This window comes from Pristis pectinata, chromosome X (assembly GCF_009764475.1).
Source record: "Pristis pectinata isolate sPriPec2 chromosome X, sPriPec2.1.pri, whole genome shotgun sequence".
Classification (NCBI taxonomy): domain Eukaryota; kingdom Metazoa; phylum Chordata; class Chondrichthyes; order Rhinopristiformes; family Pristidae; genus Pristis; species Pristis pectinata.
The window spans coordinates 11,071,293-11,174,619 of NC_067450.1; the positions used below are offsets into that span (position 1 = coordinate 11,071,293).

A 103,327-nucleotide genomic window follows, 5' to 3' on the forward strand; every position below is an offset into this window, starting at 1 on the left:
ATCATTAATGAGTCAAAGGAATAAGTCATATGAAAACTGAAGAAAACAGTAGGAATTTTAAATAAAGGTCCCACAGAAACACAAGATGTTTTGGGACAAGTTGAATAATATGAAATCCAGTGAAGTTGAATAATTGAAATCCATTACAGAATTCAATTCAAACTACTGTGCAAGCCAAACCAAAAATCCACTCAAAAGTTGCGAACAGGGAGAGGGGTGAATGAAAGAAACTAAGAGCAGGCCTAATGTACAATGGCTTGGCACAGACTTGCACAAGTTTCTCTCTTGGGAAGGGAGTTACGAACATTTCTAAATAAGATAGATGGTGCTCCAAGGCAGAATGGATACCCTTCCTACAAATGCATGTGACTGGGGCCAAATACAACACATTAATAGTATCCATCATCTGTGAATTAATTATTGCCCTCACTTATGTCACAAAATGTCATGTCATCCCAGCTGTTAAAAAAAAGACTGCTTTGATGCAGGCAGTATATTTCCATTGATTAGTAGCAGCTAATAGAGTGTTATTTGGTCTGTTTTGCAAGTGGAGCAAAATTCTGATTTTGAACTGCAGCTCCATTTGGTTTTGCATCATTGTAATGGAATTGCTATTTGACAAGAAAACCTACTAGCTGCAAGGCTCAAAGCACTTCTGTTGGTTTCTCTGCAAAAGGGCAGGCATGTTTCAAGTGAATGCAAAGGCATGTTATGTGGCCAATGTGAATTTCTTTGAACATTGTACTTGGGTTGCCTGCTCTTGCCCCGGTGAAAGTGCTGGTAAATAGGATTAGTATAGATCAGTATTGGTCTGCATACCCACTGTGGGTTCAAGAGCCCCGTTTCTATGCTGCATGACTTTATGATTCTAATGTACAAAGGACACAAGAATATTTCCCACACAACACTAACTAGAAGCCATTTGTTGACCCTCTCAAGACCATACAAAATTGAGTCAAGTTTGCTCCAAACTCACTGTATTCATTCCCTGCAAGCCAAAGGAAAATTTCATCCAACGGTGTGAGCAGAATTCAGCCCTTTCATCCCCCAGCTCCAGAATATTCTAATACCTTCTGCCAAACTGCAACACTGTTTCACAAGGCAGGGTTCCAAGTAACTTCACCTTTCCATCTCTCTGCAAAGTAGTATTGTCACAAGGGGCAATAAGTCATTGACTGACTGGAAGATTATTCAGAGCCTATTGTCACTTTTTCCACTCCTCTGACTTCCCCATTTTAAAGTGGCTTCAAGTAGTTTATTTTTAGAAATACTCTTGAATTTTACAATATTTCAATAGGCATCTTTACAATGGCCCAGATATCAAGGCTCTTGAATTATGCAAATAAATTAAAGGAAATCAAAATTTTGCCCTCATTTACTCAATTTCCATACAGACCCCTGACAATTACAAACCAGAGACAATTACAAAACTAAAACCACCATTTACTATTAATTCAACATATTGTGGATTACATGTTCAAAAAAACATGGGCAAATTCACTGATGTATCCCATTAGGTTGTACAGTGTATTAACAAGCTTTCATTTAGTCTCTTTTTTTAAAACACATGCTGCATAAGAAAATTAAAATTGTACATCATGTATTGTACTGGGACACCATTACATGTCACAATAATGAAAGGACATTAGCCATTATATAGCCTGACTGCTTTCTGCCCCAACATCCTACTGCAAAGTCTGCATATTCAAGAGTTCCAATTAAATCTACTGGTTCATTCAGTCTGCAAACATGCCACTGTACCAAAGCCACAACTAAAATGCTGATTTTTAAATCAAAAAGCTCCACATTCTTGCAATGGATCTACAAGATCCTCTCAAACCCAATCCACAAAACGAGCAAAGATATGTTGAGATCATCTCTCATTCCACATGACGAGGGGTAAATTTTAATTTCTTTAACATTTTGATTTAATTAAATATATTTAAATATGAATTTGCATGGAACAAAGGACAGTCCAACTCCTTTGAACTGAACTGGCTCTCTCATTAGCCACACCCTCATCTCCATGATAACCATGAGTTTCAAGGTTAGTTTTATCCCACACAGACAAATCAGGTTAATGAGACCTTCAACCCAATCATTGACAGTCCCTCACCATTTCCATTTCTGAAGCATTTTCTTCATTTCCTTTGAAGAAAACTGAATGGAGTGTTAACGATACTGGCAATCCACGGAGGGGAGTGCAACTGCTTGATACAGACTTCTGTTTCTAAACGTTATCCAATTCTAAACTGATGCTACCTCTAGTGGCCGAGTCACCAACATCTATCTACTTCATAACTAAAAGTAGGGTCAGTTTTATTGTAGTTGGGTAGCTGTGCAATCAAAAAGACAGTGATCTTATTTTTTAACTCAACTGATGAGACTCCAAAACCACCTAGGGAGTTTCAATGGAAGGCAAGTCTTGTCCCTGCCTTCCCCATGACTATACACCTACACCTTTGGTTTAGCCATGTTCCCATTGAAAAATAAAAGGAACAGACCTACATTTTAGTACAACTTAATTCACTATTATACACAAATTTTAAGTGAGGGAATGGTCTGCAAAGATGAGCATCTCTGACATACCCCTTTTTAAATATACCCAAAACAGTAGAAAACATTACAGTATCACAGGCCATTGATGGCAAAATATTCTCCATAATAAAGTACTGGGTTTGAAGGAAGGTTATTTTTAGTTGGATATGTTTCTTGTAAAAATGCACTTCCCTTCTCTCCCCTCTCCTTTTAATATGCTGGGGTCTTACCATTGGAGATATCTTCCTCTGCCAGAAGCGTCATTGATAATTCAGAGAAACCATTCCAGCAAGCAACTCACAAACCCATTGATAAGCACGTTAGCAAAATTCAGACTCAATCTTCAATGATATTCTTTACTGTTGTCATTCAGAACAAGACTGGAACCCTTCACAGGGTTGGGAATGCAAAGTAAAAAAAAATTCCCTCGTCAAGCAGAAGATTCTTACGGAAGTCAGCAGCTTTATATAGCAAATGCTTCATTGGAAAGTTTGTACTGGGTGTCTTGCTACACTGTCCCAACCACATTATGCAATAGGAAACAGGATAGCAATTCACTGAATCATGATAGGAGGACCTCATTTATGTTGTCTCCCAAAGCCTTTTATAAACCATCTCCAAACTGAAGTTGAAGAGTAGACTGATAGACAAGTTCCAGTACAGCTGCTGACAGAAAACCAATTTGATTTTATGCACATTAAAAGTCATCTTAACTTGTTTGACAAGCTTATTGCCTTCTGGTTTCACCTTTCACTTGACTGTATAGGACTATGCAGAGCACAGGCAGTTCATTGGTATCCAACATAGTTCCTCCTTAAGTGATCAGAAGTAATCACATATATAATGAGGCAGACCAGACCTTCACTAGAATTGGTGGAAGCACACAATTGTTTGTGAATGAGAGGAAGACACACGAAAGCAAATTCAAAAGATGTCAGATCACCTTGTACCCTTGATTTTCAAATCACCCACTTACAAACCATTGTTTGTGAATGGTCATCTGTATTAAGATTTCAGCTGAAATTTATCTTTCAGCTAATGGATTTTTTTGATGAGTTATTGCACTGCTTGAACAGGAAACTTTCCCCAAATTGATGTCCAAAAACATTTTGCTTAAAAACCCTTCCTAAATTTTGCACATAACCAACTGGGATTTCATTTTTTAAGACAAGACTGAAATAAGTAAATTAATCCAATATTTTACTGTCATTACTTTCAAAGTGAATGCAGATGATAATCAGTAGCATACCCCAAGAGGTAAGTGGATTTCAAATCATACCAGGATTCATACCAGGTGGAGCACTAAACATGGACTAAGAGTTACAAAATCTGGCAGTCTGTGGTGAGCCAAGATGTGCAGCAAATGACTAAAATTAGCTCAAATGCAACCTTGAAGCAAACTGAACCAGACAAAATGCATTTCGTCCAGGTGCACATAAAATATACAAAGGTGCAAATCAAGAATGAAAAACCAGTTGATTAAGCTGTGCTTTCTGCATGCACCCCCACCCCCACCATCCCACCCGAAGTCAAGAACAGCAGCAAACACACTTATCAGGAACAATTTTGTATCAAAGTTGAACAACACACATTCATTTGTCACGTTTTCTTTCTTCCCCTACCTATCCTCTTGCCCACAATTTAGAACCTGCTTCAACAGAAGTCAGTCACTTGTGTCAGGCTGCTGAATGTGTGCGCAATCCCATCAAGATTTGTCCTGCACCAAGATAGACAGCAACATCCTTGAGTCTTTGAGGGTTGTAAATATTTTGTTGCTGGGAGTAGGAGCCACAACTTAGGGGTAAGGTCATTCACAGAAGACACTATCCTTGGACATTGCTCACTTGAGGATTATGTGGTAACTGTCACAGCCCTCAGCTGTAGGAAAAAAAGTAGAAAAAGCAAAGACAAATTACATAATCTATTACTTTCCCAAAAAGTTGGATTTATAATTGCCATTTTCCCCAAAAGTTACTTTCATATTGAATACGGGACAAAAATAAGGCTGCATTAATGCTGTCACACAACTTCAGAAACCAAATCAATGTACATGGACATAATTTATTTCTCATTCAATGATCATTAGAACCACAGGACATTTGAGAGAATGGGGAAGACAGGAATCTCCTTAGTAGTGCCTTAGCAGCCATTGAGCAGCTTGAGGAAAAGGAAAAGTCGTTGGAACTACCTACAAACAATTACTAAAGGATCTGTGTCTTTGAATTGTTATAAAAGATATACCCCAAAATTTGCAGTTGTAATGATACTAAATCTGTCAGTACTTGTCAGAATACATTTAAACAGAGAACATCTTCTGGTATCTGAACGCGCACATTTAACTGCGGAAATATGCAAGCTACTGAGAGTAATATGCTGCTGCTTTAACAGGCTGTGTTGCAGTCATAAGAGATACAATCACAGAATCGGTAATTTGATGTGAATACCGCTCAGGAAAAAAAAATTGAAAATGTTAACCCTTTTAAGTGAGATTTAACAGATTTTTAAACAGCATAGCAAATTACAACCCTGGAAAACTAAAGTTTGGAGAGTTCATCTGAAAATTCCATCATTTTTAAAAATTAGAAATTTATAGCACAGGTGGCCACACTAGCCAAAAGTAATGCTATCCAGCCTAACCTCACTCTAACTCTTAGTCTATAGTTCTTGCTGATAACAGTACGTTAAGTATTCACTCTAAGTTTTGAAATGCAATGAGGACTTTGATTGTTACCAATCCTTTCAATTAAGGCTTTGCAAGTCATTTAAAGATCAAGGAACAATTCTTCCAAACACATTCTGGAAAATATGAGGGGTTAAGTTCAGCTCTAGCTGCTTATTTGTAACATCCAAGTTAATTCACCCTCTAGTGAAGACTTTAGACAATCTCTGCAAAATTGTTTGGAGTTGTATTGCTCATTATCCTTTCATCAGATGGGTGAATTTTCCTCAACTCCATTTTTTCCACTACCTTACATCTGTGTCCTCTAGTCACTGCCAAGGGAAAGATGTTTTGTACCCACCTTTTCCAAGATGACATAATTTTATAGACCTCAGTCAAGTTTTAAAAGAAACCTCAGCTATCTTAATCCACGTCCTTGTTTTTATTTTCCTTTCAGGGAAAAAAAATCATTAACAACCTGCACTTTTAGAGTTCCTAGTTTACTGAAGAGTTCTTCAGTTAGATTGGCTGCTCCATTTGCTTGACGATATTGCTATTCCTGTACATGATATGCAATCAAGGCAAGTCACATCAGAAAAGGGGAATGCCATGCCATCAGATTTTTGTAGGCAGCTTTCACAGGGTGAGCACTGTCCTTCATGGCTGACAGCAAAATCTGTGCTTTTCTTATTGAAAAAATTGTAAAGGTGGCTATCATTTGTTTGTATTTGAATGCTTGGAAACCCAAATACTGAGCCTAGAATTATTTTCTTATTCAAGAGCCTATAAGCAGGACTGCAAATGTATAGAAATCATACAAAGCTTTCACAGTAGAGTGAAGCAGCTCAAACAATACAAGCAGTTAGAACCAAATTCAATCTCCAATATTTTTCCAGTCTGCATTTGTGAGAACTAATTATTGATCACTGATTTTCAGTGACTGGTAAAAACCCTGTCACCATGCTACATTCATATGTTTAAGGTTGGGAACTAATCACCTGACATTATATACCCAGCTAAAGCTTAAGAGGGCGGAACAATTCGAACTAGAAAAGATGAAATTTCACTACTGGAACAGTTACCTTTTAAGGTGTCAAGAACAAAACATGACTCATCCTGGAAGTTTTGGATCATCTGGAAAAGGAAAACAGAATAAATAATGCATGCCTTAAAAAGCCAAAATCAAATGAGCAATGAACTACCCACCAGATTCAAAGAATGTAGGAGGACCTAATAATCTGCACCCTCTAAACACTGAACTATAGCCTATGTAAACAGCCACAAGCTGAGCATGCACATGATCTCGTCTTATAAAATTCTTTAAATCAACGTTACTGCCAATTAATTTCAATCTGAAACTAAGCATTAACCCTTCCAAAAATGCCTGCAAACATGGCAGAGTGTATTGAGAGAATATGCTCGTCATTTAACAATGAAAGACCAAAAGATAACACTACACATGAAGATAATTTATATTTCACACTCTCCACATTTTGGGATCACACAACTGGAATAAATTTTAGCAGATTAGGGGATGCGTGGAGGGTGCAGGAATGTTTCTGCAAGGCAGCCATAACACCAGTATCAATCTGCCAAATGTGGTTCAGTTAAATCCAGAGAAAACGTTTAGGAAATGTCCCAAAAGTAGCAAGAGATGAGATGACCCTCAACGGACTTCCTCCCTGCTAAACAGTAGTAATGCAGAATGCTTTCAGCCATCCATTTGGTCATTTGCTCAGAAATCAGTCACCTTTTGTCTTTGAAGCAAGGAACTGGTGAGGATTGCATAATTTGTTTTGTGCAACCGTGTTCTGCAAATAGTAGTGTATTTATGCCATTCTAGCATAAATTTCTGGCAATAAACCAGTAGCTGGTGATGAAAAGGTGTGCTAAAAGCTTAAGGATAAGATTGATGCAGTAATGGGTGCATGAAAACAACTCCAGAGGAGCAGGTACACACAATGGCTGAAATCTTTGTTACCAAGGGAAGCCAAGGAACAAACCAAAATGAATTGCACTAAAAACGAGCTTTGTTTTTGCAGAGCAAAATGAAGCTAGGCCATTGAGTCGATGTTTTAGGTCAATGACCTTGCATCAGAACTGGAAAAGAGAAAAAAAAACAACCATCTTTTGTAGGAGGGGAAGGCTGGAGAGAACAAAGGGATTGCATGTAATGGGGTGGAGACCATGGTTGCCCAGATGACAAACACTGTCAATGCCATCTAAGAGGGTGATGAATGCTTATTACATCATAGCTGACCTGTTTGGAGGTGTGAAAGAGGAAAGCACAAGGGGAAAAAAAAAATCTGGAACTGCGAGATGTAGAACGCAACAGTTGCTGCAAATCTGAAATAAAAGAGAATGCAGAACACACTCATCAGTTCAGGCAGCTTCTATGGTGAAAAACTAATGTTACAGAGGCATAAGCTTGCATTAGAACTTGTCAGTTTTGACAAACAGGAAAGGCTGGTTATCTGAAATAGAGTTCAATATCGACCACACAGGGCTGCTACGTGCCCAGGTGGAAGATGAGGTGTTGCTCAAGCCTACACAGAGGTTCTTTGGAACAGTGCAGGAGGACAAAGACAGGCCAAAGTGGGAGTGGAGAATAGAATTAAAAGTGACAGGTAACTGGAAATTCGAGGTAATCCTTGTCCACTGAACAGCGTTCTGCAAAGCAGTCACCCAATCTGTGTGTGGTTCCGCCAGTGTGGCAAAGACCATATTGTGAGCACCAAATGCATTGCACTAAACTGGAAGTGCAAGTGAATCACTGCTTCACCTGGAAAGTCTATTTGGGTCCCTGGATGGTGGAAAGCGGTAAAAGGACAGGTGTTGCATTGCCTCCAGTCGCATGGGAGTACCACGAGCAGGGGAGTGTGTCGTGGATGGTAGAGCAAACCAGAGAATAAAGGATCCCTCTGAATGCTGCAAGGGAGGAGAGAGGTAGTGTCCTCCTGTAGACAGTGTCAACATCTGTGTCACTTGGACAACCATGTCTCCACCCTATCACAGACATCCCCCTTGCTCTCCGCAACCCTCCCCTTCTTTACAACTTGTATCAGATCTGGTTTCTCACGTTACCAGTCCTGATTGAAGATCATCGACCAGAAAGGTCAATTGTTTCTCTCTCCATAGATGCTAAGCAGATGCCACTGCTGAGTGTTTCCAGAATCTTGCATTTTTATTCCAGATTTCCAACATTTGCAGTTTTTTTGCTTTTCAACTAAAATAAGACCAACTCACAAGATTACCATTCAACAGCATGCAAGGTTACATAATCTCCTCTGGTTAAAAAAAACTGGCTTCTGGAAATCTGACTACTGCTTCGATTACTGCTGGTGGATCGGCCATGAGGTTGGGAGCATACAGTTCATGATTTAATCTTCAGCGTCCATCCCAATTACAAATGGAGCATTGATAATTACCTTATCATTCAAGCACTGGCAGACCAGAGGGAATCTCAATATGGTATCTTCAGCAAGTAGCCCTTCCCTCACTTATAGACTACAATGGTACTGTGTACATAGTACACAAATTTTTGCTTTTATTTGATACTTTATCTGCAGCTTAACTGCTCTCAGTTGACAAGCAATTTGCAATACACTTTTGTATACTTGTCCCTTAAAATTTGTGGGAACCAAGACGAATAGAATAGCATATTAGTCCTTGACTGGTCGCATCATATCCTGGACTGTATCCACAGCCATAGTGCTCTAATTTAGCAATTCTCACTGTTGCTTTCCTCGACTTCTCAATGTTAGAACACTTCATTTACGCTCTGCATATGTGACTTCACGACCAAAATAAAGCTGCACTCCTATGATACTTGAAAAATTAACCATGTAATTATTCCACATCATCATGACACAGGAGACCATTTGACCCATCTAGTCCATTCTAGTTTGTTACAGAGTAATCCACCCAATCCCTCAACATTCAAAATTCCATTAGTTATTTACCTCATCGCTCACAAGCACATGAATACCCGTGGGGCCCTGTTTATAGATCTGGTGGATTTGACGAGGAGAAATATTGAAAAGTTGAGCAATCTTCTCTGTCATTTCAATCGCTGTTAATTCTTCCAAATAAATTGCATGGTACACTGAAATATAGGAAGGTACAAATCAAATATTGCAGTTTTATAAAGACTTTTTCACATCAGATCAGCCTATAACGAGGTTTAACTTTCATCACTTCCCATTTACATTCAACAAGTAGGAAGGATACGATAAATTGTGGATGGAAGAGACTGACAATTTCTAATACAAACCATCAGACCGCACAGCTAACAATCAGCAGTGCAGTCTTGCATCTCCGATTCAGACTCCACAGGTCCCCAGAGCTAAGAGTATGGAACCAGCAGTTTATCCTTTAGTTTCTCAAATGCCCCGAGTATTAACACATACTTGCTAGATGCGAGATTTCAGAGTACAAAGAGAGACTAGAGAAAACAATAAGAGCAGCTGAGGGACAAGACTTTAAAAAATTGATTTGGTATTAAAGTCTTGTCAGATTCCTTCGAAAGCTATCATAAATCAAAATTTCATCCATTTCCACCTCCCATTTCCAACCAACCTGCAGACACTTTTCCCCCCATCACCCCATTACAGCCTACAACACAATGACAGTTAGAAGATTTAAAGCAGTGAACAGAGGAATCAAAAGTACAGGATGCAGCTGGAAAAGAAAACTGAGGACTTATGAAAGCAACCAATTCAGAAAGGCCATGCCTTCAATTACTGACATGCAAAATACGGTTAAAACAAAAATATCAAATAATTACATGACATTGTTTGCTCATCAAATTGCCTTGTCTTTGCGAAAATCTGCACTTCTGGACTCTTGACATGTGCTGAATTTTTACCTTAACAATTAACAGACCACCTGTTGTTTCTTTTGCTGACATTCAAACACTTACAATTGCTCAGTAAAAAGGTTTCAATGAGATGAGATCACGGCTTTGCATCCTACCACATTTACTTGTGAAGGTGGTGGACAATTACACAGCTAACAGGAGGCAGTGGCTCCAAGAACATCCCCATCCTCAACAACTGTGGGTGCGGAAGACAAGGTTGAAAATTTTGCAACCACGTTCAGCCAGAAGTGCCAAGTGGGTGATCCAACTTTGCTTCCTCCCGAGATCCCCAACACAAAAACCAGACTTCAGCCAATTCGATTCACTCCACATGATATCGAGAAAGGGCTGAAAAGGCTACGAGACCAGACACCACCCCAGCTGTAGTACTGAGGACCTGCACTCCAGTGACACCTAGTGAATAAATAAAGTGAATATTAGAAATAGATTTCTTCCCAGTGGAAACCATCCAAGGATTTCAGCAAGTTTCCAAGTAATTTACATTTTGAATCATTGAGTACTTGTTTTTCTCTATGATTGACATTGTTAACAGCATTGATCATTAATTCTGGCCCCGTATTTAGTTAAAATGTTGAGCTTCTGATACAAGGTGTTTGGTTGATAAGGGTATTTGCTGCCCAAGCTTTCCTCCAGGATTCTTCAGCTGTGGAGTAGGAAGTGCTGGGTTTGTGTCCAAAAGGAGAGATCATGTCAGATTGGGAGATCTTGAAGGGCTCTGTGAATGGGGAGGTTTGCTGTTTATATTTTGCTTCTCTGCATGCTGCTCCATCCTTCCAATGGAAGGTGGTGTGATCTTTGAAAGGACGGGTACATTCAACTGGTTGACTTTAAATTTCCAGATATTGCCTTCAAGACTGAGGGTAGTTGTTTGTCGACAAGGTTTAGGAGACCCAGACAGGAGTATATTCAGCCCATGAGAAGGCTAGAATTATGGCAGAAGTGCAGAGAACAGTAGCTTTGGCCAATCAGCTTATGCAGGTAAAATTGTGGACAACATTCACTGATGCCTTTGCTTTTGAGGCAAGCTGATGGAGGTGGTAATCAAAGATCACTAAGATCGGCAGGGGTCAGATGACAATGCACTGGCTCACCACAGAATGTTATGTTGAGGAAGATGTGTGCCTTGTGATTGTGAAGATGGAAAGCAGAGACGGTGAATTTGACTGGGTTTGGTTGCAGCTACCACTTGTGAAAGGGGTCTTAAGTCATTGATATGTCAGAAGTCAGTGTGGCTATAACATACTGAAAGGATTTTGCTTTCGTAGTCAAGACAAGACCTTTGATAAGGTCCCGCATGGTAGGCTGCTATGGAAAGTTAGACTGCATGGGATCCAGGGAGAGCTGGTTAATTGGATACAGAATTGGTTTGACGGTAGGAAGCAGAGGGTGATGGTGGAAGGTTGTTTCTCGGACTGGAGGCCTGTGACTACTGGTGTTCCCCAGGGCTCAGGGCTGGGCCCATTGTTGTTTGTTATCCATATCAATGATTTGGACGAGAATGTACCAGGCAGGGTTAGTAAGTTTGCAGATGACACTAAAATTGGTGGTGTCGTTGTGAGTGAGGATGGTTATCAGGATTTACAGAGGGATGTTGATCAGCTGGGTCAGTGGGCCGAGGAGTGGCAAATGGAGTTTAATTCAGATAAGTGCGAGGTGTTGCATTTTGGGAAGACAAGTCAGGGTCGGACTTTCACAATGAACGGTAGGGCCCTGGGGAGTGTTATAGAATAGAGGGACCGAGGAGTACAGGTACACGGTTCCCTGGAAATGGCATCACGGGTAGACAGGGTGGTGAAGAAGGCATTTGGCACGCTGGCCTTCATCAGTCAGGGTATTGAGTATAGAAGTTGGGATGTTATGTTGCAGTTGTACAGGATGTTGATGATGCCACATTTTGAATATTGTGTTCAGTTTTGGTCACCCTGCTATAGGAAAGATGCCATTAAGCTGGAAAGAGTGCAGAGGAGATTTACAAGGATGTTGCGGGCCTCAAGGAACTGAGCTATGGAGAGAGGTTGAGCAGGATGGGATTTTTTCATTGGACCGTAGGAGAATGAGGGGTGATCTTATAGAGATGTATAAAATCATGAGGGGCATAGATAGGGGGAATGTGCACACAGTCTTTTTCCCAGGGTTGGGGAATCAAGAACTAGAGGGCACAGGTTTAAGGTGAGAGGGGAGAGATTTAATAGGAACCTGAAGGGCAACCTTTTCACCCAGAGGGTGGTCCGTATATGGAACGAGCTGCCAGAGAAAGTGGTTGCGGTAGGTATGTTACAACATTTAAAAAAGTACTTGGACAGGTACACTAATAGGAAAGGTTTAGAAGAATATGGGCCAAACGGTACTAGCTTAAATGGGAATCTTGGTCGGCATGGACCAGTTGGGCAGAAGAGCCTGTTTCTGTGCTGTACAACTCTTACAATACTGTCAATGAACATAAACTGCCATAATGTGTGCGCTCTTACCCCAGCCCTTCCCCTCACCTCTTTATACTATCTCCCCTCTACACTTTCAGTCCAGATGAAGGCCTTGTCCATTTCCCTCCACAGATGCTGCCTGACCTGTTGAGTTCCTCCAGCAGTTTGTTTTTTTTAAACTAAGTGAAATAATTATACATGTAATGTTCATTTTAAAATGCAGAACTTCAAATGTGTTTGTGATATGTGGGTGTACATAACAACATGTGCTGTCCAATACCAACAGGTCACCTCTACCTCAGGGTTGAGGTGGGAAAGTGTTAGCAGTTGGTCCAGATCATATTACTGGCTATTCGTTCTACTGCCCAACTCTAGTCCCCCTGTTGCTGAATTAGCATTTGTGTTATTGCCTTTATTCATACTAGAAGTTTGAAACAACTCACCTCTGCTTGCCGATGTTGGACAATTCCCAAACACAGAGAGCAGGGTGAGAATAGATGTGGCAAGTCAGTGAAGTTCTAAATTCAAGCAGGTTAGTCAAGCACAATAACAAAGTGGAATGCTCCGGTTATACAGTTTCAAGGCAGAGTTCTGAGTCAAGAGTTGTAGGATCACTGGAGGTCAGAAGTAAGCCTGTTCTGAGGGAGTGAGGCAAAAAGCAGCAGAGAATTCTTCCTTTTCCAAATTGTCACTTACACAAGGACCATGCAGTGAAGTTTAAAAGAGGTCAAAGAACTGGCATTTGGCAGCTATGCAGTCAACTCTTTAAATCTGCCTTTTCCCATACTGATAACCATTGTGCAGCTTGGTTGGTTTGAGAGGGGGTGACTTGAAAGAAAGGAGTGGTGAACTTCTCATTTATAGATAACTTGCAGAATAAGCATACATTAAGTGCAGCAACTGACATTGATTTCAGGTGTACAGGATGACTTCAATGTATTTACCATAGAAAGAACTGTTCACAGAATCACCATTTTCATGCTTCTGGTGCTGCTGATCTCGGACTTGATGTGATTCCTGACAAACGTAAATGGTTAGCCTTGGTCTAACCATCCTAAACACATAAGAGAAATACGAATTATATTCCAGTATAACAAGTGTAACAGGGAAACAAAAAAAGTTTTAAATATGCAAGTCCCAATCTATAGGATATTACCATTTAGATTAGTGACTGATTACTTTACTTATTTGGGTGTTAAAATTACCAAGAAACATAAGGACGTATTCAAAGTTAACTTTTTACCCTTAATCGATCATGTTAAACAATTGCTTACTAAATGGTCCCCATTGTCTCTATCATTGATTGGTCGAATTAATGCAGTTAAGATGAATATTTTACCAAAATTTTTGGTATTTATTCCAGGCAGTTCCAACCTTCATGTTGAAATCCTTTTTTGATACTATTGATTCTAAAATTCTTTCATATATATGGCAGAATAAAAACCCAAGTAAGAAATAGTTACAGAAATTAAAAAAGGATGGCGGTATGGCTTTGCCTAACTTTAGATTTCACTACTGGGCAATTAATATTAGATATTTAATTTTTTGGACACAAGATTTAGATGTAATTCAATGTCCCCGATGGGTGTATCTTGAGCAATGAGTCTGTGCAAGGGTTTTCATTAGCTTCTATTTTAGGAGCCTCGCTCCCTTTTGCACTTACTAAATTGGGTAAACAAATGATTAACCCAATAACTAAATATACAATACGAATATGGTTTCAATTTCGTAAATTTTTTGGATTGAATAAATTCATTTTATCAAGTTCTATCCAATCCATTTTCTTTCAACCATCCAGAATTGATTTAGCTTTTTCTTTATGGAAAATGAAGGGAATAACATGCTTTTGTGATCTATTCATTGATAATTGTCTTTTGAACAGTTGTCTAATAAATACAATTTGCCTAGATCACATTTTTTGATATTTACAGATTAGAAATTTTTAAAAAAAGTTATTTTACCTACTTTTCCGATACCACATAAAATTGAAATTACAGAAAAAATTTTAGGTTTTAATCTTTATCAAGAAGGGCTTGATAGCAATAATTTATGATCTGATTATGAAAATACGTCTAGAGACACTTGATAAAATTAAGAATGAATGGGAAAGAGAACTTCAGATACTTTTACCTGTAGAGACATGGAAGAAAATTCTCCAATTAGTTAATACATCTTCAATGTGTGCTAGGCACTCTTTGATACAGTTTAAGGTGGTTCACAGGACCCATATGTCTAAGGATAAGTTAGCTTGTTTTTAATCACCATATAAATCCTACATGTGACAGATGTAATTCAGAGGTGGCTTCCCTGACACATGTTTTGGTCCTGCCCTCTTTTGGAAAAATATTGGAAAGATATTTTTAATATTATTTCAATTGTATTGAATATTGATTTACAACCTCATCCTATTACTGCAATTTTTGGGTTACCAATGATGGATTCCGGCCATCTATCGCTTCAGTTTGTCGTATGATTGCATTTGTTACATTAATGGCCAAGAGATCCATCCTATTTGAATGGAAGGACCCTATACCTCCTACCACATTTCAATGGTTTTCTCAAACTATACCATGTTTAAACTTAGAAAAAATTAGGAGTGGTACTGTTGATCCTTCACTTAAATTTGAGGAAATTTGGAGTCCATTTATTCAGTATTTCCGTATGATGTAAGCAAACCTTTTTGAATCCCTTTTAATAACCTTTTATTTGAATATAGAGGAGCGGAGCTAACGACATAATGTTTTTTAACTAAAGAAATAACAGTCCAGTTTTTTTTTGAAGTTTTTGGTTTGCTTTCATTATTATTTTTTAATTTTGGGGTTCTCTTTTCATATAAAAGAATTTGAAAAGAAATTTGATTATATCATGTTCACTTAGTAAGAGATTGGGAGGTTCAGATTATATACTTTACTCTGTTTGTATATGTCAACTGTTATTATCGTAATCCCGATCTCTTCGCAACGTGTGTATAATCACTATTGCTATGCGTATTAATTTGAAATTTAATAAAAAGATTGAAGGAAAAAAGTGTTTACAGTATAAAAAGAATCAGAAACTGCTTATTCGTTTGAGAGTGTAGATTCCAAAATGTATCAAAAAATCTAAACACAATTGAAATAAATGAGGCAGCCATTCCGCATACTGAGCTTATTCCACATTCCCACGAACTCATGGCTGATCTGCAATTTAACTCTATCAACCCATTTTGGCTCCACAGCTCTTAATTCCTTAGCTAACAAAAAAAATCTAATTAAAAAGTTACAATTAATTCCATTGGGATTGGCAGATAGTGAAGTGAGAAACAGCAGCTCCAAATTGGTCACTTATTTCACTGCTGCTTGTGAGACAATGGTGTATGCAAAGTGGTATACAAAGTTGAAGGGATTGCACTTTAAAAGTAATTCATTGGTTATGAAGCACTTGGGAATGACCTACAAGAAAGATGTTATTGCAAGATTTTTTTTCCAGTCTCCTTGGTTTAGTCTGAAGCAGGTTAACCTCTGCTAGGTCATTTAATATCTAGTACACTTCTCAAACATCTCCGAAGAGCCTTCCTTTCAAGGCTTAACAGTCTCAGTTCCTCTGATCTTTACTCACAACTCAATCCTTTTGTGATTAGAGATCATTTGAAAGAAGCTACATCAGCCAAGTGAAAAGCATTGTTGTTGTTGCTATCATTTTTCCTTAATCATCACCACCAAAGCACATTACCAGTCACTATCCGAAAGAGTTGGTGGAATCTTCCTGCAGACAAACTGACTGTTGCATTAGTGTACAGAATAATAGCAGCAGTTCAATGAGTACACAGATTCAAAACACTTTGAATTATATGGCATGGTGTTATATACGTAAATGCAAATTCTCCTTGTTTCTTCTTTTCAAATTGGTCCTTTAAAATGCAAACCAGCATTCATGCTATTTACAAGTTGGGTTCCCTTCTCCATAAAACAAACAAGAGATGGCTCCAGTACATTCTGTAATTTCTCAACAACGCTTCATTATTCTTTTAAAAAATCATTACTACAAAGTAATTTGGATATAGCATCAAAGAGGCAAACAGAACTGCAATCAAGAGAGCTCTGGGATGAACAACTTCATAATTCACAGCCTACCTGGGAGCAGTAAGAAAATATTACCCTGAGTTTTCAAATCATGATTCATTTAAAAAAATACATTTTCCTGCAGCAATACCAGAACAACCTTTAAACAAAGTATTAAACTATCAGTTAACACTAGTCAGAACTAACAGCAATTTTAGTTCCAACAATACAAACATTTGAGTGATCTGGTATTAGCCAATTGTCTCAAAAAGGTACAAAAGAGATGAATTATTCCAATGAGAAGGGTCTTTTGTGCAAAGTATACTTTTACCAATTAAATCTATAGACTATTTCTTGCTTTGAAAAGCCTCAACTAAACATCAAGTTACAACAGGTTTTAACAACAGAAATATTCAACATACAAGCTAAAGATAATTTAAAAACAAAACAGAATAAAATGTAGTTCAACCTCTTGAGTAAGAGGTGGTGTGGATCCTAATGGTTTCCTTGATCACTCCAGTACACAAATTAACAATCACCACAACCTTCAGTTTCTTAGGGGTTATTTCTAATATAGTACAAAGGATAGAGAGGATAGTTGATCACAGGCTGTAATTGGTTTTCTAGCCAAACTATTGCTCACGGTTTCACTTCTCAAGAAACTGGGGCTATGGAGTCATTTTCTGCTGTTGAGAAAAATTATTGCTTTTGATATACTTGGAACTAAACCTTGCAATACTCTTTTGGGACAAAATCTGAGAAGAACCAATCATGGAACAGATTTGCACTTGGCCAATTCAGTTTCTCTCTGTGCCTGTCAGGGCAAAGGCCAGTGGAAGTTTACTGCACTCATTTTCAAATGAATACATTTTGAAAATGCACAAATCAATCATCTCTGAAAATGTATTGGGTGTAACTATTCATCAAAGATGCATCCAAAATACTCACCTCTCAAGACATTAAAAAGCTATGCATTTCTTACATTTTAAAAACAAAATTTGCAGCTTTTCTTCCTTAAAGCTGCATCTCAGGACAACAGATGCTTCAAACAGCCTGCCCTGGTCAAATCACGTAGATGCCACAGCCAAGAAACCTCACCAGCGCCTCTACTTCCTCAGGAGACTAAAGAAATTTGGTTTGCCCCTTTTGACTCTCACCAACTTTTACAGATGCACCATAGAAAGCATCCTATCTGGATGTATCACGGCTTGGTACAGCAACTGCTCTGCCCAAGACCGCAAGAAGCTGCAGAGTTGTGGACACAGCCCCGCGCATCACGGACAACAGCCTCCCCTCCTCGGACTCTGGCTTTACCTCTCGTTGTCTTGGTGAAGCAGCCAGCATAATCAAAGACCCCACCCGCCCAGGACATTCTCTCTTCTCTCCTCTTCCATCGGGTAGAAGATACAGGAGCCTGAGGGTACATACCACCAGACTTAAGGACAGCTTTTACCCCACTGTGATAAGACTATTGAATGGTTCCCTTATACAATGAGATGGACTATGACTTCATGATCTACCTTGTTGTGACCTTGCACCTTATTGCACTGCAATTTCTCTGTAGCTGTGACACTTTACTCTGTACTCTGTTATCGTTTTTACCTGTACTACATCAATGCACTCTGTACTAACTCAACGTAACTGCACTGTGTAATGAATTGACCTGTACGATCAGTATGCAAGACAAATTTTTCACTGTACCTCAGTACAAGCGACAATAATAAACCAATACAGGTGTCTTGGAGTTAATAATTATCTCTTAAAACTATACTTGAAACACAAATTAGCGTCCTGATCTAGCAATTGAAGCCAAGTTGAGAATCTCATTGCTCCAAGCTAATCAAGAATTCAGGGCCTTAATGTTATTTTCTGCTTTACTATGTTTATTTGTTATATATGTAGGTCAAAAAATTTGGGGTAAAAATGTCCCTATAATCTGTAAAACAGAGGCTAAATTTTGTGCCTAACCTCCCATGATTTTTCCCAACCTGGTTCTGTTATTGTGACATACTGACTGCATTGGTACATCCAAAAAAAACTGGAAATGTCATTTAGTGCAAAGCCATGTATAGGTACAGTAAGGCAGCATATAAATTTCTTAGATGCAATGTATTCTTTGCTTCCTCCTCCCCCTATAGATTGTGAAAGTTGGAGTTGTTTGAGAATTCATTTTCTACTAATATTAAAATGTCCAAAATTTAAAGCTGAACTGCAAGGCACAATGAATTAACCTACCTTCCTTTCAGAGCATTGAAGAGTCTGATTCCATCTGCAGGGCCACAGATCTGGATAACATCATCCCTGGTCAGCTTCAACAGATCTCCACCTGTGGATACAAGCAACAGAACCTCAACATTGGCACTGCAGCAAAAATTTGCACAGAATTCCTAAGCAACGCCAGTCATCGTTTTGAAGAAGCAGAATGATTAATTAAAATCAAAATACAAAATTAGCATGCTTGGTCATCTCACAAGCTGGTGTTTATAGGATTAGATTTCTGTCACCCACTTCATACTTGCAGGATCTTTCCTACAATTCAATGTTTTAAAATAAATACAATTTTTAAACTTTTGTTTTAATATATTAAAGAATAACATTTAAGAAATATAAGAATTCTACTCCTTAAAAAGCCACAGGGGTCTGAGATACTTTATTACCCGTTTTGGTGACTATACTTGCCCTGAACACGTTTTTTTTAAAATTTCTTCTTCAAACACAAAGAGATGAATTGAAAAAGACAGTACGTCCATTAACTAAGAAAGGCAGCATATAAATTTCTTAGATGCAATGTATTCCTTGCTTCCTCCTCCCCCTATAGATTGTGAAAGTTGGAGATGTTTGAGAATACATATTCCACTAACATATTTCATCAAAACAAACCCCACGACTGCTCCTCCCAACATCCCTACACACACACACAACCATTTAACTTCTTGGAGGAAAAAAAAACATTTAAGACCTGGTTAGGGAAATAGGAATATTCTTCTTGGGTTCAAACACAATATTGAGGAAATAGAAGTGTCAAGGTACATTATTCAATGTTTTTAGCTGACTATGCTGTTAAAATTTGAAACTCAGTTTTTTCTGAGGTGGAAAGGAGATTGAATTCGACTGCGTGACTAAAAGGATGGTTGATACAAAGAACACGTTTACACAAATCTTTGCCGAGATTCTTTTCTAGTTCAAAATCCTAAAGAAAATAGCAGCCTCAAATACAAGTTTTATTTAGTTCTGAAAAGAGGATGAGAAAAATGTTCAACTTAAGCTTTTAAACTTGCAGATTTAATTGAGCAAAGGAGACCAGAAAGAAGTCATTTAATATGTTCAGGAGGCGAAAAAAGTTTAACTTTAGATCTCATCACGTCCTTATGTTGTTGGAAAGCACTTCAAAATTAATTTAGTTATAAATGGCAATCAGTGCTCTGAAGTCAAAAGTAGCCACCAATTTGCGCACAGCAATCACGCAGCAAATGAATTAAATGAATGACAAATGAGATTTTGGTCACATTGGTTAAGGCAAAAACGTTGGTTGCAGCAAGAGTTCCCAGTTCTTCGATCAGCACCAAAATATATTTTACATCCACCCAAACAGATAGACGGAGCCTTGGTCTAGCATTTCATCCTAAAGACTGCACTTCCAAAAAAAAAATTCCATGTTCACCAAAAACTGAACCAACTTGTCTGTGCCCGAGAGTGGGTCTTAAAAGTTAAGACCATAAGACATGGGAGCAGAAGTAGGCCATTCGGTCCTTCGAGTCTGCTCTGCCATTCAACCATGGCCAATTTATTTTTCTCTCTCAACCCCATTCTCCTGCTTTCTCCCCGTAACCTTTGACACCCTTGCTAATCAAGAACCCATCTTTAAATACACCCAATGACTTGGCCTCCATAGCCGTCTGTGGCAATGAATTCCACAGATTCACCACCTTCTGAATGAAGAAATTCCTCATCTCAGTTCTAAGGGACGTCCTTTTATTCTGAGGCTGTGCCCTCTGGTCCTAGACTCTCCCACTACTGGAAACATCCTCTCCATGTCCACTCTATCCAGGCCTTTCAATATTCAGTAGGTTCCAATGAGATCCCCCCTCATCCTTCTAAACTCCAGCGAGTGCAGGCCCAGAGCCATCAAACTCTGTGTTAACCCTTTAATTCCTGGGATCATTCTTGTAAACCTCTTCTGGACCCTCTCTAATGCCAGCACATCCTTCCTTCAACATGGGGCCCCAAAACTGCTCACAATACTCCAAATGTGGTCTGACCAACACCTTATAAAGCCTCAGCATTACATCCTTGCTTTTATACTCCAGTCCTCTTGAAATGAATGCTAACATTGTATTTGCCTTCCTTACTACTGACTCAACCTGCAAACTAACCTTTAGGGAATCTGCACTAGTAATCCCATGTCCCTTTGCACCTCCAATTTCTGAATTCACTACCTGTTTAGAAATTAGTCAACACCTTCCTTCTTTCTACCAAAGTGCATGACCGTACACTTCCCTATGCTGTATTCCATCTGCCACTTCTTTGCCCATTCTCCCAACCTGTTCAAGTCCTTCTGCAGACTCCCTGCTTCCTCAATACTACCTGCCCCTCCACCCATCTTTGTATCATCTGCAAACTTGGCCACAAAGCCCTCAATTCCATCATCCAAATTATTAATGTATAACGTGAAAAGTAGCAGACCCAACACTGACCCGAGGAACACCACTAGTTACCGGCAGCCAACCTTCTATCCATGCTAGTACCTTTCCTGTAATACCATGGTTTGCTATCTTGTTTAGCAGCCTCATGTGCAGCACCATGTCAAAGGCCTTCTGAAAATCCAAGTAAACAATATCCACTGACTCTGTCTATCCTGCCTGCTACTTCCTCAAAGAATTCCAATAGTTTTGTCAGGCAAGATTTCCCCTTAAGGAAACCATGCTGACTTCAGCCTATTTTATCATGAGCTTCCAAGTACCCCAAAACCTTATCCTTAATAATGAACTCTAACATCTTACGAACCACTGAAGTCGGGCTAACTGGCTAATTTCCTGTCTTTTGCCTCCCTCCCTTCTTAAAGAGCGGAATGATATTTGCGATTTTCCAGTCCTCTGGAATTATTCCTGACTCTGGTGATTCTTGAAAGCTCACTAATAATGCCCCCACAATCTCTTCAGCTACCTCTTTCAAAACCCTGGGGTGTAGTCCGTCCTGGGGTGACATCCACCTTCAGACCTTTCAGCTTCCCAAGCACCTTCTCCTTAGTAATAGTGACAACACACTTCTGCCACCTGACTCTCTCGAATTTCTGGCATGTTGCTGGTGTCTTCCACAGTGAAGACTGATGCAAAATACTCATTCAGTTCGTCCGCCACTTCTTTGTTCCCCATTACTATCTCTACAACGTCATCTTCCAGCGGCCCGACGTCCACTCTTGCCTCTCTTTTACTCACATCTCTGAAAAAAATTTTGGTATCCTCTTATATTATTGGCTAGCTTAACTTCATGTTTCATCTTTTCTCTCATTGCTTTTTTAGTTGCCTTCTGTTGGTTTTTAAAAGCTTCCCAATCCTCTAGTTTCCTGCTAATTTTTGCAATATTGTATGCCCTCTTTTGCTTTTATGCTGTCTTTGACTTCCCTTGTCAGCCACTGTTGCCTCATCCTCCCTTTAGAATGCTGCTTCTTTGGGATGAACTGATCCTGCATCTTCCGAATTACTCCCAGAAACTCCTGCCACTGATGCTCTACCGTCATCCCTGCCAGGGTCCCCTTCCAATCAACATTGGCCAGCTCCTCTCTCATGCTTCTGTAGTTACCTTTACTCAATAGTAATAGTGATACATCCGATCTTAGCTTCTCCCTCTCAAACTGCAGGGTGAATTCTATCATATTATGATCACTGCCTCCTAAGGGTTCCTTTACCTTAAGCTCCCTAATCAAATCTGGTTCATTGCACAACACCAAATCCAGTATTGCCTTTTCCCTAGTGGGCTGAACCACAAGCTGCTCTAAAAAGCCATCTTGTAGGCATTCTACAGATTCCTTCTCTTGGAATGCAGTACCAACCTGATTTTCCCCAATCTACCTGCATATTGAAATACTCCATGACTCTTGTAACATTGCCCTTTTTACATGCCTTTTCTGTCTCCTGTTGTAATTTGTACCCCACATCCTGGCTACTATTCAGAGGCCTGTATATAATTCCCATCAGGGTCTTTTTACCCTTGCAGCTTCTTAACTCTACCCACAAGGATTCAGCATTTTCTGATCCTATGTCACTTCTTGCTAAGGATTTGATTTCTTTTTTTTAAACCAACAGAGCCACCCCACCCCCTCTGCCCACCTGCCTGTCTTTTTGATAGGATGTGTATCCTTGGATGTTTAGCTCCCAGCTGTGATCTTCTTTCAGCCACGACAATGTGATGCCCACAACGTCATACCTACCCATTTCTAACTGTGCTATGAGCTCACCTACCTTATTTCATATACTGTGTGCATTCAAATATAACACCTTCAGTTCTGTATTCACCACCTTTCTTCTCAAGTCTGTCTCCATGTTGCCTGATGTTAAATTCTTATCCCTTTCTAAACTTTGTCTTATTCTTTATTCTGGAGACTTCAGTAACCTCTCCTGCACTCTCCTTCCCTTTTACTTTATCCATACTTTTCCAATCTGTTGAACCCTCCCTTACTATTTAGTTTAAAGCCGTATCCACAGCCCTAGTTATGCAATTTGCCAAGACCCTGGTCCCGGTGTGGTTCAGATGGAGCCCGTCCCATCGGAACAGCTCCCTCCTTCCCCAGTACTGGTGCCAATGTCCCATGAATTCAAACCTACTTCTCCCACACCAATCTTTGAGCCACGCGTTTAACTCTGATTTTATTTACCCTGTGCCAATTTGCACGTGGTTCGGGTAGCAATCCAGAGATCATTACCTTTTTGGTTCTGCTTTTTAATTTAGTCCCGAGCTGCTCAAATTCCCTCAGCAGAACCTCTTCCCTTGTTCTACCTATATCGTTGGTACCCACATGGACCACAACACCTGGATCTTTCCCCTCCCATTCCAAATTCCTCTGCAGGTCAGATGAGGTGTCCCAAACCCAGGCATCAGGCAGGCAACACAGCCTTCGGGTCTCTCGATCCTTGCGACAGAGAGTTGTGTCTATTCCCCTAGCTATACTATCCCCAATCACAACTACATTTCTCTTCTCCTTCTTGAATGGCTCCCTGAACCACGGTTAGGTTGCTCATCCTTCCTACAGCCCCCACTCATCCGCACAGGGAGCAAGAATCTCAGACCTGTTGGACAAACTCAAGGGCCAAAACTCCTCCAGCACTACCTCTTGGATCCCCCTACCTGCCTCACTCACAGTCACACCCTCTTGCCCCTGACCACAGACCAAATTTGAAGTAGTTAATTTAATGGGTGTGACTGCCTCCCAAAACACAGCGTCCAGGTAACTCTCCCCCTCCCTGATGCGTCGCAGTGTTTGAAGCTCAGATTCCAGGTCATCAACTTTAAGCCTGAGTTCCTCAAGTAACCAAAACTTGCTACAGATGTGGTCACCAGGAATCACAAAGGGGTCCACCAGCTCCCACATCATGCAGCTACAACGCATCACCCGATCCTGCATCCCTAATTTATTTAATTAGTTGTAATTTGATGTCTTTTTATTTAACTACTACAAAAAGCCGTACCTGTTCTTACCTGCTACTCACCTGTGCCTCCTCACCAAAGCCTCTTAAGCCAAAGCCTCAGATTCCCACTCTTACATTGGCTCACTCGCAACTACGGCTGCTCCAAAATGGACACTCCACTTTACCCTACCTTCCTTTAATTGGCTGAGTTGCAACACACTTAGCCAATCACACAACTTCAAAATAACTGTTTGCTCCTCCCCTCTGCTGCTCTGGCTGCTGCAACTGGTGAAAAACAAGCTCCCAACTGAAAATAAAAAACAGGTAATACTTGCTACTAATACTTAAGTTTAAGTATTTGTAACATTGACTTGGGCTATGCTACAAATGAAGTCAAACTGATCCAAACTGCTTAATTTAGTTCAATAGCACTCATTCCAACACAGTGCATTTCATGCATGCATAAAGGATTACATCAAGTGTTGGCTCAATTATCATCAGTTCGGCTGAGTGACATGTCATAACACTGGAAGCCTTGGAAATATTAGATCCAGAGCATGGAGTAAATGAACTTGCACTAATTATAGCGCCTTAACATCCACAGTGCAGCTTAAAAAGTATTTTAAAATAATGGAATATTCTTGAAGTGCAATAATTAATGTATAAACATGTCTGACATACACTTTGCGCACATCCAAGTTCCAAAAAACAGACAAAGAATCAGATAATCATTTTTTCCTCAGTGGTGCTGGTTGACATATTATTAGGACACTGGGAGAATTCCCTCGTGTTGAAAAGTGCCATAGGATTTTCTCATCCAAGCTGGAAGATGAAGTCTCACTTAACATTGCATTGATTGCAAATCACTTCATGTTGCAACATAGCAACACCATCCCCACCCCAACTCAATAGCCACATGCACACAGCCATCAAACCCGACGCGTATGGCAATGTACCACATCCCTTTAATACTGCACTGAAGTATCAGGCTAGATTGTGTGCGCTCAGGTCTGTAATTGGGACTTGAATCCACAATTTGCTTTATTTTCCTGACTAGAATGGCAACAATATGGCCGCACTGACTAAAAGTACTTGGACAAAGTGCACAAGTACCTTTTTTTTTAATATATATAGATACACACACACACATACACACGTATATATACACACACACAAAGATTCATTCCCAAAGGACAGCATCTCGCCCCTGATGATCCTTGGCAGCATGAGACATCTTTCAAATTTTCTGACCAAGAAAGAGAGAAATGGAATTTATATTGTGCCTAAATCACAGATTCAAAGTGTTTCTAAAGAGCAGTCACTACTTGTAAGCAAATACACCAGCAAATTTGCGCACTGTAAGGTATAACAAAAATGAATAGTTGAACAAATAATGGGTTTTATATACTGTTGGTTGATGAAGGAATCGTGGCCAGGACAGCCAATGACTTCTTGTCCATCTAATGCTACAATAGCAGCTCTACCATCCATCTGTACAGGTAGAGGAGCCTCATTTTAACATCTCTTTGAAAGAACACCTCCATACAACACAACATCCATCGCACTACATTAGAGTATAGGCCATCCCCAGGGAACATACAGGTTCCGTTCTTACAGATGCCCATCAGTTGATTTTGTCAGTAAATTTGAAGTATCACTCGATATGGTAACCGTACCTCCACAGTAATGGATGGATGACTGATAGGAACAATAACCTGAGGACAGCCTGTACCAAATCAAGGTTAAGTGCTGAAGTTGGTAGCAGGTCCAAATCCACATCCTTCCAACCCATAGTCAAGTTATGACAAAGGCAGACAAGCAGACAGGAATGACTGGTGACCAAATGGCTTCAGAGTGGATTGTCACTACTGGTCTCTCTACAGTTATTCTTGTATATTTAAAGCTTTTTCCACAATGTACAACACACACGTCATTGACCCAACAGGCCTATGCTGGTGTTTATCCTTCACCCAAACAGACATACATGGAAGAAAGAATTAGGCCATCGAGCCTTCCAGTCAACTTCTCCATGCTCTTCACTGTAATTCCACATTCTAACCACTCTGAATAAGTTTCTTCTAGATTTATAGAATAGTACAGCTCTCAGTGAACATGAAACCCAAATTTTGGAACAGCTGTCCATTAAGTCCCTTCCCCTTGAACTTTTGGCTAACCAAAATCCAGTGTATTTTATTAATGCAATTAAGTTTGGGATTCCCAACCAAGTGTAAACATTTTTGCTATGTCTACCTTGGAAAGTGCTTTCATTATTTCCAAAGACCTTATCAGGCTACCTCTTGAGCCTTCTATTTAATAGAGAAAAGAGCCTCAGCTTGCTCAAGCTTTCCTCCCAAGTGTAACCTCGCAGCCAAAAGCAACGCACTGCAGAAGCTGGAAATCTGAAATAAAAACAGGTAATTCTGTAAATTTTGTAAGGAGGTCAGGCAGCATAGGTGGAGATAGAAACAGTTAATGTTTCAGGTCTATGACTTACCATCGACCAAAATGTTTCTCTACACAAATGCTGCTTGACTTAAGTTTTTCTAGCATCCTCTATTTTCATTTTGGTATATATACGCAGTTCTAGTGTTATTCTGGTACTTTTTTGCACTTCCATATGATTTATTATAATGGAAAGACCAAAACTGTACATAGCAATCAAGATTCTATACTTCTAACTTCTCTTGGTCTTTTGAGTATTATGGTCATGTCTCTCCAGTCCATGAGAAAAGCAACAGTTCACCATGTATATTGCAATTTCTTTAATGTTTTGTAGTTATTATTTTTGCTACATTGATAAAGGAAATAACATCGCAGTTCAAATTAAGTATCCCAGCCCCCGCAGAATTATGCAACCCCAAGTTATATTATGATGCAATTCTGCTTTCACACATTCAGCCATCCATTGCCATCTCCCCACTTAGCGTGAATGGATGCTTGACGGTCGGCGTGGAGTCGATGGGCCAAAGGGTCTTTTTCTATGTTGTATGATTCTATGACTTCTGGTTTCTTGCACTAATGCTATGGTAGTCAGTGCTGTTCTAAACATTCTTTTTACTCCCTCTCTGCTCCAAAGATGCTGTGCTCCAAGCACCGCCTCCTTTTTGGATTATTATCTTGGAATCAAAACTTAATTCTACTCCAACTTACTCTATTCATGGAATACCAAAACTGAAATTCCTTCCTTCCCTTCATTCACTTTGTCTTCCTACTCAAACCTATAGTTTTAAAATGTTTGGTATTAGTTGATAACTACTTCAAGTCCATTAGTTTATTTCTCCCCTCCCTGTTCAGACAAGGTGGGGCCATATTCGTCAAGGCGGGGCCATGTTCGTCAAGGCCCTTCATTTGGGCTGCTCAATTTAAAGAGAGGAAAAAAAACACCCACAAGAGCTGATAAAGCATTGCACTTCCCTCACAAACTTTGCATTCACCTCAGGAAAGTACCTCGTTAAAGTGCAAAATTTTTTCACCCAGCTGAAATCTCACTAGTTTCCAATTAAATGTCACATTACAAATTGGCAGTTGTATATTGTGAACATGATGCTGTGGGGAATTTATCAGAAGGTACTAACATAATGAAGTGCTATAGTGAAGCACCAAGAGGTGCTACAGTGTGTGGATACTTAATCCACCTGGCCCCACTGAATCCAAACCTAGGCCCTAGAGATGGAAAATAAATGAGTTCCAATCCATTTCAGCATCCAGGTAACTGACATATTTTCATCCAAAATAGTTAATAAGCAAAAGGTACCAGAGAAGTTTGCGAAGAGCCTGCAGTATGGAGAAAATCGATTTCTGTGCAACCACTGCTGAGCATCCTGTGGTGTGGCTGTTGCCAACAGATTCTGCAAAAAAAAAAGTAGCAAGTTAATTCTTGGACATATTGCCCTGAAATGTATACACAGATATACTGACCTAAGAGGACATTAGGAGTCATTACTGTTGCTCAATCCCATGTATTAGTGAATATCAACTTTCCTCAGTCCTAAGAGGAGTCACTTGGTAAGCTGCCCCACCAAGGAAACTATGTCCTTATTGCAAGTATAATCACAATATGAATTATTTCACCATAAATGATCATTCATGCTAGGAAAAGGACATTAGTGTTTTGCTACATCTATATTTTACAAAATTGGATCACAATTTGCCTGAATACACTAAAACTGAATTACAATTATGGTTACTCTTGTTAATTTTCTCTATATTATGGGAAGTCACAAGGACTTACTCCAGGTTCATTGCAGTATTTCTAGGTCTTTAACAAAAACATCTTTCATGACAAGGTGAGAATGGCACGATCCAACAATGAAAAGCCTACCTGGTTTTCGGAGACGGGAGACACTGACAGTTCTCGACAAACCCACTTTCGAAAGGATCCTAATGTCTGATGAGAGAAAGTTACTTGTGAAGTTCTGGAAAAATCTAAAAGAAACGCACTTTCACTTTCGATGTATGTACACATGCTGGTACAGTTTCCACTGTGTACACTTTGGGGAAAAATCTAACAAGACAAAAATCACTCACCAAATCAAGTGAAAATCCAATAGAATTATTGAACTATAATTGTACATAAGCATGAAGAGGTCAAAAGTGAATTTTCAGAAAGAACCTAATATCCATTAAGATGATAATGTTTATCCAAAATTTAGATGATTTTAATTGTTCCTGAGATAAGAAATTAATGCTAGTAGACAAATGGGTGGATAACCAGATCCAAAACAATCCCTCCTACCATAGACAAGATGCCAATAATTATTGGTTCAATGAAAATTCTCTTTGCTATCCAAAGGGTAACAATGCAGGAATTAAAATTGCTGGATTAGGACTGTATTCTTATCAGGCTAGGGATAGACTGAAAAAAAAGAATTTGCAATTTACACAGTACCTTGCATGTCCTTTGGACATTTAAAAGCCTTTCACAGCCAATAAATTGCTTTTGAAATGTAGTTAGATAGGCAAATGCAGCACCTAATTTGCGCTCAGCAAGCTTCCACAAGCAGCAAATGCAATATCCAGACTGTTTTGATGGTGTTGGTTGAGGGATAAGTGTTTGCTAGGACAGGAAAGCGCCTACTCCTCTTCCGGCTGTACTACTGTACCTTTTATATCCAGTTCCACAGGGAGATAGGGATTGCAGTTTAATTTCCAAGCTGAAAAATAGTGCTGCACTAAAATGTCAGCCTAGATCACGTACTCCGAAATTTTAGAATGGGGCTTCAAGCTACACCCAACAGATTCAGGCACAAGATTGTTACCACTAAGCAAACCTGATAACTGTAGGAGTAAAGAAACCCATATGTTTTCTACCAGCATTCTCTCAAGTGAACTAAAATATGGCATTCATCATTGCTTTAATTTACTTTTTTTTACTTAAAGACTTGCATTTTTAGACATTGCATCTCAGTGCGCTTCTAATCTGTAGGCAAATGTTACAGCCATTTTACACACAACTCAAACATTCACAAAAAAAATGAATATATAACCAGGATAATTGAATACGATCAGGAGGTTTTCACGCAGACAAGTGGCAAGGTTTAAACAGCTAAAAACAATGTTGCACAACCCCAAAATTGCATTGAACTATTGAGCCGGAACACAAAATCAAATCCCACACAGTGAAGCACAATTCAACCTACTGATTTAGGACTAAAAGGTGACATCATTCATTGTAAGATGAAAAGTTGAAGCACAAGATTGGATTCCTCCACCATAATAGAGAAATGGAAGTCCAGGATTAGAGCAGAATTCTGAAAATACTAGTCATACCCTACTTCTGTATTCAAAGAACTGGCCTACTGGCATTGCATAATAGTGTGAATGAGTAGACCAGATAGCTTTCTTTGATCAGATGAAGATCTGAAAATTAGTAACCATTATGTTTCAAGTTTCCAAACCAAGCCATTGAGGAACTGGCAACAATTGAATCTTTCTACAAAGGACTACATCCTTTTTTTTAAAAAAAGGAAAAGTGTCCAAAAGAACTGAAGCCCAGGTTCAAGGATTCCAAAGTGCAAGCACATGTACAACTGGACTTTTAATGTGACAACTCCACACAGTTTACAAGCAGACAGCAATTCTGCTTCCCAATGCTTCTCCAACCAATTACAGCATGCATTTTCAGAGGTGCCCCTGACCCCATTAATATGCCCGATTGATCGGTCAACAAAATTGCCACATATTGCTACACATCTGCTCACTCAGATCTGAGTTTAATGATTTGACAATAATAGGTTGACTTGGCACCAATCTTCCTTCACAAAGCATGCCATCTTGATATCACCATGATTCCAAAGAGACCTCTTTTACACTCAACTATGCAAGTACAGGCATGGAATTTTACCAGCCTGAAACTGCAGGATGGTAACCATGGTGTAGAAAGCAGGACCAAGAACAGAGGACCCAGCAGCCTTGCTCTGCTATTTTATCAGCCACAGCAGTTGATCTTTCCTGTATTCTTTAGTTATTTAACAAATATCTAGGCCCTTTTTAAACAGCTCAATTAATTTTGCTTCTGTGGACTTCTGCAGCAGTGCGTTCTTCATTCTCAAACCTGTGAAGAATACTACTTTAAGAGATTGTATTTATTTAACTTGATTTCCAAGGTTATTCTGGATCCCCCTATTACAGGAAAAGCTCTTATTTTAATGTAACTGTAAAGTGTGGAATGGGGACAACGGCAGCCCCACCAATCCTTCCATATGCATGTTTGCTTACAGATTATTCCATGTGACAACTTGCATTTTGCACACAATGAATAATGCAAGTTGCTCCAATATACCCTTTCAACAGCAGAGTTCCAATTTAGGCTGAAGTCTGTGCCAGATGATGATTTGTACTGGCCAAGCCTCCTGTACATCTCTCCCTTCCTCAACCCAAACAAATTCCATAGGCATGCGAAGACCTACTGAATTCTGAAGTTACTAAGAGGCATGAGCAACACACTTCAGTACAAACCAGTACTTGGCATACTGATCTACAGTAACTGCTCTCTGATGCAACTGGGAGACAAGCCAGCAAAATGGGATGGTCATAATTATTTTTAAACCCATCAACATGCAATGTTAACCAAATCCTCAAATTAGATTTGATTTCCAGTTAAAAAAAGATCCACTGTAAATCTAGAATTGGTGTCAATTAGCATAAGTCACTTGGACCAGGGCTCAACTGAAGAATTTAATCCAGTTATCGTTTGGTCAACTGGTTCAAGGTGGCTGTGCCTACATTAGATATGTATAAAAAATATTAATCTTTCTTACATTTTACCAAACTAATCTACCTACTTGTTCATTTGCTCAACTACAATCAAAAGGTTCTGATTTTGCACTCATGCACACTAGTGGCAAGGAATTATACATTCAACCATTTTCGTTTATAAAATTATTCCTTGATCACAATGTTTGAATTTTTTTTTATTTAAATAAATATCTTTGCCTGCATTAGCCCCATGTGGGAAGGTAAGCAAATGACCTAGACCTTGACCTCATTTCAAGCTCTGGTACAAGTGGTCTGCCATTTTATGCTTCCTGAGACAGTAGAGTCTCCAGTTACGTTTGTACAAATAGGATTCAGAACTGGTCATCAAGAATCAGGTGCACAAACCTTAATGTTATATGTTCAGCTTTGCAAGTATGCCTCACTTTCAATCGCATTTTTAAATTTAAACCTTACTGTGCTTTTTACTGCATTTCTTAAAGTCTTTTCTTCACCCCCACTTTGTCAATTAATCTTATCTTTAAAAGATGAAGCCATACTCCAAAATAAGAAATACGCTCAGTAAAATTTCCTTCCCCAATTCAGTTGTCAAAGCCTTCAATTCATTAATGAGTTTTTGAAGACTAGGAAAACACCATGGGTAATAGCAGTCTCAACAGGTTAGAGACCTGGTTAGACAACAGGCAGTGGGGAGGATAGAGAAAAGTTGCCCAGCCTTGCAGAGCCAAGCAGCCCTTCCGATACCCAAGATGACATACAAATTGCCGAATGGGCAAGGGTATTAATTGCCCACAGAACACCAGAACAGCCACGAACTTTCAAGTGGAATGCTCGTGAGGCAAGAGATTCAATTTCAATAATGACGTTCATTAATGCTCAACTCCAACATAACACACCTTCAAAAGAAAGGCATCTTGACAAACTATTCATTGTTCATTTTAGATGTGCCAGTGGATGAAAGGAGAAAAGCAAATAAACAAAAAGGGAAAAAGACAGCTGCCAAGGAGCCAAACATGTTGGGAGAACAGCAGCCAGAAATATCTTTTTGGTAGGCTGGAATTAAACATCCAGTACCCAGAAGTTCCAGAAATCCAAAGTGAGAGGTAGAACTGGATGCATTTAGACATCAGGTTTTCTCCAAGACATGCAGAGTTGGGAATGGTTGATCTAAAACTGAAACTATGGGGTTAATGCTGGAAAATGCCACTTACATCAGTGGTTGCAGGAACTGGGTCAGGCTGATGATGAGGGGATCCATTCCTGAAATTAGAATAATAACTTCTATTAAAAATGAACTCTGACATGGTGCAAGTTGTGGTGATAAGAATATGGCAATAATGGGACATACCCTTCAGCAATGGTAAAACTGCCATGTGAGCTTGTAAATCCAGGAGATGCTGTGTTGTTAACATAGGAAATATCCGGCCAGGGGGAACACTGGACAGGGAAAGCAAATTAAACACTTACAAATCATAACAATGATAATTTTCCCAAGTATATAATATTCATTTAAGTATTAAGAGATCTCTTCTGGTCACTACACAAGTTTTCATTGTCTATTCTGTATCAAAATTTGCATTCATCTAAAGTAATGCTAAACACTCAGACTTCATCCCTTTGGTGCTCTGATAACACTTGTTACTTAGTTACCTCATTGCAGTTTAGTCTGAATATTTCAAATTGCTCCACAAATAACAATGAACCAGAACAAATCAAAATGCATGTTAATAAGACAATTAGGTCTCCTTTTCCTCACCACTCCAGTTTAATAATTCACAGCAAAACATAATACATGCTTACCAAAAAAAAACAGATCTAACAGATTTCTGAAAACAAATACACAGACGGCGAATGTTTGACAGTAGTCTTACCTCTGTGAGAATAGTTGTATCATAGGAAGGCTGATACTTCTCCTTCTCTTGAGGAGTTCGCTTCTCCATCTTTTCCCTGTCTGTTTTTTGTTTTCTATCAGCACCTTTTGGCTACAAACAAATCAGATGTAATAATAAAAAGGGAGCACAAACTAACATACAAATCGTATTGCCCACAACCTATTTTAAAACTATGAAAATTAAACTCTATTGTTTGAGACAGTTAAAACGACTTCAGGATTAAGAGCCAACTGTAAAGGTTTATTTCCCAATAATACAACTACTGTTCCATTTCTATTATCATTTTTGTTTTATATATAAATGGCCCATTCTCCAAAAATCATTTACCAAATTAGGAGATCATCCACAGTTGCAGAAAGAGAACTCAATGAAGAGTGAACAGTGTACATTCTCTCCCCTGCTGACTGCAAGCAAGCAACTGGACTCAACACTTCCTTCAAGGAAATAGTTTGCACCTTTAATTACAGAGAACCAGTGTATGCCAGGCCAGCATGCATCAGACAGGTAGGAACAAGATGTATAAATAAATGCATTGATCCATGAATCTTGTCCGCACCTTGTCTTTCAAATGAACACAGCAAAAGTGAAAAACAAAAGGGGCTCCTTCCAAGGCAGTTCTTTTCTGCCTTAATAACCCACCAAGCCTGCAAGATATTACATCAAGATTATGACCAATGTCTTGAGGCTGATAGGTTAAATGCCCTAATATTTCAGGTTTGTAAAGCAAAGTTTAGTGGCACAGTCTGAGCAGTAGTTTCATCTCCATTTCTATGCAATTTCTCTCCCTTAACCAAGGCTTATCATCTCTATCACTACAACAAAGCAATTACTACAACTGAAAGGCAGTTTTAGAATGTAAAGAAACTCATTAGTCATTTTGATAATGGTCTGAACAATTAGTCAGATTTTTGTTCATTAGCACAAACTAAGAGCAGCAGAAAATTATAGCTTAAGATGTGGGAACCATACAAATCAAGTGTTGAAAGCAACTCTATGGCAGCCAACAATAAAATTATGAAAACTAAAATCAGGAAAACCTGTCACTATAAATAGAGGGAAAAAAAACTGAAGGGACAGAATCACACCAAGTACTCAAAGAAATCACCTATTTACCTCAGTAACTGAAATAAGGCTGTTGTGTGTTTTGTTTTGAAAAAAGGCACAAACCCAAAAATAATTTGCAAAAGAACTAAAAATGGAGAGGGGAGGGGACAGAAACCCTGGGAAGGGCCAAGAGGGCAGTGCCTGAAAGTGGGAGCTCCTGTGACCTTTCAGAATGTAGGGTCAGCTGTTCAAACAACATGGCCCATTGCATTAGGCACCTGATATCACGGGATCCACAGTACAGCAATTTAATTAGGGCAGTATGCATTACGCTATTACATACTTCAAAACACACCAATGGGCACCCAAGGGAGTCCTACTGCAAGGCACCAGCTCCTGCGTAAACAGAGCAGAAAGCCAGCATTAGGAATACCGACCATTCCTAATAGACGTTAAGTTAGACAATATATCCCATTTCCTGCTTCTTTATCAGGGCTTTGCTCTAAGTTAGTTATTTTCTAGTTTCTTCAGTTAATATACATCTTAAGTAAAGCCTCTCCCAAGATTTTGATCCCTTCTCCGGTAACCTTCCTAAAACAAATACCCAACTGCTTTTATGTTCCTCACTCGCACAAATAGATTTCCCCACACATAAACAAACCACGCCACTTCTCTCACAAACTGGCCAATGCACTCAAGGGATTACACCCTCAAATCCAGCTACAACATTTCATGTTCACAGACACAGATCTTTCAATAGATTGAGAATTTGACATGAGGGTTCCAAAGGTTGAAGCAAAAGAACAAGCTGCATTCTTCATTACAAAACAGTGCAAGCTCTACTAGCAACGTTATGAACTTACAAACATATTTCAGTTGAATATACCAATTAATTAAAACTGGTGTCAAGCAAAAATTAAGTGCCCATCTAAAAACAAGCTTTATGAAAATTCAGTAATTTGTATTTCGCAGGGAGTACATAATGTGCATATTTCAAATTTGGGGGCAGGAGACAGGGAAGTCAGAAAGGGTTCTACTGAGGTGAAGTTCAAGAGTAGGAACAAACCAACTGTGCAGGAGAGCAAAATGGGTAACGTTAACCCATAAACAGTAAAAAGACAAAATTGAAAACACGTCATTTTTAACAAATAGGTGTATTAAGAGCACATGCAGATGAATGGATCCAATCTAATAGACAATAGAATGACAAACATTGGGAATTAAATATTCAAAAAATGTGAAGTGGAAAAAGGGGTGTGATAGCTTTGATATTAAGGAATGGAATAAAGGCTGGAGAGAGGAAGGAGCTTAGCTCAGAAAATCAGTTACTCACTAACCAGTTTGGGTGGAGCAAAGAAACAAAGGGTGAAAAACATGAAGTTGCACATGAACCCCAAACAGCAACAATAAGTCAGAGCATTGTATAAATCAGGAGAGTGGATGTGCATGTAACAAGGGTAATACAAGAGTCATGCTGACCTTTAATCTACAATTAGACTGGTGAAACCAAATTTGCAGTAATTGTGTGGCAGACTAATTCATGAACAGTATATACGAAATGGTTTCCAGATCTGTATGTTGAGGAACTAATGAGGGAACAGGCTACTTTAGATCTAGTATTATGTAATGAGAAAGGATTAATTGATGATTGAGTAGCAAAGGGACTTTTAGTTCAAGTTACACTTTATTGCCATTCACCCATATGCTATAAAAACACATGGAGGAACGAAATGTCATTTCCCCCAGACTCACACAACAGAGGACATACATAGAACAGAGGACATACAATAAACGCAGACAAAAAAAATAGTGCAAGTACAAATAGTGCACAAAACTGCATATACAGAATACAAAATTAGTGCAGGGTTAGTGCAAAACAGAGTCGGATCAAAAAAAAACAGAACTCTGTGTTGCACTAAATATATACACATGTTCAGCAGCAGCCAAAATTCTTATACGCCGTTGTGCAAACCAGGGTTTTTGACGCAGCATTTGTCTGAAACTGCTTCCAGGGTATTCAGGAGCCTGACAGCCTGGAGGAAAAAACCGTTGTACAGTCTAGTAGTTCTGGCCCAGATGCTCCGGTACCGCTTGCCAGACGGCAGTGGGACAAATAGGTCATGGGAGGGACGAGAAGGGTCATCTGTTTCTGCAGACCTTGTGTGTGCATCGTGCGTTGTAGATATCCAGGATGGAGGGAAGAGGTACTCCAGTGATCTTTCCAGCTGTACTCGCAATTCTCTGCGAAGACTTAAGGTCAGATGTTACAGTTACCACACCAGGCAGAGATGCAGCTGGTTAGGACACTCTCAATGGTACCCCTGTAGAAAGTGGTGAGGGTGGGGGAGGGCAAGTTTGCTCTCTTCAGCCGCTGTAGGAAGTGGAGACACTGCTGTGCCTTCTTGGTGAGGGAGGTGCTATTGGTTGACCAGGACAGGTCGTCTGCTATATGTATTCCCAAGAACTTATAACAGCTGATTCTCTTTACAATGATGCCATTGATGCACAGGGGTGAGTGGTCAGCCTGGGCCTTTCTAAAATCCACAATCATCTCCCTTGTTTTGTTCATGTTCAAGGAGAGATTGTTGACTAAGCCTCTCCACCTAGTCTCTGTAAGCTGTTTGATCGTTCCTGCTGATGAGACCCACCACTGTTGTAGCATCAGCAAACTTAATGATATAGTTGGAGTTTGAGTCGGCAGCGCAGTCATGGGTCAGCAGCGTGAACAGCAGTGGACTGAGCACGTAGCCCTGGGGGGCTCCAGTGCTCAGCCTGGTGACATTTGAGATGGTATTTCCAATGCGAACTAACTGTGGCCTTTCAGAGAGCAAGTCCAGAATCCAGTTGCAGGTGGAGGTGCTAAGGCCCAGTAGGTGTAGCTTCCTTATGAGGTTCTGTGGGATGATAATGTTAAAGGCAGAGCTGAAGTCTATGAAGAGCATCCTAATGTAAGTGTCCTTTTGATCTAGGTGAGACAGGGCTAGGTGGAGGGCAGAGAACACTGCATCTTTGGTTGACCGATTGGGGCAGTATACAAACTGAAGGGGGTCTAGTGGGGGGGGGGGGTGGAATGGATTTGATTAGGGAACATGATCAGAATATGATAGATTTTTAAATAAAGACCGAAAGTGATTTATTTCAATCTGAAACCAGGGTCTTAAATCTGAAGGATGCAAACTACAAAAGCACAACGTGCAAGTTTGCTACTGTAGCTTGGGAAACAATATTAAAAAGTATGGCAGTATACCAGCAATGGTTAACTTTTAAAGAATTAATGATTTACAAGTAATATACACCCCTTTAAGGTAAATTGCAACAGGACAAGTGGTCCAGCACTGGCTACTGAGAGAAGTAAACGACTGCATTAGATCAAAGTAAAAGGCATATAATGATGATCTCAAAGCAAAAAAATCTGGGCATTGGAAAATTTTCAGAATTGAGCACAGGCAATAAGGAAAGGGAATGCAGAATACAAGAGTAAACTGGTGAGGAACGTTAGTCCTTTGATAAGGTTCCCCACAAGTGGTTATTAAGTAGAATTGGAATGCATGTTGTTCAGATAATATATTGATGTGGATTGAGGGTTGGTTAACAAACAAAAAAAAGGTAGAGATAAACAGATCTCTTCTGGGTGGAGAGGTTGTGACTTGCAGGTGCTGCAGGTAGCTGCTTGTCAGAGACCAGAAGAGGGGTGATTTTGTTGAAACATACAAGATCTGAAGGAAGCATGACAGGATAGATGTTTCCGTTTGTGGGAGAGTCTCCAACAAGGGGTCATAGTTACAAGATCAGAGGACAGTCATTTAAAACTGAAACACATAGGAATTTCTTCTCTCAGAGGTGAGTCGAGTCTCTGGAAGCCTCTACCCCAGAAGGTTGTGGAAACTAAATTGTTGGAGATATTTAAAAAGGAGGTAGATACATATAAAGATCAGAGAATCGAGGGTTATGTGGAATTGGCACAGAGAAGTTGAGGCCTGGGGCAGTCATGATCATGTTGAATCGTGGTGCATACTCTGGCTCCTAAATTCTTGTGTGCAATCAGTGCTGGGGCTCCGGCTCTTCATAATCTATATATTAATGAAGGGGTCAAGTGAAATATATCCAAGTTTGCTGATGATGAAAGATAGGCACCAATGTGGGCTTAGGAAGAGCTAAAGAGACTTCAGGTAATAACAGACAGGGTTAAATCAATGGGCAAGGACTTGACGGAAGGAAGATCACATGGAGAAAATAGAGTAATTTTTAAAAAAATGGTAAGTACTGAAAGAGGTTGGTGTTCAGAGGGCCTTGGATGCCCTTGGAAATGAATCACATCAAGCAATTAGGAAGGCAAACAGGATACTTGTCTTTATTGGAAGAGGATTTGAGTACAAAAGTGCAAATGCCTTGCCCCAATTAAATAGGACCCTAATGAAAGAATTGAGAATAGTGTGTACAGGTCTGGTCTCCCAACCTAGGGAAGGAGAGACTTGCAATTGAAGGAATACAACAAAAGGTCACTGAGTTGATTCCTGGGAGAGCAGGATTGTTGTGTGGAGACAGATTAAGTAGACTAGGCCTGAAACTCTTGAGGTTAGATGCATGAAAAAATGATCACATTGAAAGATACAGAATTCTTACAGGGCTTGACAAATTAGATGTGCAGATATTTGCCCTGGCTGGGGGTGGGGGTTGAGAACCAAGAGTCAGAGTCTCAAAATGGGGTGCACCAGAGGAGAAATTTCTTCACCCAGAGGGTGAATCTTTGCACTTCTCTACAAAGAATGCTGCAGAAGCTCAGTGGCTAAGTATATTCAAGATGCAGATCATTTTTTTTTAGTAAGCGGCACTAACAGGAGAGCACCAACTGGCACATGGCAGGGAAATGGCAGTTGGGCAGAACATCAGCCCTACCATTCTTAAAGGTTTTTTATTAGAAGTTGCATACTCAATCAGACCATGGTATACCACAGGTCTCTGTGGCAAGTGATTCATTTTCACTGTACTGTTCCAAGCTTTTTTTGAAATTTAGGAGTTGTTTTGTTGCATCTTAATCCCAGTGTCACTTTGTAAGCGAACATTCGGCACTCCTTTCACTTTAACTTCTACCTCCCTCTCCCAAGAACAGATGGCAACTTGGCGAGATGAGATTAACACTAGCAGAAGGACTTTAAACTTTATTGGTGGCACTGAACACATGCTGAGACTCCTTGGCAGCAGACTGTTTCTGCTATGATCTCCAAGACACCACTGCCAGGTTCTGGAAAATATACAGTTTGCTGCACAGTAAAAGCAACTTAAGTCACGGTTATGTTACCCAATGAGTGAGATAGCAGTTGACTAGAGGGGAAAATAGTGGGAAAGGAGATAATGAGGGAAAGCTCCTCCTGTTGCTACCAATCACAAAAGGTGGCACTGGAGCAGACCTCAAAGCAGCATTAAAATATTCACAGCGACAACTTCCTGGCATCATTGTTTCAGGTGGTAACCAGAAGTACATTTTGTTGAGGGCAAATCTAATTCAAAAATTATCACAAATATGTTCAGCACGAGCCTGACCAATGGAATGTGGTAAGTCATGGCTTACACTTCCAAAAGCCAAATACTGAAAACACTGGAGATCTAAAAGTGCAGTAAACACTCAGATCAGGTAGTATGTCAGTGAAAACACTGAAACTTAGTCTATTCTATTCGTGGCAGTGAAGTGGCAAAGCAGACAGTGGAGTACATGAGAGGATGGTAAAAGGTTTCTTTAGCATATGTGGCAACAACTTACAGGGGCTTACTGTGTACCTGTTATAAAACATGTCCTCCAACATATGATGCAATATCAAAGTATTAGATCAATTTCAGCTAAATCAGTGTATATTTTTGTAAAAGACCCCATTGCTGGGTGTGATTGCAGCAAGTTTACATTACATTAAAATTAGACAGAAACTTATATTGAAAATGTTACTAAGATTTAAGAACAGAACTGATGACTTTGAAATGTGGGCTGAATTATATTGGCAATGCCCTGGTCAAGTTATCCCTTGTCCTCCAACATTCCTCTAACACTGAAATAACATCCGTTTCAAATGACTGGTCAAGATCCAGAATGATCTAAAGTCCTCATTTAAACTCTCAATATTTGCACATTGACCTTCCCCTTACTTGACTACTCATCATGATTTATACCAACATTTATAATGGAAAATCCCTATCTACCTCAGTCAATGGGAGGTCATGATTCTGGCTTCCATCTAGTAGGTAGCACTGTGGTAGCTCCTCTGTCCATCTCCCAGCAGATTAGGTTTTAGAATCAACACCTAGGAAGTTCTTCTGTTCTGCTCCAGCCTCTGCTTTGAAGTTCCTGCAAGTTTTGAATGTTTGCAACCATTCTTTGAACATTGTGACTGACAGATACTTTACAAGTATATTTACATTGCCATCTTCAACTTTTTCCCCCTTTCACTTTTAAACTGAATGTCCAATATTCACCCAGACCCTATTTTTGAAACGAGAGAATTACTAAAATACATTTAATTCCTTCAAGTGACTATACTGTTCTCCCAACAAGACTACAGGACTATGTTGTGCTCTTAAAACAAAATAAAATAAAATCTTGTTACCGTTAAAGTAAAAAAAACCTCCAGACACTAGTAATCCAAGAAAAAAAAACTGGAAACACTCAGCAGGACAACTGTGTCAGTGGGGAGAGAAAATGACTCCATATTTCAAGTCAACAACCCATCATTAGAACGAGAAAAGTGAGAAAACAAGCATATTTTAAGTTGTAGAAAGGAGCAAGAGGAGGGAACAGAGGAAACGTCAGAGATAGGGTGCTCAATGTTTCCATATGATACAATATTTCCATACGATATAAGCTGACCTTTTTCAGATCCCTTTCAATAACCTTTGAATATAGAGGAGCGGAGTTAACGACATAATTTTTTTTTAATTGAAGAAATATCAGTCCAGTTTTTTTTTTGAAGTTTTTGGTTTATTATTATTTTTTTCGATTTGGGGGTTCTTTTCTCATAATTAAATCTCTTCTTAATTTTCCTTTTGTATTATGTTCACTTACTGAGAGCGGGAGGTCTAGATTACTTTTTTTTACTCCTTATTATATATATTAACTGTTATGATTGTTATCCTGATCTCTTTGCACCATATGTTATATATTAATTTGTACTAATTTGAAAATTAATAGAGATTGAAAAAGGAAAGTAAGAAAGAGATAGGGTGCAAAGCAAGATTGCCGGGGGCGGGGGGGGGGGGGGGGGGGGGCGTGGAGGTGAGGTTGAGAGAGAAGATACACAACTGTTAAGTTGAAAATGAAGTCCCAAGGGACGAGGGGCTGACTAGGTGCTGTTCCTCTGTTCAGTCCACAAGGGCTTCCAGTCTCGTCACTTTAATTTTCCATGCTTCTCCCACTCTGATCTGTCTTTGACATCCTACGTTGTTCCAAAGATGCCCAGTGTAAGCTTGAGGAACACCACCTCATCTTCTACGTTGCAGTCATCTGGACTCAATATTGAATTTAACAATTTCAGGGAAACATTTTTCTTTTTCTCCCCACTGTTGTGGCTAAGACATTGTTTCAATCTTTTTCTCTTTTGTGTCTAACTGCCAGTCTTAAAAGCAATTATTACTGGGTACCAAGTTCAGTGTTTTAACAAAGTAACACAATTAGTCAATCAAGGGGAACAATTTAATCTAATTTTAAACCGCATTACTAGGTGTAAATGTGATTGCAAGCGATAAAACTAGTGTGCCTTGACAGCCTATCTTGAATGTCATAAAGACAAGATCATCATTGTCAAGAATAACTAGTTCAATGGCTATTATTGGAATTATGCCACATAAAAAGGCAGCATTAAGTAGCAATTACAATTGTTGGTTCAGCAATTTCAAAGATCCAGGGTCCTGAAGAGGCACGCACAGTAGTGTAGCGGTTAGCGTAAACGCTAGTACAGCGCCAGAGACCCGGGTTCAATTCCGGCCACTGTCTGTAAGGAGTTTGTACATTCTCCCCGTGTCTGCGTGGGTTTTCTCCGGGTGCTCCGGTTTCCTCCCACATTCCAAAGACGTACGGGTTAGGAAGTTGTGGGCATGCTATGCTGGCACCAGAAGTGTGGTGACACTCACAGGCTGCCCCCAGAACACTCTACGCAAAAGATGCATTTCACTGTGTCTCCATGTACGTGTGACTAAAGATATCCCAACATCTAAGATAATAAGATATTTTCACTAGTGGGAGACAAGATAAGGGGTCATTTAAAACGGAGGTACATAGGAATTTCTTGCAGAGAGTGGTGAATCTCTGGAATTCTCGGCACGAGCAGGTGGTGGAAGCTGGATCATTAGAAATATTTCAAGTGGAGGTGAATAAATATTCAATACATCAAGGAATAGAGGGGTATGGAGAAATGGCACAGAAGAGAAGTTGAGGCCAGCATAGGTCAGCCATGACCATATTGAATGGTGGGGCAGGCTTGAGGGGCCGAGTAGCCTACTCCTGCTTCTATTTTCTTGTGTTCTTATGGATGATATAGTTGCTGCTTTGCTCTTTTTGGATCACTCATTTCATTGTGCTGATAGATATATCCCTTGCTACACTTTCATAGCATCTTACGGGAGCGACACACAACATTCAGAATTTCCAGCAGCACATTACAAGGAAGTAGGCACATCAATCTGACTAGTACCCTCAGAGTTAAGTAGTGAGATGCAGCATTGATCAAGGTGGGATGAATAGGGGTGGTGAAAAAACGGAAGAATAACAGAAAGAGCAAGCAGTTGAGAAGGGGATAGGGGACAGACTGTTCCAGGTAAAGGGGTGAGTCACATGGAGCATCTTTTTCTCTTGGGGGCGATGCAGAGGAAAGGGGCTTAGCTAAATATTCCATTCCTGCTTTCCGAAACTTGATATACCATAATCATACAAAATGAAGTGATACATTTGATACCACTCACTGGCAGCAACCTAGCATTAGAAAACATGAATTTATTTTTTGCAAGCAGTTTTGCACAAGAATTGGCAACGACTCTTGAAATGAAATGAGTAGCTTCAAAGTCACAACTAGCCAAACGTGGCCATTTGAAAAAATTCCTTGTAAGAAATTGAAAGCAAAGCACCTTAATGGCAAGTACCAGGTTCACAGCCAGTAAATTTAGACTCTCCACAATGCAGCCCTTTTATAATTGCCAATGAGGAAAAAAGAAAGCATACAGGTACTCACTAGGAAATCAGTTAATTTACTTCAATTACATTCCTTTGCTCAGAAATGGTGTAAATGAGGTGGGATAAGAACATTCAATTGAGTGGGCATTGCACTTTGTCCTTGCTTAAAAATTGGGGGGGGGGGGGGGGGGGGGGGGGGGCAGTAAAAGAGGGCAGGGGAGTTGGAGTTCAGGTATTCTCTGGGATCAGTGCCAATCTGGCATAGTTGCGCTGTGCAGAGGGAAGGGATCAGCTCAGCACTTGAGGGAAAACGAGGGGTAGAGGGCAAGACTGCCGAAGCTGGCATGTTCTGGCAGGGGAAATCAGATGCAGGACCAGTATGCATACAGGGATCGGTAGCAGGGAGAGAATGTAGGGCACATGAATTGGCACTGTCGGAACGAGACTGTGTTGTCCCAGGAACGTCAATGACAAACACCCTCCAGGACATTGTGGTCCAAATTGCCATGTAGTGCTCGACAAGGAGTGCAGCACAGGAAGTGCTGTCATCACATCCTTGACACAAATCACATTGGTTTACAAGGGTGATTCACAAATGGTTGAATTTCCAGTTTGGTACAATTTGACATGGAAGTGGTGTCAAACATGGCTTACTCCAAGTGAATTTTTTTTTAAATTGCATAGCTCTGAAGTAATTGGCACCATGCAGTCCAATTTCCAGACACATCTTTCATAAACAAAAAAGTGCTCCAATGAGAACTACACCAGGGACAAATTTATCTCATGCTTTTAACACATTTGTTCCTATAGCTTTCAGAATATTAACACAAACTAATTGCAGCAGTATCCAAATCTCAGTAACCCATCAGTAAAAGCAATAATCCATTTTGCTACTAAATCTTTTACAGCAGATCTTAAATGGAGTTGATCCAAATACTTTAAGAATCACCAGTCTTGACGTTAAGGGAGAATTTCTTTGGGATACAGGCTAACTTGCTAGTAGTTTTAAGACCAGCAGTTCAACTGAAGCAAAAAATTGTTCAGTTTCTGAGGAAGGAAAACATCTGTTAACCAAATCATGTTTCTTATTGACAGGTTGCATTGTGTAACAAATACATGCATCTAAATATATATAAAAATTAAAGCTTTACCACAGACTACATGGCTCAAAGTAACATTATTTGGTGCTGCTGAGCTACTGAGTGTTCAGAGTCTGCAGCTAAAAGAAATATCCATTTTTTTTTTGAGCTGTTAACAACTTTTGTTCCATCAGTTCAATGATTTTTCAAATCACAAAGCCAAGTAGTCCAGGCTTCAGAAATACAATTACTTTGAAAATTTACCTTGTCAGTTACACAAAGCAGAAATATTCCAGATTTCCATTAAGATTCTGAAAATTTACAGACAACTACATTGCAACAGTGCTCCAATTGGAACCACTGATTTCACTTCATTTAACTTCAGCTTCATTTAGGATGTCACAACTTAGTGTCTTGAGGCAAATGAATGCTGGTTTTCCTTTATTAATCCATACTAGACCAAATGATTATTAATTTCATCAATTATAATTTCTAACAGATTACTCAAGACCACCTAGCTTTTAATTGTTGCGTTTATCTCTATCTTTTTTTGAATGAAGGTGCAAGATTTGCAGTTCTCCAGTACTCTGGCATCAATCAAACTGGATTGAAAGATTACAGACAGTACCTCTATAATTGATCCCTCAACAACCTTGCAAGCACCCCATCCAGATCGCGTGATTTATTTTAAATACAACCAGCCTTCCTAGGACTTGCATCAGTTCTCAGTTTATCCATTATCCCAACAACCTCTGCTTTTACATGACTGTCATCATTTTTTTTTAGTAAAGACAAATGCAAAGCATTCATTTAGCATCATTACTTTGGTATCTGTCTCCATGCACCATTTTGCCTGGTCCCAAATGTGCCCAACTTGTCTCTTATTATGGGCACTTGAAACAAACATGAAGAAAATCCAAGAGACTTCTATGGGCATTTACTGTACATGCCCATAGAAGTCTCTTGGACTTCCTTCGTGTTTGCTTCAAGTTCACAGCCAAACACTGGCTGCCCCACTTATTTCCTCATACTTTCATTCTGATCTTCCTATATCTATTTCTTTTTTGCATTGCCAACCTAACATCTGTCATGCACGCTTACCTTTTGCCAGCCAGGGAGCTCTGGTTTTCGTTGGCCTATCCTTTCTTCTCATAGGTACATTCCTATACAGTTTCAGAACCATATCCTCTTTAAAATCTGCCCATTACTCATTTACAGTTTTCCTGCCAACTTTTGAATCCAGCTGCATTTGCAATCCACTGATTTTTAGCACTCTTTAAAGATAATTACGATCACAAAACTTTTTCCATGGTTAACTTAAAACATAACACTATGATCGCTATTCTCCAAATACTTCCCATTTGACACCTGCTGCACCTCATTCCCTGGAACCAGTAATGCCTCCTTCCCCAGTTGGCTGGAAGTGTACTGATCAATAAAGTTCTTTGATCACATTTCATAAAGGATTTTCCTCTTTGCCTTTTACACCACTACTCCCATCTATATTAAGATAGTTGAAAGTCTATTATCACAACTCTATAGTACTTGCACCTCTAAATTCTCTGCAAATATATGTTCTTCCCACTAGTTGGTGGCTTTTTGAATTCACCTAATGTGATGGCATTTCAACTGTTCCTCAACTCTTAATCATGTTAATCAAAAGTCTATTGAATCCTTTATCACCCAGGTTTGCTACGTTTTCTGATATCACAGGGGAAAAGTCTAGGTTTCCATTAATAACGGCATCCCTCCAGATCCCATTCATGAATACTTATCTGAATAGAAAAGTTAATATTATACATATATTACATAAATTTGCTTCTTAAGTGTCCAAAATTGAAAAGTCAGTTCCCATTTAGTTCAGTTTTAAGCTGTTAAAGATACTACCCCAAATATGCAGAAAATATAACAGTGAGGTGCAAAATTTGAAGAAAAGAGAGCATCTTGTTCACATTAAATTAGAATGTCCATGAAATTAATCAACAAACGTCACATCTCAGCAACCAGGAGCAGAAGCATTGGTCCCTCAAGTCAATGCAGCCTATCCACCATACCTTGAACACTTTGATTTGACAGCTAGCTGAATGAAGATGCTCTGTATATTCACTGTTCTCATTCTCTTTGAATGTATCTATTTGAATTCGAAAAGGCACTCCTTTTTCTCCTCCATGTTTTCTGGTTGTGAATTCAGTACTAATACAATGCACCTAAGGAAACAAGCAGATACAAGAATAAGAGATAATGCATTTAAAAATAGGAAACATCACAATGGGATAATAATGACAACTTTAAATAAGCAATTTCTTATGGAAACATTAAATATGTCCTAGATTTCATGACTATCAAATATTTGGTGGACTCAGCTAATGTAATCAGATATAATAAAAAAGGTAAAACCATACTAAATCCCAGGAATATAATTTAAGAGTTCATACATGCTTTTGGGAACAACAATCTACATTTTGCATTCAGTGGAGATAGCAGTTCATGGGTAACATTGCTTTCAAGTCCAAAACAAAAAGATTTTTTTGTATAGGAATTCATGGAGAGAAAGTAGAACTATGGTAATTCTTTGAAGCATTCTGACAGGGTATAGAACACACTATAGTTCAACTTTATGGTCCAGGTTTCAAGATGGTAAATACAAGATATTACAATTGTTAAAATTGATGATTACAGTCACATTCAATAATCAAAAAGCAAAAAAACTGCTGATGTTGGAAATCAGAAATAAAAACAGAACTCTGGAGATGGTTAACAGGTTAGGCACCATCTGTGGGGAGGTTTTCCAGTTACTTTGAATTTGAAATACTTCAGGAAACATCACATAGCTTGGAAGTGACTACAAGCCAAGCCTTGATCTCACCACACATCCACCTGTAGAGAAACTGCCATTCAAGAGCAGAAAACATGGCTGCTTTTTCACTTGCATTATCAGGGACACTGATGCAGCCAAAACAATGATCAAACATGAAAAATAGCATGGAACCTTCTGTTCCATGTGCCCTAGCCACCAAGACATCATCAGGAAAGCTCTCCACTCCAGCTTGGTCTAGCATTTTCACATAAGCCTTTCTCAAAAGACGTCTGAAAGCAGGTTAGTTTCCTCCCATGACCTAATGATAGAAGTTAGGTCAGAGAAACTCTTCCCACTTTGACTAAGTGTAATGGCAATACACCAGGATAGAAACAAAATCACCATGGAATAAACAAATTAAAATAGAAAATCAGGTGTTTTTTTTCTATTTATATTATTACCTGCATATAAAAACTGTTAATGCACGACAAGCCCAAGCAATAGAATCTAAATCTCAATTCAGCAAGCAGAAATCATACCTGGATAAATACAGAGGTTCTCTTCAGAGGGTCCCAAAGGAACTCCACTGTATTTAGTTGTGTTGGATTTGCTCTGGGGTCAACGATGCCTACTGACAATGGGATATCTGAAGCAAACAAAATGGGTATTATTGCTAAACACGGCATCATTATTTCAAGTATGCTGCATTTGGTTACATTATCCACTAAAATAGAAAATACACCATTTACCAATAGACCAGCAGGCACTTAGAATATCGTTAAAAAGCGCAAAACCGTGTAATGTGGAGTTTATAAATCTTACTTCAAAATAAATTTTACTTTGATACAACATTACTGAAAGAATTTACCATGACTAATTAACAAAGTTACAAAGCAGAAAATGCTTGAAATACTCTGCACGTCATACAGCATCTGCAGAGAAAGTGTTAATGCTTCAGGTTGATGAACGTGCATCAGAAATAAAAGCAGCACTTACCCCCAATGATCTGCACATCAGTGCTCAGCTTGGGAATCAGCAGCACTCTGCTCGAGTATTCACCACAGCCTTGGTCCAAACATGGACAAAACAGCCAAATGCCAGTAATGTTGAGAAAGCAATTGCCTTGACCAAGCATGTCATTAAGTAGCCCCAGTAAAACAGAAGCCTTTCAGAATCAGGAGTACGTGCTCCCAAAGAGAAACGAAGTTCTCAATGTTATTCCAGGGTTTAAATGGCTTATTCCAATTCCTATCCCAACTTCTTATATCCACCACTGCACCTTACAACTGTGGTCCCAATTCTTAGTGTTCAAATCTACCTAAAATCAGGCTGTCTGAGTAAAGAGTTTATTCCAAAACACTTTCCACAGCATCAAGATTGTATTAAGCTTGGGTTTAGTGTTTTGTACAATATTTCTACTTTCTTCCATCAAATCAATACATTAGAATAAACTCAGACTTGGTCTGAAGCACACTAGAAAGCCTTGCACACACATCTGAAAGCACGTACACTGCACTCAACATAGAACATACCCAAATCCAGGATCCTATCTCCCGGTCGGTTCCACCTCCATCCCTCCAGTTGCTGATGTTCAGTATACTGTAGACGGCGGTCGTGAAATACCACTCGAATAATACTCTACGGAGGTAAAAAATAAAGCAGCCGTTTATAGAATCTATTATCTTGTCTGCAACTGCATCCCCCTCCCAACCATCATCTGCATTGGTACAATTGACATCAAAAGTAAAATCAATGAGGGGTTTCAGTCACATCCCAAATAATAAGCAAAGATTCTTGTATTTGTTTGAAGAGTGATGAGAGCACTGGGGGGACAAATGCTTCAGACAAAAAATGTTCCACAATCCAACACAGAAAAAATAACTAACTACAAGTTAGATGATCTCACACTATTAAACTCATCTGCACCTCTACTGTTCTACTGGGTGAGTGACTCCTTTCAAGTTTGCATTTGTTTGAAATCAAAATATCTTAAGGCAGGGCTAAAAAGTTCTCCCGCCCCTAAAACCATATCAAAGGAATTGCCACTGGAATGTTTACATAGTATCCTTTTAATAAAACGAGAATGACTGATGTAGCTCATTTCAGCCAAACACTGTCACCAATCTTAAGGATGTAATGAGATCTTTGCAGATCTCACCAAGGAATACTACATTGTCATTCCATGACATGCTTAGACATTTACATGCAGTACTTGTAGAATTTTCATCCTGTTACATTAATAAATTTTGTACCTCAAAACTCAGCAGTCACATATAGAGGAAACAAAATCTTACAAATACATCAAATTTGAGTTTAAAATGAAACAATGGAAACATACAGGAGGGGAAATAAATATAAACACTGGAAAGCAGCGCTATTTTAGTTAATAACCCCTTCTTTGCACCCTCAAAGTTATACACCGTATCCTGAATCAAATCTAATCAAAACATGTAAAACCATATCCAACTGCTGCGAAGTTTGCCTACCACAAATAAAAGGTTTTCGGCTGGAAATTTCAAGGAATCCTGTTGCCTTTTGCAATGAGCAAAACAGTGCAGTCTCTCCACCTTCACCATATACAAGACCGACCTTGCTAACCTCCTTTATTGTCTACTATTATACCAAAAAGGCTGATGGGTTTTGGAAATAAGTTGTCATTAATCACATTTTGATTTTTCTCTATTAAAAATGTCATTTCTCAAGTGGACCTTGCAACAAATGCTGCTCCACTACTTGGCCAACATTCTGTTTTCCTCACCTTCACATATTTGCCATTGATTTCAGGCAACTCCCCAATTTTCCGATTGTCAAGCATTCGAATTTCATAAGATTGCCCTGAAAACAGAAATCAGAATATTGTACTAAATCATTTTCATTTATTCAGAAAGCAAACTTTCCTTTGCTTATAAAGGGAATATAAATAGATAGCAAAAAATCAAATTAAGAATCCAGAAATGAGCTGCATTTGAAGCATCTCAGTTCACTAGTCATCTTTGTTCGCGTAATCAGACCCCATCCTCCAAAATGCTCAGTAACAACATTGGCGTAATTAGAAAAACGAATTGTGCAGTCCCAAGCCTCACCTTGGTTAAGGTATGTAAGTGTTTCATCATGGAGCTTTACAGCCGGGGAAGTAGCTGCACACAGGACATATTGAAATGGGAGTAGTTTATCCTCATCCTCTGGAGGCAAGTTGGACTCTTCCTGTTTGAAGATTGGCAATGCAAGGACATCACTAAATTTAGAACAAAATTAGGATATTAAAATGTAATCCTGTAATATGCATAGCAATAGAGCTCAAACGTAATCGAGTACGCACAATTTAAATGAGAACCATGACAGTGCAAGCCATTTAACAGGAGAGATATTTTCACATCCATTAGAGCTATCAAGATTTAATAGATATTCATCTTAACAGATTTAAATTTCTAAACCAATATTTCTGCTTTAGATGCAGACTGTGATCTCAACACAAGTGTTTTCTTTGCTCAAACTTCTGCTCAGACTCATTTCTATATCAAATGCAAAATCTTCCATGAACTGGAATAATTTGACAGTAGGCTAGAATGCAATTTTCAAAAAATATTTCAAAAAGTATCTTGGTTCAGTTTGACTAAATGTGGTTGAAAATAGAATAGGTTAAAAAAAAGCATTTTAAATCAGCATTAATCCACCTGAAAATGATTAAATAATTACAAAGAACCAATTACTCGTTTCACCTGTTTACAGTTTCTTACTTAACTTCAAGGGGGAAAGCAAAAGTTTTTGAAAGATGCCCATTAATTCCCAATTGTACTAAATACAAACTGGAGATGCCACTAGTAGTGTCTAGTGGAGGTAATAACCTTTAGTTCAAAAGATTATGGAAACCATCTGTGCCTGTTATTCTTCAATCTTTTGTGCCAATTTGGGCAATTTATGCTTACAATACAGAAGTTATCTTTTCATGATCGAGGATGACTTAATTCCACCCCAGTTCTGTGGGGTTCTGAGGTGACTGATGAGACCAGTGTGGAAGTAGAGACCCTTTCACATTGGTCTGCTACTTTTGCAGGGCCTCTGTTACACATGCAGACCTGCAGAAGGCCTCTGTTGCTTCTTTTGCAGGGGCTTCTGCTCCTGATGAATGGCTTTAACGTTCCCAAAACCACCCCGAATACTCCTCTATTTTCAGTAGCCATAGGCCAGAGATTCCCAGGAGTCAGTGGGAATGTTGCATTTCTTCAACATTGAATATCTTCCCATGACAGGGCTCAGAATAGTGTATTTTAAGAGTCTAGTGTCAGGCATGCAAGCGATTTGGCCTGCCCAACTTAGCCAACTGTAGGTAACTAGGGCCTCAGTACCAGGTACGTTGGCTTGGGACAGGACACTGACTTTGGTTTGCTTGCCCTTCCAAAAAAAAAGGATTTTGTGGAGATACCATTGGTGGTATTTTCTGTGCCTTGAGATGTCTGCTGTATATAGCTGAGGTCTCAGAAGCATACAAATGTAATCTAATAGACCAACTACACATTTGCACAAAGAGCAATCCATACAACAGGGTATGGCCCCCTTTAGTTTGCCTTCTGTTTGTATTTACAGTAAAGGTTATATAGTAATGCACTGACTGGTAATGCAATTTATAATATACACTAATTCTGTACATTTCAGTGCAATTCAGTTTATTCGCCAAACTGATTTTTGGCTCTGACACTTCTATGGAGTTTGAGATCTGGTTTCAGGATTGCCTTAGGAAAGTATAATTTGTATTTCATTACAATCCATCATGTAGCTGCATTTGCACATTGTGCTAACAACCAGATGAAACTGAAGCCAAATTCACTATTAGACAAGTCTTTCTCTCTTATCAGTGTGGACTGCTTACTTTCAGGTTGTTGAATGGTAATGTGGCACTGAGCAGCTGAAGGAAGAGGAAGTAATTCTGATATCTATTTTAAAAATCCTTCTGTTATGTTGCTCTAGATGTAAAGGATATCTTGGATCTCTTGGACCTTAATTCTTGTCCCCCTACTATCCACAAATCCAAAGGACTTGATGCCAGTTTGACCACTTGCAAAGGTGTCTTATTCTTTTCAGGTTCAGAATAACACATCTACTTTTGTATGCTCTAATCTTGTGATCATGGACATACATGGAGTTATGGTGTGGAATACTGAATATTCCTTCAACCTACTTGTTCTATACATGATCCAGTGTCCTGACAGTTGGTGCTCAAAAATCAACATATTTATGGGTTTAAATCTGATTCAACTTCTTTCAAGTTGTGCCTGTTAAATCATATCAATTTTCAACTCACAGCTAAGGCTTTCATTATTTCTTGCTCTCTTCACTTAGATTTCTCTGTACTTCCTAACCTTTGCAGGGGAACAGTTTCACAAGTTCTTGCAGCTTAAGAACCACTGAGATATGAGCCTATACACCAAGTTATTCTGCTATGCCACACAAAAATCACTAAACATTTTGATATCTGGCAGGATTTTCTCATCCACAGCAATGGAGCACTGAATTTAAATGCAGCCAGATGAACTATATCTTACATGGCTGAAGAAGTCAAAGACTACTTGCTAACAGCAAGAGAGCACATCTAAAAATTAGGCAAGTTTCACTACGAGATAATCTGGCACTCTCAGGACTCTAATGGTGCTGGACCGATATATTTTCTGGACTGTTGGATATTACTCCTATTAATACCCCAATTCACATCAATTCACTTTTTTGAAAGATGTTACAGAGTATGATGAATATTATATTGCAAAGTTTCCTGTATAATTATATAGTATAAAGTTTCCAGCAAACCTGGTGAATTTAAAGGGTATGCGGGAATAGGGCTGCAATGAACCGGATGCCAAACCATCAAGATTTCTGAACAATCAAATAGCAGACTTGACTATCTGTTCAGAGGAAGTACAGAAAATGCAACAGCAAGCGCCTTCAGTGATTGTGTAAAATATTAATACCTATAGACATTATTCAGGTTATTTTGAAAATGCATTTCAAAACAACTTTCTTGAAACAATTTAGTTGATTCATGAAGACTCCAATCAAATCAGCTACCTTTTTCAAACAAAGCAAACCCAAATTTCCTCACCCTCTTCTCAAAACTTAAAGAATCATTTGTTGTTTGCCTTTTATAACAGTCAAACAATATCCTGGTTATTATTAGCCGACTACAGCAGCAAAGTTTTTGATACAATATTTCGTGAACATTATACCCTATTGCAATCTACAAAGATATTACGAAGGATCCTAGAAATTAAAATAAAATGCTAAAATAAAATGTACTGGGATCAGGCAGCATCTGTGGAGAGAGAAAAACAAGTAACTGTTCCTCTCTGCACAGATACTACCCAACCAAATGTTTCCTCCATTGTTTTTAGTTCCTATGTGTGCTATCATCCTCAGGAGTTCCAAGCATTTGCTTTTTATTTTACATAAACTAGCCAAGTACTGTACAAATTTACAAGAACCAATAATGGATGGCACCTGGTGCACTATTTAGCAAATGTAAAGTCTGAAGCATACCCTGTGCCCAATACATCAAGTCCATACCAGTGTTGCTGCCCAGTGTGAAGTGAACTGGGAATCTGCACACAAATTGTTCACAAGGACCAATGGACTAAATACTAACTTTTGTTGGCAGATAATGTATAGTATGGGGAAAATGCAAGACTATTCACCTTGAAAGGAAGAATGAAACAGAAAATTACTTAAATTGAGTAAGACCATAAAAAGTTGTAGTAAAAGGGATCTGAGAATTCTTAGTGCACGAAACAAGTCAGCATGTAGATACAGCAAGTAATTAGGAAGGCAGATTGAATGTTGGCCTTTATTGTGAGTATGGAGTATAGAAGTAGGGATGTTTTGATGCAACGTTACAGGGAGCTGGTGAAACCTTATCTGGAGTATGGTGTACAGTTCTGCTCTCCATAGTTAAGGGCGGACATACTGGAATGGAAGCATTGGAGGCCGTGCAGAGAAGATTCACTGGGTTGATTCTTGAAGAAAGATTGAGCTGGCTGGACCTATACTCATGGAGAATGAGGCGATTTCATTGAACTATACAAGACTCCGAGGATGACTGACAGGTTGGATGCTGAAAGACTATTTTCCCAGTAACAGTATCACAAACTAGGAGGCATTCAGAATAAAGGGGTTGAACACTTAAGATGGAAATAAGGAGGAATCTCTTCTCAGAGTAATGAATCTCTAGAATTCTCTACCCTGGAGATCTGTGGAAAGAATCACAGACTACAATACAGTCAGGAAATATGAGGAGAGTGCAAGAAAGTGGTGTTGGAGGCCAAGACAGGATCAGCCACGATCTTATGAATGGAATAGGCTGGAGGCCTGATTGGCCTACTACTCCTCTCATCATGAGGTTGAATAGACAGATTCAACAGAAGAGCAAGCAGTAACACAAGTATAACAGATTAATTTTTATGTATTATGAGTTTGAGGATTCTACCATTTGTATTATTTTCTATCCAGGCAATAGTGTCCTGATTCAAATATTAAAAAGCACAAGTAGTAAACTTATAACAGCATTATAAAACAGAGGTCACCTAGACTTGTTTTAAAAACACAAAATAGAAGTAAACATCCCTACAAGACAAACTGCTTCATGCAATGCATTTACTGAAGACAAACATTGCATTCCAGCCCTATTTAGCATTTCTGCTGCTTGTTGGCTGGTCACTACCATCAACATTTCTTGTACCAGGATCAGTGCTGCAGCTTTCTTAATAAAGCAGACTACTACAACTTGTATCGCAGAAACATTGTTAATGAGTTTACATTACAAAAAACAGAACAAGATCACAAGACAAGGGAGCAGAAGCAGGCCATTCGGCCCATCGAGTCTGCTCCAAGGAAAAGGGAAAAAAGAAATGAGAAATGAGAAATGGGGAATGGGAAAAAAAACTATTCTAATCCCAATTTCTGGCTTTATCCCCATATCCCTTGATATCCTGACTATTTAGATATCTATCTATCTCCTCCTTGAACGCCCCCACTGATCTGGCCTCCACTGCTGTACGTGGCAAGGAGTTCCACAAATTCACCACCCTCTGGCTAAAGAAATTTCTCCTCATCTCTGTTTTGAAACTGTACCCTCTAATTCTAAGATACATGGTAGGTACATGGTGTTGGGGAAAAAAAAATGTAGCTGGCACTAAACAGAATTCATACACAGCTCCAGTGCACTCGTCACTTTGCCTTTGCAGGGGAACACATTCCATGTTATGTGTTTTAAATGAACACCCTACACTTAGTTAACTGACTTGCCAAATTTCTTCTACAGCAAGTTGTAGCCAACAAGAATCACTCATCTAATTTTAAATAGGCTTAATAATTTATCGATTCAATGGACTGTACTGCAAATATTTTCCAAATGGCTGTTTTTATGAGAGCTTCACAGAAATCTGATTAAATCTGACTACGTTCCTTGGAAAACAGTTGTGCACTTATAAGAAAGAATGCTGTAATTTTAATTAGTTTTCCTTTATCTGCAAGGTTATATTTTATAGTCTTAGCATTACATTGCAAGCAGAAGTACTCCAAAGTGAAAGGGCCTCTGGAACAACTGACCCGCTTCTAGAGCTTATTGGCCAATGATCGGATAGTGATGTTTCCTGTTCATTTTGCAAGTTTAAAACTGAAATTTGGTTATTTTTCTTGTCCAATCCCAATGTAAATTAATTTCTAACTGGGAACTGAAAAATAGAAATGGGGCCTAGTCTCCAGTGCTATTCTGCTTTTCCAGTTTAAAACCCAGAATCTGTCACTTAGCTCAAAGTAAAATATCTACTCCTTTATTCCTTTCATCTTTTTTTTACTGCTTCTGTAATGCAAAACACCAATTATCCCCATTAAAATGAACTATTTAAGTTGTTGCCGCAACAGAATATGTACCCCCCTCAATGAAATGAAAAATTATATCCAAGGTGCAGTGCTGAAAACAGTGCATTTCAAAACAAAATGTCTCAGAGTTTTCTCAGTGTACAATATTCTTGCAAACAAAATTCTTGAACAAACTATTCAGATTATAAAACAATGGGCCATTCCCCAATTATACAATGTACTCAACTAAACACCAAGTTGAAACACTACTGTTAATGATTAAGCAGACAGTATGCCTAAACTGTGCTTCATGAAGCTTTCATCTTTTTTCTTGTTCACTGGATGGAATTGTTCACAACTGGATGTGGAAAGACTGCATAGTTTTGATCTAATTTTTTGTTTGTGGGACTGCTTAGCTTTCGCCAATAACATGCCCCTTCCACTGTTTAGAATGCACATAATCATGGGTTAATTTGCCATATTGTTGCCATTTTAAGTTGCATATCTTACAACTGATATGCTCTTCAATTCTTCTCATTGAACCCATGCTGGTTTCCTGTCTTAATGCTGAACTTGAGAAGTGGGGGGGGGGGGAGAGAGAGAAGAACCGTAACTTGCCAAGTAATCAAAACAACACAAGTGGGAATCATGTAGGTTTACCATCAGATGGAATCAGTACCCAGCAGTGACTTTAGTTGCTGGATGTCAGTAATTTTAAACCCTAGGACATCACTTCAGTTGTTCCTTGACACAGTGCCCTCAACCCAACCACTTCTGGCAACCTCATCAATCATCTTACCTCCATCAATAGGTCAGAAGTGGACATGCTTGTTCATGTTTGTAGTGTTCAGCTCTACTTGCATTTACTTAGATAATGAAGCTGCTCATACTTGGATGCACCAGAACGAAATTCAGACAGGGGCTGATTCGTGTCCCACAATTCCTAGGCAATGATCATCTCTGAGAGAGTCCAACAACTTTCCTTTAACATTCAACAATCTTTTCATTGCCAATTTCGTTCTGCCTTGCACCCCTCCAAGCAAGAGCCTATGGACACTAATGACTAAAACATTAATGCAGCCTGCATATGTACTGGCTGCGAGAGCTGATCCGAGCTTGGGTTTTCTATGGAGAGTTACTCAAACTGACTCCCCAAAGTTTTTTTATTATCTACATGACAAATGCCAGGAATAATGCTTTCTATCTGCACAACAATTAAGCTATAAAAGACAAATTGGCCCTCTTGGCTGGCACTCCAGTCACCTTCCTAAATATTAATTCTCCCCCACCACCAGCATTTCTTGACTGGTTCTTGAAGAGTAACTAGTTGTGAAGTATCAACAAGGCATTGAACTCGTACAGCTCCCATAAGGCATTTCACCCAGGAGAATTTTTATTTCAAGTGGGAGGGGAAAGGAGAAAAGCTTGCACAATAAATGCAGGCAAAAGATAGAAATAAGCACATTTGTGCTTGGTTACTTTTTTTGGCCTGAATTTATAACTATAAAGCACAAAACAAGATTCCTATATTCATTACATTTTTTGAAAAAAACCACTGTAAGACTCCGATGATCTAGCACAAGAACAACTTGTGTCGGGACTTACACATTTTCCAGATTATTGGATGTTATTTGTTAATATCCCAACACACATTTGGTTCACTTTTTTTGATATTCAGCAGAATTAATGAATTTTCCAGCGAGCTAGGTGAGCAGAAAGAGTGCAAGAGTGTTGCAAAACAATTAATTTCTCAGATCATGACTATTAAGACAGCAGGAAAAGCTGCTACTAGGAAAAAAGCCTGAAACCTTCAGTGTCAACAGGTCTACATATCAACATCCATAATGCAAAAATTGCTCTGAACAACCAAGGGCTTACTTTCAATGCTATACATGTTACAGTTTTGTACAAAACTTTGAAAATTCTAGCGATGAACTCTGTTGTGTTTGAGATTAGTGCTGGAAGGGGAGGACAACAATATTTGCCTTTTTGAATATTTATCTGATAAAGTAAATGAACTATAAATTATTGCTTTAAGATCATAGAACAGTACAGGCCCTTTGGCCCACAATATTGTGCCAACACTTAAACCTCACCCAAGACTATTTAACCCCTTCCTCCTACCTATTCCTCCCTCTATTTTAAATTCCTCCTTCTGCTTATCTAGCAATCTCTTGAATTTGACCAATGTACTTGCCTCCACCACCGCCCCAGGCAGCGCATTCCATGCCCCAACCACTCTCTGGGTAAAAAAACCTTCCTCTAATATCTCCCTTGAACTTCCCACCCATTACTTTAAAGCTATGCCCTTTTGTATTGAGCAATGGTGCCCTGGGAAAGAGGTGCTGGCTGTTCACTCTTTTCCTCTTAATATTTTGTACACAGTATTAGATTTCATGCACACCAACAATAATGGTTATTGTAAAACATGGTACCAAGGTATGGTAGCATAATAGTTAAACAAGTGGACTAGTGTACAGAAGATTTGCCTGTTGATCTTGATAGCAAGCTGGGGAATCCAAATACAAGTAATTAATAAATCTGGAAAATCAGCTAGCATTGGTAATGTTACAACAACATCTTTAGGGAAATCTATCATCCTTACTCAATCTGACCTATTTATGGCCTCAGACTACAATGTAGTTCACTCTCAAAAGCCCTTTTAAATGGCTCAACAAGCCAACTCAATTCAGGCGTAATCTGGAATGTGCAATGAACAAAAATATCAACATCAAATCATCAACAAGCACAACCACAGAACTAGAATTTTGAGATATTACTTCTGACCAGCTGACTGAATGACCCAGTTCAACATGTCGCTTTATTTTATAATTTATTCTTTTTTTTAAAGGAGCTGGGTGTCACCAACAGGTCCAACATTTGTTGCCCACACCCAATTCCCCTTGGCAAGGTGGCAGTGAACCATCTTCTTAAACCACTGCTGTTCTTCTTCTGAAGGTACTCCCAGTGTTGCTGGGGACAGAGTTCCAGGATTTTGAGCCAGCTACGTTGAAAGACCAGCAATACATTTCCAAGTCAGGATAAGGTGCAAACTGGAGGGAAACTTGCAGGCGGTGGTGTTTCCATGAACCTGTTGCCTTTGCTCTAAGTGATAGAGGAGAGCTTGGGAAGTGCTATGGGGGGGGGGGGGGGGGGGGGGGGGAGTTGGCTGGGCCAGTAACGACAACTACTGTGCACCCAAGGTGTAGGGAATGAAGTTCCAGGGTGGTTGCTGGGCTGCCATTCAAGCAGGCTGCTTTATTCTAGATGGTGTTGATCTTTGAGTCTTTTTAGAGCTGCACCCATCCAAACAAGTGGAGAGAGTATTCCATCATGCTCCTATATGGAAAACTGATTAACAAGAAGGAATTACCTGCACCAAGTATCATTTCTAATATACAAAAACAAGTCAATGCTAAATGAAATATGCTTACTGAACTAAAAAGGCTAACTTAATGATTAGGTACTTGCAGGGAAAATTAGCTGCAGAGCTCTGGGTATGAGAAATGGAACCAACTGGATGGGTCTACATAGAACCAGCAGACTCTGTGGGTTGAATCACTCCTTCTGTGCTGTAATGATTTAGGAGACTATGCATCTCACTCTTTTGCAACTGCCTGTCTGAATCTCATTGTTACTGTTCCATCTGCAAACTGCCATGCCTCATTTACTCTGGAGGTCCTCACATTAATCCCAGAGCCAACACCACCGAAACCAATGACTTTGTCACTGTGAAATGCGGTCTCTGAGATTGCATGGTCCAAATGACTGAGAACATCACTAAAGTGAAGCTTGTTGCAGCCAAGTCCAACACTGTCACCAACAACATTCTTTCAAATGCCTTCTAGAAATCCAAAAAGGTACTGCTTTACCAGTTTCCCTCATCTCCAGCCTGCTTGTTACATCCTCAAACTATTAACAGATTTGTCAAATGTTTTACCTTGAATAAAGGCATTACATTTATGGTTTTTTGATCTGCTGGAACCTTTCCAAATTTAGGAAATTTTGGACCTTTACTTCCAAGGTACACAACTAGATTTTCAATAATAACTTGTTTTGCTTTCATGGCTACCTTCCCAGTAGCCTTAAAATTATTCTTCACAAATCTTGCAATGGTCCATCTCTGATCAGTCATACCTCTCAGTTAGCACTTTCCCCAGATGCATGCCATTCCAATTGAAGATGGTAACTAATGGTCCTTGTATTGATGTACATGTTTCAATTTACTTGTGTTCCTCTTTATGCTAATTAGCAGTGTGGTCTTCATTCAGTTTTTATTTAACCTTTATTTCTTAGTTAATTCCTTAGCTCTAAGTCAGAGCTCAAAGGAGCCCCCAGTACATTATGTTCTGCAGTAGCTTCCCTCTCCCATGCACTCAACTCAAATTTCTGCTATTGATGCCAGGTCAACGGTCCTCTACACACAACTGTTTGAAGTCTAATCAAAGATGATCACACTATCCATTTTTTCCAATATAAAATCCATGTGTGCTTTTTTTGGTGGGAGTAGAGCATTGCAGAAGTGAAACTCTTGTGGCAGAATGATTAAAATTTGCAATTTTTAAATTGGAGTATTAATACTGGCTTCTCCATTTTCTATGGACAATATAACAAATTAGACTTGGTTCAGCAAAACAATGAAAATCATAGCAGTCTCTCACAAAACCACAGACAGTGCATTCCCTTAGAGCTGGAAAATTGATAATTAGGAGCATTAACTGGGGCCAGGGCAGCCAAAACCAGTGACACAACCTGGATAGAGGATGGTCAGACAGCAAGTGAGCATCACCAAGAGAACAGCTAGAGGTTCTGGAACAATCCAAAGAAAAGGAAGCAGGATTCAAATAAGCCCATAAAAAGCAGCAGTGCATGGATTATTTATCAGCTTCTCAACTGCTGGTCACTGGGAACATTAGACTGAGCACAGGTACTACAAAATGAAACCAAAAGACTAAAGAGATTATGGTGGATTTCAGGAAGTCAAGGAAGATAGATCTTGGTCCAGTGTTCATTGGTGGTGAGGCTGTGGAGAGAGTCTCCAGTTTTAAATTCCTGGGGGCATACATCACCGAGGACTTTTCCTGGGCAATACACACCTCAGCTGTCATTAGGAAGGCACAGCAACGCCTCTATTTTTTTGAGGAAATTGAGGAGAGCCAGACTGTCTCAGAACATTCTGGTGAACTTCTACCGGTGTGCGGTGGAGAGCATCCTGACATACAGCATTACTGCTTGGTATGCCAGCTGCACTAGGAAGGAGTAGAAGGCTTTGCAGAGGGTCATCAAGATGGCCCAAAACATCATTGGGACTCAGTTACCAGCAATGGAGGACAGCTATCAGGCTCGATGTCAGAGCAGGGCTTTAATCATCATTCAAGAACCAGCTCACCACCTTTTTAAACTACTCCCCTCTGGTAGGCAATACAGGACAATACATGCACACACAAGACTGAAACACAGCTTTTTTCCCCAAAGCTGTTAAATTGTTGAACATGGGCTGACACCTCCTATACATACACATACTATGTCTTCCCCCCTTTACTGACTGGACTCATCATGGTGTTATTTAATATATTGATAATGCTGCTGATTATTATTATCATCATGGTTCATTTGCACACTGCCTTTTTATATTTTTTATACTTTATATTTGTGTAAGTATGTTTGTTTTATTTTATAGTTATAATTGCTCTTATCAATTTACTGTTTTGGTTTTTATTAGGCAAGGGAGTGCCATCGTAATCTCGTTGTGTTGTTGTTGCAACAGTACAATGACAAATAAAGAAATTCTTCTTCTTTTTTGAACCACAGAATAGACATAACATCCAGATTGCAAAAGAGTTATTCCAGATGCATTATTCCGAAGAAACAACTCTTGACATCTTACTATTCAATTTAATCACCATGATTAAACAAACAGGTCATCCCTGACAACCCTAAAGAATTTTGAATTTTATGCTTTAGACCAACAAACTCCTTCAGCAGCCAGGCAGGCTGAACTTAGCAAATGAAGCAGGTAGTAGTGTTGCACCATATACAAATCAAGCACACTTGTTTCAAGGATCAATTTTATGACAAAGGTGACTGAAGAAGTGTCTGTGCAATTAGCAATGTTTTATCAGGAGTACTAATCGTTAAACTGTTTAAGGCTAAACAAATTTGATTTATAGCCTAAGCCATGACTTCAGTATATTTTTCCCCACACCAAAATTGAGATTAAATGCTAACAAATATTTCAGTAATGGCAAGGTCCTTGGGTCCTGCTACAGGTAATAAGATAAAAGGTACAGTTTGTAAAAAACACAAGGCCGCTCACAAGAGTAATTGCTGATCTCCTTTGCTCCTGGGCATGGCACAATTGAAAGCTATGCATGCTAATAACTCAGTAATAACTCAATAAAATGCCACAAGATTTTGCTAGAGTAACACAAGAGCACCTTGCTATTAGCCATGTTTACAATAGAAAATGAAAAACAAATAAGTTTCAAAGAAACTGAGTAGAGAAATTTCTACTACCACTACTCCTTTAGAGGCACAGGAGTACAGTCCTATGAACATTATAACTGTCTTGTGCTGCATCCAGGTTGCCATTATTCATGGGCAAATTTTGCCAGGATCAAGTGAAGAACATGCATGCACTCTGAAATTAAAGAATAGTGATCAAGAGAAAAAGACACATCTACAGTGACTTAACATTTCACAATGCGCTGAAAGTGCTTTACAGACAATGAAGTATCTTTGAAGTGTAGTGTGTGAATGAGGGAAATACAACAGTCATTTTGCAAACAAACTCCCAAAACAGCAAAGGAATAACAATCAGGTAACCCATTTCAATGGTTAAATATTGGCCAAGACTTCAGGAATTATTTTTAATATATTCATTCATGAGATGTGGATAGCACTGGAAAAGTCAGTATTTATTTTCCCATTCATTTTCTGTTCTTGAACTGTGGCCAGCTGGGCCATTTCAGAGAGCAATTCAGAATCAAGCACATTGCTGTCTTACTGGAGTTATGCAAGTCGGACTGAATGAGTATGATGGGTTTCATAGTCATTACTAATACTTGTATTTTGCAGGGGAAAAAAAAGCATAGTTTACTGAATTTAGCTACCATGGATTTGAAATTTCTTTGGATCATCAGTCTAGGTTGTTAGTCCACTACCATGACCACCAATGAAAATAAAACTGTAGATGCTGAAAATCTAAATTAAAAATAGAAAATGCTAGAAACACCCAGCACAATCAGGCAGCATTTGTGGAAAGAGAAACAGTTAACATTTCAAGTCAGGAGTCTTCAGAACTGGAAAAGAGAAAACACGTTAGTTTAAGTAGCAGAAAAGGTGGGGGAAAGACATATAGAACAAAGGGAACATAGCTGAGATCAGATGAAGCCTCCTTTTCCATGTAACGTGTTGCTAATAGTAAAGCTGTGGGACACATCCAACAGGCAAGACTATACAAAAGAAGCTGAGCCAAAATGATGACAGGTAGAAATGGCCAGTTCTAATGCAAAGAAAGAGCGAGTTACCTAAAGTTGGGGACCAGAAAGCTCCAAGATGCTCAGATGGAAGATGAGATGCCATCCCTCAAACTTGCATTGGGACTCACTAACAGTTTAGACATCTAATACAGAAAAAGTCACAGTGGTACTGAGATGGTGAATCAAAGTAGCAGCGAGAGGAAGGTCCAGTTCAATCCCGCGAACTGAATGCAGGCTTTCAGCAAAGTGATCACCAATCTACATTGTTTCTCCAATGAAGAGGAGGCCACATTGTGAACACTGCTCTTCAAAATACTGTATGGAATCTTGTATGCACATTCAGAACAGATAGAGCCTCACTCTATTGGTACCTAGGACACTGGCTGTTTTTCCAGAGTTCAGGAATGCAGATCAAACATTGGGGCCCTTATACTGTCTCACCAGCAGTATAAGGGCTCCATACTGGTCCACATGAAGGGACTCAACCCAAAACGTCGACGGTCTACGTCCTTCCACAGATGCTGCCTGACTCGCTGCGTTCCTTCTAACACAATAACTTGGGAGCAGTCAACCCACATTCCTGTTTACAAATACCACCCACAATTAATTTAACAACAGATCACCCAAGGTTATAATGCAATATTGACACAGCAATACCATACAATTTGTAATTAAAGAACATTCCCCATCTCAGCAGAAATTTCATACAGACCTAACAATGTTTAAAGCATATTCCTTTACTTCACAGACTAATTTAATTGCAAATCATCTGCAGCCAAGTGCTATCATACAAATTCATATTGTTTTTCATGCAAACATCCAAAGCACCAATAGGCTACTTGGCCCCCAAGGTCTACTCTACCATTTAACAAGATCACTGCTGATCCGATTGTAACCTCAATTTCACATTCCCATCTGCTTCTCCATCCCAAAGGCATGCCAAAGCCACAATCAGAATACGAAGTTGCCGCTTCAATAATAAATAGAAGAGGCATAACTGTCAATCAGGAAGGTATATTTTGTTGGAAGTGCATCACCAACTTTTTCTGGAAAAGGAATGGTGAATTCTGGATTAAAAAATGATTTTACAAACTTCAAATTAAAAAACAAAAAATAATTCTCACTTCAATTTACAGCACATGCATAAGATCAAACATTTATAGTAGGATAATTGTCTTGAGCCATCTATCTTCCGCCCGCCCATATTAACCAGTTGCCAATACAAGCCTTGATATGTAGCTATGAAAGTAATAGCATTTAGCCAAAAGACAGTTGGTACTTCAAGAAATGCAACTGCACATACCAAGAAATAATATACAAAACCATTATTATACAGTTACTGAGCAAGTTAAATTCTGCTTTTTATTTTGTATTTGATTATAAGCTTCTGCTGGCTTTTCAGGGATTGTATTCACGATTCCATCCATTTTTCTGTGAAAGCCGCAGTCAACAACCATGATAATTTACTTCTGTTCTCACAGGAACAAAATACCGTGATGTCAAGGACTAGGTGAGGGGTTTTCCAGCACTGGAGACGGGCAGCATTAGGGCATTTTTAGTAAGGGGCAAAATCAAAAGACTAACTATCCCTGGCCTCTTTTGAACAAATTCCCATCCTGCTCCATTTCCCAGGCTCTCTGCATGACCTGTTTGAAGCCTCTTTTGTGCCCTTGGGTACTTCTGTCCATTTCCCACACTTCCTCTAAATCCTCATTCACAGCAAGTTTCTTAACAAATACAGGAGTAAACTGCTTTCTTAAAAATCCACGGATGGGAAATTATGCCTGTCACATGCATTTTTACGAAGTGCACTCTGTGTATGCCAAGAGTGGAATTTTGCCACAAACCTACATTTAGGTATGGTTTTGCAATTATTACATGTAGATTTACAATGTTACATTTTGTCAGTGTTAATATAGGCAGAGAGGGAAGTTAGTACGAGAATGGTCTTCAACTATCAAGAAGTGTTTGATCTTATAGAGGCATACAGTAAATTGTATTGTAGTGGAAATTACTTTTTGGTTTTTAATTGAAAGTTTATTGGAAAGTATTTTGATGCATGGAAAATTGGGGTGATACACTTTCAACATAATAACTGTCAGCCAGGAAGATGTATTATGCCCTCTTTCTGCAACAAATTGTCCTCCACTCATTATTTGTTGACAGGAAATAAGGATCACACGTTTTAAAAAAAAAATTTTCTTACACAATCTTGAGTGTCATTTGGAGTGATATGGTGGGGTGGGGGGGAAAGAGGCGGCTGGAGGAGGAAAAAGTTAATGTTTACTTAACACTTGAAAATTATAGTCACCCTTCTATTAGTGAAATGAAGAACTTGCAAGTTACTTTGTTTACCATGGCTGTTACTGATTGAATAAAATATCCAGTTGTAGTACACTTGGGATCCATAAATAGAATTCTCCTCTTCCTCCCACCCTCCCAAACCCTGGCTGCTCCCTCAAGACACAATGGTAGGAAATAAATCATCTCAGTTAAATAACACAAGCAGTTGCAAGTAGTGAAATGGATTTCCCCATTAGTCTGGTTTTCTCAAAATTTCATTATCAGATGATCTGGAATCTCAACTCCTGCTTTGAAAGTCAAACCTTGTATCTTGATAACGAGGAACTGGTTTGGGGCAGGACTTGTGGTATTCACTCTCTAACTCACAATATCTCAACACACCAATCATGCATTGGGTGGCTACAACTAATAAAGATGAAGCAGATCATATACTAGATCATCTGTTTGTCAGCTGTATTACTGACAATGAAACTTCAGTTATATACTGTGTTCCCCTTTGTGTTACCTCTAGCTGTGCAACTTCAGACAAAGTCATTTGTTGTCCAGTCTGCCAAATGAACATTTTCTTAATTTTTATCCATTCTCCATCATTACTATTCAAAATATCATTTACTTCCAAATCACATTGAAAATGAATCAACTTACTTGAGAAAAAAGGCAATTATATACATTATAATTTATATCAAAGTACCAAACAGGAAAGTAGTCTATTGCCAATTTTTCTTTTAATGTCCACCAATTTTTAATACCCATACAGTGAATGATGGCAAGGATAGTGAACTTTACATTGTGTTTGGTTGGGTCCCACAACTAGTAGCCACCCCAGAGGAAAGATGTCTTTGGGAAATTTTTCAAAACCAGCAAAGGATAACTAAACAAAAAGGTGTGGGGGGGTGGGGGGAGAGAGAGCATGAGAACAAACTAACAAATAATATAAAAACAAACCAGAAAAGATTCTACAGGTGTACAAAGAGCAGCTAAAGAATGTGACAGGGAAATTAACAATAGAGAAATGGCAGAGATTCTAAATAATTATTTTGGACCAGTCTTCATTGTAGAAACATGCCAATAGAAATAGATACAGGAAGGGAGAAACTTTAATAGGGCTAAAGGCTGACAAGTCCCCTAGCCTACATCCTAGGGTCTTAAAGGAAGTAGCTGAAAACACTTGAAGCTGAAGAGACTCTACTAAAATTTTTCTGACCCTGGCAAGGTTGAGAATTGGAAAACCACAAATGTAACACCAATATGCAAGACAGGAGGGAGAAAATAGAAAACTACCGGCCAGTTAACCTAATTTCTATCATTACGAAAACGCTGGGCTGGAATCCATTCTGAGTTAATGCTGGACATTTAGAAAATCATAAGACAATCAAGGAGAGTCAACATGGTTTTATGAAAGGGAAATCATGCTTGACAAATGTGCCAGAGCTCTTTGGGGATGTAACAAACAGGATGGATAGAGGAAACGGTAAATATAGTATATTTGGATTTCCAGAAAGCATTTGATAAGGTGCCAAATAAATGGGTACTGCACAAGATAGGAGCGCATAGGGTTGGGGATAATATACTGGCAAAGACAAGGGACTGCCTAACTAATGGAAAACAGTCAGAATAAATTGGTCATTTTTGGACTGGCAATTAATAACTAGCAAGGTACAACAGAAATCAGTCTGGGGCCGCAACTATTTGACAAGCCATTTTAATGACTTGAAGGAACCAAGTGTACTATGCCAAATTCACTGATGATACAAAAATAGGTGGATTTGCAAGCTGTGAGGATACAAAGTGCCTGCAACAGGATATAGATGGATAAGGTGGCTGAGCAAGAAACTGGCAGATGGAGTATAATTCTCTTTGGAAGAATGAAAAAAACTAATTATTTAAATGGAGTAAACCTACAAAATGTCATATGAAAGGGATCTGGGTTCTTTTTTTTTGCATGGAACACAAGTTAACATGTAGGTACAGGAAGTAATTAGGAAGGCTGGCCTTTATTACAAGAGAATGGAGAATAAAAGTAGGAGGTTTTGATGCAACTTTGACAGCACACTGGTGAGAATGCACCTGGAGTACTGTTTTGCTCTCCATAGTTAAGAAAAGATGTACTTGCATTGGAGGCAAGATTCATTTCAGTTGATTCCTGGGAATGAATGGGTCGACATATGAAAAACAGCTGAAGATTGGGCCTGTACTCATTGGAGTATAGAAGAATGAGAAATAATATTATCAAAACGTAAAAGATTCTGAAGGGGATTGACAAAGGTTTCCCTGAATAAAGGCATCTAGAAATAGGGAGCATGGCCTCAGAATAAAGGGTTGCATATTTCAAACAGATAAAGGAATTTCTTCTCTCAGAGGGTCATGGATCTTGAACATTATCGATCCAAGGGCATCATGGAGGCAAACTCACTAGTCAGAGTGGAGATTAACAGTCATTTAAACAAGGGACTCCAGGATCATAGGGTAAGTGAGAGAATGTGTTGAGGCCAAAACTGAATCAGTCACGACCTTCCTGAATGGCAGAACAGCCTAGAGCAGCCAATCGGCCTACTCCTGCATCTTCTGTTATGAAGCTACGTTAATATAGTGAAAATGGTATTTGCCTCCCTACCAAAGATATGCAAACTTATACTGGTACAGGGCCCCCAATACCTCCCTCGTGACAATTTTCAGTGTGCAAACTTGCATAACGAGCTTTAGAACGTGTTATCAACTGGGAAGGTAAACACAATCAGATACAACTCCAAGACATGACATTTTTTCCACTCAAGCGAAGGTTGTTGACATGGTCAGGAGCAACACCATTCCTCCCTTGCCCAAAGGCTAATAAAACCAATTACACTACTTGGAGATCGTAAAACCTAGCCAAAAATCAGTTAATTCAGCCCGTAATAGAATCTAGAAGTTGCCTAGTTTGCTCAATTACCACACAAGTCAATTTACATTTAACAAACACCATTAATGCAGAAAATTATCATAAGTCACATTATAGAAGATATATTGGAGAGGAAGGACGTGGGAAGGGACAAAACAATCAACGCTTATTAAGGTACGACTGAAGTCAACATGCCTTAAAATGTCGGTGACATGCTTTGAAGTTCCAATGGGTTGACAGCTTGCTGCAATCATGACTTTTTCCATCAATAAATGACCACCGATGGGAAACAACACTTCACATTAACAGGGCAGATGCTGCACTTGTTACGTTAAATACGACTTCATAATTGTGTGTGGGTTTTTAAAAATACCTCATACTGTAGGCTCCTGCGCCCAACTCCTGGCCGATTCCAGACAAACTGGCGTCGAAATCTTGCACCAGGCCGGACTCGATAACCTCATCCGGCATCGGCATCTTCAGCGCCCAGGCCATCGCCGAGATCGATAAAGGCAAACGGTCCGTAATCCGAGTGATAAATGTGGTCACAGGCTTCCCTCAGCGCGCCCACCGACACCAAGGGGCCGCTTGAAGAAAACAAACTGCCGACAGCGCCTTACTGTAAATACAGCAGGGGAATTTTGACTATATAGAGATTTCGAAGAACCATCGAGCAGAGGTGGTGGGAGAGGAAACCGTCCTGTTCGGGCCGGGTCCCACTCTCAAATACCGACTCAGCCCCAACCGCTCCAGATCCTTTCCATCAAAGATGGCGCCGCTGAGACCTTATAGAGAGACTCTGCCACCTGATTGACGGACGGTCCCTATCAATCAACTCCTACCCCCCAATGGAGCCCGGGTGTCCTTGTTTTTGTGTGACGTCGCTTGAGAACCTACCTATCAGTACAGACCTAAAGGCTGGGCGTTCGACGTTATCGAGGTTACTGTGACGCTTCAGGAAGGGGGTTGTGTTTTGTTAATTCAATAATTTCGTTCAATGGGAGAGTACTCACACGCAGGTAAAAGCTGCCAAACCCCTGGCACTCTCTCTCTCCACTGTTTTGCACCAGTTTTCCCGCAGGGTGGGGTATACTTTCACCTTTGTTGGCATTCTTCCCACCACCCCCCCCCCCCAAGTTACTGTTCCTCATCTGTGAGTCCAGACCGTGCATGCAGGTGAGCTCAACAATAACTACCTGTACTCTCAACCTGAACATTCCCGAGTTAGTGGTTATTATTAGACGGGTGTAACTTGCATGCAATATGATGCTAACAGGAACGAGTTATATGATTCATTCGCAGTCTGCTCAACTGCACCGACAAGCCAACCTAAAGTACCGAAAATGATTGATGAAGCATCCTTGCCACCGAGCCAAAAATATTTGCCTCGGATCCAACAGGGAAATAAAAACAATGAACGAAAAGCACTGAAAAAGGTGAACAGAAATCATCGCAAAAATATTAACAACATATCATCATATCTGGATCATTACCTGTAAATATGAAATTATCTGCAGGAATGCAACCTTGAAGACACAAGGATAGGGTATCTTTATTAGTCACATGTACACCGAAACAGTGAAATGCATCTTTTGCGTAGTGTTCTGGGGGCAGCCCGCAAGTGTCGCCACGCTTCCGGTGCCAACATAGCACGACCACAACTTCCTAACCTGTATGTCTTTGGAATGTGGGAGGAAACCCATGCAGACACAGGGAGAACGTACAAACTCTTTACAGATGGCAGCGGGAATTGAACCGGGTCGCTGGCGCTGTAATAGCATTACGCTAACTGTTACACCACCGTGCCTGTCCTACGCTATCTCTGTTCCAAAAACATTTGTTTTTGTGGATGCAATTCCCCTCCCTGTAGACTTTGAATAAGAGCAAATTTACCTTATGGCTGTTTGTGGATCTTGTGCACAAATTGGCTGATTTTCTCTGTAAAACAACAGCGACTACATAAGAAAACAGGAGCAAGAGTAGGCCACTCGGCCCCTCAAGCATGCCCTGCCATTCAACATGATCACGACTGATCTACACTGGCCTCAACCTTTCTGTGCCAGTTCCCCATTTCCTTCAATTCTCCAATCTTTTAAATATTTATCTATCTTCACCTTATGTATACCTAATGATCCAGCCTCCACCACCCTCAGGGCAGAGAATTTCACAGATTCACCACCCTCTGAGAGAAGAAATTTCTACACACCTCAGTTTTAAATGACTGGCCCTTTACTATGCAACTACGTCCTCCCGTCCGTGACTTTCACACAAGTGAAAACTCCTCAACATCCACCCTGTCAGCCTCCTCAGGATCTTATGTTTGAATAAGGTCACCCCTCATTCTTCTAAACTCCAAGGAATACAGGCCCAAACTGTCTGGCCTCTCTTGATAGGACAACCCTCTCATCCCAGGAATTACCCTGGTGAATCTCATTTGGACAGCCTTCAATAGACTTTAAAAGTACTGAAGCACTGTACGATGCCATGCAACACACGATGAAAGATAAAATGCATTTTTCATAACTAAAATGATTCCCATATCCCTTGATTTTCTGAACATCCAAAAATCTACCCATCTCAATTTCCATGTCCACAGCCTCTGGGATAGAGAATGCCAAAGATTCACAACCCTCTATATGGATTGCATTTGCCTTGCTTTCTGTGGACAGGACAAAAAGCATTTCAGTCTTAACTGGCCTACCTCTTATTTTGAAACTGTGGGCCCATAATTCTGGACTCCTCAGTTAGGAGAGACATCTGCTCCACATGTACCCTGTCAACTCTAAGAATTTTGTATGTTTCAATGGAGTCAGTTGTCATTCTTCAAAGTTCTAGAGAAGACAAACCTGGATTATTCAATTTCTCCTCATGTGACAGAACCACCATCCCAGGAACAAGTATGGTGAATCTTCACTGTACTCCCTCTATAGCAAGAATATTCTTTTTTCAGTAGAGACCAGAATTATACACAGTACTTCAGGTATGGTCTTACCAAAGCTCTAAATCCTCAAGCAATAAACATTTGCCTTCCTAATTGCCTGCTGAATCTAGTGTGTTAGCTTTCAGAGACTTGTGGGCAGGGCCACTCAGGTCCCTTTGAACACCAGCATTTCCCAATCCCTCATCAGTTAAAGAATACTCAACATTTCTGCTCTCTTCAAAAGCCGATAACCTCATTGTTCCACATGCTGCTCCATCTGCCATGTTGTTGCTCAGCTTGTCTATATTTTTTGTAAGCCTCTTTGCATTCTTATCACAACGCAAATTTCTGCTTAGTTTTATATCAGCAAACTTGGAACTGTTACATTGGATCCACTCAGGCAAATTGTTGATGTAAATTGTGAATAGCTGGGGCCCAACACTGATCCCTGTTGTACCCCACTAGTCACAGCTTGCCAACCTGTTTTCCATCTCAATCCACGGTAGTAAATTACTCCAAACTTTATGTGCTCTAAAATATACTACCCAATTTCGTGATCAGAAATTCTCACCACATTTAAAAAGTACCTGGGTGAGCATTTGAAACACCCTTAACCTACAAGGGTACAGACTGAAAGCTAGGAAGTATACTAACCAAAAGTCCTTAGCTGGCATTTTATACTGTAAATTTCTATGATTCTATCAATTGTTGGTTTGGTATCTGACCAGCTGAGTGGGTGATCAGGCCAGTTTGCACTTTGTTCCATCTGCGGCACATTGTGTAAGGACCGGTTGCATTGGATGCATGATTAACAACTACGTGCATTATTGTTGAGATTTATAGTGCCTCTGCTTCTACTGTCTCAGCAGTTCCCCTTCGCTTAAACAGTATTTCTAGTATCAGGCAGAGACCTTTTATCAGGACTGTGTGTTGCTCCAGATTTCCAGCATCTGCAGTCTCTCGTGTCTTAATACACAATAGTTTTAATGGAAGGAACGTTGAGGAGGAAGATTGAACACAAGTGTAAAAAATGAAATAGAACATGGGGCTAGACAGTGATCTAAGGCAGTAAGGTCGAGTAGCTGTGCTGCGTCATCTAACTGTTGTGCGCCTGTTCAATGTTCCTACAGTAACATGGTACTATCATCTATGACACATTTTTACCATTATTCTTAATGGTATACCACTGAGGCACAAATTATTTAAAATAGTGCAGGTAAAACAAACTCAGAAGTAGGACCAGGGAATATATATGAAATGATTCATTTAGAATTTATGTCTGGAAAGGTTAATGAGAGAGGAATGTTGTCAACAATTTACCCAAACAATATACTCAAGGCAAGGTAATTGGGTTATCTAAAATATAATGAGATGGTATAATAGGAGAGTGAATTATTGAGGAAGTCTGGAATGGACTGAGTAGCCTTCTCTTATCCCTGACTTCTCAGGGGCAGCGAGCCAACATTTTGTGCCATGATTGCAATTGTACCAAAATAACTCACTCCACACAATTTCTGAATCAGCTTTTCATACTCAACCTTCTAAAAACAGAGAACCTGCAACCTACATATTACTCTAACAGTACTCAAATCATTCAATCATTTCATTATCTGCCTTTTGTCAATTTCCAGTCATTAACTGTAAGCAGCTTCAAATGTGCTTTTCTCTAAAATACAGTCGTCAAATATTCTGAAAGATTACAATAATATCAAAATTCTTTGTCACATATGCCTTTGTATATTTTGCACTGTGATTAAATATTCAGCTTGGAGTAACAAGATATATTGGGGGTTCGATTGGAAAATGGCACTGGAATTGCAATGCATAATTAACCCATGGCTGTTTGACTTAGTGCAAAACAAATTTGTTCTGCCATCCCATTGTCAAGATTTCAATGGCTAGCATTAACTGTACTATTTATTGCCTTAATGTGGTCAAGGCCAGTGAATACATCAAATCTAATCTGTCAATAACTGCACCACTGGGTTTACACACTGCTCCAAACAATGCATTTCCACCATTCACCTAACTGTAATTTCCATTGATCAGGACTATCTAACAGTCACACCACACTCCCACATGCCATTTCAGAGGCTGCAAACACTGCTGGCTATTCAACTGTGGCAGGGGCATCACCCAAACACATTACCAGGTATTGAGTCATAATGCACTTCTTCTCATGCAGGAAAAGGTAATACACCAATGGCCTCAACAACAGCAAACCGCTGGGGGGACACGTGCAGTCCCAATGACTCACCATCTGGAGCACAGTGGGCTAGCCATTACTGCAGCAGGCTTTGCAGAATCCATAGCCAGCAGCAGCATGTTGATCACTGCAGATGACAATTTGCTCGTGCACAAAACATGTTGTTTTTGGTTGTTGGAGGTTAATCATCCCAGACCCAGGATATTGCTGCAGGAGTTCCCCAGGGCAGGGAAATAATCCCAAACATCTTCAGCTGACTTTTGTTCCATTATTAGATGAGGAGAGACTCAGGGCTGCACAGTGTCCAATTTCATTTGCAAATCCTCTGTAAATGAAGCAGCCTGTGCAGGCAGCAAAGACCTAGACAACATTCAGGCATGGACTGATGCCTGGCACATGACTGTCTCCAACATGAGAGAATCTAAGTACCTATCCTTGACATTCAGTGGAATTATCATCACTGATTTCTCCATTACCAACATCCTTGGGGGGGGGGGGGGGGGGGCGCTGTAAACCATTGACCAGAAACTCAAATGGACCAGCCACAGAAACACTGACTATAAGACAAAGTCAGAGGCTGGGTATCCTGTAGCAAGTAACTCACCTCCTGACACCCCAATGTCCTTCCACCATCTATAAGGCACAAATTAATAGCCCACTGCTCTACTCTCTCTACACTCATGACTGTGTGGCTAGGTACAGCTCAAACGCCATGTACAAGTTCACCGATGATACCACTATCATTGACAGAATCTCAGATGGTGACAAGGAGGCTTACAGGAGTGAGATAGATCAGCTGGTTGAGTGGTGTCGCAACAACAACCTTGCACTCAACATCAGTAAGACCAAGGAATTGACTGTGGACTTCAAGAAGGAGAACACACACCAGTCCTCATTGAGGGGTCAGCGGTGGAAAGGGTGAGCAGCTTCAAGTTCCTGGGCATCAACATCTCTGAGGATTTATCCTGGGCCCAACACAATGATGCAATCATAAGGCACGCCAGCAGCTCTACTTCATTAGGAGTTTGAGGAGATTTGGTGTGTCAAAGACGCTTGCAAATTTCTACAGATGTACAGTGGAGAGCATTCTGACTGGTTGTATCACTGCCTGGTATGGAGGCTCCAATGCAAAGGATTGCTGCAGAGGGTTGTAGCCTCAGCCAGCTCCATCACAGGCACAACCCTCCCCACTATCAAGGACATCTTCAAGAGGTGATGCCTCCAGAAGGCAGCATCCATCACTAAGGACCCTCACTATCTGGGACATGCCCTCTTCTTGTTACTACCATTGGGGGAGGAGATACAGGAGCCTGAAGACCCACACTCAACGATTCAGGAACAGCTTCTCCCCCTCCACCATCAGATTTCTGAACGGTCCATGTACCATGAACACTACCTTGTTATTTTTTTTTGCACTATTTAGGTCTTGCACTGTACTGCTGCCACAAAACAACAAATTTCTGTGACCTCCACTTGTCTGGATAAGTGCAGCTTCAACAACACTTAAGAAACTCAACACCATCTAGAGCAAAGCAGCCTGCTTGATCGGCACCCCATCTACCGTCCAAAACATTCACTCCCTCCATCAGCAGCGTACAGAGGCTGCTGTGAGTACCATCCACAAATTGCATTGCAGTTACTCACCCAGTCTACTCTGTCAGCACCTCCTAAACCCGCATTCTCCTTCAAAGGCAGCAGGTGCATAAGAACACCACCACCTGCAGGTTTCCCTCCAAGTCACACATCACCCTAGAGCTATGGCATCAAGCTGGGGGAGGGGCAGGGATGAGTGGTACTTTATTGTTGCACAAGGCCAAACAAACCTAGCTGGTATACACTCAAAGGAAAGGCACCAAGGTGTATCCTATTAAATAATTTAGATGTTTTGTTTCATTGGGTTCATTTTAATATCATAATGTTTAATATTCTTGTAATTAAGTTATTTTTGATTCAACTGCCTTGCCAGTGATTCACTTTCATTAGGCTGTGAAGTTAGTGTGCATAGTACTGAGGAAAGAGTTGATAAATTTGTAGACATCAGATGTTGCAATCTGTAGCAACGAACAATCTGCTCGAGGAACTCTGGGTCGAGCAGCATCTATGGGAGGAAAGGAATTGTTGATGTTTCGGTTTGAAATCCTGCATCAGGAAGTGAGAGGAATCAAGGGAGATTGTTCAGGGTAAAAACAAGTTCAGCCAGGTGCATGAGAGTGTTGGAGGGAAACTAGTTGGATCTTTGTTGTAGAAAGAAGCAGAGGGCTTTAAGACCTTCCTGATGGGGGATGGAGGTGTATGAAGACTGGACATCCATGGTGAAGATGAAACGGTGGGGGCCAGGGAATCAGAAGTTATCCAAATGGTGAAGGGCATGCAAGTTGTCCTGGATGTAGGTGGGAAGGGACTGGACAAGGGGGGACTGTCCCAATGTCAAGCAAAGAGTAAGCTCATGGAGAACCTAAATACAGCACACTGGTACGAGACTGGAGTCGGGATGCTTCCTCAGAACCGAACGCAGGCAGCAACTGGAAGGAATCTTGCCTTGGGGTTCTGAGGCAGAGTCCCGACATGGAAACTGGACATCCTAAGAGGAACAGCAAAACTGGGACTGCTCTAGAGTTGACAGCTCTAAGCAGCTGGGAGACAAAGTATACCCAAAGATTGACCAATACTCTGGCAATTAGTGCTAGTGAAACCAGGGTTCTTATGCTAGTCTGATGGGGTTCAGGTGTGTGTCGTTATGTGATTAGTAGCGCATGGACTCCATGTGCTGCACAATGAGGCACCATCAATGGGGCTGAATCGAGGGCCAGCAGTCGGAACCATGACAGTATTCCCCCCCCCCCCCACCAACGGGAGCCTCCAGGCAACCCACTGGGCTTGTCTGGATGGAACTCCTGAATGAGGGGTCCAAAATGAAGGAGCGAGGAACCCAGGAACATTCCTCTGGACCGTATCCCTCCCAATCAACCAAGTACTGCAGGCTCCTACCCCGGTGGTGTACATCCAATAAACACTGGACGGTGTATGCTGGGTGGTCATCAACAATGCAGGGGGGTGGAGGGGGCTTGGCTAGAGGGCACAATGGACTGCTAGCCACCAGCTTCACCCGAGACACGTGGAAAGTGGGATGCATCCTTGGAGTCGTAAGCAATTTGAGCCGGACTGTCGTGGGACTGACAATCCGCTCAATTTCAAAAGGTCCCAAGAAGTGAGGAGTGAGTTTCTTGGGCTCATCTTTGAGGGGGATGTCCTTAGCTGAGAGCCAAACCTTCTGCCCAGGCTGGTACACTGGTGTGGGAACCCCCCCGATGATCAGCGATTCTCCAGTTGCAGTCAGCAGTATGGAGCAGGGCCACGAGTGTCCTCCCAGACCTTGCAGCAACGGTGGAGATGGTCCTGAACTGAGGGCACGGCGATGTCCCCTTCATGGAGAACAGAGGGGGTTGGTAACCAAGTGAGCATTTGAAGGGGGATCTTCCTGTGGCAGTGCAGACCAGAGAGCTGTGGGCATACTCAACCCAAGCGAGGTGGGTGCTCCATGTCAATGGGTTGTTCACCATTATGCAGCATAGTGCTGTTTCCAAATCTTGATTTGCCCGTTCCATTTGGCCATTCGTCTGTGGATGGAAACTGGACGATAGGCTTACAGATGTTCTGAGGGTCTGACAAAAGGACCTCCATACTGCAGAGACAAACTGGGGGCCCCCGGTCAGAGACAACATCTGCAGGGATTCCATGGAGGCAGAAGATGTGTTGGACGACCAGGTCGGCTGTCTCGAGCTGTAGGGAGTTTGGGAAGGGCCACAAAATGCAGCACTTTGGAAAAGCGGTCCACTATGGTGAGGACCACACTGTTCCTGTGAGAAGGGGCAGTCCCGTGACAAAATCTGGGGACCAAGGACAGCTAGGTACGGGTAAGGGACAAAGCAGTCTAGCAGGTGGTCAGTGGGAGGCTTTTCCCACAGGCACAGACAGAATAGGCAGAAACAAAGGAACAGGTATCAGCGTCCATGGAGGGCCACCAGAAGTGTTTCTTCAGGAGGAAAAGCGTCCTATCAATCCCCAGATGTCAGGCAAAACGAGAAGAATGTCCCCACTGCAGAACCTGAGACTGCACGGACTCTGGTACAAAAAGGCAGTTGGGTGGTCTGTTACCTGGGTCAGGTTGGGCTTCCTTCACTACGGCCTTGCTCTTCCAGGTAAGGGCTGCCAGCACACAGGACTGGGGAAGGATGGTCCTCCTCGGTAGTGTATTGCCGGGAGAGAGCATCAGGCTTCCCATTCTTGGACCCAGGACGATATGTTAACGTAAACCAGAACCTGCCAAAGAATAATGCCCACTGGGCTTGACAGGAATTCAGGCATTTCGCAGTTCGTATATATTCCAAGTTCTCGTGGTCTGTCCAAATGATAAACAGATGTTCCGCTCCCTCTAGCCAGTGCCTCCACTCCTCTAATGCAAGCTTGGCTACCAGTAACTCCCAGTTCCCCACGTTGTAATTACATTTGGCAGGGGGACAACCGGCGAGGGGAAAAAAAAGCACAGGGGTGCAGTTTTTGATCCAAACCTGAGCGTTGAGAGAGGACGGCTCCCACGCTGGAGTCAGAGGCATCGACCTCCACAACGAATTGGTTGGAGGGGCCTGGTTGGACTAGGATGGGGGAAGGACATGAAGCGTTTCTTCAGGTCTGAGAATGCTGAGTCAACTTAGAGGTTCCACAGAAAAGGGGTCGCAGGTGAAGGGAGTTGAGTAAGGGGCACTGCCACCTGACTATAATCCCTAATGAAATGGCGACAGAAATTCACAAACCCCAGAAACCGTTTGAGTTGCTTGTGTCGTGGGTGGAGGCCACTCCGCCACCACCCAGATCTTATCGGGATCCGCCCTTACTCGTCCGCTCTCAATGATGTATCCTAAGAAGCTGACGGAGGGGACATGGAATTCACATTTCTCAGCCTTGACGAAGAGCTTGTTTTCTCAAAGCTTCTGGAGGACCTGACAGACCTGCTGGGTGTGTTCTTGGAGACTGCTGGAGAAGATCAGGATGTCATCCAGATAGACAAACACAAAGCGATTTATGAAGTCTCGTAGGACATCATTGATTAGAGCTTGGAAAACAGCAGGACCATTGGTGAGGCTAAATGGTATTACTAGGTATTCAAAGTGGCCGAGAGGGGTGTTAAAGGCTGTTTCCCTCTCATCTCCCTCCCTTATCCTGACCAGGTGGGAAGCGCTTCGTAGATCAAGTTTAGAGAATATGGTGGCCCTGTGAAGTAGTTCAAAAGTGGAATTGATGAGAGGCAGTGGGTATTTGTTTTTGACAGTTGTTATTTAGGCCCCGGTAGTCAATGCATGGACACAGTGAACAGTCCTTCTTCCCCACAAAGAACTCTGCACATACCAGGGAGGATGAGGGATGAATAATACCTACTGAGAGAGATTCATTGATTATACTCCTCCATTGCTTCCCTCTCTGGTCAGGAGGGATTATATAGCCAACTGGTAGGTAGCGGGGCTCCAGGGAGAATATTGATTGCGCAATCGTATGGCCAGTGTGGGAGCAGGGAAAGAGCCCATTGTTTGCTAAATACTTGCCCCAGGTCGTGATACTCCGCTGGGACCCTGAACAAGTCTGGGGTTTCGGCAGCCGACGAACTAGCGGTAGCCTGTACCAGAGAAAGGGCTGACTGGAGACAAGTGGAGTGGCAGAATGGACTCCAACTGACTATTCTGCCCGTGGCCCAGTCAAGGTGGGGATTGTAGTGGCTCAACCAGGGGTACCCAAGGACCATCAGCATCTGCAGGGAGGCTATCAGGTGAAATTGGACCTGTTCCCGATGGTTTCCAGAGATCAGCAATGACAGCGGAGGTGTACGGTGCGTGACTCGGGTCAACAGTCTGCCATCTAGTGCCCAAACGTCTAGAGGGGTACTTAGTGGCTTCCGAGGAATCCTAGCCCAGGAGGCTAGGTCTTTATCCAACAGATTTCCCTCAGCACCGGAGTCCACCAAGGCAGAAAGGGACAGGGACTGTTGGAGGTGATTTATGGTAGCTGGGATCAGCATCCGGTTCTGGGAGACAATAGGGAAAGTTGCCTGGCTCACCAGGACCCCCCCTCTCTACTGGTGAGCCCTCTCCTCTTGGCAGAAAGGGACAAGTGGCAAGAAAATGGCCAGGCTGGCCGCAATAGAGGCAACTCCCAGCTTTTAACCTCCGACGTCATTCAGAGGGAGAAAGGCAGTTCCGTCCCAGTTGCACTGGTTACTCCCCCAGGGTGGTGCAGTCAGCTGGGTCAGGAGCACTTCTAGGAGCAGAAAGGCTTGGTCCAGGAGGCTGGGAAGGTGACCCATGGGGTGAATGGAGGTGTTGGATGAATAGTCCTCTCTGCCATTCCCAGAGTCGGTTGTTCAGCCTGGTGGCTAGGGAGATTAACGCATCCAGGCTGGTTGTCTCATCTCGTGCCGCCAACTCAACCTTTATCCTGGCGCTGAGGCCTTGCTGAAAAACCCCCTGGAGAGCCTCCTCATTCCACCCCAAGTCAGCTGCTAACATCCGGAACTTCAGAGTATTCCGCGATGCTGCAGGAGCCCTGACAGAGGGTGAGTAGTCATTTAGCTGCCTCTTTACCCCTGATGGGATGGTCAAAGACCTTTCTCATTTCCTCAATGAAGGTGTGAAATGAGGAGCAGGTCTCTGGCTGATTGTCCCAGATGGCAGTGGCCCATTCCAGCACACTTCCTCGCAACAACCCCACAATAAATGCAATCTTAGATCTCTTGGTGGCATATGTGGAGGGCCACTGTTCAAATACTAACAAGCATTTTCCCAGATCCCCAGTGTAGGGTTCTGGGTCAGGTACATGAAGTTCCTTGGGAGGTCAGGTCAGGTCATCAAACCACATGGTGATGCTCTTACAGATTGTCCAGGCTGGTCAGACAGAATTCCCAGAGTAGGAGCAGTAAGAGCAGAGGCTCAGCTGACCTGTTCACCGAGCTGCCCAACAGTCACTCTTAGGTACAGAAGTCTGCCATAACCTCCCAGAGCTACTGGTCATGCCAGCCCAGAAGTAAACCCTAGCTGGGGAGGACTTCTGGCAGAGAAGTCACATCCACTGGGTTCATGGGGGCCAGGGTATTCTGTCACAATGTCAAGACAAGAGCAAGCTCATGGAGAACCCAAATGCAGCACACTGGTACAAGACTAGAGACTGGAAGCTTCCTCAGAACTGAGCACAGGCAGCAACCAGAAGGAATCTTGCCTCAGGGCTCTGAGGCAGAGTCCTAACACAGAAACTGGGTATCCTAAGAGGAACAGCAAAACCAGGACAGCACTAGAGTGGACAGAAGACACCATATACCCAAAGGTTGACCAATACTCTGGCAACTAGTGCTAGTGAAACCAGGGTTCTTATGCTAGTCTCCTGATGGGGCTCAGGTGTGTGTCGTTATGTGATTAGTAGTGTATGGACTCCATGTGCTGCACAATGAGGCACCATCAATGGAGCTGAATTGAGGGCTAGTACTCAGAGCCACGACAGAGACAGGATGGAGTTGAGGTGTGAGGAGGTAAGTTCGGTGGGGTAAGAGCAGGTAGAACTATGGGCCTCCCAGGGCAGTGTTGTTTGTGGATCTCTAGTCCTGGTGCAGGGTTTCAACCTGAAATATTGATAATTCCTTTCCCTCCACAGGTGCTGATTGGTTGATAAATTGTACACTTGGACCCATGGCTATTATGTTTAACACTCAATTGCATGTTTTAGGTCAATGATTTATAAATGGAAAACAAGGAGATGGCAGATAAATTAAACAGGTATTTTGTATCAGTCTTCCCTACAGAGGATACAATTAACATCCTAAAAATAGCCATACATCATAAATTAGAAGGGAAGAAGGAACCCAGGGAAATCACAATCATCGGGGCAGTGGTACTAAGTGAATTGTTGGAGCTGACAAGTCTTCACATCCTGATGGACTTCATCCTAGAATGTTAAAGGAAGTGGCAGTGAGAAAGTTGATACATTGATTTTTAATTTTCCAAAACTCCTGGATTTGTGGAAGGTTCCATTAGATTGGAAAGGAGCAAATGTAATTCCTTTATTCAAAAAGGGAGGGAGACAGAAAACAAGAAACTACAGGCCTGTTAACGTAACTGGAAAATATTAGAAGCTATTACAAAGATGTCATAGCCTGGCATTTAGGAAAAAATCAAGACAATTAGACAAAGTCAACATGGTTTTGTGAAAGGTAAAGACCAATTTATTGGAGTTCTTTGAAGAAGTAACACATGCTGTGGATAAGGGGGAACCGGTGCATGTACGATCTTTAGATTTCCTTGATAAGATCCCATACCAAAGGTTATTGCAGAAAGTAAAAGCTCATGGAGTAAGAAGTATCATATTGGTATGGATAGAAGATTGATGAACAGGAAACAGAGAATAGGTATAAATGGGTCTTTTACTTGTTGGCAAGATGTAATGAGTGGTGTGCCACAGGGATCAGTGCTAGGGCCTTACATTTTCACAATTTATAGAAGTGACTTGGATCTAGGTATCAAAAGTGTGGTTGCTAAATTTGCTGGTGACACAAAATCAGGAAGAAAATCAAGTTGTGATGAGAACATAAGGAGGTTACAAAGAGATATAGATAGGTTTTGTGAGTGGGCAAAGATCTGGCAAATGGAGCATAATGTGGGAAATGTGACCTAAGAGATTCTACAGATGCTGGAATCTGGAGCAACACACACAAAATGCTGGAGGAACTCAGCAGGTCAGGCAGCATCTATGGAGGGAAATAAACAGTCGACGTTTCGGGCCGAGACTCTTCATCAGGACTGGAAAGGAAGAGGGCAGAAGCCAGAATAAGAAGGTGGGGGGAGGGGGAGGGGGAGGGACAAACGCAGGCAGGTGATAGGTGAGTTTTTTTGGAAATGTCATGTAGTGCATTTTGGCAGGAGAAAATAAAAGCATATTATCTAATGGAGAGGTTGCAGAGTTCTGAGATACAGAGGGATCTGAGCGTCCTAGTGCATGGTTCAAAAAAGGCTAGTACACAGCTACTGGAAATAATTAGGAAAGCTAATGGAATGCTGTAACTTATTGCTTGGGGAATTGAACACAGAAGTAGGGAGTTTATGCTTTACTTGTAAGAGGCATTAGTGAGGCCTTATCTGGAATACTGTGGGAAGTATTCGTATTCTTATTTAAGGAAGGATATTAATGCATTGGGAGCAGTTCAGAGAAGGTTTATTACACTAATACCTAGAATAGGTGGGTTGTTTTATGAGGAAGGGTTGGACAGGCTTGTATGCACTGGAGTTTAAAAGAGTGAGAGGGGATGACTGAAACATAAAAGATTCTGATGAGTCTTGACAGGTTGAATGTAGAGAGGATATTTCTTCTTGTGGGAGAATCTAGAACTTAAAATTAAGGGGTTGCCTATGAATAGAGATGAGGGGAATATTTTTTTCCCTCAAGAGGGTCATCAGTCTTTGGAACTCTCTTCCTGAAAGGGTGGTGGAAGCTGAATCTTTGAATATTTTAAGGCAGAGGGAGATAGATTCTTGATAAACAAGGGAGTGAAAGGTCACCACGGTGAATGGAATGTGGAGTTAAGGTTACAATCATATCAGCTATGATCTTTTCAGTAGCAGAGCAGGGCTGAGGGATTGAGTGCCCTATTCCTGCTCCTAATTTGTATGCTTGCATGAAGGATTCACTTAAATCATTCAGACCTGGCAGCTGGTGCACCTCCTTTCCTCATAACAAAGGAGGGCTTTGTTTCAGTGTTGAAGGGAGTCATGTGTGATAAATATTCTGCCAGTCTGTGGAAGTGAAGAGGTACTATTGCTAATCATCTCTTCATGAATGACATGACCTCACAATGTAATGGGTAGATAAATGGTGAGTGAAACTCACCCTGCCTTTGAAATATTGAAATGCAATGAGACAGTGTGTGCCAGAGCAGTCTCAGTAGAGTATTGGTCTATAATACCAATGATTCCTAATTTCAATTAGTCTCAGTACTGGAGATATTGCTGGGGAGATGATGCTGATTCGCTTATCCTGCTATTGGATTTGGAAGATTTTGTGGAGACAGTGTTGGTGTTACCTCTCCAGTGCTTTGGGGTGCCTGTTGTAACTAGTCCATGTCTCCGAGGCATACAGGAGGGCAGGGATAACTGCCCAGTAGACCATCAACTTCCTGCTGGGTTTGAGGTCTTAACGTTAAAATGTCCTTTTCCTTGGATGACGAGGCCAACATCCTCAGCATAGAGGCCCTGATCAGTCTCAGTTGGCTCCGTTGGGCAGCCTACATTGTTTGCGTGCCCAACATCTGACTCCCGAAACAGACTCTCTATTCTGAGCAACACACACAAAATGCTGGAGGAACTCAGCAGGTCAGGCAGCATCTATGGAGGGAAATAAACAGACGACATTTTGGGTCGAGATGAAGGGTCTCGACCCAAAACGTCGACTGTTTAATTTCCCTCCATAGGTGCTGCCTGACCTGCTGAGTTCCTCCAGCATTTTGTGTGTGTTGCTCCAGATTCCAGCATCTGTAGAATCTCTTCTGCCTCTCTATCCTGAGCTCTAGCATGGCAGGAAGGCCAAAGAAAAGATCCAAGGATGTTCTCAAAGACTTCTTCAAAATGTGTAACTTCAGCACCAACTCATGGAGATCTTTGGTCCATGACCACTAAAATGTATGTCATAGTGGCGCAGCGGGTAGAGCCACTGTCTCACAGCTTCAGAGACCCGGGTTCAATCCCAACCTCTGGTGCTGTCTGTGTGGAGTTTGCACGTTCTCCCTGTGACCGTGTGGGTTTCCCCCAGGTGCTCCGGTTTCCTCCCACATCCCAAAGACAGGTGGGTTGGAGGCTTAATTGACTGCTGTATTTTTCCCCTTGTGTGTGGGTGAGGGGTAGAATCTGGGGGGAGTTGATGGGAGTGTGGAGAGAATAAAATGGGATTAGTGCAAAAGGTTGCTTTATAGTTGTCCCGGGCAGACTCAGTGGGCTGAAGTGCCTGTTTCCATGCTGTATAACTCTATGACCTTTCATGATCGCATTGAGAACCATCAATTTTTTGTTGGGAACATATAGAAGCTCAGAATAAACCGGCAGATTACAGCACAAACTCCCAAACTGCCGACGTACCTGCCCTGTCAAGGACTACCTGCTCCACTTGTGGCAGAGTCTGCAGTTCCCACATAGGCCTCATCATCTACCTCCAATCCCACAGAACTGGATTGGAAGCAAGTCGTCCTTGAACCTGAGGGATGCCAATGAAGAAGAAGATTTATAAATGATGCAGAGGGATATTCAAATTTAACCTACATGGCCAGCGATCCCTAATCTCCTATATGCTTCTGAACCTGGACTACCTACCAACTACCGTCAATGCTGTCTCTGCAAAATCCTCCAAGTTCAATGTCAGTGTCCTCTCCCTGGCCAACATCCCCAACACTGAGGCCGTGCTTACTCCCAGTCACCTACATTGGGCTGGCGACATCGTCTGCATGCCCAACATCAGACTCCTGAAGCAGACCCTCTTCTCCCGAGCTCCGTCACAGGATGAGATCACCAGGTAGACAGAGGAAAAGATTCAGAGATGTGCGCAAAGTCTCCTTGTAGAACTGCAACATCCCCACTGGCTCCTGGGAATCTCTGGCCCATGACCGCTCCACGTGGAGAAGGTGTATTCGGGATGGGATTGGGAACCTTGAGTCCGTGCATCGGGAGCACACGGAGACCCTGTGTAAGTGGTGGAAGGAGTGCCCACCTCACAAACTACCCACCCACCCACCCCCTCACACACCCCCTGTCCCATCTGTGGAACAGTCTGTGGGTCCTACATTGGTCTCACTAGTCACCTCAGGACTGGAGTGGAAGCAAGTCATCCTTGATCCTGAGGGACTGCCACAGAAGAGGGAGAATATGTAGCCACTGCAGTTCAAGCAAACTGCAGTTTGATCAACAGCAAGTAAATCCAACCATGGGTGGAGTCAACGTCAAGTACTTTCTCCAACCAGAAGCACATCCTTTTTGCAAGCTTTCATTTGTATTGCTAGAAGTAAAAAGTCAGATGATTTGCTGTTAAGGCATCCTTGGCGCTATAGTCTCATCCACCAGAATTGTTCATCTGATAGTGGTCTGCTTAAAGCACAGTAATATCCATGTATTAGCAGCAATGCATGCAGAGATGCTGCGTGTTATAACGGAGGCATGGTGAGCATATGAATTTGTTTGTCCTTGCATTGCTTGAGATGGAGCAGGGTGGTTCTGAGTGGCGATGGGAAGGGATGAGAATGGCTCAAAGGTGATTTGCTTCCCAAAGATCTTGTCACTCAAAAACTGTACAGTATTCAGTTCAAAGGTGAACATCTTACAACTGTTGGCCATTATGTTAATATATGGCAGTAACTCAATGGTGTTCATCCTCTATTGATGCACTCAGCATGTGCTACTGTAGCACTAATGGCCACTGTGATCTCTTGAAAGAATTTGTGAAATTGGGCAGAAATAAAAGAAGAGTATCACAACCTAACAGGAGTTCAGTGGTTTTTGTTGGAATCTCTGTATTTTTAATAAAAGATTTATTAATGTATTTACAATATTTACAGTGTTCTCAATTCAATATTTACAATACTTAAATCATATTCAGATTAAAACACTATCATTCTTGTCCAGGACATACTCCAATCCCTGTGGTGCTCACCAGTCCCAGAAGGCCACCAGAGAGCCAGTGGACACCGTCTGCTTCCTCTCCAGAGACACCTGAGCACGGATGTACCCCGGGTGGAGGGGCAGGCAGTTGGCTCGGGTGGAACCCTCAATGGCCCACTGCCTTGACATGTGACTTCAGCATCATAGTCCCACTGACCACGAGGATGAAAGTCAACGCTTAAGGAACTCTTCCCATTGGCAGCCACATGACAATGGCAGAAAAGGCTTCCGTACAGGTGAGGGAAAACAGGTTAGGAGGTGGGGGGACTTGGCCCTCCCCACCTGTGTCTGGTACCCTCTTATATGATGAACCGCCCCAATCAGCCTGATTGCTTTCAAGCCACTGAGAGCTGATCAAGGGGCCAGAGGTCACAGCATACAGCTCACAAGTGATTTTTTTTAGACTGCAAACTGTGAAGGGAGCTCCAGTGAAGTATTTAACAATATCCCGGCCATTGCAAAGTGAGGCTGAGAGTGGTTGTGTGCAAGACATCGATGTCTTTAATTTTACTCTCATTCCCAAACCTTGTGCAATGTGCTTCCAGTATTTTTTGTGTGAGTTAACCACAAAAGATCTGGGTTTCCTCCAACAGCTCTAATTTCTGCTGGCAGTGGAGGACATGTTGCTGTGTGACCTATGGGGCCATTAGCTGCCCCTTTGATGCCAGGCAAATGTCGCGCTAAGGTGAACTGTGCATGGGAGTGCTCTGGCTGTCTCCCGATGGTCACTTAATCAATCCAGGTATGATCACTGGTGCGATCGCTTTTTCTGTGATTTGTGCTAAAACAAAAGTGTGCAAGTAAGTCCAATATTCTTGAGAGATTTCTTTAAGGTGACCACATGATTCCCCTTATTGTAATATCCAGTAATAGTTGTTTGCTATAACACAGATATCTGGAGTCATAGAGTGCAGAAACAGGCCCTTCGGCCCACCATGTCCATGCTGACCAGCAACCTCCTTTCTATACTAATCCCACTTACCAGCACTTGGTCCGTAGCCTTTTATGCGATTCAAATGCTCTTTTAGATATTTCTTAAATACTGTGAGGGTCTCTGCCTCCACCACCATCTCAGGAAGTGTGTTCCAGAATCTATCTGTGAATATGCCTACAAAACTGATTTGAGACCCAAAGTGTTTACAAATTGAGGGAACGGAAGCCCTTGTGGTTCCTGAAGAGCTCTGGGTCCTGAAGGGGAACCCGAAGCCCCACATGGGTGCAGCCAACCACACCAGCAATGCTGTAAATCCACACACCACCCCTGCTCAGCCCTAACTCCTGTGCTGCAGGAAGAGTAGAGGTGACTTCTCCTGGATTAGAGAACGTCAGTAACCTCCATAATACTGTGAAAATCAACAAGCTAGGGCAGAGATCAGCTGTGCCCACTTGGAATGATCTTGAGTCCAGACGCCTGAGTGTAATTAGGACCTTGAACTATATGGAGCAGTGCAGGCAAGGGTATATAGCTGGAGCAACACACAAGATGCTGGAGGAACTCAGCGGGTCAGCCAGTATCTATGGAGAGAAATGGGCAGTTGATGTTTCAGGTCAAGACCCTTCCTCTCCTGCTGGTCCAGATGAAGGGTCTCGACCTGAAACATCGACTGTCCCTTTCCCTCCACAGGTCCTGCCTGACCCGCTGAGTTCCTCCAGCATCTTGTGTGTTGTTCCAGATTCCAGCATCTGTGGATTCTTGGTAAGTAGTTGGAGTTCAGCTCACAGAATGCCACATATCTCTAGGACTACTAATTTGGAAAACCTTAGTTTGTGGAAACAGGGTTCCTCAAAACTTGAGGTAGGAGCACAGGTGGCTGTTGCCCTTGTGGGGATAGGGTCAACAAAAGTGGGCACTTCCATGCCTCCTATACCTCAGTACTGGCTACATCTGTGGTGCCTACGATGCCTGGCCTGATGCTCCCATTCAAAAGAGTCATCAGGGAAGCAGCCATTGTAAAGAGTTGCCAAACACTGCAGTGAGGCACAATAGAAGAGTCTGACCACCAGGAGGAGGTTTCAGAGTCAGCAGTCAGTCTCCAGAGTGCTCTGCAGCAGACTGTGGTGATTTGAGTAGCCCTTTGAAAGGCAGAATGAAAAGAAAACGCTGGAAAGACTCAGCACGTCAGGCAGTATCTGTGGAGAGAGAAGCAGAGTTAATGTTTCAGGTCGAAGACATTTCATCAGGTAATGGTCAATGTCAGGAAGTACTCAATCTACTTTCCAGAGCAAAACTTAAATTTTCAATTGCACAACACTGGGGGGAAAAAAAAAGTCATGTGAATTTCTAGCAACATCAGGGTCATCACAGCTCCATTCCATTTTGCTAATCTTTTCAAGAAGTCAAGTACTGTGAAATACTTAGCTATCAATCTTCGAACTTTGCATCCACATCTCAGTAATGGATATGAAATCAAACTCACTTATCTCTATATATGTTATTCATTCATCTATCTCATTACAAACAAATGCTTGTATATTCTAGTATAGCACCTGCAATTTTAGCTTGTTATTATTTTTCTATTGTGGATTCATTTGCTGTTGACCTATCATCATTGTTAGCTCAGAGATTATATCACATAATGCAATATTTTTGTCCAGAATTTTATTCTGGATCCTTCATGTGCAGTGAAGTTAAATGGTGTGTGAAGCACATCTTTACATCACTTGGACAAAATGTTTCTGCACAGACTAGGCCCATGAATGCTGTGGTTCTCACACACCAAAGCACACCTTAATTGGAGGACTAGGGTCTGTTTCAGTGTCATTTAAAGGGGGGTTTAACCCAACTGAGACCACTACCGGAGGTCCAAGGCTTCCACCTTCTTCCCAGTGAGATCTTCTTTAAATATCCCACCCTCTCCACACCTCATTGCTCGTTAGGTTTCCGCCCTGATTGACCCCTTCCCTCTTTGGGTGTCGTCACCTCCTCCCCTGGCCTGACTCTGCTTCCTCCTGTGACTCATTGCCCCCTCTGATCCTCTCCATTTCACCACTCAGTTAATATCCCCCTTGAACTCTGCCGTACAGAACCGCAGCAGCTCACGGTTTAAGGACTTTGTGCATAGTTCAGTGCTAATGGCCAATTCTATCACACATGGAGCTGTGGGTCTCACACATGATAGAATAATAGTGCCGGGGAGGTGGGGGGTGGGGATGGTGGTTGGTGGGCTTACATAAAAGCACCCATGCAGCACTCCTAATGCTGCAATACAATTTCTCAGCCTCTGTTCCTTCCTGCTACTATCAGCCTGCCCTTATAAGATTATTTTTCTGCTATCGCCATAACTTTTCTCTGCAGACTTCCAAATTCACACTTAACTAAACCCTCCTCCATTAGTTTGAAGCCCCACAAATGGCCCTGGTTATTCAATTTGGCAGGCAACTAAATCTAAACTCCTACACAACATAAAAGGTCTACCTGACTCCTGGGTCAAAATATCCAGGTAGCTCTGATAGATCCGTCCCTGATAGATTGCAATGTCTGCACATTAGACTCTAGTTCATCAGCTCTGAAGTTTGTTTTATATATTGCCTCTGTGGCTATGTCTCTCTTTGCCCCTCTCTTTACCTTTTCCATATTAATCCCACTGAGGCGCTTCTCCCTTTTCTCCTCAGGATTTGTAGGATTCAATGTTACACAGAACAGTACAGCACAGGAACAGACCCTTCAGCCCACCAAATTGTGCCGAACTAATTAAACGCCAAACTAAACAAATCCCTTCTGCCTACAAAATGTCCATATTCCTCCATTCCCCACACATTCATGCGCCTATCTAAGAGCCTCTTAAACCCCTCTATCATATCTGCCTCCACCACCACCCCTGGCAGCACATTCCAGGCACCCACTGCTCTCTGTGTATAAAAAAAAACTTACCCTGCACATCTCCTTTGAACTTTCCCCCTCTCACCTTAAACGTATGACCTCTGGTGTTAGACATTTCAACCCTGGGAAAGAAGATACCGGCTGTCTACTCTATCTACGCATCTCATAATCTTATAAACTTCTATCAGGTCTCCCCTCAGCCTCCGCCACTCTAGAGAAAACAATCCAAGTTTGTCCACCCTCTCCTTATAGCTCATGCCCTCTAATCCAGGCAGCATCCTGGTGAACCTCTTCTGCACCCTCTCCAAAGCCTCCATATCCTTCCTGTAATGGGGTGACCAGAATTGAATGCAATACTCCAGATGTGGCCTAACCAGAGTTTTATAAAGCTGCAACGTAACTTCCTGACTCTTGAACTCAATGCCTCAACTAATAAAGGCAAGCATGCCGTACGCCTTTTTTGCCACCCTATCAACCTGTGCAGCCACTTTCAGGGAGCTATGGACTTTGACCCCAAGATCCCTCTGTACATCAGCACTATTAAGGGTCCCGCCATTAACTGTGTACTGTCCCTTTACATTTGATCTCCCAAAGTGCAACACCTCACACTTGGTCAGGTTAAACTCCATCTGCCAATTCTCTGCCCAGATCCGTAACTGATCTATATCCTGCTGTATCCTTTGGCAATCTTCTACACTATCCACAACACCACCAATCTTTGTATTGTCTGCGAACTTAGTAACCCACCTATCTACATTTTCATCCAGGTCATTTATATTATCACAAACAGCAGAAGTCCCAGTACGGATCCTTGTGGAACACCACTAGTCACGGACCTCCAGCTAGAATAAGTCTCATCGACCACTACCCTCTGTCTTCAATGGGCAAGCCAATTCTGAATCCAAATGGCCAAGTCACCATGGATCCCATGTATCTTAATCTTCTGGATCAGCCTACCATGAGGGACCTTGTCAAATACCTTCCTTAAATCCATGTAGGCAACATCCACAGCTCTACCTTCATCAATCATCTTCATCACCTCCTTGAAAAACTCAATCAACTTAGTAAGACATGACTTGCCCCGCGCAAAGCCATGCTGACTGTCCCTAATTAAGCCATGCTTTTCCAAATGCTCATAAATCCTATCCCTAAGAATCCTCTCCAGTAACTTCCCTACCACAGATGTGAGACTCACCGGTTTATATTCTTCTTTACTTCACTTTTAATTTGTCTATCATTCCATTTTGCTTCTTTTGTCTGAACTTGCCGATCTTGGTATGTATTTGACATGCACGGCCAGCATTATTTCTTAAAAATGACCCATAGACTTCTCCTGAGGTGCTAATGAACTTTCTCCACCAATCTGTTAGTCTCAATTGTTCTCTCATGTCTTTGAAGTTAAAAACCAAGATGTTAAACCTGATCATTCTGATGTACTTCTCTCCAGGGCTGTTATGTCTTTCAATTCCTTTATGTTATCTGGATTACTTATGAGTACCAGGTTGAGATAGCCACTGTTCTTTTGTCGTCCCCCTTACACATGGATTCAATGTAAATTGCATTCTTTCACGTTCCCCAATGCCTGATTTCTCTTGAACACCTTATCTGTTTACTGTGTCCAAGACGTTGGAAATGTACCACCAACCTGTCTCTATAAACTCCTCCAAATTAAATGGAAGGATATGCGAACTAATGCCAGTATCCTCTCTGAGACCAATATCCCCAGTAGTGAGGCCCTGATTACACTCAGTTGACTCTGCTGGGCACACCACACGATTCTCATGGCGAACACCAGACTCCTGAAACAGACCTTGTATCCCAAGCTCTGTCATAGGAGAAGTTGCCAGGTGGACTTAGGAAAAGACTCAAGGATGAGCTCAAAGCCTCCTTGAAGAAATGCAACATCCCCACTGACTCCTGAGAGTCTCTGACCCATGACTGCTCCATGGAGAGGGGGCATTTAGGATGGTATTGAGAACCTTGAGGCCATGCATCGGGAGAGCAGATAGAAGCCGTGTGCATTCAGCTCACAAACCACCTACCCTTTGCTTCATGAGGGAGCTCCTATCTGTGAAAGTGCCTGTGGTACCCACATTGGTCTCATTAGCTATCTCAGAGCCCACAGAATTGAACTAGAAGCAAGTCATCAATCACAAGGGGAAGAAGAAGAACTGTATCCATACCCACATGTTGCCTACCTTGTTCTCTATCTAGCTGGGTAGTTTACCCATCCCACAGTTGTTTTTGGCTATCTCCAAGCCCTCCCCATACATATCTAGTTTCAATGATTTTAAATTGCTGCGTCAATGTTCCTCACAAGCCTATTTGATCAAGGTGCAGATGGTTTCTCTTGCACCAGTCCCTTTTATAGGGCAGGCATGGTAGTGTAGCGGTTAGCGTAACACTTTACAGCGCCAGCGACCCAGGTTTAATTCTGGCCACTGTCTGTAAGGAGGTTGTACGTTCTCCCCGTGTCTGCATGGGTTTCCTCCGGGTGCTCTGGTTTCCTCCCACATTCCAAAGATGTGTGGGTTAGGAAGTTGTGGACATGCTATGTTGGCGCCGGAAGCGTGGCGACACTTGCGGGCTGCCCCCAGAACACTCTACGCAAAGATGCATTTCACTGTGTGTTTTGATGTACATGTGACTAATAAAGATATCTTATTCTGATAAGTCAATTATATATGAGTGAACCAGTCATTTTGACACTAGTTTGCTAACCATTGTTTTATCAATGCAGAGGTAATTTGCTGCCTTGCTATCACTAAGTGGAAATACCACAAATGGACCTTGTCTTTAGCCCGCTCCTGAGACAATGAATTCTGTGATTAAAACTGTGGTTAGCAAGCAATCCAATCTGGGAGGCTGTCTCTCAGAGTGAACCTTGTGTAACTTTGCCACGATTTTGTTGCAAGGCCAACGGTGAGAGCATATTAATATACTGAGATGTTATCAGCAATGCGAAGATTCGAACCAACACAGTTTACACCTGAAATACAATCTTCACAACAAAATTCAATGCAATAATAATTAATCGTCCATTGCTTCCATGATCAAGATAAGAATACGATGAGAAGGACTCTGACCTCACGATCTACCTTGTTGTGACCTTGCACCTTATTGCACTGCACTTTCTCTGTAGCTGTGACACTTTACTCTGTACTGTTATTGTTTTTACCTGTACTACCTCAAAGCACTCTGTACTAACTCAACGTAACTTCACTGTGTAATGAATTGACCTGTATGATCAGTATGCAAGACAAGTTTTTCACTGTACCTCGGTACAAGTGACAATAATAAACCAATACCAATACCAAGAAAAAGGAGCAGGAGTCAGCTATGCCGTCCCTTAAGCCTGCTCCACCGTTCAATTGGATTATGAGTGATCAACCCTACTTTTCTGCCTGATCCCCATAACCCTCGACTCCCCTCATTCAGTCGAGGATATACTTAACGATTCATATTCTGCAACTCTTTAGAGTACAAAATTCCAAAAGTTTACAAGCCTTTGAGAGGAGGAATTCCCCTCATTGTCTTAAATGGCCACTCCCTTATCTTCAGAATATGTCCCATAGATTCTGCCACCAGGGGAACCAACCTCCACAGCATCCATCCTGTAATGCCCACTTGGAACCTTACACATTCCAATGAAATCGGCTCTCTCCTGAACCCCAGAGATTCTGGTCCATTTCCAGTACTGCGGGTTAAATGTTAGTGATGCCCTTTACCATGTAAGACCTGGTTCAATGGACCCTGTGAATACGGAGCGGGGAATCATCATATTTTAAAAGTAAAGTTCATGTTGTTGATCTTCAAACCTTGGATTTCAATAAATGATGCATTAGCTGTCAGCATTCCTAAATCATGTTGGTAGAACAAAAATTTTCTCCAATACCATTAACTGCTGTGGTAGTGGAGAAAGATTTACATCATCTTTCCTCTCCTTAAGTTCTAGGTCTCGTAGTATAGTTCTGCAGCACCTCACTGGTACCTTTGCAAAATGGTCATTCTTCACACGGGCCAAGACAGCGAATGAGCAGGATATTCAAGTACGACAGCCAAGCTTGATGCTATGCACACATGCGTAGTGGTGCAGTAGTTAGTACTGCTGCCTCACAGCTCCAGGGACACAGGCTTGATCCTGTCCTCCAGTGCTCTGTCTGTGTGGAGGTTGGAGGTTGGAGGTTCTCCATGTGACTGTGTGGGTCTTTGCCAGGTCTGCTCCCACATTTCAAAGATGTGCAGGTAAGTAGTGAGAGAATCAAAGGGAAGATGATGGGCATATAGAGGGGATAAGTTGCAGGGCTACAGGGAAATAAGGAGAGAAGGAACGGGACTTGATGGAGTTGATGGGCTGAATGGCCTCCTGTGTTGTAATAAGCAAGTAGGGATGATGACTGAACAGTATCAGCCTGGTTTTCAAAGCAGAAACCTAATCTGATATTTCAACCTTTACTAGCACAGGACACAAATGTTGCATTATTATTACTAAACTATATACACTTGAACCAGTCTTGGACATTGTTGCTGTGAAGTCTGCAGAAATTACCAAGCCTCTGGTGACACCAGTCAAACAACTGTGGGTGTACACAATCGTCCTTTATTTCTTCCACCAGACTTCCCTGATGTCTGTAAATCTGCACTGTGACAACTGGGCTTAATGTTCAGCCAACTGAACACTAGAAAAAGTGTTTTTGAGAAAGCACAGCTGAAAGAATCCATTGTATAACTGTAAAGCAACAGTAAGGCATATACGTCAAGCAGATTTGAAGTGTGATGATTCCTTTTACCAGAGCTTAATGTTCATAGCCAATGCTTCTGCTGTTAGACATACATTTACAGCTTTTTCTCCCCTAAACAGGAGGTGCAGGAGCCTGAAGACCCACACTCAATGTTTCAGGAACAGCTTCTTCCCCTCCACCATCAGATTTCTGAACGGTCCATGAACCCATGAACACTACCTCGTTATTCCTCTTTTGCACTATTTATTTATTTTTGTAACTTATAGTAATTTTTATATCTTTATGTCCTTGCACTGTACTGCTGCCGCAAAACAACAAATTTCACGACATATGTCAGTGATAATAAACCTGATTCTGATTCTAATTTATTTACTCTCAGGAACTGATGTTGATTGTTATTTATTTATTAGTCACATGTGCATCGAAACACACAGTGAAATGCGTCTTTTTGTGTTACTGAGGATGTGCTGGGGGCAGCCCGCAAGTGTCGCCACGCTTCTGGTGCTAACATAGCATGCCCACAGCTCCTAACCTGTACGTCTTTGGAATGTGGGAGGAAACCGGAGCACCCGAAGGAAACCCACGCAGACATGGGGAGAACGTACAAACTCCTTACAGACAGTGGCCGGAATTGAACCTGGGTCACTGGTGCTGTAATAGCGTTACGCTAACCGCTACACTACCATGTGAACTATCTATTTACAAAGAAGAATTGGGTTGGAGTGAATTTACACCAACAACTTACATTTCTTGGAAAAGCTTGGAGAAAACGAGACAGGAAACTTGTTACCACAGATTACCGATGTTGGAACTGGCCCATGAGATCCAGGGCTTCCGAAGGGTAGGCTGGAAAGCAGGACCGGAATCCTGCAAGAGGGTTGAGCCCAATAAAGTTACACCAGTGAGGATGGAGGGGATGTTCCCAGGCCACTCATTTAAGTACCTCTTCCCTCTCGGGTTGGGTATCTGCTTTCAAAGACACCAACAGAAGTTGGGCTTTTCACCAATACCAGGTGGTCTGAAGAGGCCTGACATCAAGCTTGGAAAGGTGGTGACCACATGAGATTTTTAACTCTGGACACCTCCAACTATGTCCTTTATTTTCCTTTCCATGACCCGATCCAGCTAAAGGTCAGCCTGCACCAGAGATTCACCTGGGCCATATTAATAGCCCAGGACAGGAAATTCGTGCTCTTCTCAACCTGGTCACGCGCAGTGCATTCTTCTTTGTAAATAGATAGTTGGCACGGTAGTGTAGCGGTTAGTGTAACACTATTACAGCGCCAGCAACCCGGGTTCAATTCCTGGCCGCTGTCTGTAAGGAGTTTGTACGTTCTCCCCGTGTCTGCGTGGGTTTCCTCCGGGTGCTTTGGTTCTCTCCCACATTCCAAAGATGTATGGGTTAGGAAGTTGTGGGCATGCTATGTTGACGCCAGAAGCATGGTGACACTTGCGGGCTGCCCCCAGAACGCTCAACGCAAAGATGCATTTCACTGTGTGTTTCGATGTACATGTGACTAATAAAGAAATCTTGTCTTATATCTAGTCACTGGGGGGCTGAGACATTTGAAATGATGTCCCAATGTTTCTGAATAATAAATGAGGGAAATGTCTTGCTCACCTACACACTCGGGGCAATTTACAGCAGCCAATGACCTACCAACCCGCATGTCTTTGGGGTGTGGGAGGAAACCCCACGTGGTCATAGAGAGAACGTGCAAACTCCACACAGACAGCACCGGAGGTCAGGATTGAACCCGGGTCTCTGAAGCTGTGAGGGAGCGGCTGTAGCAGGTTCGACACTGGTCTGAAAATTATTGTGAGCAATTTTGGGCCCCGTATCTAAGGAAGGATGTGCTGGCCCTGGAGAGGGTCCAGAGGAGGTTCACAAGAATTAGCCCAGAAATGAAAGGGTTAATGTATGAGGAGTGTGTGATGTCTCTGGGCCTGTACTCAATGGAATTTGGAAGGATGAGGGGGGATCTCATTGAAACCTGCCGTATATTGAAAGGCCTGGATAGAGTGGACGTGGAGAGGATATTTCCATCAGTGGGAGAGTCTAAGATCTGAGGGCACAACCTACGAATAAAGGGACATCCCCTTAGAACAGAGATGAGGAGGAATTTCTTCAGCCAGAGGGTGGTGAATCTGTGGAATTCATTGCCACAGACGGCTGTGGAGGCCAAGTCATTGGGTATATTTAGAACATATATAACATAGAACATTACAGCACAGTACAGGCCCTTCGGCCCACGATGTTGTGCCGACATTTTATCCTGCTCTAAGATCTGTCTAACCCTTTCCTCCCACATAGCCCCCCATTTCACCCCCATTAAAGCGGAGGTTGATAGGTTCTTGATTAGTAAATGTGTCAAAGGTTACGGGGAGAAGGCAGGATAATGGGGTTGAGAGGGAAAAATAAATCAGCCATGATCGAATGGTGGAGTAGACTTGATGGGCCGAATGGCCTAATTCTGCTCCTATATCTTATGAAAATGGACTGATTTCCAGGGGCAAGGTGAGATCTGAGTGCTCCTGACATCAAGGCAACATTTGACTGTGTGACATCAGGCTACTCTGGTAAAAATGAAGTCAAAGGGGAAAACGTTCCAGTGGTTGGAGTCACCTCACACAGCGGAAGATGGGTGTGGGTGCTGGAGGTCAATTATCCCAGCCCCAGGACATCACTGCAGGAGTCCCTCAGGGTAGTATCCTTGGCCCAACCACCTTCAGCTGCTTCATCAATGACCTTCACTGATGGTTGCACAATATTCAGTTCTACATGCAGCAAGACCTAGACAACATTCAGGATGGGCTGATAAGGTGCAGGTAACATCTGCACCACATAAGTGGCAGGCAATGATCATCTCCAGCAAGAGAAAGTCCAATCACTTACCCATGATACTTAATGGCATTACCGCACCATCAACATCCTATGAGTCACCACTGACAAGACACTTAACTGCATCAGCTACATGATAACTGTGGCTACAAGAGCCAAGGATCCTGCAGTGAGTGATTCACCTCCTAAAACCCCAAAGCCTTTCCATCGTCTTGAAAGACACAAGTCAGGAGTTTGATGCAATACTCTCCATTTACCCGGATGAGTGTAACTCCACCAACTCTCAAGAAACTCAAATCAACTGCGGAAAAGCAGCCTGCTTGATTGGCATCTGATCCATCACTATGAACCCCGTCTCCTCTGCCTTCACTACAGCTGCAGTAAGTTGAATCTATTTGGTATGCTGCAGCAACCCTACAAGGCTTCTTCGAAATCACAAACCTGTGACCTCCACAACCTGGAAGGTCAAGGCCTCAGGTGTAGGAACACCTCCACCTGAACGATCCTTTCCGAGATACACACCGTCCTGGTGGAAACATGTTACCATTTCTTCATCGTAATTGGGTCAGTCCTGGAACTTTCTATGCAACAGCACTGTGGGAGCACCTTCACCAGAAGGACTGCAGCGGTTCAAGAAGGTAGCTCAGCACCACCTTCTCAAAGGTAATTAGGGATGGGTAATAAATGCTGGGCTTGTCAGTAACAGTAACAACCAGGTGCAATGAGAAAAACATCAAAGAATGTATGTAAAGAGTAGATAACTGAGAACAAATTTATTTGTGAAAAGGGGAGGGGAATGGTTTTGCCCTTGATTAGCAGAGAACTTAATGTCAAAATTAGGAATTGTTCTGTGTACTATAGACACCTCCATGAAGTAGATGAAGATTGTGAAAGGCTCACATCTGCTCATCGACTGCTTGTGTTGTGCTTGTAATTATACTACCTGTCCTGCATGAAGGCTTAGTGTGAGCCAGAGGCCGCAATTTTGGGGAGTGCATAAACTGGGCTGTAATGTAAGAATCACCTGTTGTACACCCTGTCCGGTCTGATTCCTCCAGTGGAAAAGTTGAAGCCTCTGCCCTCTGTGCGATCACAGATAAATGGCTTGAATTGGATGGAGCTTACAGGTGTTGGTGAGATTGTGTTATCCAGTTAATCACCAAGTCAAGATTTACATCAGAACTTTCATTGGGAATTTTCTCAAGGGCTGTCCACAGTGGCTACTTTGGTGGAAGATTGTTTTAAGTTGGACTGGGAATTTCGGTGCACTTGTTTTCGTCCAAACTGCAGTTGCACCTGATGACATGAGGCACCGGGTGCATCTAAACAGGCATCACATGTTTTCATGGAACAAAAACGTGCCGCCTGGTATTTGGGTCTGAGGCCAGTTTCAGGAAAACCATGGGCCCAATCACACCTATGCAATGGTTGGTGATGGGAGTGGGGAAAATGATCAGAGGCTGCACCTTAGGTCAAGGAAGTAGAAGAAGAAGTGGGACAATGTTCAACAAAGGATCAACAAAGATAGGAGGGTCCAGTATTGCTTTTTTGGATCAGGTGTGGCAACATGGGGGGTTGGTGGTGGTTGGAGATTGAGAGCTCCATTGGGAGCCTTGACAGATTGTAGTGCAGCAGCAGAAATGATTAAGGGTAAGCAGGGGATCTACCTGACGGGACAGTCCATATAGCATTGGGACAATGTGATCCGGCTTCTCTCACACACGTAATGACATCATATAGTACATTCCCAGTGTGAAATTTGAGTTGGGGGTGGAAGTGCCCTGTCAAATTTCCAGATTGATGCAAAATGTCCAAGGAATGGTCAATATCGCATTCAATTCTGGGAAATAAAACTGATTTTCTACTGCATAACACTGGAATAAACAGCAAAAAATGATTGGATTTCTCAGCACCTAAATTTTGACAGATGGTTATGATGTGGGAGGGAATTAAAGAAGCTCCTGGCAATAATATTTACCTCTCTTTGATGACTATATTCTCCAGCTCTTTTCTCCCTCTTCCCCCCGTTTCCTCAGAGGATTGCACTGTCACAGCCACAGGTACACCAACTGACAGTCAAGACTTTGTTAATGAGCATCAATCAGGCACAGCTGCACTTACTGTTGAAAGAAGAACAAGTTCATTGCAACAGCTTATAATTCTTTCTTCCCTGTAAATAATAATTAGTTATCATAAGCAAAACTAGGTAAACCAGGTAAGAGTGGGAGTAAGCCAGGGTGGCTGTCATACCCGCTCTTATTGAACTCTTGAGCTGTCAGCATGAGGTGAAATGCTACATTAATTACATTTCAGTAGTGGCATGCATGAAGAATGCAGACCATTGGAACTTGTCCATGATTGTTGCCTCTAAAATGTACATTGAAGCTTTTTTTCACTGTACTGACCCTGTGGACAAAATGGCCATTTTGGAATGGTTGGCTATTAACATTTAAAATTACATGCAGACTTATCCCTTGGGGACCACAACAAAGGTCATCAGCTTCATTTTGGTGCACTACAGCTGTCTTCTTTAAAGGAAAGCTCAGATTAGGGCACAGATTTCTGGGACAAAGGAGATGAATGTCATGGGGAAGTCAGTCGTCGTGTCTGACAATAATTATTCCATTTCTCTGCTCATGGATGGTCCTCCAATTTCTCCTGTGTATTGATCCAGATAGATTCTTGATTTTGGACTCAGAATAGTCATATTATGGAGATGGAAACCGGACAGAGAGCCAACTCGGAAGGCACACCCTCATCTTTTGTTCACTACACTATGCTAAACAAAATCCCTCAAAGATAATAAAACTCAATTTGTTAGCTTTATTGTTCCAATAATGCAACTGGTTTTATGCTTTCAAACTAAAAACAGAAATGCTGTAAATCATCAACTGATATAGCTGCTGCTAATTAAATTGTCAGATTAGCTTCTTGGATTTAGTCCTTTCAGCAAGTTGGCAAAAGACTTCATAAATTTCCACTTTTAAAATGCTCATCTGTAGATGGACCTGTATGTTTCAAGCACTTCCTGTTTTTACCTTAGAATTTTCGCCTCAGTATAATTGGATGCAGTTGCTCTACTGAATTGTAATCAGCTTCTTCTGAAATTCCTTCATTGCATAAGCTGTTGTGTGAACATTTATGACTTTAGGTATTTGCAAAAAGCTAGTTAAGGTGATGTTCCAGAATTCTTCAGCCTCTGATTTCTGAGCACTGTAGTTAATTTACACATTATGAACAATGAGTTGCAATCACAGCAGCAGGGGAATTTAGTGGAGTTTGCAAATGGCGCAGAATTTCCTTATTCTCGTATGTGTGTCAAACATCGCTGCCGAACATTAGATGTGGGAGTAGGATCAGTGCATAAGGAAGTTCAAGGGACATGAAAGGCACAAAATAAAGGCCAATGGTACTGCAGATGGTAGTACCAAAGTGAACTCATAAAATATTAGTGCCTGAGGAGATTCCAGCTCTGCATGGATTGGCGGTGAGAGTTGCGATCTGTTGGGACAAGATATGCAGGCAGAATGCAATGATTATTCCCCCTTCTAATAATTCTGTCCAACAGCAACAGGAAAGGTTATTCTTCCGGGAACATATAAATGGCATTTGACCACACTTCAGAGAGTTTGCAAATACATTTTAAGTAAGCAAACATGCCATAACTCCTTAAGGGGTGGCTCCTGGAAAAACTTGGTACTTGTTGCAAGACAACAATACCATTCTTTAGCTCAAAAGGAGGAGGCTGAAGTGCTCAAGCAACACTTCATATATTTGATGCTCATATGTGATAAGTGCTGCATTGACCAGGAATTAAATCCAGGTCTTCCACATGGTAGATAGAAATTCTACCTTGGAACTAAACAACTTCTCGCAGCTCCCATCGGGCAGGAGGTACGGAAGCCTGAAGTCCCCACACCGCCAGGTTCAGGAACAGCTGCTGCCCTTCAGTGCTTGAACCAACCGGCACAACCCTAATCACCACCTCAGTACAGCAACACTGGGACCACTTTCATTACTGTACTAAAATGGACTTTGATTTTTTTTGTTCTAAATGTGTTCTTTCTTGTACAAATTGTGTATAATTCATGTTTAATTTCTGGTTTTCTTGTGAATGCTGTGTATCTGATGCTATGTGCCTGTGATGCTGCTGCAAGGAAGTTTTTCACTGCACCTGTGCACACATGGACTTGTGACAATAAACTCGTCTTTGACAACACATATCAGATATGTGGAAGTGGGGAACTAGAAAAGCAATGTGTTGGTTTAGGGGTCTTAGAATTAGTTATTTGTTTAGTTCCTTAGAGGCCTTGTGGTTGTTTCTTTCTGAGCAGCAGCAGCAGGAAAGCTATGGATGGTGAAAATGATGGCAGTGAAGCGCAGTTAGTACTTGTAGCAAAGCAGTAAGGAAAGCTGTTGCCATCACTCCATGACCGTGCACCCATGCAGCTCTTGCAGCACTGAACAGATTTGCTACCTTACATCCTCTATTTGTCTTACCTTTGATCCTGACACCTGTAAAAGTGTTCCTGACACTTCTGTTGTCTTAGTATTTTGACTGCTGTTACCTGGTTTAGGAGTTCATTTTAAAAAGATGGACTTCAACATCTACATAAAGTGTTCCGTTTTTTATTTGTGCATGTTTTGAAAATAGTCATCTTGGTGTGTTGGGTGAATTTGAAACTTGAAATTTAAGCTCAAAGGCCCATTTCTTGTATTTCATTTGTGGACTGGGTGGTCGTTTTGCTGAGGTTAAGGATCGTCCTGGAACTTCTTGTCTTCTTGGAAGATGGAGCAAGCTCTATCTACCATGCCAGCATGATATTTCAGACAGGTGGTTGCCATGAGAACCAGATTGAGTCACACAGCATAGAAACAGGCCCTTCGGCCCAACTCGTCCATGCTGACCAAGTCGTGTACCTGAGCCAGTCCCATTTGCCCACGTTTGGCCCATATCCCTCTAAGCCTTGCCTATCCATGTACCTGTCCAAATGTCTTTTAAACGCTGTTCTATTATCTCTTTGCTTGGCTCTTCACTTCCTTTATCATTAGATAAATTAACTGATAATTTGGTAGTTAAACATGCTTTGAGGATTTGGTTACAATTTAGAAAATATTACAGTTTATCGAGATTTTCTCTGTCTAGCCCCATTTTTGCTAATTGTTTTTTTAAACCTTCTATGACTGACATAGTTTTTAAAGAATGGGATAGATTGGGTATTACTTGTTTTCAGG

General features: G+C 41.3%; 1 protein-coding gene across 1 annotated transcript; it reads right to left on the reverse strand.

Annotated features, from left to right (window-relative positions):
• Window positions 1-1,574: 1,574 nt before the first annotated feature.
• tfcp2 (transcription factor CP2) lies at window positions 1,575-69,597 on the reverse strand. The gene is made up of 16 exons (XM_052009579.1): window positions 69,211-69,597; window positions 50,417-50,568; window positions 50,092-50,168; window positions 48,866-48,971; window positions 47,873-47,979; window positions 46,591-46,743; window positions 33,245-33,355; window positions 32,722-32,810; window positions 32,585-32,633; window positions 28,480-28,545; window positions 27,913-28,006; window positions 18,772-18,862; window positions 13,441-13,550; window positions 9,160-9,302; window positions 6,280-6,331; window positions 1,575-4,416 (listed from the first exon to the last, which is right to left on the reverse strand). The coding sequence occupies exons 1-16, from the start codon at window positions 69,330-69,332 to the stop codon at window positions 4,379-4,381; spliced, it is 1,560 nt and encodes a 519-aa protein (XP_051865539.1). The 5' UTR covers window positions 69,333-69,597; the 3' UTR covers window positions 1,575-4,378.
• Between the last annotated feature and the right edge of the window lie 33,730 nt (window positions 69,598-103,327).

Coding starts and splice junctions, on each gene's coding strand:
- tfcp2 (XM_052009579.1), bottom strand. CDS start 69,332: ATGGCCTGGGCGCTGAAGATGCCGATGCCGGATGAGGTTATCGAGTCC. Junction 46,744..47,872: donor GAACCTCTGTATTTATCCAG/GTATGATTTCTG, acceptor TTGTTTCCTTAG/GTGCATTGTATTAGTACTGA. Junction 32,811..33,244: donor ATACAACTATTCTCACAGAG/GTAAGACTACTG, acceptor TTCCCTGTCCAG/TGTTCCCCCTGGCCGGATAT.